The following is a 144,179-nucleotide window of genomic DNA, read 5'->3' as shown; positions in this document are numbered from 1 at the left end:
ATTTAATTAGAAACGATGCAAATATGCATCTCAAAGGATGCTGTTACTGTCAGATTCCCTGCGTAACAGGAAAGTAATACAGTAATATTGCATCTATGCTATATAGGATGAATGTTTACTATACAGGAGTATAATCATGGAAAGATAGATTTTTATTTTTATTTTTATTTTTATTTTTATTTTTATTTTTATTTTTATTTTTATTTTTATTTTTATTTTTATTTTTATTTTTATTTTTATTTTTATTTTTATTTTTTTTACCTTTCTATAAATAAAAAAAGATGCTTTCCTAAGGAGATTCCTCCATTTCTGTTGTAAATTGGCCATGCCTGAATATCTCAAATTTGGCCTTCTCATTGAATGACAATGAAATATTCTCTGTGGAGGAAGCTTCATTCCACTAAAAATCTTTGTAATCTGCTTGGGCTTCTGAAGCTTCAAAACTCACTGAGGAGTATATATGGGTAGAACTAACCAATACATCGGTAAAGTCTACTTTTGTGGGTGAAGTCTATATTTGTGCTCATTACAGTTCACATGAATACATTGTGCACGAGTTGTTTAGTACAAATTCATCCTGCCCTATATATGATCCTGTTAAATTCTTAAATACTATTTTAAGTATGTTTTAAATATGTTCACTACTTCTGTGAACAGTGAATCTGAAACATGACAATAAAATGGTGACGTCTATTTAGTAGTGGAAAATACACCCTTTTTCTGTTGACATTGAAACTTTGAGAACTGTGCATATTGCCATATTTATTAAGGTTCAATTTTGTACCAGAATATGCATGTATATGAATCTAATTAATTTGTAATAGATATCTTCATACACCTATTAATTGTCCGGCAACTCTCCATGATGTATCCCTTCCTTTGAACTAAAATTAACCTTGATTATACTGGAAGAATAACACTAGGCTTCAGCTATTATATCCTGTGGAAGACTGTTGCATTAAACTAGCAACATGACCAATATGGGGCAAAAAGATCCCAGCAACATATATATGTAAATTCATTACTCTTTAAGCAGCCTCAAAGTATTTTGGATAATCATAGAAAATAATACATTTTGGAAGCCTTTATATCTCCAGAAGAGAAGCAATTAAAATGAGGAGAAACATTGAGAGTGTGAGGAGACCATTGGCTTCTTTTATAAAAGAAGCTGTAAAAAGGATGTCTCTTTAGTCTAAAACCAGGTTTGTCTTAAGGTTGGTCATACTCCCGAATTTCATACATCACCTACAAAAGTCTCTATTGCATTAAAACCTTTCCATTCTCCACTCTTCAAAACAACCTATTAAAGCCTATCTTTTTAGGCTACTGAACACTGCAAGGGGATACATGGGTGTGTGAATTGTGCTTTGTTGCAGCAGGACTGAGCTTTTAAAGACAATGGGGTTTGACAAGTTACAAAGGTGGCCTTAACAGTAACTGTGCAATGAACTACCATGTGCCAGATTATTATTTAGAATTTATGATTTCAAATGTGTCCCAGGTATACATGTATGTGTCCTGCTTCAGAGTGCAGCTGTAACCTGTGTCTAAATTCAGTGACTTTCACTGCCACTAAGGGGGCATTCTGAGCAAGGAAATACCAGACTTATGGTATTGAATGCAGAATCACAGAATCACAGAATCACAGAATTTCTAGGTTGGAAGAGACCTCAAGATCATCGAGTCCAACCTCTACCTAACGCTAACAATCCCCACTAAACCATATCCCTAAGCTCTACGTCTAAACGTCTTTTAAAGACTTCCAGGGATGGTGACTCCACCACTTCCCTGGGCAGCCTGTTCCAGTGTCTAACAACCCTTTCGGTAAAGAAGTTCTTCCTAATATCCAACCTAAAACTCCCCTGGCGCAACTTCAGCCCATTCCCCCTCGTCCTGTCACCAGGCGCATGGGAGAACAGGCCAACCCCCACCTCGCTACAGACTCCTTTAAGGTATCTGTAGAGAGCAATAAGGTCGCCCCTGAGCCTCCTTTTCTCCAGGCTGAACAAGCCCAGCTCCCTCAGCCACTCCTCATAGGACTTGTTCTCCAGGCCCCTCACCAGCTTCGTCGCCCTTCTCTGGACTCGCTTGAGCACCTCAATGTCCTTCTTGTAGCGAGGGGCCCAAAACTGAACACAGTACTCGAGGTGCGGCCTCACCAGAGCTGAGTACAGGGGGACGATCACCTCCCTAACCCTGCTGGCCACACTGTTTCTGATACAAGCCAGGATGCTGTTGGCCTTCTTGCCCACCTGAGCACACTGCTGGCTCATATTCAGCTGACTATCTACCATCATTCCCAGGTCCTTCTCTGCCTGGCAGCTCTCCAACCACTCATCTCCCAGCCTGTAGCATTTCTTGGGGTTATTGCGCCCCAGGTGCAGGACCCGGCACTTGGCCTTGTTGAACTTCATGCAGTTGACCTCAGCCCATCGGTGCAGCCTATCCAGATCCTCCTGCAGAGCTTTCCTACCCTCAAGCAGATCGACACACGCGCATAGCTTGGTGTCATCTGCAGACTTACTGAGGGTGCACTCGATGCCCTCGTCCAGATCATTGATGAAGATATTAAAGAGGACCGGCCCCAGCACCAAGCCCTGGGGGACGCCACTAGTGACTGGCCTCCAACTGGATTTGACTCCATTCACCACGACTCTTTGGGCCCGGCTATCCAGCCAGTTTCTAACCCAACGAAGCGTGCGCCAGTCCAAGCCAAGAGCAGCCAGTTTCTTGAGGAGAATGCTGTGGGAAACGGTGTCAAAAGCCTTGCTGAAGTCAAGGTAGACCACATCCACAGCCTTTCCCGCATCCACCCAGCGCGTCACTTTGTCATAGAAGGAGATCAGGTTCGTCAAGCAGGATCTGCCTTTCATAAAGCCATGCTGACTGGGCCTGATCGCCTGCTTGCCCTGCAAGTGCTGCGTTGATGCCTTCAAGGCCATCCAAAGTTTGAACTTGTTCAGTGTCATTTTGGTGTGCTATGGAGCTGAATGGCAATACAGCATCTGTTGTTACGTGGAGGAGCGTTTTGTTTGCCAGTAAATCTTAAACGAATACCAATTTTTGTCCTTTGAGCAGCAGAATTCTTTTGAACTGTTGGATATAGGGATCGCAGGGATCAATCAGACTACTGCAGGCAGGATGTGTTCATTCAGTAGCAGCAGCTTTGGCACCAAAAGAGGATTGTTAGAGCCTATTTTCCTTTTAGCAGCAGGAGTAAGTACTGTAAAGAAACAGGACTCAGTGAGATTGCATGATGCATAAACAGTGTGTAATCCTCTGAATGTGCAGGGAATTATATATGAATAAGGAACAAGAACAAAAATCCAGTTGTTGCTGTTGCAAATGCCTGGCACTGAATACCCAGGTTTGAATTGTCAGTCAGAGATGCCTTTGTCTTCAGAAGGGAACTCAGGGAACTCTAAAAACATATAGAACTTTCTAGCTCCTCCTTTGGGATTTAATAAGAGAAGTCCAGGACATAAATGGATCTGTATTGAGTGGTTTCAGCCCCACAAGGTTTTTTTTTTTTTTTTTTTTTTTTTTTTTTTTAATCAGATAAAATACATTTTTACATTAACAATTCATTTTTACATTAACAGAATAGTCAGCAGAAAAAAAATATTTATTGGATAGGTTTCTATAAACCATCATGGAATAAACCTAGGACTTTAGTAACTAGGAGTCAGAAGGGAAGGAGAATGGAAAAACATTCTGATATGCACTGTCCTGGAAGTTATACTACAGAATACCAAATTGCATACAGTCAGAAAGTGATATGAAATGAGCAGAGACCAGCTTAAAACAAAATTCACTGTTTTTATCCTTCCTTAGGAATGCTTGTGTACATGCAAAGAAAATAGAAATGGAAAAAAATAAAGGATCATATGCACCTTTTTTTTTCTTTTTGCAATTTTTTTTTTCTTATTATTTTCATGGAAATGCTTTTGGAAAGATAGTCAAAAGGTATAATAAAGGGATTAAAAGATATCTGCACACAGGCATGCATGCATACACGTGCAAGCACACATCCACTTTGTATCTTGGGTTGCAAATTTCTGTTAATTATTTTGAGGAAATAAATTAAACAGAAACTGAAAGATCAGTAGCAGAAGGGTTTTGACAAACATAATACCTGCAGCTGCATTTCTGTTTCTATGAGAGATTTGATTTGACATCCGCTCATGTTAGCATTTGGAAAAGAATAAGGCTTGGCATATGCTACTATGTATTTTCCTCCTACAGAGGACAGAAGTGGCAGGCACCCTGCTATACCTTTTAAATTGTTCCCTTATTGCACAAATTGAAAGAGAAATATTTAAACATACTTCAGAGGTTAATTTATAACAATTAGTTTCTCACTTTAAAGGCACATTTGTTTCCTATTTTTTGAAATCTATAAAAATACAAACCACAAGAGACCAGTAAACCTTTTTAATTCCCTAAAAACAAAAAACCACACACACACACACACACACACACAAAAAAAAAAAAAAAAAAACACCCATGCTTTTCTAAGGAACTGACTGTATCCAGTGCTTGAAAAAGTACATCATGTATCTATTCCTTTCCCTTCTCTGGAAAACAGAGAGAGAACCAGCTCAGGTATGTGTTAGGAGACATGCAGGAATTGTTTTATTCCAGTTATTGGTTCCATATGTTGATGGTCATGCTGATGCAAGATGCATCATGATGATCATGATGGTCTTGCCTGCAGATGTTGTTGAGGTTATACAAACTGGTTATTAAAATGATGTTAATGATGTTATCTAGCAGCAAGCAACAGAACAAGACTTGGCTACTGAAACCAGTCAGACACAAACAGAAAAGAGGGTTTGGATTTTTAACAGTGAGGGGCAGATATTTGTCAGCTATGCAGGAGTATGCACTGATCCCTGCCACTGAGCTCCCAACTGAGCCTGCTTATCTCTTGAAATAATGCTTTCTAGCTCAGCACAAGCTTTTATGGCTTAGCACAGAATTGATGTAGGGATTCCTGTGGTCTTTGTTACAGGTCAGATGAGCTTATATAACCATCTTGTCTGGTCTTTGGCCCTGTGAATCTGTCTGCCAGCTAAACACAGGGTGAGCATACACACCCAGCAAAGGTCCCTCTCATTCTTGTTGCACTGGTTTCAGAGATTCAGCTCCAAAATGTTACAACGCAATGTTGTCCAAACAAATATTGGGATTCAGCAATGTGAAACAGGCATATATATCACTAGGCTCTTAAGCACCATAATGCTGCATACAAGAGGACAGCACACTTTCAATTTTTAAATGTACCTGCATAGTAAAAGGTTGTGTTAAACCTCTGCATCTGAGGCAATGTACAGAGAGCTGCTGCAACACAATGGCTGATTGTCTGCAACCCACAGTGAAGCAGCCAAAGTGCTCAGTACCCACCTGGACTCCAGATTTGCTGCTGACTTTCTCTGTCTGCAGAGTACTGAGACAAAAACCACCACATGCAGTGTGAGAAACAATTCATGTGTTTCAGGAAGGAAGAAGGGAAGAAAGAAGGGAAGAAGAATCAATCTTTCAATCTTTTTTTTTTTTTTTTTTTTTTTGGTAATATAGTCTGAGTTGTTACCAATAAATAAATAAATAAATAAAGGAACATATTGATTTTGAATTATATAATATTTTATTATTTTCATTATTCAAAAACTATCCTTTCTCCAATACAGTGATTTCACCACACAGAAAAATGATCTCAATCTAAACAAAGACAGGAACCTGATTTAAATGTGATTGAAAATTCTTGTGTTGACTTCAGAGAACTTTGGATTTACATAATTTGATTTGTTGGCATTTAATGCAATTTGATTTCTGCATGGACCATGCAAGGAAAGAATGCAAGAAGTTTCAGAGAGCAGGCCACTCAAATCTCACTAGATACTAACTAGGGTTGTTTCAGGAAGCATGGCCAAAAGCACCACAGACACTAGTATGGTCAGATCATGCTCCATTTTATTGCCTGAATAGCCTAAATTTTATAGTGAACTTAACAGGGGTGGATAGTGTTTCACACAAGATTATTGGTCAAAAGCACTCAGACAAACAACTACAAGAAAACAACCCCCTTGTGATTAGCAATCACGTAGACCTTGTCCTTGAAGCCAGCTGCTGGTAACAATATTTTTCTAAATTCCTCAACTGGGCAATGTGGGAACACTGTCATGGGAACTTCTCATAGTTGCCCTGGTAGCTTGGTTTGCTCAGCTGCAGCAAGCCATGGGATCTATGCTGTTTCAAAATTCCCTCAACACTAGGGTGATAGAACACAATACGCAAAAAATTGCCAAATGCTCATGGAAAATTGCTGACTATTGTGCAGAAAACTATGTGCCTCCACAGAGGAGAAGAGACAACATTGGTTGACTATGTATTGGGTATTTAAACAGGTAGAATCATGAAAGACAAACTCTTTTATGATGAGCTCAGTTACCACTGCAGTGGTAGAAAACTTTCTGCACAGACAGAGATAGGAAAAAATTTAAGAGGTGTATGAGTCTTGTTACCAGACTAAATAGTCAAGGTTGGTCATGCACAGGCTAGAAGACTCAGTTATCAGAATTTATTTTTCTACCCAGATTTATTCTGTTTTCACTGTGGCCAGACATTTATTCTTATTGTTATTTGACCTAGGAGATTATCTACACTCTCAAGTTTCTCTGTATAATTGGATATTAATTTTACCACTTTTAGTTCATTCAGAATCACCAGTGACTTGTGTTTTCCTGCTCTTAATGTGACAGATAACAAGGACAACAGAAAGCACTCTGTGACAGATGCAACCTTGTTGGCATCTGCAGGTGGAAACATATTTTCAGTTTAGCATGCTAAAGGGCATCAGTTCAGAGCCTTAGGTGGTTTGGAACATATGCTGCTGATGAAAATAATAAGAAATAAGTATTTTGAAGATACTTGTGCATGTGAATATGTATGGAACATTTAACTCCTTGAACACTGAGGGGAAATGTCTAGACTGTGTCAAAGTAATGGAATGCTTGTGATGATAAAAATAAGCCTGCCAGAAGTCCTCTTATGAGCAAAATGCATTAGTGTTCTTGTACACTGCTACAGCACATAATGTTTTCTCTTTCAGCTTCTTTAGAAGACAATTGCCCTTGATATCATGGTGATATTTCAACACTTCTTTATGGCCTTTACCCAGACCCCTATTATTAAACATTTCTTCTTCATTAATAATTGATGTCTGTGTTTAAGGCTTCCGTTTGGAAATATCTCTCAAATCTACTTTATTAGATTTTGAGTAAATGTTCCCCAAATCTCCTCAGCATTTTGTTAAAAATGAATGTCATATATCTTTTGATAAAACCTACGGAGTTAAGTGCCTAATAAAATACTACATGACTAAAATGACTATTAATATTTTAGCATTATGCTGAAGTATGAGTGTTCTCCCAGCAAAGGTATGAATCACTGGTTTTTCATTTCTTTAATTCTTTATTAATTGGTACTTGAGGCAATAAACCATAACATATAACTTTGGCTCCAGATAAGGTTTAATGAGTGCCTGACCTTTGCTTGGATAATTCTCTGTCAGTGAACCAATTCAGAATAACCCTTTGAAGCTTGAATTTCTGTATTGAATGCTGCTTGCTTTTCACTGTCCTTGACTTAAATGGACAGTGCAGAAGGTTGGCTTTTTATCTAAAAAAAAAAAAAAGTCTCCCATAAAGAAAGCTGCCTTTTAAATGACTCATTTAGTGGATTTTTTTCTCTGTTTCATTAATTACTTTGCAGTAGAACAGAAGTCTGACTATAGCTGGAGCTGAGGACTATCTATCCTAACTGAGTTATATAGCCTACTAAGTCGTCATAATCTGCATGATGGCTCTTCTGACTAAACATACATCATGCGTACAGATACACAGCAAAAAATCTAGCAAAGTCCTGATTCTCTTAAAGTCACAGGGAGCATAGCTATAGAAACTAGAAAAGTTATTACTTACATGAAATAGTATATTTTGTAGGGGACCTGAATAGGTTTGTTAACTTGCATGTAACTCTAAAATAATGCTGATACAGGTTTGAATTCTCAGGTCTTCTGAGAACATGTTTTCCCAGAGGAATCTCCAGTACTTTCTAGTTCTACCTGAAATTTGAAATACTATGAGAAAAATCACTCATGTTTTAAATTGTGATTTATGTTCTCTCTTCCTCTGTGAACCCCAGTGTGTATCTAGGCATGAAAAATGGACACATGACCCAATTTATTCTGACTTTAAAATATTTAATGATTTTAGACACTATTGAAAGATTGAGTAACGTATTCTGTGTTTTAAAATATCACATTTCTTGGGGTAGTTTCTCTTGCCGGTAGCACCTCTTTACAAATCTTTCAGTAGAAGTAGCCTAGTCCTTGGGCACTGAACATACGTGAAGGAGACTAAATTAAATACGTTCTTTGATCTTTGGCAGGTATATGAATTAAGAGCAGACACCTCTTATAACAGTGTCATATACATTGGCCAGTGTCATCAGTGTGTACATTATATTCTTTACCAAAAAATCTGTTTCTGTGTATATAAAATAATTAAATATTCATTGGAGCAGGGGTTGGTACCTGAGTCTCATGCTTTTGAGCCATTTTAACCCTTGACAACAAATATTGAATTAATGAATACAAAATATTAAAACTTCACTTCAAAATTTTTATACTGCCAGTGTTTTAAATATATTCTGGGCTTCAAATCTCATCTTTCAGTCAGAAAATACGAAACTAACAATCAAGGATTTCCATACAAAGGAGAGGTTGTTCCTGTCCTTTTATGAAAGCAGATAATTAACACATGCTGAAATAATATTGTCATATGGTATCAGGTCAAATTTGCAAATCTGGCTTGAATATTAAAATATTTCTGGTCTTCAATGTCAAAACAACTTTTTGTGTATTTGTATTATTTTCAAAATTCTATACTTAACTATTTGTTGCAAATAATTCACATTTTTGTACATTCACAAGTAATTTTAGGTGAATTATTCAGTCAAACACTCTGAAAAGAAAACAATAATAGTCCTATCTACATGTTTAAATCAACATGTGCTTCAGTGTTTTGCTGAAACTTGTGCCCCAGGCCCTGGTCTCATCATTTGCACAAGCTGATTCAAAAGATTTGAGAATTTTTACCTGTAAAATCTGCCAGTTCCCTTGTGGAGTTCAGTCTGTATGAAGATTTGGACTCATTCTTCACAATGAATATGCCAATTGCAAATAAAAGATATCAGGGCTAACAGAAGCAACCTAGAAAGGAAAAATAGATCTAACTGCTTACAGCTAACAGCATAAACCTAGGGAAACAAGCTGCCTCACCATGGTTAAGAGACTCCACTCCAGTGAACAGAATTAATTAAGTTCATTTCCATGCAGGACTGCCCTTGGTCCACAGAGAGTCAAAGGGCAGTTGAAGAGTATAATTACTTGTGTTAAAGAGAAAATGGCAATGAGAGTTAGCCCAGCCTCACAATGTGATTTAAAAGAACAGCATGCCTTTATTGTATTTTTAGTTTGATGTGGGTGAATTACAAAGCGGGGTAAAAAAGCTCTGTGTGAAACAGTACTTACCAGATATAAATGGAAACCCTCATTCAAGTTCTTCATTTAAAATAGTGAAGAGAGAAAAAAAAAAAAAAAAAGAGAGAAAAAAAAGAAAAGAAAATAAAAGAAAAGCAACAAAAAGCAAAACAACCTTGCCCTTCTGATAACGTCCTGCAGTATAAACAAATGCCATCAATTACTGTTTCCTTGAGGCTGTCATGAGAATAAAAAAAAACCTGTCAAGTAAGAATTGCTAATTAAACCCTACTAGAAAATATTAGATGCTGTGTCCATTCATTCCCTTTGATCCAGTGTGCACTGATTCTTCTCCATTTTTATCTACTCTTTGCTGCACTGTTCAACAAAGTGTTAACAGCCCAACTAACTTCGACTACAGACTCCATATCCCTCCAGGCCTTTTTCAAAGCATGTATAGGAACATATATTTTTGCTGCCAGATAATTGCCAAATTTCTATGGCATTTTTTTTTCCTGTTCACTTTGATATCTGGAATCATTTAATACAGTTTGGAAAAAAAAATAATACTTTTTTACCTTACCAAATGATATAAATGTGCTGAGAGACAGGTATTCTCATTTTCTGTTGTTGGTACATGTCAAATAAACCAGAGACACTGGATGGAAAGAGCTGGAGCTGTGGTATTCATTCCATTCCCATAATCTGTTTCTGTCCACCTCCCTATACCTGGGGTGTAGAAGGATTCAAAAGGATTTTTAAAAAGAATTTACCACAAATGAGCACAATGCCACTGTTATTTTTATTAATATGTTCATTATAGCCTATAAATATTTCAGTACCACAAGCAGGTTGAAGTCCTTCATGTGTCCTTCTGGCTTGAGCAGATCTCAATATGCTGGAGGAGATTGCCAGAATAACTGATGCTAGATTGTTGTGGCTTAACCTAGCAAGCAGCTAAGTACCACACAGCCATTTGCTCTTACCATCCCTCCACCCTGAGTGGGATGGGGGAGAGAATAATTAAAAAAAAAAAAAAAAAAAAAAGAAGAAAAAACTCATGGGCTCATGGATTGAGATGACAGTTAAGACAGTTTAATGGGACAAAGAAACAAGGGATAGTAATAATAACAATAATAAAAGAATATACAAAGCAAGTGATGCACAATGCAATTTCTCAACACCCATGCCCAGACCATCCCCAAGCAGTGCCTGTGCCTCCTGCCCAACTCCAGTTGGCCAAGGAAGGTGATGGAGTCCCCATCCTTGGAAGTATTTAAGAGATGTGGATGTGGTGTTTAGGGACTTGGTTTAGTGCTTGGTTTAGTGGTGGACTTGTAGTGTTAGGTGGATAGTTGGACTTGATCTAAAAGGTCTTTTCCAACCTAAATGATTCCATGATTCTATGATTTTAGCAGTTTCCCAAAAAAATTATCTGAATCTCCATTAGCTTTTTTTTTTTTTTTTTTTTTTTACTTCCAGAAGAGGTTATATTTATCACTTCCAAAGAGGTTATATTTACATAAAATATTAACTGTATCAAAGTATGGCCAATTGCTATCCTCTCATTGTGCTGAAGGTAGCTACTATAGTTGGATACAGCTACCGTATCAGGACTATGTTTATGCCCTGTTAATGTAGTATAAATCCAGTGTCCTGATGGAACTGAGATTCACCTCTTTGGTTTAAGGTCAGGCAGTTATATACTGAAGTAGTGTTTTCTCCAGCTTATTGTGTTACCACTGTAATGCAGGCATCTGAGCTTAAAGCTGTGTCCTAACTCAGAATTCAAATTCAGGGCCTTTTCTTTGTGAATAAGTTTTACCTAATTTAGTTCCTCTATTAAATTTATACAAGACCATGTAATTGTATAAGGAATTCTCTAATGCCTTTTTTTCTTTCCCTACTCTTTCATGAGATATATTTCTGTTAAAAGTTGTTCAGTGAATATATGTTGACAAAGCTGATATTGTAAAATGAGAAATGAGATAAAAGAGCAAGTCTGCTCCAGAACCTATAAAACTCCAGAGAAGAATTCCAGTTTGTTGAGCTACAGATATTAAAAGAAACAACAACAAAATATTTACCTCCCCTCAAAAAGAAAAAAAAAAAGGTAAAAGGGTAAAGATGCAATTTCAGACCAAATAAATAATTAAAAAATAAACTATAAATAAATGAATAAAATATTGTTTTGAGTAAATAACTGACTATTGCTTTGAGTGTGTTAACTGACTTGGACTGAATTTCTTGTGCAATATCAGTTGGAAATTGTTCAAAATGAAAGCTAAACTTGACAGTATAGACAAAGGAGTTTTAATGGCTAAATTAGCTGTGTAGCAAAAAAAAAAAAAAAAAAAAAAAAAAAAAAGATAAGAGCAGCCTTCAAAAAATCACAATGATTTTAAAAATATTGAAAAGAAGAAAGAGAAAAGTAAATGAAACATGAAACTTGTGCTTCAAATTGTATAGGTGAATAAGAAAAATGTTAGTGACAATATAATATATAATTATGTGACAATATTCATAGACTGGGACAGTTTAAAACAAAATTAATGGAACAATTCACAAACATACAAATCATTTATTTGTTTATTTGTATTGAGTCTTCTTTGAAGGGAAGGAAAGAAGGAAGGAAGGAAGGAAGGAAGGTAGGAAGGAAGGAAGGAAGGAGGGAAGGAAGGAAGGAAGGGAGGAAGCGAGAAAAGGAAGGAAGGGAGGAAGAGAGAAAAGGAAGGAAGGGAGGAAGAGAGAAGGGAGAAAAGAAAGAAGGAAGCGTGAAAAAAGAAAGGAAATAAGGAAGGGATGGAAGAGGGAAGGAAGAAAGAAAAGAGGAAGGAAAGAAGGGAGGGAGGGAGGAAGGAATCTGAACGAGTTTTTGTGACTGGAAAAAGACAGGGTTGTTTATGCGGTTACTTATATAGTATTACATCTTATGGCCAGATAATCTTCTGCAGGTGCCTCTCTCACATTTTATTGAAGAAGGCCACAGACTGCTAGATTTGTGACTTTGATGTCTCAAGACATTCTCCCTCATACTGGGTTACCATAGCATAAAAAAGAGCTTTCTGCAGTGAAGGAAAGCTTCAAACAAACATACAAACAAACAAGCAAATAAATAAAAACACTATCCATTTATGTGTATATGTAACCTGTAAAGTTATGTAATCTGTAGCAGGTATTTTCCTTGTGTGATATTCTATATCCATCTGGGAACATCCACTACCCAAATACTGGCAGGGAGAAGATAGGCTGAACCCCATCCAACCTCAAGACTGGACATTCCTCTCTATTAGCAGTGCCTGACTTTCAGCAGGGTTATGAAAAATCCGTTCTCACATGTCTTTGTAGCCCTTTCACTACGAGTGAGAATGATGATTTCCTAGCAGCAGAATGACCTTCTGAGGAGGTTTCAAGTTGCCCACGTGACATTCTCAGGGAGCTACGTTCTGTGGCTCAGCAAATAGGTAATGGCAAAAGCCTTTTGAAAAGTATTTGGAGCAGGATGTTTCTTATGTTTCCTCCTGTAGGCTAAGGAGAAACCATAGAGAGACAAGCTCTCTAGTTCAGGCCCAAAAGATTGCCTGTCATTGTAACCACAGACTAACCTGATAATGAAATGATATGAGTACTCCCATAGAAACGTTTTAATTTATTTGATATTTGAGGTTTTAGAAATGTCTGCAGGTAGTTTATGACTAAAAATTAGAAAACATAAATAACTCTAATTTAGTAAATTACAAAGCAAAACAAAGAATTTAAACAAATTTCCAGTAGTTAGCACTATCATTCATTTCAGTTCACTAAGGTGATTCCACTGTTCCCACCTCAGTACAATGCATAGACAGTGAGAGTATAAGTCAGCCTACACAGATGGTTACGAAATGTGGCTGAAGTGTATCTTGCAGTTTAGATTTATCTGGGAGGAATCTAATTCCCAAAGAATCATGTATGGTATATGGAATCCTTAAAAAGACCTTATTATGTTAAAATACCAAAGTTGTAAGGCAGCTCTATGTTAAAGAGCATCTCCTGTGTTTCAGGCCACCAGACAATCTACCCATGTTAACCTCAGAAGTTTTCTGTTCTCTGTTAAGATCAGAAAAGAAACTCTGATGAAATAATTGGGAATGTTTCTTTTCTAGACCTTTTAATTATTTGAGTTTAAAATCATAGAGAGAAATAGATACACACACACACACAAGGCTTTATGTTCAACTCTTCAGTTTGTTTATCCAGCTATATCAAGTTGCACTTTTTGCTATAGATTTCTAGTTTCTCCTTTGCCAGTAGCAGTATCAAAGATTTCCATCTGAAAGTTTATTCAGGATCAAGTCTATATGGGAAATAGCACAATATTTTTGTATTATCACTATCTGAACAAGATGTCTTTTCAACCTCTTTCCTAATCTTAAAGATACTGGGAACCTCAGATCCTTTTTACATCTCAAAAACCCTAAGTTCTTACATCAAGTACATGGAGTTCAAAATTGAAACTTTATAGTTAGCGATAACAGACATTTTGCCTAGCAGGTATGTCAGCTCAGTGCAAGTTTTCACATACCTGATTTGTCTTTGTCTTTGTCTCAGAAACTGTTTCAGATTCATCCTCCTTGAGGCTGATGAGCTATTCACTGTTATTTCCACCAGGATTTCAGACTATATCCTGAAATGTCTTGAAAAAAAATTCCTTAGTGACTTCAACTCATTTTTGGAAATTGGGTCATTTTGTCTTCCCATGCCTTCAAATAACCAGTTAAAGAAAGAATAAAATAAAATAAAATAAAATAAAATAAAATAAAATAAAATAAAATAAAATAAAATAAAATAAAAATAAACACTAAAAAAAATCAACATCAGAAGAAATACCCCAAACTGTTATCACAAGCGTATCATCAGTCTTCAACAGCACCAATTTAATTTTTCACAGGGAAAACTCAGTATCTTGGGAGAGTTCATAATAGTTTTGACACACATTTTAAAATCAACAATTCAAGATTTTCACTATATATTTAACAATCTGGTGATTGTCACCAGAAGACCATAGGTCAAATGTAAAATGGGTCATTCAAATGGAAAAAGATGAACATTTTTGTAACACAAATATTGTTAACATGTAATGGAATTTCATAATTTAGTCCTGGATTTCTTAAAGAATGACACATATGATGGAAATTTTAGATTCTGATTAAACAATTTTCTAGAAAGGAAATTGTTTTTTTAAAGTTCATTCATACAATAATTAGAAATCAGTTTTTCAAAACTTTATTTTGGTAAATTTGGCAAATATTATTTTGCAGGAAATGTAACTATGTGTTATTTTATTTCCTCCACAAAATAATATTTTAGTATTTCAAAATAGTGACATCCTATCTTGGATTTAAAAATAGATTGTTTTTGTTGTCATAATAAAGCAGTATAAAAGGGCAGACACAAAGTGAAATATTTTTCTTTGATGAAATGGTAAGTTTACATTAACTTTACAAACAGTATTCTTCCAGGATTTAGTTTAAAAGATCTATATTAATTATATTGAAGATCATGTGTATTAATTGGCTGAGAGAAGTTTGTGGATGTGCTAGTGTACAAAAGAGCCTTTGAATAATCACAGAGTGGTTAGCTTGACACCAGCCATGGGCAAAATAATGGAGACTGAGACATGGGATTTTGTTGTTAGAACACTAAAAGACTGATATATAATTGATATTACTCAGCATGATCTCTAGTACTCATATTTAGAACAATAATGGGGATGGATGCATGTGTTGTAGGGAGGTATTAAGAAGAAGCACGAATGTTGGAGGTGGTGTACACAGAAGTATTATATACAAATGGATAATCAAACTGGTCTTTACTGGACAAACAATTTGCAAGTGCAAATAACTTCAGGCTCAGTTTAGCTAATTTAACAATCTAAGTAGCAGTTGTGCATCTGTGTCAGCTTCCTTGACATCTAAATGGCTTAAATTACAGTGAAAATAACCATAGAAGAAAAAAAAAAAAAAAGTGTCCAAAATTTACAAAATTAAGAAGGCTTGTACCCTCAAACAAATTATTATAGATATGTCTCCTACTTTTAGATAATGATAGGAAAAATTTCCTCACGCTTTTTTCCTATACCCCTATACCTTTTCCTATTTCTTGCACTGCTGATCTGAAAATAATTCTCCTATTCCCTCAGAAAGGTGAGCTAACTTTCAGATATATGCCTGATGGTACAAAGAACAACCACCTTCAGCTTTATCACTTTCTCAAAATTTGAGGTTATTTAACTATAATGCAGGTATCGCCGGCTATGCATAGATAATAATAATCTATATCAGTAGGTTAATCCCTGATTTTAAAATAGATTGTAACTAATTGCAAGATGAAATGCAGGAAAAAAAAAGAAAATAGACAAAAAACAATCCTCTTTGAGTTTTTGTTACTAACCCACGATCTCATGTTCTTCTTGCATAAGATTATCAGGATCATGTTTGCTGCTTATTTGGTAGTGTCCATGTGACAGAAAAATGTAGTGTAGAAAAATAATTCCTTCTTTTTTTTTTTTTTTTTTTTTTTTTTAATATTTAAAAATGATTATGAGTTGTCTTTGCCATACAGGACACTTTATTTTATCCTTTTTTTTTTTTTCTTTTTCTCTTCATCAGCTCCTTGAGAACTCTCACAGCTAGAACCAACCAAACAGTATCTTATCTCAGTAGAGTAACTCACAGAAAATGAGAAAGATGTCAGTCTTTGTCTGATTTTCTTTACAGCAGTGTGTAGTAAAGGTGTAATTTTATTTATTTTATTCATATTTGTGTAGGCTGGGAGTAACATACCTATCAAGCTTTATGTGAGTGACCTTTGGATGTGAAATATTTTCCACAACCACTGTCCCCCAAATTAATAAGAAATTATACAGATGATATAGGAATGTATTAGATGGGTTCAGAAATACCTAAGAACAACAACAAAAACTCCACATTTATACTAGTGCCTATATAACTCTACCTCTCTCCCCAACACACACACTTTCTATCATTTGTTCCTTTCTGACACTTTTTCTTGTCCATCTTAATCATTTTATGACTTTGATTTCTCTGTCTGCAATTTTGAGCAACAAGGATATTTTCCTTTTTTTTTTTTTTTTTTTTTTTTAAATAATTATTATATACTTGTTTATTTTTGTTTATTTATTTAAATGAAATTTAACAGGCATATGGTATTCAGTGAACCAGAGAAGGCAATATATATAGAAATACACAAACACACACACATATATATACACATATCTCTATAGCTCCAGTAACTTGTTTATATGCAAATAATTAACAAAATTATTTCTTTTGGAACTTATTTACAGGTTAAATTATCATAGTTTAAACCAAGTCAGGATAAAAGTTATGTGATTTATTAGCAACATGTAATTAACCAGCAATTAGTGATCGATGCATTCAGAATCAATACCAGCAATTCAACAGATAAATTACAATACTAAACCCTTACTAAATGTTAACATATAATATATAACCACACATTTCTGAACAGCTTTCTATGGTTGATTCTATAAAATTCTAATTGTACTCATGTCCCCCAGACTGCCTACTTTGAATTACATGCACCCCCACCCGAAAGGAAATTTTGCATAACTACAAGTTATTGTACTCTGTACACACCCCACAAGTTGCTCATGATATCCAACAAGGAGGCTGCTCCATCCAGCCTTGAGAGACGTTGTGATACACTGGGGACAATTTTTGGCAATGGCAAACCTGGTTTTGGCTGCAAATGCCATCTTAGACAGTTTTGGGTGTTCTGATCTGAACGGTGTGCATTCACGTGCCTGTCTCAGCAGCTGAGCATCTCCAGTACCTTCTGCCAAGCTTGGCCAATGTGAACACCCTGCAGACCCCAGAGGGACACTGGTTCTCAGAGTAGGGACATGCATAGAACCAGGACCTTGAAGGATGACTGAGGAAAGAGACTGACAGAAAGTATATGCAAAATGCTTTGAACAAATGCTAAAGTGATACTGCAGAACCTGTTTGCCTAGCCATTGACCATTTTAATACCATTTCTTCAAAACAGATCTTGAAATCTCATTGCCAATCACTGTCCTTTGTTGTATTGATAATTATATGGCTGAGTTGTTCTTATAATTACCCTTTACCAAACAGCCTAGTGTGGCAAAGCAGTTGATCACTTTTGAATAAATTATAATCTTGCTGACCCTGTTAATTGCTAATGCTAGCTCCAGTCCTCTACGTAAATCTCTCTCTCTCAGAAATCATTGTTTAAATTAGTTTAAATTCTATGTTTATTAGCATTAGTGTTCATTGAGCTTAATAGCAAAGACAACAGACAATAAACATTAAACTTGTCTAGAGGTAAATATTAAAATACTAGTTTTGACTTTATAATGCCTTCTGTTTCGTAATTTGCTGAAACTCCAACAAATCAAAATATTTATTGTCTAAATTGGTGTCACATATGGACATATTTTAGCAAATTTTAGCACAAAAAAATCATCTCCATTCCCTGGCTGTGAAGGAGAATGTGGAAAGATGCTTTGGTATTAACAAGATTTACCAAGATTTACCAAGACTTGTAAGGACAATAAATAGTTGGGTTAGGAATCTAAAGGGAAAATTATTTAAATGAAATGGAAGTGTTATTGGCCTTAATTAAAAGTTAAGGAGTCTGAACCACAGACAGTTTTAACTCTGCACACATTCCCTTAGAATAAGTGGAGACATAGACCTTTTTCTTATTTTTTTGGAAGTAGAACTAAAGGTTTGAGGAAAAAAAGCTAGGTTGTGGATGGCTAGGCTCAATGATTAAAGCAGGGCTAGAGTCAAGAGTGGGGAACAGAGATAGTTATTATTGTCAGGGGAAGCCAAAAACAAGAATTAGAGTTGCACCTGGTGAAGAATGAAGGATGAAAATAAGACAGGGCCAAAGGATGGACAAAACTAATAGGCTGAAGAGAAGTATGGTCAGATGCTATATAAAACTTCTAAGGAAATTAATGAGTCTGCTGGAAAGTATGACTCAAGGTGAGGAAGAGGTTTAGAACAATCCTAAATAAAAACATTTTGATTTTTATTAATTAAATTGAAAATAAAATTCACTTAAACATGAATTTTAAGGAAAACAGCATCCAATAGCAATGGGAAATATCAAAGATTTTGAAATATTTTAAAATATTTTTGAATAATTTTTGAAATATTTTTGGGGCATTTGATGAATAAGCCAAGGAAAGGTAGACATAAGTACATAAAATTGTATGAAGGAAACACGTTTTCCTGGGGGTAGGAAAAGCCCATCTGAGAGTAAGGCATCTATACTGGTTCTTTTTCCAATTTGAAAGCATTGAAACCAGAGCATGGCTTAGTCGCTATTGTACAGCATGTTCTATGGGAACGGAAAATTTCTTGCTGATGGATATATCTTTGTGTACTTTGCGTAAGCAAACAGGAAAACACTGGAAACTAGGGAAGCTCAGAATTCTAGTCCATTTGAGAAAAATGTTTTGTTCATATTGTTCCAGTTTCTTGAACTACTGAGTCAGAAGTAAACTGAGAGAAAGCCACATACTAAAGAAGAGTTTTCTAGCCAGGTATGTTGCACGTGTGTATGGGACAAGCTATCTAGTGAATTCTTAATTATTTAATGCAAAGTGGCATGGCCACTTTTAATGCAAAGTGGCATGTAGGACAGACTAAGAACACCACAACTGAAATTATCCTTGGATGTAATAATTATTGCTGTGAAGTGGGGAAAGGTTCAACCTTCTTCAAATGAACCCACCCTCACTTGACCCCAGCTAATGCCTCCTGTGAGGTACTTGCTTGACTTCACTCGCTTGAAATCTCTGGAGGATGTTGACCATTTGGCAAAGGGTAGTAGCTCTTCTTCCTGCAATCTGAAGGTAGGAACCAACCTTGAAAAAGTGCTCGAGGTTGTCTAGTGCCTTCAGCCAAAATTCACAAATAATTTTTCAATGATTAAACTGATATCTGTAGTAAGTAAAACATTTTCTAAAAATTTGTCTGACCTGAATTACAGTATTTGTTGGGGAACTGACAATACTATGCATTAAATAATGTATTTTATTGGAAAATACATCTAGAAGAAAGATTCTGTCTATAAACTTTAAAAACATAATTATGAATATTCTCTTAATTAAGGAGATATTGCTTTGTATATTATCAGTGAAATGCATCAACTGTTCCTTGCTGAAGTATAAGATATATTAGAAAGAAATTCTATACAAAAACTTCAGGGCTTAGCTAATTAGAAAAATGACAGTTCTATGCACTATAGAAAGTTGTGTTTTTGGAAATACTAGACAAGTAATTTTTTTTTTTTTTAAAATCACTTAAAACAAGCAAAGAAAATGTTAAGTATCATAATATCTTAAAAAAAATTAACAAATTCTGACAATATACAGTATATGTCCCATCAACAATCCTGTAGGCTATTAAAGTACAAACATGGAATAGAATCTGTTTGTCTAATACATTGTTCTCACAAATGGAAAGAACATAAGGTTTTCATATTGCAAAAACACAGGGTTAAAAACACTCTTTACAAGAAACCAACCTTGGGTTTCAGTCCTTTCCTCTGCATTTGGCCAAAAAGTGCAGTTTGTGCATAAACCAATCATATAATCTTAATCTGTCTAGAGGCATAGTTTAAATAAAAGGGGAATAGATCTGACTAACATGGATGAGGCAGAGGGAAACTGCATTGGGATGTTGATTTTTTGTCTGATCATGTAATTGTCAAATTTACCATATGGGTCATGTCAATATAGAACCTAGAAAAAGGCTGGAAACCAGAAAGATTGTTCTTTTGTGTTTGCTTATTGCTAAATTGACCATCAAAAAGGGTATCAAGAGTGGAAAACTGTGAACTTCATTTAGAACAGTCCAAAATAAAGTATTTGGCTTTCTTCCTCCTTTCCCTGACATATTTATTAGTTTATTTAGATACAAACTTACTCCTTTTTATAAAATTTAAGTTGATTTTAAATGAAAAAATGTCTTTTATAATAGAAATGTTGGCATTTGTCAAATGGACCATGTCTTATAAAAATTCTGGACTAGTATTTTTGATGATTCTAAATGACAGTTCTGTCCAGACATTTCTTTTTACTTTTTTTCTTTCTTTCTTTTTTTTTTTTTTTTCCCCTTTTTTTTTTTCTTTTTCTCTTTTTCTAAAAATCCTAGTGAGGCTTTACCTACTGTGGCTTTAGTAGCAAAGAGGTCGGACTCTCGGTAGTCATTAATAATAAATGCAGGAGCAAAAGACATTTGACTTAAGTAACTAGGGCTGTTGGAATGAGTGGGAAGTGGGAATTCTTGCTTACATGGAATAATAGCCACATGCCACATTTAAACAAAATGTAAACAAAATGCATCTAAGTAGATGCATCTAATGCATCTAAGAGCAAGGGAGTCCAAACAAAAACAAAACAAAACAAAACAAAACAAAACAAAACAACCAACCAACCAACCAAACAAAAAAACAACAAAAAAAACCAACACAAAACAGGTATGAGATATCCAAAAAAGAGGGAGGAAATCTGTATCAAGTGATCAAGTGCTATCAGATTAAAGTTAAAAGAATATATTTTCTTCTTCTTCTCCAAAGTTATCTGGGTTAGCTGGTCACAGGAAACCTTTATTTATCTTTGCATTTAACATGGATCAAACAATTCCACTAAAAAGCCTGATCACAGGAAATCACAGGAAATATTCTAAGGTTATGGAAAATTCAGGCAGGAAAGAATATTTCTTTATCTTGTTTTATTTCAATCTCTTATAGCAAGAACAACTCTAATTCCATCCTTAAACTTCTCAAAAAAATTGTAAATATTATAAAGCAGAGATTTATTTCATGGACTGTTCAAAACCACATTTTTTTTTAATATTAAATATTTTTATGATTTTTTACATTTAGATATTATAGTCATAATAAAATATTAATTGTCCATTGACTGTAACCCCAGTAAGTGCTGCTTGAATTGTTTTGGAACAGCCCCAGTATGCATGCACTAGCTGAAATTTGCACATGCAAATAAGCTGCATTCTAAATTCTTTAATTAGGTGTTGATTTAGAAGCTGCTGACTGAGATATTCTCTGATTCCATCTACTCTGACATTTACTAACTCATTACACTTTAAAGAAGGCACTGAGACAAAAGGATAAATAAGTTTCTTAAGGACTAGATGAAATACAACTTCAGTTTTCAGGACAGCTTTAATATATGTTTTTATGACAACAGCAAATACAGTTTAAAGTAAAAAAAAAAATAATAAAAATACTCAAAATTATTTTCTCACCTGAATTTGTAATAATTGCTCTCCTCTACTTGTTTGGTTCATAAACACCTCAGTGTCACTCACTTGAAATCTTCAGAGGATGTTGTACCACACAAAAACATAAAATAGTGTTTTTAAATTAATTTGCAAATAATACCATCACAAGTTATAAGGGATAGAGAAAAAAGTGGTATTACAAAAGATTGAGCTCATTGACTTAAAGGGGAATGTGGAAGTTTAAACCTTTGGAAAAAATATAAAAATAAAAAATTAAAAAATCTTGTTGGACCAGAAAATTTTGAGGCAGACAGGCCTGGGTATGGACACTGCACCTGTAAACTGTCTTTAAAGGGAAAAAAAAAAAAAAGTTAAAAAAAAGCTTAAAGTCTAATCTTTCATCCAAATTTTGAGTGAAAATGCTGTTCTGAACTGAGTAACTGTGTAGTAAGCCATAAAGAGGAAGAGATAAGTGTCCGTCAGTGGAACATGAACAGTTGAACCATGAGAAGCTGTATCTCTGTAAGCATGTCTCTCTGACGGTGTGACTGGACTTTGACTGTTGCATGACTTTCAACTTCTCAGTGGATTTTCTTTCATTTTATTTTAACTACTTTTGAGCTGTAACTTTTGTAAGGTATCTGAGATCTTCTGAGATATATGTGATTTACAACCTCCTAATCTGGAAATTATTAAAAGGAGATTTTGCCTATAGTATACTCCAGCACATCCCCTCGATGCCAGTTTTTTTTAAAGCTAAATAAAAATACACTGCTTGTTTCTTCCTTTTCTTCTACCCTTTTTTTTTTAACATAATAGAAAGCTACTTTTTGTGTTGATATTATTTCTGAACTCCCACATACAGGATTTGAGTGCTTGCATGTATAAATCTATTGAATTTATCTGCAAAAGTTACCATTGTAAGTTTCTCAAGTATCTCTACCAGCCCAATGAAAAATAGCTTTGCTATCTAAAAGATCACAGAAGAATATAGCTTTCCTGTTTTCAAACACTTCAGTGGTCCCATGTAACTCAGATACTGTTTTCCTCAACTCCAGTTTTTCAGTATTTCAACAGCTGTTAAAGAAGAGTCTCTGTTGCCCTCCTTTTATAACTATCTTTCTTTGTTGAGCACTGGCAAAGAGTCAGCAGCACTGCACATCTTTTTTTTTTTTTTTTTTTTTTTTTTTTTTTTTTTTCCAAATAAAAAGGACCTTGTTTGCACTTCAGTTTCTCCACAAGAATAGACAAATCTGTTATTGTGTTGTAACCTTTTTCTCTTTGTCCTTTGACCATTTCTATACATAAAAATTGTGCCCTCTCTTAACATCTCATGTATATATCATGTCAGTGATTACGGCTCTCTGAGAAAGCAAGAGAGCAAGATCTTTTCCATGAAATGATATCTAGACACTGTCTCCTTATCTCTCCTCTCCACCACAAGCTGTTTCAACATCTGTGAAATCTGTATTGTTTACAAACAAACAGAATTACAGTGGTACAGCAGATTGGAGGCCTTGTTTATGGTGGAGAATCACATTGTGGGAGGATCCTGGAACAGGTTTTCCCACCAGGAATTAAAGAAAGACTTTGGAAAATACTTTGGTCTTTGTTTTTGTTGACTTAGTGCCCCACAGAGCCACACAGGATTTTTCCTTCATCAGCAGCAATGCAGATGAATCAGGCAATACAAAAATCATTTGTCATTTCAGCTGAGCCCTGTGAAACATTCTCTGAAGGAAGGACAAGGGCACAGGCACAATCCAGACCCTGTTGCATGTTATTACTAATATTCTGGGTATCTCACTGAAATAACTCCTCAGTGATTATGATGTTATAAAACACATAGAAGGATATCAGATCTTTCCCAAATGCATACACAGCTGAAGGCTTCAAAACAAACTAGTGTGTATTCAACCTTGGACTTGTTAGCTGCCTTTTGAACTATTCCTATCTTCCCATAAAAGTAATTACAGCATCTCTTATGCAGAAAGATAAGGCATTTACACACAGGGTTTGTCTCTCTCCTTTCCCACGTGGATCTTTTTAGTTAGACACTTGAATGGTAAGGAATTACTAGAAACTCGAAAGAAAGAAAATAAAAAGGAAGAAAAGGAAAAAAAAAAAAAAGACTGTTGCAGAGTTCTGTTCATCTGTTCTTTGTATAGGTTCAGAGACTAATTTAAGAACAGACAAATCTAAAAATCACAAAAGAGGGAAAAAAACAGAGGGAAACAGATGAATGTATGAACAATAAGAAAGTTTTTGATGTTACTAGCTGCCTACATGCTATTTGCTTCAAATGTAATTATATGACTTAATGTATAAACAAAACACTCGTAACAGTCATTTGTGGCCCTTTATCAAACCTTAAGTATTATCAGTGCTCTCTAAGGAAAATGAATATAAATAAGGGTAGAAACTACATTTTGTAAAGGAAATACATGAATAAACTGCTGTGATTTCATTTGTCTTTCGTTCCGTTTTAATTCTTTCCAGTTTTCTTGAAAAATTATTATTTTCTCTAGGTCAAGTGTTTGCTCTAGCTCCTATTACCAGCTTTGTCAAAGTAGAGATTTGATTATCTGAGAAGGCAGTTCTCATAAAATCATAGAAACACAGAATGGCTTGGTTTGGAAGCAACTTCAAATATCTCCTAGTTCCAACTCCCCTGCCATGGGCAGGGATGCCACCCTCTAGATCAAGTTGACCAGAGCCTCATCAAACCTGGTCTTATACACTTCCAGGGGTGGGGCATCCACAGCTTCTCTGGGCATCCAGTTCCTGCACCACCAGGAAGAATTTCCTTCTAATCTCTAATCTAAATCTACCTTTTAATTTAAAACCATTCTCTCTTGTCCTGTCATTATCTGACTGAGCAAAAAGCTCTCCATCTTTTTTATGTCCCTTTTAAGTACTGAGAAGCTGCAATGAGGTCACCCTGGAGCCTACTCTTCTTCAGGCTGAACAGCCCCAGCTCTTTCAGCCTTTCTTCATAGAAGTGGAGCTCCAGACCCTTTGATCAACTTCATGGCTTTCCTTGGGTCCCATTCTAATGGTTTCACATCCTTCTTGTGCTGGGGGCCCCAGAACTGGATGCAGTACTCAAGTGATGCCTCACAAGGGCAGAGAAGAGGGGGAAAATCACCTTCCTTGACCTGCTGACCACTCCTCTGGTGATGCAGCCCAGGATGCAACTGGCCTTCTGGGCTGCAAGCGTGTATTGCTGGCTCATGGTGAGTCTTTCATCCACCAGAATCCCCAAGTCCTTCTCTGCAGATCCCAATCAGCCCAATCCTGGGCTGATACCAATGAGTTTTTCTCCCAGTCTGTACTCATGTCTGGAATTGCCCCGATATTCCTCAGATATTCAGTGATAAAAAAAGTCTTTTTCCTCGCCTTTCTTCCTTGTCCCTGTCCCTGTCCCTCTCCATCTCTCTGTCCCTGTCCATATCCCACTCTCTTTTGATGTTATATCATTATAAAAATTTCATCCTACCAAGGCAGAACTCATCTTTTTCTTTTTGGTCATATACACTGATATAACATGCAAAACACTATTGTTTCAATTTAGTCACTGTTCATATCTATGAGGCACGGGTGTGATCAGACACAGCATAGCGAGACAATGATTCATGAGGCCTTTAGAGTTTAGCTTTACATTTCAAGAAACAGCAAAAGAGGCCAAAGGCATATATGGCATAGCACTTTTCTTTCAGAATGAAAGAATACTAAATCTGGACATTAAATACGGACACTTGATTCAGCAAACACGAGGGGAGAATTCTAGGGAATGTAAACAGCTTGTAACTTTGCCATAAGGCAGTAGGGAAAATTTGAGATTCAAGATGGGGGAACATATGGTTTGTGCTGTAAAACATACCACATGTGTCACAGTAATCTTTTTTTACTATTTATTCTCATGTTCAAGGGCTTGGTTTCCTCTTCAGTGAATAACAATTGTCCCTAAAGATTTACAAATAAACACAAGAGAACCTTAAAGGACAAATAACTGGAAGTTATTTACTATGTGACATCTCTATCGCACTTACACAGACATATCTTGGGGTGAGTTCTTGTCCAGACGTTCCCATCCTTAACCCCAGGTCCACTTCTTGATCCACTTTCTACTTATGTATATTTTTTTTCCTCAGAAGTGTATTATAGGGTAAATTTAAATCCTCTCCACATCCCACTTAATATCAAAGACTACAGAATGATGTTAAATGTGAAAAGATTATGCTTTAAGTATACAAATTGAAAGGAAAAACTGTGTTACTGTTTTGTAATCCAAAATTTCAATCCAAAATCATCCTTTATACAATATTGTGAAGGCCGGTATTAGAAAAGATTTGAGAAATATTGAACAGACAACCAATCAAGCTTTTTTATTGCAAAGTGACATCTTAAGTAGATCTTTCTTCTAAAACACTACATATTTCATTCTGCACAGTTTGTTTCTTGTTTTCTCTTATGTGTTACAAACATAATTTAAATATAATTGTGTTAAACAGAGAATACCTTAACTTTGAATCTTCTTCTCAAGTTAAATTCTATTTGTAAATGCTTTACTGAACAAAATTTTTCAAACATAATTCAAATATAGTAGACATGTTAAAATATATTTTTTCATAGTTAAATCCCATCTACTCAATACTGATAAGGAATTCAAAAAAAACAAAACAACAAGCTATAAAAATCAGTGCCACTCAATGTTTTTTAATTATACAGCTTACTGAACACATTTGATATCATAAATCTATATCCCAAGGTATAGATGTAAATTTTGGAAGATAAACTTTAAGTCTAGTTAGACTATTTAAAGATTATAAGCAATACACTTATCATTTTATTTAAACTGATTCTGTACAGAGAGGATCATTTCATTGCATAGAAAGCACATAATTTCTTCCTTGGACATAAAAAAAGGCAGTGCATATTAAAAGTCAGTGGTGCATAGTGGGAAAAGCTGCATACAGCCTGTTTTCCATTGTTTTTCAAAAATTAGCCTTAAATTTAAGTCTTATGTCTAATTTCCTTAGACATTATTTTAAACTCCAGTAACAACATGAACTGATTTAATCAACTGGTGGTGTATGAGTCATAATGGTCAATTAGATTGGTGCAAGAATCTTTCACAGTTTTCTCAGATCCAGACTCACAAAAGACACCAGAGAAAGATAGACTACATTAGTAATATATATATATATTTTGACATGGGTACACATTGCTGCAGGTATAGTCATCAACAAAAACAAAACATACAATATGAAAACAGAAAACTGTAGACTAGTGAAAGTTGCAGAGTAGGAATGACTTAATTAGAAATTTTATGAGCACCTTATTGAGAGGCATGTGCATAGTTTTTATTACTGTAAATCTTGTTCTGGCAGCAGCAGACACACTTGAGAATAAAAGCAGTCAGTACCTCAGACAATTCAAAATGATAGACCATAAATTAATTTCTAATTTCAGCAGCACAGCCAGAACTTGATCCTGCCACTGCAAACTCATCACAAATTTTTGGCTATGTCTGTATTGCAAAGGAGTACAGCCTTCCAGAGCAGTTCTGTGAGTGATATGCTCCAAACTCTTCCTCCTTCCTCTTCACTTTGCCATTTGCAGTAGGATCTGAAATGTACGGGAGACAGGATTTGGCACATAGAGGTTGAAAACACGCAAGTTGAAGATCATAGAATCACAGAATAGCTGAGATTGGAAGGGACCTCTGAAGATCAGATCATCTAGTCCAATGCCCATGCCAAGCAGGATCACCTAGAGAACATTGCACAGGATGGCATCCAGGCAGGTTTTAAGTATCTCCAGAGGAGACTACATAACCTGGCAGCTCCTGGTGTGGACTGCTCATAGTGCCCTCATCTGCCCTGGCATGGAGATGCTTGTCCTCTGTGGGATGCTGCTCTGATGCCAAGTGGGTATTAAATACCTCTGGTCCTCAACACCTGCCTCACGAGTTGAACCCATGGGCAGAACCTCAAAGATTTGCAGCCCACCAGCAGTAGCTCAACACCTTGCACTCCACCAGAAAGACCTCAACACCTTGCCAGCAACCAGAGGGATCTCAACATCTCACCTGTCACTGGAAGGACCTCGCATCTCTTGTGCCACAGGAAGGACCTTGACATCGTGCGTTGCACAGGAAGGACCTCAGTTTCGCACCTTCACTAGCGACTCCTGCACGTCTTACATTCCAGCAGTAGGACCTTGACCTCTTAAGTGTCACCAGCTGGACTTGACTCAGGCTGGACGCTCAGGACACTTATGACCAGCTGCCTTTTTTGAGGCCATAGGGTGAGAGTGACTCTGTGATTACATCACATGGCTCTTGGAGTGCCCCTAATGGCAGCACTTAGGGAATTAATGTGACTATTGTGAGAAAATGCTGACATCAAATGGCTGCTTCACATTTACAGAAGCAACATCTGCCAGGCTGGGGTCCAGATCAGGACCTCAGCCTTTGGCCTGGGAATTGTGCCTGGGAGCCAGGGATGCCCTTGATGTCCTTGCAGCTGGGTACCTGAGCACTGGAGATGTCCTGAAGAGACCACTGAGACAACAAGAATCTGAGGAAAAACTTATCACCTAGAAAGGTGGAAAAGAGCCTAGGCATGAGGAAATTGGCCCAAGAAAGCAGGAACATGCATGAGAAATCAAGAGCTGTTTAAAGAATATCAGGAACATCATTAGATATCATCTGTCCAAGGGGGATGGTAGAAACGGACAGCATTTATTAGTTACCTGAAGTGGTGGTGTCATAGAATCATCACAGAACCAGAGAATCACAGAATGGCTGAGGTTGGAAAGGACCTTTAAAGATCATCTAGTCCAACCTCCCTTCTGAGCAGGATCACCTAGAGCACATTGCACAGGATGACATCCATTTTTCTCAGGATTGTCAACCAAAATGGTGAAAATAGGCCATGTATCCTATTGATCTATTCATGCTGAGACAAAGCTGAATTTCATCAGCACAACTATAAGTATAAAAATTTTCATTTTGTTCAAAACATTTTATTTTTTTTCCATGAACATTTGAAAAAATTGACAATATCCAATCCAAACTAGCTAGATTCCTCCTTATGGTAGATTCCATTCACACTGATATAGAAACAGAAGAAAACAAAACAAAGCTAGCAACATTGAGCTTCTTATTTTTTATGTAATTTTTTAATCAAAAACAATCTTTTTATTGGCATTTTTGTTTGAATTGTTCTCTACTGCATCCCCATTCTTTACGAATGACACCTGAATAATAATGGAAATGATAACCTTGTTTCAGAGCAGCACCGTGTAACTGCACAAAATTAGCCTTCATGGAAGAAAGAAATGAGGGCAAGGGGAACAAAGTGAGGAAGACTTAGAAGCCACACTAGATCAGTCATAATCTACATCTATGATCCACCAGTGATCTACTGAGAATTGCTGGCTGTAAATTGCAAAGTAATAACAGCCCTTATTTAAAGCAGTAAAGCTACAAGACACTAAACTAAGAGTGCATGGCCGTCTGAATGTACGATTTTCCATTCAAAAACCTGTTGGAAATACCATAATATATCAAAACATTCTTTATATGCAAATCAAAAAAAAATTTTGGTGTTGTATTTGCTTAAACATAAAATTAATCTTGATTTTAAGATGTCACTTTAAATTTTGATAAAAGATTCATCTAGTTTAGTTAAGGGTATGTAAATTACATTTAACTTAAATTACAGGTTCCAAATTCCAACCTTTGCATCTTAAAGATTTTTCTTATAGGCTCACCTCTTCCCCAAATTCAAATATATATTTTTTTTAATATATGTTTGTGAAAACTGGTATGTAAACATAATATGTGGGTAATAGGTGGGTAGTGATTCACAAAAGCTGTAAGGGAAAACAGTGCAAGGCTATGTAGCATAAGAAGAGAACGAAAGAACAGACTTCACATAGATTACTTTTGCTACGTAAACTTGTAATATATTGCAGCATTCTCAGTGGCGTATTCTTAAGTGAAAATTCTGATTGCTTTTGATCTTTAAAAGAGTTTTGTGGCTCTTCCTGTTCCTTGTAGCAAACAAGGATTAGACTCACCAGTTCTATCACCTAGGCAGGAATTGTGTTGCGCAACCTGCAGTGAATGGATAGCTTTAAATAACAAACACAGGAGACACACACACACACACACATCCACATGCACAACAATGTTCTATTGTTATTGCTTGAGAAAAAACATTAAGATATCTGGTGATTCACGGGTAAGTTTTACTTCAGCCTAAGTATTGGTGAAACTGAAAGTAAATAGAAAATATCAGATCCAGTGCCCCCAGATAGATTTTTTTTTTTTAATTATTTTTTTTTATTTTATATTCTATTATTCACAAGACTGTCAATGCATTGGTACATTAACCTTTTAGAGAAGTCATATTGCTATAATTATGTTTCCAGATTCAAATTCTAGATGCTAGAAGGCCAAGAATTTGGCACACTTAAGACCTTTCATTGGGTAGATGGTCTACCAAACAGTCTGTGATTCCCCTGCTAATTATTACAGCATAGATCTGTTTGGATTCCAGGGTAAACTGCTGTTTTCAAGAGCCACTTTTATAATCACCCATGAAAAAAGAACTTCTGAAATTCATAGTTCACTTTTTAGTTATTAATTAATGAGGCCCATTAAAAGTTCAACAAGTTGGTCCACCTGGATTGGTATTAGTATAGACTGATAGATGAATGGATGGAGAGTAGGAATGCAAAGAAGAACCCATATTGATGGATTAAAAACTGGAGATGAGTCAGCAGTGTGCTTTCTTAAATGTTGTCTTTCAGACTGAGATCACCCATCATTCATGATACAAGTTCTGTGGAATCATCCTAGATTCACAGCTAGATTTTCTCTCAAAGGGAAAACTGATCTATGTCTGGTGTGATTTAAATGCAGATTTCTGAGAATGTTCTCTTTTTCTTTGATAGATATCCTTCCTCTTTATTAAATGATTTAAAAATAAAATTATGCTTAATATAACAAAATAAAATATTTTTAACTATAGAGTTTTATGTTTTTTTTTTTTTTTTTTTTTTTTTTTTTTTTTTATTTGTTGTTAAATTTGATGGCTTTCTGTTAGCCACAAAATTTAGAATTGATTTCAAAATTGTCAAATTTCCTGTCTTCCAGCCACATTTACTGAACAAGTTTATTTAGCTAAATTTTTTCAAGCATGCTTCTTTCTTTGTGGGGAAAGCCTCTATTTTATAGAGAAGCCTACAAAAATGCATATATAGAATAGAGTATTTAGTACACAACTTGAATCTTGGGGACAGATAGTAGAATCCCTGATTGTTTCTAAACTGTTGAGCATGACAGAAGGATTGGAAAGGTGAATGGTGTGGAAATGATGCACTAATGTTACCTGAGACTTAGGAAACAACACTTTTTTTTTTTTTTTTTTTTGTGAATTAGCAATATTATGTAATATATATTTGCAGCACTGTTTCCTAGTAACTAGTTTGTTTTATAACATTCTCCTACAACTGTGTACAATAATAATTTACACAGTTATAAGTATAGTAGTGTGCTCCTCTTCATAAATAGTACCTGCTTGAGATTTAGAAACCATACCTGCATTATTTACCTGAATTAGTTCTTACAAGCTTAAATCATAAAAATATATAATTCCCATAAAGAATTTATGTATTCTTTTTTACACTTTTTTGACATGATTAGATAGATAGGACAATCTACCCTTGCAGTATTTACACATATCTAGAGTTTTGTGGAGGATGCACAAAGATCCACTTCAAGTTTTTTAAAGGTCAGGGCAATGCATAAGCTCAGAAAACTTTTTGGGTCTCACTTTTTCCTTTTCCTTTAAAGAACAATTGCCTCATTTAGGAATAATTGGTATTCACAAAGGAAATGCACATGTTCTGAAACCTAGTAATTTCCAATTGCCAAGATACCTAATGAGTTGTCTTAACAAGATTACCAAACATATAAAAGGAACTAATTGCATTGCATTTAATTCTGAAATCACAACTAGATGCAAAATAGGTTTTGCAGCTGGCATTTTGCTGGCAATGCAAGACGAAAATGAGGAGGTAGCTAGAGATCAAGGGACCATTCTGCTCAGTTTTCAGGAAGAGTCACTCCTTCCTCCCCAAATAGACACCAAAATTATAAGCCATTATTGCTTGAAGAGAGAAACATTTTCACAATGTGTGACATGACAAAAGATTAGTCAAACACATCCATTCTCCAGAAACATCTTTAATTAACTGTTTTTCATTTATTTATTTAAATTGTGATCTACTATTCTGATAGGAACAGACAGGTATTATTTCATGATACAATTTAACGTTTATGTATTCCATACATCTTTTTATCTCTCTCTTATCAAACTGTTTGTACACTCACAGATAAAAACTGTTGCCAGTGCTCCCCTGTGCTTGAATCTCTTCCTTAATTACTGATTTAAAAAATATATTATTGTTCCTTTTGTCTGAATGCACTATTTTTCTATACTCCAAAACAGGTTAAAAAAAAAAAAAAGATTTTATTGTTGTTTTACTTTAAATCTGATTCATCCTTTGCTTTATTCTTACTCATACATTCACTGCACTCTCCAGCTCTAATCTCACATGATTTCTAGGATTTGATTCTTGTCACATTTTCAGAGAATATTATTCACCCTGACATGAAATGTAATGGATTTTTTTTCTTTTCCTATAGTTGCATTAAGGTAATTGCTATCAATACACCTATTTTCAATGTGTTACACAGTTTTATTCAATAAATAAAACACAATATATATATATTTTTACACTTATTTTTTTTTTTCTTTGATTTTCAAATCATTATAAATTCTTACTAAATGCCTTATGGATTGAAGCTGAGGACATTTGGGTTGTCTAGTCTGGGGAACAGAAGGTTAAGATGTGACCTCATTGCTCTCTACAGCTTCTGTAGGAGAGGAAGTGCAGAGGGAGGTGCTGATCTTTTCTCTTTGGTAACTAATGACACGATGTGTGGAACAACACAAAACTGTATCCAGGGAGGTTCAAATGACGTCAGAAAAAAAATCTGTACTGTGAGGGTGGTCAAACATTGGAACAAGCTTCCTAGTGAAGTAGTTGATGCCCCATGCGTGTCAGTGTTCAAGAGATATTTGGACAATGTCTTCAATAACAAGCTTAAACTTTTAGTTAGCCCTGAAGTTGGGATGCATGGTCTTTAAAGGTCCTTCCAACTTTTCCTTTAATTTCCTTTTTCCCTTCCCTTCCCTTCCCTTCCCTTCCCTTCCCTTCCCTTCCCTTCCCTTCCCTTCCCTTCCCTTCCCTTCCCTTCCCTTCCCTTCCCTTCCCTTCCCTTCCCTTCCCCTTCCCCTTCCCCTTCCCCTTCCCCTTCCCCTTCCCCTTCCCCTTCCCCTTCCCCTTCCCCTTCCCCTTCCCCTTCCCCTTCCCCTTCCCCTTCCCCTTCCCCTTCCCCTTCCCCTTCCCCTTCCCCTTCCCCTTCCCCTTCCCCTTCCCCTTCCCCTTCCCCTTCCCCTTCCCCTTCCCCTTCCCCTTCCCCTTCCCCTTCCCCTTCCCCTTCCCCTTCCCCTTCCCCTTCCCCTTCCCCTTCCCCTTCCCCTTCCCCTTCCCCTTCCCTTCCCCTTCCCCTTCCCCTTCCCCTTCCCCTTCCCCTTCCCCTTCCCCTTCCCCTTCCCCTTCCCCTTCCCCTTCCCCTTCCCCTTCCCCTTCCCCTTCCCCTTCCCCTTCCCCTTCCCCTTCCATGTATTTTACTTAGAATTGTTTCTAATTTCAGGAAAATACCTGTGATAAAGCACCATCAATATTTCATGTATTGTATGTTTTTATTGTTTAACCGCTACTTGAAACTTGGCATTTTTAATGTTGTAGATGGTTATAAATGACCATTCTAATCAACACCAACTAGTGGTAGGCTCATGCAGCACTAAGACAGAAATTCTTTTTTTTTTTTTTGGCCTTCACATTGAGGCAGGTAAGAAATTTCTGAACAGGTTCAGCATATTTCTTCATGGAATTTGTTCTGTAACATTTGAAATGATCTTTACACACTTGCACTTTAGGCAATTTTCCACAAACTATGTATGAAAGCAGTTATTACCTTCTTCAAAAATATTGTTCAAGACTACCTACAAAAGATTAAGTAAATTAGGTGGAGGTACCAGGACCTTTTCTAATGCAACATTCCTCTGGTCACTATTTATTAGTGCTGTATGACTTTTTATCTGAATCAAAGAAAAAAATAAAAATCCTTCTGTTCCTCATTATGTAATGAATAATTTGTATGTGTCAACTTGGGAAAAATAATCACATTTTTTACTGTGTTTTTCTTTAAAAGACCTTTGAACATTAAATGATGCTAGTAGGATCCAGGTTCCAAGAAACCAGAGAAATAGTGTTCGTTTACCTTCATAAACTGACCTGTGAAGTTCCTTGTGAAAGAAAGTTTTGCATACAAAAAGTTAAAGAGGACACTAGACAAGGTCTTGGAAGAGAATCCATTGAAGATCTTGAAATGTGTAGAAGTAAACAATTCGTATAATATCTGACCTAAAAATAGTTGGAATTCAAAGAGTAATAGAGAAAAGTGTCTTATACATGTGTTTCATTTTTATTCTTCCCTAGATATCAGCTTATATTTATGGTTAAAGAAAAAATACTGGAATAGACTGGTCTTGACCTCATGCAACATGGCCCCTCTGTTTTTCTGGTGATGCAAGCAAAGCTTTTGAGATCCATGGACAGTTTCATCAATGTATTGTATGTACATCTCCAATCTCTCAAATAAGTCAGGGCATGACCAAAGGAGTCACAGGAAATCTAACTCAGCCCTTTTACTCACAAATGAGATTTCTTCTATTCAGCCAGCTCTAAGTGCTTCTATTGTTAAAGGCATATATCAATTTCACTTTCAATTTCTATTCCAAATAGGTACCAGTAGAAAATAATGTTGCAGAGGAATAACCAAAAACAAAATTTAACCTGATAATATCTTTCTTTATCTCATATTTTTATTAAAGATATTCCATATGAATGATCTTAAATATTGTAGCTGTTGAGAACTGAGATGGACAAATTGTGAAGTACATTTATATATTTTTCTCAAGCAAAACAGCATACATTTTTATACCTCTTCACAAGATGTGTGCCATATTTTCTGTAAATACACAATACTTTTCTTCCTTTAAACATCACAAAGCTAAAATTAATCATGCTTGTAAAATTTTACTATCATATTATTGTTCTGCACATCTGTTTGAGGCTCTGCTAAGATTAACTGAATGGCTTGAGTAAAAATAGAAAAATAGACACAGCTGCAAGTAAAAAAAAAAAAAAAGAAAGAAAACACTGAAAGAGAAATGATGTAATATACACAATGCTGTTTCCTCCTCTATTTCACCTACACATACTCTAACTCCTGCAGTGTTGTTGTTTTCCTTTAATTTCAATAATATTTCCCCTAGTCACTAATCATTGTGCTTCCTTTCTTCTCGGTTGAACTGGCTGATTGGCCTCTTCTAACAGGTAACTAGTGTTAGTACTAGATGGAATGACTTCAAGTTGTGCCAGGATTAGGTTAGAAATTAGGAGACATTTCTTCTCAGAAAGAGTAGTCAGGCATTGGAACGGGTTGCCCAGGGAAGTGGTGGAGTCACTGTCCCTGAGGGTGTTCAAGGAAAGGTTGGACCTGGTGCTTAGGGGCATGGATGACATTGGTGTTATGGTGACGGTTGGACCAGATGGTCTTGAAGGTCTTTTACAACCTTGCTGATTCTGTGATTCCACGAACCTTTATATGCAGCAGATTACAGAAGTGGGAATATTGTAGAGGTTCTGAACCAAAAAGAAGTGTCTTTTGCTTTGAAAGTGTTTCTTTCCTGATCCTTTTGAGGAAGTTAGCAGAGCTACTGTGTTCTCTTTTCTTTATCTTTCCATTTATACCAAAAGTGCAACTTTTCCATTTCAGACAGCGCAAGGAAGAGTGCTTAGAAATTGTCTTAACAATAAAATAATAGTTAAAGGAGAGACAGAAGAAACAACCCTTCCATATATCCCTTCGAGGACTCTTTCGGTATAACAGAATTATTGACAGAGGAAGTTACACATGTGGTGGCTTTACCTTGCTGGGCAGCACTCCACCACAACCACTCTCTCACCCCTCTCCTTAGAAGAGGAGGAGAAGAAAGTATTCTGGAAAAGAAAAAAAAGGCTTGCAGGTTGAAATAATTTAATTAAAGGTAAAAGGAAGAGGGAAAAACAAACAAACAAACAAACACCACCACCAACAAAACAAAACAACAACAACAAAAAAACACAACCAAAGGCCACACAGAAGCAAAGAAAGAGAAAGAAAAAAATATTCTCTACCTCCCATCAATGACTGATGTTTAGCCATGTCCCAGGAAACAGGCCCTCAATACGCACAACAGTTGTTTGGGAGGACAGATGTCTTTATAATGAGAGCCCCTTCTCTCCTTTCCCTTGTCCACCTTTTATTGATGAGTATGATGTCCTATGGCATGGAATATCCCTTTGGTCACTTTAAGTAAGCTGTTCTGGTGATGTTCTCTCCCCGTTTCTTGCCCACCCACAGCTTACTGGCTCTAGGGGTTTTTTGGGGGGAGTCTTGTCGCTGTGCCAGTATTGCTCAGCGATAGACAACACTTTGGTGAGATATCAATGCTATTCTAGCTACAAAACACAACACTAATATGGGCTGCTGCAGGAAAGTTAGCTCCATCCCAGTCAGACCCAGTACAACATATATATCCATTCACATCAATACCCAGCTGGCCACAGGGATACTGTTCTGTAGAATTAAGACAGAAAACAAACAAACAAACAAAAACTTGATCAGATAATTTTTTTTGTGTTGGTGTCCTGGTCACCTTATCTTCAAACCTGTGTGTTTCTAAGGAAACATGACTTGAACCCTTTTCCAGGTTGGTAAAGCACCCATGTACCCTCTGCTATCTATAAAGCTGGGTGCCTACAAATTACACTGTGAGGTTCACATGCACAATGTAGCTAACAGCTAACAGAATCAAAACTTTAATCTTATGAGCTGGTACATTGGATGAGTATAAAATATAAAGATATGTACTAATATACACTGCAACCCTATTACAATTCGAAACAGTCTCAAGCATTTGTATGAACACATTTATATGAACAACATATTGGCATTGTCTCTTTCAATCACAACAAATCAGTTCAGTTATTATTTAATTTGTTGATTAAATGATATTCTCAATATAGTTATTTTTATCCTTTGCAGGACCCCAGTAAAAGCTTAAAAAACACCAAAAAGCCAGACAAGGAAACAAAAATTTAATCATAAAAATGTAAAAATAAAGATACTACAGAACTCCTGGAACAGAGAAAACATCTCACTTGTCAGTCAACATCCAGCTCCTAGAATTGCAACCAGCAAAAAGCTCTATGCATAATAAAATGACATCTACTTCTACAGTCCCAATGCAGGAGAAAATGAGATTGCATATACTACTACAAATCTCTAGACTTACACTTAGGTAACACCCAAGTAAAAAGATCATAATGCACCCCCTAAGTTTCACTAGTGTATATCTAACTATAACATGGGGGGAAAAAAATCACCTCTTTTCTGTACTGTGAAAGAGAGTAAATGCAAATGTTATTAGCGTAATGCAAGCATGCAAAGGAACCACTGCATACCTTTAATTTTAGCTCTCCCACAGTGTACACTCTTAGATGGTTTAGGGGAGAATAGTGAGGCATTGAGAGGAGTAAAGCAAAGCATATTTCTTTTTCCTCTCTTAAGACCAGATAGAAACAACATTTTCTGCAAGACTGTAATTACAGCACTGTATTAATAATGCTGAAAAGGTCAAATTCTTCTTTCTAAGTCGCTTGATATGAGCAACCCTGGAAACACCATTTCCACTAAGTTAAAAAATAAATAAATAAATAAAAGGAGAAGAAAGGAGGACAAGCATCCAAATAAATATAATGAATTTTTCTAAGCATATATATATCTAACAATATGTCATTTATAACACCTGTGAAAATACAATACAAAGAAACAAACAAAAAACCACAAAGACAGCAACTTGCATTCAAAATAAATGGTCAAAGAAAAAATCTGCCCTCTTGCATATGAAATTTCTAATTGCTGTCCCATTTTATGTGGTTAAAGGTGCAATGATGTTATTTTTAGCAATTGCTAATGTTTTCTGCAAAGCCATTTAACTTCATTTAGCATGAATGATAATGAACTTAGCTTTTTCTGGTAAATATGGTCATCTTTTTTTTTTTTTTTTTTTTTTTTTTTGGTATTAAGTGAAATCTTTACCCTTAACAACTTTTCCCTGTAACTCTGTTTTGTATAGAATAAAAATTCAGGTATTTTTCCAATTCATATCGTAATATTAAATTCTGGAGAGTGAAGTGGTGTGATTAGAAATGGGTTGAACATTGAAACCCCAAATCATAGAATCATAAAATCATTAAGGTCAGAAAACACCTCCAAGATCATCTGGCCCAAATTTTTTTTTTTTTTTTTTTTTTTTTTAACCATAAACATTCACTGATGTTTATCTTACAGATATTCATGCTGAATGCTTTTTTTTGTGTTTTATCTGTCAGCTTGGCTATCAAACCAAGATGACTTCTTGTCCCTAGTCTCTACTAACAAGTACAGATCTTTAAGCTCTGTATCTCGACTGTATGTTTTGTGAATCATATATAAATGATAATTAAAAAGAAACAAACAAACAACCCTCCCTCCCCCCCAGTATTTTATTACTTACAATAATAATAAGAGAAACTAGTCTTGAGTATGTGAGCTTTATAATGTTTTTAATATGGCCATCTTTGCCATACATATCTTACATACCAGTATTGTAAGCAAGAATGGATACAGACAGGATGTAGAAGAGTAGATAAGTTCATGCAATATGACACATGAGTAAAAGAATGAATGATAAGTCATATAGGTAAAGGAGTTTAGACTTGCGTACAGTTTCGTATGATCCATGTGACATCTAAGTAAGATTTTTTAACATCCTATTTTTGTGTGTATGCATTTTTTTTTAAATATATTTTACTGCAGTAAGTTACAAATGTATCTATATGGGTTTTCATCATAGTGCACATGAACTCTGTTCACATTTACGTCTTTGCCACCACTCTGCTTATGGTTTGCAACACAAAGGAGAGCCTGTAGTTTGCTTTATAGTGTGGGTGCAAAGCACAGATCACAACATCATCCAGTAAAATGGTATAAAGATGTGACAGAAACAGGAATGTTTTATGCCATTAAAAATGGTAATTAGTAATAAAAACTCTGTCTATTCCTTGTAACAACATCTGTCTGAGCATTCATTATAATTTGTACTATAAATTATCCTTAAATATATACCATACCTGCAATTTTTACATGGAGACAGTGACTCTCTCAAGACATTTTAACATATTTAGATATTAGTTCTGAAGTCTTCTGGACAAGCTTTTAATTGCTTACCCAATAACTTTTTATCAAAGGTATTTGATTGGAAGCCAAGCTGATCTTATTAAATGCATAAATGTTTTTGCAAGTTATTTTTGCAATCCACTGGGACAAATCAAAACCAAGGTTTTTACCCTATGAGTTGTTCATATAAATGCAAAATGAAGTTGCAGTTCTTTAAGGCATGTCTCCACGTCTCTCTTACAGAGAGATGTAACATCTTACAGAGAGATGTAGACATCTCTCTGTAAGAGAGACATGTGGGACACGTATTCGGTTTTTTACATAATGATGTAAAGATTACATCCCCCCCATTGAGTTTTAAGGTAAGGCACATTAAAATTTACTTTCATTCTTCCAACTGGTATAAGAGAGAAATTTTTCTGATGTGATTGCTTATTGTCAACACTTTTGTGAAAATCATGAACTTACATTATTATTTTACTAAAGTTCATACAGAAGCAATTATTTTGTTACTGTTTTACTTAGGTGAATAATACTTTCCTTAAACAAATTAACTAGAAGGAGATGAAGGAAAAATAAAAGCATGTAAAAGTAGACATATTTGGATTTCTTTGAAGATGCCAAATGTAATATTTTGACTCTGAATTTTAACTTGCAAGCTGGCAACAACTAAAGTCTGAATTTACATCAGGAAATTACATCCAAATGTTGTGCACACGACTGATTCCTCTCATTTGTGTCAGAGGTGTAGTTCATCCAAATTATATTGCTTTCTTTAAAGGTATTTGAAGAAGGAGAAAGATCTGAAGGAGAGAAGGTGTAGTCCTGTGTGACAGCAATGCTGTTTAATCACCTCACAGCACTTCCTCCTTCAGTCTTGACAGATTCATATTATTACCTTAAATACTATTCATAAAGTTATGATCAAATAATGCCACTATCATGAATTGTGTCCAGAAAGTCTACTCAGAGATTCTCAATAGCACTGGATTTACTACATTAAAAGATTTTCCCTTAGTTTTCTTTAACTAACGGATGCATACAGAAATGAGACTCCTTTGAGATTTTTCTTTGGCAAGCAGTAGAAACTGGTGCATACGTATGCTTATGCCACATTACCATAGATGGAAACTTTATGAAAATAAATGATATAAATATATATAAATATTTGTACTGGACACCCATAACAATATATCTTGTCTGTACTATTTTCTTTTGTTGTTTCTAAAACTTGTAGTTGAAACTATAGGCCTGTTTGACCTCAGTGCCTGGGAAACTCATGGAACAGAATATCTTGAGTGTCATCACGCAGCATTTGCAGGGCCACCAAATGATCAGGCCAGTCAGCATGGGTTTATGAAAGGCAGGTCCTGCTTGACGAACCTGATCTCCTTTGACAAAGTAACATGCTGGGTGAACAAGGCAAAGGCTGTGGATGTGGTCTACCTTGACTTCAGCAAGGCTTTTGACACCGTCTCCCACAGCATTCTCCTCAAGAAACTGGCTGCTCTTGGCTTGGACTGGCGTACGCTTTGCTGGGTTGGAAACTAGCTAGGTAGCCAGGCCCAAAGAGTCGTGGTGAATGGAGTTAAATCCAGTTGGAGGCCAGTCACTAGTGGCGTCCCCCAGGGCAGGGCTCAGTACCGGGGCCAGTTCTGTTTAATATCTTTATTGATGATCTGGATGAGGGGATCGAGTGCACCCGCAATAAGTTTGCAGATGACACCAAGTTAGGTGCGTGTGTTGATCTTCTCGAGGTTAGGAAGGCTGTGCAGAAGGATTTGGACAGGCTGGACCAATGGGCTGAGGCTGACTGTTTGAAGTTCAACAAGGCCAAGTGCTGGGTCCTATACCTGGGGCACAACAACCCCAAGAAATGCTACAGGCTGGGAGATGAGTGGTTGGAGAGCTGCCAGGCGGAGAAGGACCTGGGAGTATTGGTGGATAGTTGGCTGAATATGAGCCAGCAGTGTGCTCAGGTGGCCAAGAAGGCCAACCGCATCCTGGCTTGCATAAGAAGCAGTGTGGCCAGCAGGTCTAGGGAAGTGATCGTCCCCCTGTACTCGGCTCTGGTGAGGCTGCACCTCGAGTAGTGTGTTCAGTTTTAGGCCCCTCACTACAAGAAGGACATCGAGGTGCTCGAAAGAGTCCAGAGAAGGGCAATAAGGCTAGTGAGGGGCCTGGAGAACAAGTCCTGTGAGGAGCGGCTGAGGGAGCTGGGTTTGTTCAGCCTGGAGAAAAGGAGGCTCAAGGGTGATCTTATTACACTCTACAGGTACCTTAAAGGAGGCTGTAGTAAGGTGAGGATTGGTCTATTCTCCCACATGCCTGGTGACAGGACGAGGAGGAATGGACTAAAATTGTTCCAGGGGAGTTTTAGGTTGGATATTAGGAAGAACTTCTTTACTGAGAGGGTTGTTAGGCATTGGAATGGGCTGCCCAGGGAAGTGGTTGAGTCACCATCCCTAGACATCCCTTTAAAAGACATTTAGATGTGATATGACATTTAGATAGTGATATGGTTTAGTGGAGGACTGGTTAGTGTTAGGTCAGAGGTTGGACTTGGTGATATGGGAGGTCTCTTCCAACCTAGATGATTCTGTGATTCTGTGAACATTTTCAGGGTGGAAGAAAATTCTTTAGCCACTTACATTGTAGAAAATCTTGCCCAAAGAATGCATCTAAAAGGAAAAAGTTCACAATCTTCTCCAAACAGAAAAAAATATGAAATTGACCAGAATTCCTACTAGGCTCTTGCTTTCAGAGACAATTTTTACTTTGGGAACACTTTGTAACAAAAGCATAGCTGTCATGCTCAAATGTAGATAGATGTGATATTCAGAAAAGATAGCTTCTAGTCAAATAGCTGTTTTCGGTTAAATTAATTCCACTTTTCTTTCCAGCAAGTGAGACACTGTACACCTTTGATGCAAAAGAGATATAATACTTTCAGTATTGGTGCATCAGTGCTCTCAATGTTTTGTTTTGAAAACAAAGCCAGAAGTGCACTAGAATAATCACTTGTGGACTGCTATATAAATTAAAAGAGCAGGACTAAGAATTTTCCCCCCAAAAAAGACAAAGGGAGGAAAACTGTTGATCATCACTTGCCCAACACATGGTTAAAATTAACCTGCTATGACTTAATCTCTTTAGCAGATACATGGAAAAAATAAAAATTCTGCAGCATACAACTGACACAAATGAACCATTTTTGTATCCTTACTTGGAGAAGGTAAACATATGAAAGGATAAAGATGCAGATTCTCCTCTTCTGCTGGAAGTCTGCAGCCATTTGTCAATGTACTGCTTGTTACTGTGAGATAAGAATTGAAATTCACATCAAATATACATTTTCTAATTGGTGTCATTTAATAGATCTTGGTTGTATATACAGTAAGAGAAAGATCTCTGAAACTGGATAGTCCAATATGACCCTAGGTTCTTAGGGTTATTAGAGTTTATTATTATTATTATTATTTATTTTATTTATCATTTATTATTATTTTGCTTTTTGAAACAGAGTTAGTCGTGTCTGAGACAGAAAATTTCTGAAGTGATTCTGATTGAGGGGCAAATAGTTTTTTAAAGGGAAACAGGAGTATCTTCAATAAACCTGAAAATCAACAAAAATAAATGTTCTTTTCTTGTAGTGCTCCTCTTCGTTTTCACAGTAACCTCACCTTAGGGCTTCCACTGCAACTATGAGATGACTGAGGAAGTCTTTAAAATCTTGACTGAAAGTTCAGATCATTCTGAAATTTAGGGGGAATGTATATATATTAATTCATTTATTTTTGTCTCCTCAAAACTCATTTTGGCAAAAAAACTGTTCCTGAGTCAGTCTGAATATCTGTTCATAGTCCTTTCTCAGTTGAAATGGTGAAGATCTGACAATCTGAACCCCCAATGATACTATTCTTGTTTTTAGCTATTGGAAAACAGTTATTTGGCCAAATTTAATAATAAAAAGTACATATCTAGCTAATTTTCCTTCATCATTGAATGTACAATTTTTCTTGATTTAAAATTTCACTTTTAAATTATCCTCTCCATTTAGCTGTAATGCACATTGATAGCTGTCTAGTCTTGTTCTGCTAATTTCTGTTCTTTCTCATATCTGAAATTGGTCATTTCTATTCATAGAAAATTTGGCCCTATTGAAAATGTTGAATTATACCTTTCGTAGTAAATAGTAGAGTCTTAGAGAACATGCAATGTTATTGCATTCATTCAACATATAATGTTGCACCCTTAAAATATACATTGTATGTATACATTAGCTTTGTAAGTTCATTTAAATTATATTATTTTTGTTCAGCTCTGTGTTTAGCTTTAATGTTGAATTATTGGAAACATAACAGAAATCTCTGCTTTCAGAAATACTTACATTTCTTCTCATTTATTTTCATAGGGTATAACTGAAAGCATAGGTCCTTCCCATGAGTTGAAAAAGACAAAAATGGTCTAAATCTCAGCAAAAAAAATGAAGTTAATTTCATTAATATATTTCAGAATACAAGTCTACATATATAGGATCATAACTGAGAAGTCTTCTTTGGAAAATTAGAAAAAAAAAAGAAATTGATACATTTTTATTTTCAAAGACTCCTAAAACTGTTGCTCTAATATCACTGAGGCCCACCTGTGTGGAGAGATGTCTTTGTGTTTTTTTGAGAAGATATATTTTTGACAGGAATCAGGAATCACATACAAAAAAAAAAAAAAAAAAAAAAAAAGACAATGGATTGATGGATTGTTTGACTTTAACTCATTCAATTTATTACTAAGAACAGTAGTAGAGAAAATATATGCTAAATATGTGCTTTTGGGTTCATGTAAGGTTTTGCTAGAAATTATACAACACACTAACGTAATAAAACCTAAACACTGGAACTGATATTGATGTCCCAAAGACAGGGACCATAGACCAATTCCTTTTAGCTTGTCTCTGTGACAAGCTTGAGTGAATGGATCAGCAGACTGCAATCCTGTGTTTCACTTATGGCTGTTGTCCTGAATATTGTCTTTATATATAAATATGTCTTTATATATACATGTACATATATATATATACATGTATATATATATGAATTCTGGCTAATAATTCTGGCTGTAATCCCATTGTAATCCCATTTGTTTTTACATCCTTCTCTGCAGAAGGCTGTAGGTGGGCTGGACATATACCACCCTTCCTGTCAGTAGTTTCTCTAAAATGTGCAGTCTTTGTTTCTTTTTTTTGGTTCTGTTTTGATCCTGTTCAGCCATATCCCCAAGTAACTACAAAATGTTGACGATCATCATAAAAAAGCAAACTTTTAAAATGGTTACATGATTTTCTTGAAATGAAACTCCCTTCATCCTCCACCCCTCCCCTCCCCAGTTGAACCACCATACTTAGAAACAGTGTCAGGCAGCCCAGACTACTAAAAATAACACTGTGCCTGGTAAGTCATGAAAACTAATGCTTAGAAACCGATATCTTTCACAGAATCACACAGAATCACAGAATTTCTAGGTTGGAAGAGACCTCAAGATCATCAAGTCCAACCTCTGACCTAACGCTAACAGTCCCCACTAAACCATATCCCTAAGCTCTACATCTAAACGTCTTTGTTTTATTCTCTAATAAAATACAGAATTGCACAAGTAAACAAGTTGGCACACAGGGCCGCCAACCTCAGCCTACATTTCCAGCAACTATATAATTAAAATAACTATGTGTCTGCAGAACAATATTTGCTTAGTTGAAGCAGTTAATTATGAAAAGACCCCATACTGTTGAAAATAATATTAAGGCATTTTATACTCTGGGCTTTATTAAGCCAACCCTTCCTCTCGTCTTCCAAAAGATCTCTCTCAGTGTGCCATTTTTTTTTTCTACAGAAGAGCTTCTACTAAATGTAATAGTTTTTTTTTTTTTTTTTTTTTTTTTTTTTTTTTTTTTAACAGACCATGCCATCCTCTAGGACAAAGCTATTTCTTCCCACTTTATACATGTATGGTGTCATACTGCTTTCTATTACCATAGAAATATAAACAATTCATAAGAAGTTTTCAGTGCTAGTAGAAAAAAGTACACATGCGTCTTCAGAGACCTTTCTTGCAAAGGCAGTTTGCCTTATCTTGTCTTACAGCACAAAAAGTCATGAAACATTTGGAGATTAAAAGATATAAAACATTTTATTCAAATTTTTCAATGCTATTATTATTAACAGCTACCATTAGGCCAACAGAAATTCTACAGTGTGCATTCATTTTAAAACTAAAATATTTGACTTTCTAATGATTCTAGGATTTGAACTTTTTGTTCACTGAGGATAACCAACTATCTCAGTGAACTAGCTTAATATGATCAAGAGTATGAGGAGATGCTAGAGTTGATCCATTTCTCTTATCAGAACTTAGTGATCAGAAAGTAAGGTCTGGTTTATTATGTATGTGCAAGGCTTAACAACGTAGCCATGTAGTAAAAGACATACCAAGTCATTCATTTTGGTTCATTATGGTCAAGATGGACCCTTACTACAACTTGTGAACTCCCTCAGGGTAGCTTGCCACAAATAAGCTGACTACCCCTATTTATACTTTCCTGACCTGAAGCTGTTCTTACCTGTACCAGTGTAAGGGACAGGTATGTAGTGGTTTTACATTGCTAGGCAGCTGAACTCCATCACAACTGCTCTCTTATTCCCTCTCCTCAAAAAAGGAGGGGAAGAAGAAGAGGAAAGAAACAACTCACAGGTTTAGATAGGGATAATTTAATTAAAGGAAAAATAATTAGTAAGGGGAAAATATTATTAATTAAATAATTATTTAACTAAATGGAAAAGGGAAGGGGAAAAGGAAAACAAACAAACAACAACAACAAAAACCAAGCAAATGCTGTGTGGAAGTACAGAGGAAAGAAATTACTTTCTACTTCCCACTAATGAGTGATGCTTGACTATGTCCTTGAAGAAGGGCCTCAATACATGTAGCTGTTGTTCAGGAGGACAGATGTATTCACAAGAGCCCACCCCTCCCCTCTCCTTCCTTTTTGCAATTTTATTGTTGAGTGTGGCATCGTATGGTATGGAATATCCCTTTGGTTGGTTTAGGTCAGCTGCTTTGGTGATGTTCCTTCCTCACCTCTTGCCTACCCCCAGCATCCTGGCTCTGTGGAGTTTTGAAGAAGTCCTGATGTTGTGCCAGTAATACTCAGCAGTAGACAAAACACTGGTGTGATACCATTGCTGTTCTAGCTATGAGTGCAGAGTACAGCACTGTATAGGCTGCTGCAGGGAAAATTAACTCCATACCAGGCAGATCCAGTACAACCTCCAACCCTTATTCCATTACATTTGTTTCACTCTCAGATCCCACATACTTTAGCATATAAGTATTCTCATCACCATTTTTCCTCGATCTTTAACAGATTGATAGGTAGGTATTTCTTTTCACTCTACAGTCCTTTCTCAAAAAATGTTCATAAGAACTGTTGATGTTTTCAGCTTTATCTGCCAAAGTGGTCACTCAGGACAGGTGGAGTTGAATTTTTGGATGTCAGCACCAGCTTAGCTCGAGTCATTGCTTCACTTGCTGGGTTCCTTGCAAAGTTGACCTGTCATTGATCCTGCAGTGTCTTCCTACAACACATAATTTAGATTGCAGATTAGTTTTCTCCCAAGGTTAAATCTCCTTGAGGCATGCACCTAATATCCCCATTCTTTTGCACGACCCACGAGGTATACCCAGGTCCTTGATAGAAGACAATCCCATGAGTGGGTTTGTTTGCCTTTTCCCGAGGCAGGAGCAACCCACATCACCTTCCCCATCCAGTTCTCTACAAGCACTACAGGGACTTTAGCTCCTCCGACAGTGTGTAGGGTTTTTGTTTCAGCAGGACCAGGGTGGTTGTCGAACTCTTTGTTGTTAACAAGCCAAGTGGCTTCTCGTAAATTTATTTCCCATTGTTTCCATGTCCCAGCTCCCAATGCTTGTAACATAGTCTTTAACAGTCCATTGTACCTCTCAACCTTCCCAGAGGCTTGTGGGTGATAAGGGATGTGATACACCTACTCAATCCCATACCTCTTGGCCAAGGAAGTGACAAGGTTGTTTCAAAAGTGACTCCCACTGTTGGACTCAATTCTCTCTGGTGTACCATGTTGCCACAGCACTTGCCTTTCCAGACCCAAGATAGTGTTTTGGGCAGTAGCATGATTTGTGGGGTATGTTTCCAGCCACCCAGTAGTTGCTTTTACCATGGTGAATATGTACTGTTTGCCTTGGCGGGTTTCTGGGGGTGGTCTGATATAGTCAGTTTGCCAAGCTTCACCATATTGAAACCCTACCCATCTCCCCCTGTTTCAGGGAGATTTTACCCTCATGGCTCACTTGATTGCAGCACAGGTTTCACACTCATGGATGACCTGTGTGATGGCCTCTGTGCTCAGATCCAATGCTGTTCTTGCTACAGGTGCAGAGCACAGCACGGTATGGGTTGTTGCAGGGAAACTTAACTCCATCCCAGACAGACCTGGTACAAGGTGATGCCACAAAAAGTCACCATAAGCTACCATGAAGCAGCAGGAGGAAAGATAGCTGCGAGGCCTTGGAAGCTGAGAAAGAAGAGTTAGAAGAGTAGAGGGTAGGGAATCTTTCTGTGTCCCACTAGGCCCACTAAGGTGACTTGGTGTTTTTTTCTCGGAGTATTCTACACAAATTTTATTTTTAATTCACTAGAAATATGAAGCAGAAAAGTTTTCATCACCCCAAAAATAATAGTAATAGTAATAACAACAACAACAACAAAATAACAACAATGGATTTTTGAAATAATTAAAATTATATAAATGTCATGAAACTTTCCATTTCATTGTCAGATATTGTGTTAGTAAAGAAAGCCATCCTTGCTTATATCATAAATTAATTTTGCCAACATAACTGATTATTTTCACTTTCAGCTGAATACTCACAGTCATTCTATACTGAAACCTGCATATCTGCACACAGCAGAAAGTGAAAGTATTCTGTTTTGTTTCCCCTTCCCCACTATATTGTCATGTTCAATACAGTATGTAACAGGATGGTTACTCCACTATCTAGCCTTGTGACCTTTGCAACATTCCCTTGACTTTTTGTGAGAGGCAGATGTCAGTATCATTGGTTAAATATGGTATATGATTTTTTCTTGGAAGAAAGCCAAGAGGCATAAACTCTTCTACAGAGAGAATATATCTATTACTTAAGAACTCATCATTTCACTCCTGTCAAAGGCAGCAGCATATGTCAATAACAGCTTACCTTAGGTACTGAAGACTATTTTTGGATCTATTAGAAGGTAAAAAATAAAATCTAACTCTAAGCTGCGCAATCTTTTGAAAAAAATGAATAACTACTTTTAATATAACAACAACAGTGTTGTGGGACTCATAAGTATGTTTTTTTTTGTTGTTGTTGTTTTGTTTTGTTTTTTTTTTCAAATAAAACACTACCATCTTGTTTCTGGAAAGCTTTTAATTTTGTAAAGCATGCTTAATTGTGAGTACTGGAGTATACTTACCATGAATCATACGCCTAAATAAGGGCCTTCATTAAATTTATTTAAAATATAATTAAGGAAAAGATAAAATGTCACATTTTTGTTATTGTTTTGCTACTTGAATATAATATAGATTTTAGCATCTTCAGTAGCATAAACTGAATTACCAGTGTCCGTATCACATTGGCAGCATGATTTTACACAGTGTAAGTGTGAAATGGTAGAAAGTTGCCGTAAAAAAACTATTTCACTGCCACATGAAAGGTGTGGAATTACCAATTATAATACACTGAAATCTGATTCCCTGAGTTTTCAGGTATCACCTCTTCTTCTTCATGAGGAAAACAGCTTTTAATTAAAACAGTTAAACTCAGTAGGTTTTAATGACTAGTTAATAAAGTGTGTAATAAAGTTATTTCTTATATGCGTCTAAATCAGAAATCCTACATGTGGAACCACTTTCTTCCTGCTAAAGTTAAAAACCTAGAGTTTAATGGAGCTTGTCAAAATAAAATTCAACACTGAACATCTTACTGAGTTTACAAATCACACAGCTATGTTGGGTGACAGGGAGAATGGTTTTCTGCATGTGCAGTATTAGAGTTTATGCTGTGGGGATCCTAGTTATTAGTAAGATTTTTTTTTTTTTAATTTTGTTTTTAGTGTGAACTGTTCTGACTTCAGAAATGCTCTGTCATGCTATTTAGTGGCTAAACCAAACTGTGACTATTCTATTAATAATAAAACACCAAATAAAAGTTGTCATTCTATCTTTTTACCCTCTTGTTCATAGTCTGTCTTCCTTCCCTCCTTCCTTCCTTCCCTCCCTCCCTCCTTCCTTCCTTCCTTCTTTCCTTCCTTCCTTCCTTCCTTCCTTCCTTCCTTCCTTCCTTCCTTCCTTCCTTCCTTCCTTCCTTCCTTCCTTCCTTCCTTCCTTCCTTCCTTCCTTCCTTCCTTCCTTCCTTTCATCCTTCCTTCCTTCCTTCCTTCCTTTCTAAGAGATTTTCTGAAACATAATTCAAAAGGAGGTATTGATTAGTGTTTTTCAGTATGGGTGATTCAACACCGTATTAGACAAGAAAATCAGTGAACTATTTGTAGATAGCAAAGACAATCCATCACCATAATGATTCAATAGCCTTCAGTGTTTTAAATTCAACTACTTTACCATTTGTGAATAGCTGTTTTGCATAAAGTGCTGTCACTTCTTTTAACCATTCCAAGTGACCATTTGTCTTCCAAGTGTCCTGTCAGATACACTGAAAACACTTCTTTTTATGCAGTATTATAGAAAAAAAAATATGGATATAAATGGAATTTCAGATAAATAACTTTAATACTGTAGCAGAAAGTGAAAAAAGATCTGAAACTGAAAGGTGAAGCTTTGAAACAATCATGGAAACATACCAACGTGAAGGAAAAAAAGTACAGTAACTGAAGGAATCTGTATCAAACTGCAGGTTGGCTGTCCATCTTTTGCCAGCAGGGCAACAACCAAAATAATATTTTAAGCTTATATATATGTATACACATATGTATACACATATACATATACATACATATGGGGGTATTTTCCTTTTTTTTTTTTTTTTTTTTTTTCACATTAGATGAGAGAGAGGGAAGAAAAAATATACCAGCCTTGTCAATAAATGTGGATAACATGGGAGCTTGATGTGAACTTTTTTATTGATTCAGCTGATTACAATTGGATGTAATTCTGTTTTAGAAATGGTGTTTGAGTGTTTGCTAGAAGCTATTCAGGCTTCTTAGTAATAAAGCTCCAACTCACCTATTTTTATGCTAAAATATAATGAGAATAATAGAGCAAAAAAACCCAAACAAATATACAAAAGACCACTACCTTATACTAAAGGCATATAATTAATAACTTTATAATCTTAAAGTTGTTCATAAAGGTCGTGGTAAGAGATAATGCTTGTTTCTGAAGTAGACAGAGCCTACATCCACTTGAATTTCATGGACACACATCCATATGTCTCATGCAATTGAACAGAACCATGCTGTTAAGAAATTGCATGTAGATATGCTTCATTCACATTGATTGAGTTGTACCTGATCACATCTTATGGTATGGACCTCATCATAAAGAACTAGTCTGGGTAATACTATGCCAGACCTTTCGGAGTCTCATTCTGCCCCTGGCCCGCCCCCCCCCCCAAAAAAAATAAAAATAAAAAACAAAACAAAACAAAACAAAACAAAACAAAACATATAAATATTAATGCAATTATATTTTATTTTATAAAATATTTCATATGGAAACACATGTACATGTGCTATCAGCAGTATTTGAAGGCCAGTAATTCCATCTCTATAAGACTAAGTGAACAACACATATACCTGTGAGCAGATCAAAAAATGATTGAATAATTGAATATAATTGATTGAATATAATTCAAGTAATTTGTCATATATCGTTCTACCATATACTGCTACTTGATTTCTAGAGAAGGGGGAAATGCATTGGGGTTATATTGAAGAAAAATGTCAAAATTAGCCAGATAAATTATTTTAATGAATAATTAATTCAGTTCTGCTAGAAACACATAGCATATCATTTAAAAGAGGTATGTATATTCATGTGCTTGTGTCTATTCATTTATATTTATGTCTATTTATGTTTATAATTTTTCAGAAGATTTTGTAATGTTTCATGGAACATTGAAGAGAATGAAATAATGAAAGAACTTGTCTCTTGAATGGATCAGTTACTCAATGTTGTAAATATAGTTAAAAGAGCAAATATTACATTGGTTTTGCCTGTAAATTTCTCCAGATGGTAAGAAGTAGAAAAGAAAAATGTAAACAGAAAGACAAGTACTGAAATATTCAATCCTGAAATGTACAGTTCTGAGTACTAGGTCATCTGGAGATGTGTTTTTTGCAGTGAAAGTTGTGGTAAATATTTATAGTGTAATATCTGACTTTTACTGAATATAAACTTAACTCTTTTAATAATAATTTATCTCTTTTAAATCAGTAACAATAAAAATTGCAACATTGTCATCAAAGACATAAGACAGGTATTTTTTTCCATGAAAAGTTCTTTACTAGCATTGAAATCTATTGATAACTGCACATACATGATAGTTTTACATTTTCCATTACCTTTAGTATTCTCTAGGCACTGAATCTGGCCTATCACAACCTAAGTGCAAATTACATATGTGCATTTCAGAACACTTCATATCCAAACTTGCAGCTGAGTGTGATTTTTTGTTGCTTAGTAGTAAATCTTTGGAAAATAAGGTTTATAATTAAAGTGCTGATGCATGTATAACTGTAGAAGCATAAGCAGTATGGCTATAAATATTGCAGCAACTGCAGTGGCAGACGTTGTCAAGTGTTTTGTATAGGGCAGCTAAGCTGTGGCAGCTGATGTGGTGGGAGAAATTATATTGAGGTCTGCAGATCAATTCCTTTTTTACTTTATTGTTAAATCTTTCTCTTCTTCAGCAAGAATGGACATTAGCTTTGTGTCCCCTGTGGGGGCATTGCTTGAAATTACAGTGCTCTACATTTACCTTAAAAGAGGCTATAGCGAGGTGGGGATCAGTCTTTTCTCCCAAGCACTAAAGGATAAGACAAGAGGACATGGCCTTAAGTTGCACCAGGGGAGGTTTAGGTTGGATATTAGAACAAATTTATTCACTGAAAGAGTTATGAAGTATTGGAACAGGCTGCCCAGGGAAGTTGAGTCACCCATCCTTAGAGATCTTGAAAAAATGTGTAGATGTAGTGCTTAGTGATGTGATTTAATAGTGGACTTGGCAGTCCTAGGTTAAAGGTTGGACCAGATGATCTGAGAGGTCTTTTCCAACTTAAATGATTCTGTGATTCTATGAAATGGTCAATCTCATTTTAAGTAATACACACATCTAACTTTTCAGTAAAAGAAGAAATTGTACTTGACAGACCCTGTCCTTGACATTTAAAATTACACTATTACTGATTATACTTGATGGCATACAGGGCTTCAGAAGGGGACTGAGTTCACTAGAATATTCAAAAAATTCACTGTAGGTGGTAAGAAATAATGGAGGATTTATCCAAAGTTAGTGTTATCTGGGGTTAATCTGGGAGAAGTAGACCACTGTGTATACTTTAATATTTAAAGTTCTCAGGAAGAAACAAAAAGAACAACTTAATAAATTAAAAACAATGTTTGCAAGCAGATAAATATCAATATGAATTAGTTTAGTACAATGTACAATCCTGAAAGCAATTCTAGTTGGTACAGAAAATGTTATTTTGGTAAAGGAATATTTTTTGACAGAAGTTTAAAATGATATTAAATAACATACTTAAAGGGGACATAAAAAGGTGGAGAGTGACTCTTTGGTCAATCAGATAATGACAGGACAAGGGGGAATGGTTTTAAATTAAATGAGGGGAGATTTAGATTAGAGGTTAGGAGGAAATTCTTCACTCAAAGGGTGATGGAGCACTGGAACAGGTTGCCAAGAGAAATTATGGATGCCCCATCCCTGGAGGTGTTCAAGGCCAGCTTAGATAAAGCCCTGGGCAACTTGATCTAGTGGATCCCTGCTTATAAGGCAGAGGGGTTGGAACTCGATGATCCTTGAGATCCCTTCCAACCTGAGCCATTCTATGATTCTACTCTTATTGTCCCCATATTCCTTATTATATGCAGTATGATGTAGAGCTTAGGGATATGGTTTAGTGGGGACTGTTAGCGTTAGGTCAGAGGTTGGACTCGATGATCTTGAGGTCTCTTCCAACCTAGAAATTCTGTGATTCTGTGTGTGATTCTGTATTTCTTTTTCCTTTACAGATTTTATTGATATTATCAGAAACTGCAGAGCTATTAGCACACACTCTAATGTCAAGCTAGGCTCTTTGACATCACTTAGTATGCGGCATATGCTGTACAAGAAGACATACCAGGATTATATTTCTTTAATAACAATGATTTTTTTTTTTTTTCTTCCTTACTCATCAAATCATTCATATGTGCTGGCATATTTTTTTGACAGAAAACCAATCACCTTCTCTGTTTCCAGGCAAAGTTTATTAGCTGTTCAGTGATGTAGTAGTGATCCATAATAGTGATCCAGTATTTCCTCTGCATCTCCTAGATGCAGCACTAAATGCACTTTAGGACCAAATCTGCCCTGCTTTTCGTTCCTTTCTTCCTACTTGCCATCTTCATTTATATCTTAGAGAGTGGTACATAGGGCCTGGTTGACTGTGTCTGCAGTAGAAAACTATAGGTCAATAGAAAACAAGGTCAATATTCAATCTTAAGTACTGAATTTCATCTGTAGCGTTTAACTGTTAAAACATATCTTGGCCTTGTTTTGATCAGCTACCAGTGCCTGGGTATAATTTAAGACATGGCAATGTCTTGAGGGTGATCTTTAATTTACATTAGGTAAAAAAAATTCTGTCTTATGAGGAAAAAAATTTAGTTACAAAGTTTTGCTATGTCACTGGCCTTCAGCTGGAGGAGTATACTCTGCCTATTTTACTTAAGGAATATACAATTGGCTCTATTGAAAAACAAACAAACAAACAAACAAACAAAAAATCATCTGGATTCAGCCACAGGTACTAAAGTCAGTTAAATATCTGTTTTTAGGGCAGTTCATGACATTAATTTCATAATTCATTAAACATATATATATTATCCCATATAATATCCCATATCCCATATAGATTATCTACATGGAAAGATGCAAGAAACTTAAATGTAGTTTGACATGCTCCTATAAAAAGATTCAGATTCCCCTACAAAAAAATATTCTAAGTAATTTGATATCTGTGTTATTTGATTGACACTATTAAAATTGTAATAAAATTAAATCTGCATTGGTCCAAAGGAAATTCAGTGGTGTTGATCTCTGTGTTGGCAGAAAACACATTTGAACTGAAGATACTATTCTGTCCACTGATTGCATGTACATAACATGAATTACCTCAGTGCAGTGATTAATCTCTTACCAGGTACAGAAACTGATATTTAAGTATTAGGCACCCAGATAATTATGTATTGAGAAGAAAGAGATGTTGGTGAGAAGAACAGGATTTTTCAAGACAGTGAATTTGACTGTTGTAAAAAAATATGTCAGATAAATTACAGCATTTGGACTTTAACACAAAAGAGTTTTAAATGTAGCATGGACTGTTCTTGTGGTTTCAAGTAATGGTTGCTATGGGTGACCCAGAAATGAAAACAATCATGGCATTGTAATTTAAAACTAAAACAGCTGGCAAAATATTTCCTCTCAAGCCTGTTGTCTCAGAAGTAAATGAAAAGGTCGGGAGACTTTCCATTTACTTCTGAGACAACATGGACTGCCTGAACCAGGGAACATATTAATGTTTTCACCACAGTTTTCTATTACATGTCAGGAACTCCATTCCAGGATATCACACTTGAGGTGATGAAAAAAGACAGATGATAGAATGAAATGGCTGGACCTAACAGAAAATAATCAACCATCTTTATATTTCTACTTTACATGATATCGTGAGTCTTGATTGCATTCTATAGGTGGTGGTATTTCACCTAGAAATAACAGCTGCTGCAAAGTACATGGCTGTTCACACAGTTAAAGTTCAAAATGCTAAGAATTTGCATGTGACAGTATAAGCTTGTCATAGCAAAGTGTCATTTTTCCTATCAAAATAAGCAATGATAACCTAGGCCAGACACATACATTTGTGACTAAGATTTACCAATAGCTACAGAGCACGGGAAGGTAAGTTGGGCTTTAAAAGTGTTGCCATTTTAGGAGAAATTCTTGTGACAAGCAACATGCTCACAGCATCGGTGTCTTGAATAAGGAAACATTCAACAAACAGTGGTGCCTGGCATGGTCATTTGCAATACAGGCCACATTTTGGGAGGAGCTGAGAGGGAATACTGCATTCGCATCACATGCCTGAATTAAATGTATACAAACCTTAATGTTAGCTTTTCCCAATAATTAAATTACAAACATCCTTTGTAGACTTTGCTTAATGATTCATACATCATTATTGTATTTTAATTAATTAATTAATTACCACTTTTTCTGGCAGTTAGCTTGCAACACCAAGTACAGCAAGCGCCAAAGAAAACAACTGGAAAAGCCCCCCTAGTTTTAAGATCAAGAATCCTGGTACAGTGAGTTGGAAAGAAAAACCTCAAGCTACACTGGAAAACATTGTCATAAACAGAAGTCAGTGAATACATGTTTTTCTAAAAGAGGCTCCCAGTTGCCCTTTCTTGCTGAAGTAGTGTTGCTCCCAGAGTGCTTCCAATAATAAGGACAATTGTGGTAAAACAGAACAAAGAATGAAGTCCACAGTGAGCACACAGAATTTCAATCAACACTAACCAGCCCACCCTTTTTTTTTTTTTTTTTTTTTTTTATTCAAAGAAAGAAAAGTCACTAGAATGCACAGGTTCCCTCACAATGCATCTTCATTAAGACTTTGATTTTGCCAAGTCCCTGACAAAAGGAACTTGTGGTGTTAAGGGATTTTGAAAACATGCAAAGAGACACAAAAAAACATTCTAAACTAAGCAAACTGAAGTTTTAATATAGGGAAGAACCTGAAATCTTTGCAACTGTGGAACTTGGCAATCAAGCAGCAGGGACACACTTTACCAGTAATTATTTTAACATTAGCCACAATCAGTGAGAAAAAAGCAGAAAACGCTTTTCTTCACAGCCATGACTTCCAAGATGTACTGCTGTGTGCTCTTTCTTCCAAGCTTTAATAAGAAATATGATGATAAATGACATCCTTTGCTAATGTTTTTAAGGCAGCCAAGATTAGAAGATAGTTTTTTGGTAATAGTTTTGTAGCATGCTATATTAGATGTGAGAAATCAGACTGTGTTGAACAACAGAAAAAGGAGAACAGACCAAAATGTAAAGGAACCACTGTTTCTGGGAGATGATTTCTAAGTCACAAATACCATTTTTTTCTTACTTTTGATTCTTTATAGACTGACAGCTATAAAACAGGTGCCAAAGGTCATTTCTTCTCTTCTTAAACAAAATTATAAGTGCCCAATATTGTAAATAAAGTATTTAGTGCTTACTTCTCATTCATTTATAGATGCTGCATATATTAGCTGTATTCTTAATTAAAACTTTGTGGAAACAACTACACATGATAGCAACATATGTAAGTTCACTGCTTTTAGATGTCCACATGATGCATTTAACTAATTTCATAAGAGATTATTTTAGCTATAGACAATTATTTTCAACAACAGCAGGATTTCCTGGGAAGCTGTGCTGATCTTCCAGACAGGATAGTATTTAACTTACCACAGTACTAGTAGAGATGACATCTTTCTGTGGTATTTTTCTATTTTGAGCAGTTGGTGTGGAGGAAGCTTAAGGAAGAAAATGGAAATAACAAGAAAATCATATACCTACATCTGTAGGCAGCTCACATACCTTTGGTTTTATTTTACATGGAATTCAGTGTATTTCCACAGTTAAGACTTGATTTCTCAAGAGCTTATCCAGTCATGTTACTTGTTTTCTGTGCAGTGTTATGGTTTTCTACTTAAGGCTTCATAAAGTTTCAGAAGCAATAAATGAGGTTCCAAGCAATATATTCACCAGAATTTTGGTTTCTATATAAATGTTAACAGCAACAATTGACAGCAAAACTGAAAACTAGAGATCACATAATGTAGATTAAAGATCTTTAAAGATCTTTCTTCATAATTTTTCTCTTTTTTTTTTTTTTTTTTTTTTAGTTAGTATTATTTAATTAAAACCAATCTATATATGGACATGTTCTAAAATACTGATTGACACTTCTCTTATCATTTTGGCATTGTAAATATGAGTTGTACCATGCTGACCTGAGCTTATTTTGTAAAAGGTTGAAACTATACTGTGGGAACTTTTTCTGAGAGAAAGGTGCCTATTTTAATATTGTTATGAACCTTAAAACACCTTAAAAAGCACGTATGCTACCACAAAGGAGCTGACATTTCACTAATACAGATTTTCACTGAGATGAATAATATGAGTCAAGCAACATAAAGCAGTTTCAAATAGCTCAGAAAGTGAATCAGAAATTCAAACCATGCTGAATAGCACCCTTCTGGGTTAGCTTCATTTCTAAGCTAAAAGTTCATCTCTGCTTTAAAGCACAGAATTGAGCCTAATGCTCTGAAAAAAAAAAAAAAAAAAAAAAAAAAAAAGCCGTTTCTGTGGGTCCAATTGTTCTAATTACATTGACAGACTGGATCAGAGATTTTTTCTTAAAGAACTGGAAAACTGTGATATCTCCCATGGTTTGAAAAAAAAATATAAAAAAATCCACAAACAAAGAGAAAAACCCACCAAACAACCAACAACAAGCAAACAAACAACAAAAGCCAAACCAAAAAATACCCCACCACCCCAACAAAAATTCAATTCCAAAACCAAAATCAATTAAATCCAATGCCATGCTGTTTATAACCAATCTTTGCAACTACAATGAGATAGTTTGTAGATGAGAAGCTGTGACCTTCCCTTCCCTTCCCTTCCCTTCCCTTCCCTTCCCTTCCCTTCCCTTCCCTTCCCTTCCCTTCCCTTCCCTTCCCTTCCCTTCCCTTCCCTTCCCTTCCCTTCCCTTCCCTTCCCTTCCCTTCCCTTCCCTTCCCTTCCCTTCCCTTCCCTTCCCTTCCCTTCCCTTCCCTTCCCTTCCCTTCCCTTCCCTTCCCTTCCCTTCCCTTCCCTTCCCTTCCCTTCCCTTCCCTTCCCTTCCCTTCCCTTCCCTTCCCTTCCCTTCCCTTCCCTTCCCCCTCCCCTTCCCCTTCCCCCTCCCCTTCCCCTTCCCCTTCCCCTTCCCCCTCCCCTTCCCCTTCCCCCTCCCCTTCCCCTTCCCCTTCCCCCTCCCCCTCCCCCTCCCCTTCCCCTTCCCCTTCCCCTTCCCCTTCCCCTTCCCCTTCCCCTTCCCCTTCCCCTTCCCCTTCCCCTTCCCCTTCCCCTTCCCCTTCCCCTTCCCCTTCCCCTTCCCCTTCCCCTTCCCCTTCCCCTTCCCCTTCCCCTTCCCCTTCCCCTTCCCCTTCCCCTTCCCCTTCCCCTTCCCCTTCCCCTTCCCCTTCCCCTTCCCCTTCCCCTTCCTCTTTTTTCTTAATATCTAAACAAAGCCAGAGATCCAGAATTGCTTTTCCATTTTTTCTGTAAACTCTGTTTTCGGTGTCATCAGGGGCCCAGCAAATGCTGTTTATGCATTTAAACTCTGTTTTCAGTGTCATCAGGGGTCCAGACAAATGCAGTTTATGCTAAACATATCCATCTCAATGAACTTCTTTTAACAGGAACTATGCTTCTGAATGGCGCCTCCATCTTTTTCAGGTTCATTTTTTAAAACTCATTCTAATGCTGTCCTATTGGGTTTCAGTGGTGTAAAAATTTAGAAAATTTCTTTGTAACATCAGAAATCCTGACATCACAATTTAGGAATACTTAGTCTAACAAGTTCTCATGATATTTCTATTGATTTACTGGACTTTATCAGTCAAAAAGAGAGGAACCCATTATTGTCCTTGGTGATTGCATGGTCTTGATAATGAATAAAATCTTGATAATTTATAAAATGTTGGTAAATAGGACTTTGATATGGGAAGCTGAATGAATCAAGAAGTTTCCCTTCTAGACTAGTCATCCTGAGCAGAGGTTATTTCCCTAAGGATTACTAACGTGATTTCACATAACCTTTGTATTGGTTAAAGAGAGTGGGACAATATATATCACACATGTGATATTACACATCAAATATATATCACATTTGGTAAATGGCATTATTATGCCTGAGATTTCTTTCAAGGCAAAGAAATGTGAGAACTAATTTGAGGAATATGAAGGCAATTAGGATAAATGAGTTTTATCATTTACTATCACATAAATTGTCTCACCCATTGAGTCCAGACTTTGCAACAACTATGTGTCAGAAAAAATAAATAAATTTACTTTTAAAGGCCCCCTTCCCCCTCTCCCCCCAAACAAAGCAAGCAAACAAAAGGACTGAAAAGAGAAAGGAGGAGGTGTGTTATGTAGGTTTGCTTAGCATGAGGTTAGGCCTTGTAAGCCACCCCACTATTGTGCCTGTATTTTAAGGTTCACTTTACTTTCCATATCACTTTTGTTTCATCACTGCGAAGTTCTCTTTTGCTCTTTAAAGGGAGAGATAGGTCAGTTAATCTGCTTTGCAGTGTACTGCAGGAAAGGCTATGTGTTCTCTTTTCCACGTATCTTGATACTACATTACTGCCAGTCTGACCAATTCTGAGGGGAAACCCTACTGTTCAGGAAATCAGCCCCCTGAATACAAGCTGGAGTCAAATATTAACAGTGAATTAAAATTGCAGGTAAAAATGGTAACTGTGGCATATTCCTGTCACTGGGCTTGACAGGAAATTTATTTTGCTGTAGCTGAAAAGTAATTAACCTCCACTGTGAGAAATTCTATTACTAGTAGCTATTCTGCCATGCAAAGTACACTACATGGAAATGTTACAGGCCATCAAGCAGAAAAGGCAGATTTGTCTGCATTTGAAACTATTCCCCCCCCCCCATTTGCTCTCTCCATTCACTCTATCTTCACTGAAGCTAGAAATTGAGATGCACATGGGGTAGAAAGAAAATTGTATGAGACATAAGGATTTTCATAAGGTATTTACAAGAGTTAATTTATGTGAGATCGAGTGTGTATGTGTGTGTGTGATAACACAAGTGTGCTCTTTCTAACAAACCTAAGCTCTTTATTGGGAGGAATTTAGCAATTATCTATGGCTTTCATATCAGAACAACTTTGGTGTAGACACGTATAGGACAATGTCAACATATCATCTGACAGACTTTCTCTCTTGCTTCTGCAGGTGAAAAGTAAAATCATCCTCTTTTGATAAATGACAAAAAAAAAACAAAAAAACAAACAAACAAAACAAACAAACAAAAAAAAAAACAAGTTCTGATACTTGTAAATGGACTGTATGCTGAGGGGAGAAATTAAGCTTTTTCAAGTATGTTGGATGATGGTGCTTTGCAAAATATGACTGCAAGGTACAAGAAACCATCCAGCTTCTCTGTGAACTGTTTCCTGGCTTAGGAAACCAGCATTTTTGGAGAGAGGAAAACTGTTATCAAGCTCTTCCCTCTGAGATCAGTGGCTGTCAAAAGTAATTATGTATGAGAGAGAATCCACCTGTCTCTGTGTGTGATAAAAATAAAGTTGAGATGAAAACCAGTGTTGCTTTTTTTGCTTCAGAAGGAGAATTGTCTGGTTTTGTCTTCTTGCTGTGGTTATACCATGAATTGGTTGTGGTGGGTTACTGCAATTGGGAAGCCAAAAAAGCAAATCTACTGAAAATTACAGGGGAAGATGATTTTAAATATTACAGACTAATGGTTTTGTCCAATTGCTTTGCAGGCAGGTTTGTGAATGACAGCTGTGCATTAACAGCATGCTGTCCTCCTCCCTCTCAGGAAGAGATGGTGGCTAACACACAGTAGCTATAGAATGACTTCAGCTTAATAATGGACTGAGGGGAAAAAATATATCTTTAGATCTACATTTAAAAATGGCAGTGCACTTTGGAATTCCAGATTACTGTTATTTATGAAGGAATGTTTAATACCTTTTTAGTAGGGGTTTCTGAATCATGCTCCATTTAAAAGAGATTTCACTTCTCTATTTGGAAAAAAAATATTTCTGGGAACAAATAATTGAAGTTTACAATGTACCACCAAGGAACCTATTCAAAGGTCTTTTATTCTCCTTTAACAAACTCTCTGTGATCAAAAATCAGAAAATGTATGTGCTAAAAATGAGTAATGGACCATAATTGGCCTTTCTAATGTTTTCTATATTAACAATGACTCCCAAACCACCTCCAATCAAAACCTGAAGTCAACAGTTTACCTTAGAGTTTTATAAGCAATACAAAGCAAGAAGTTGAGGGAATTGGCCAAAGACAACAAATTACAAAAACATGAACACTGGCATTTAATGTGATACAGTTTTGAAAGCTACAGAAACGACTGCAACAAGAAGACTATTACCGTGGGAAAATGCATTCCACAATGTACAAATATAAATATAATGTAAGTATATATTTTCATGAATTCATTTTGTGTAAGGAAAATGGCTTAAATCTTTACAATTAAATAGTGAAGCTCTTATCTAAATTGTTTTCATATTCAGCTGTTGTGCTTATTCAAACTTATTGGTCAAAATTGCACTTTTGGTAGGCTATTGGTGATAACAGAAATCTATTCAGAATGGATCATTACTCAAACAATTTTCATTAGATATTTTGAATTAGAAGCTTCTTCATTCAGGTAAAACTAGTCCATATAATCTCCCACAACATTTTACATAGGCAGCAGTTCTTTGGTGACATGTTGGAAACCCTGAATATTGTCAAAGAATCTTGCAATTCTTCTCTCTTACTTTTGTCACAAACTCAGTGAGCTTGGGCTTTGGGTAAGACATGTACAGAGGGCTCAAGGACCTCTGCTGAGATTGTGACCCTTTCATGCATTGGGATATTATATTTTACCCATTAGTAGCAATAAACCAGGAAAAAAGCAGGTCCGTTACTCATTTCATTCTTGTAATCTAAAATTCAGTCATGACTCCTCGGCTCACTTCTTTGATACCTAAATTTTCCTGGTGGTTTGCCATCCAAGCCCCATAAAGGCCATGCCTAACTCCCATGAACAGACCCAACTAAGTACATGCAATATAGCACAACTAGGACACAGAGAGTTTTAACAGCACCAGAATATCATTCACAAGCAAATTGCCATCAGTTGCTATACTCTGTGGCAAAAGGATAGATATTCTTTCTCTATTCCAGTAGTCAGCCGTTCCATGATTTATTATTGTTTAATCACAATGGCACGAGCAGTGTCAAAGTGGTAATAGCTGAGACCTCACCCATGCTCATTTGCTTGCTTTTTACATCTGTTGCTTTTCGAAGCTACAAGACATCCATGATAATACCTTTTATTTCACTTCCAGAAAGTTCTATTCTCTTTTGGCTAAATGTCTTCTTTCTGGGTGCTATTCCAAAATTTAACAGGTATAAATCCAGATTACAGTCTATAATGGTCCTGTAGTTCCTTGCTTTGACATCTTCTTCAGCCTTTCAGACAGAAGGGAAAGGAACTAGCTCTGTTATGCATGAACTACATTTCATTGTTAAAAGGTTAAAGGGTCAAACTCTTGCCAACTAACTATAGTTCATTGTCAAATGTTATTGTAGAACTTTTGGAAAAAAAAAAAAAAAGACTGAAATAAATGGATTAGGTAAGTGCACTCATTCATTTAAAGTATCTCATAAAATAAGGATAGTAATTTAGAGCATTTTTTTTCCCCAGCTACTCAAATCTTTGCATTCTTACCCCTGTAAACAAGATGTTTGTAGTAATTTATGTTATTCCATAACAACTCACTGTTAGATTTTGACCAAAATATGCTTATTTCTGTGTTTGAGTCTTAATTAGGGTTAATTAATTTAGCACCATGAACTCTGGAATGTTGCCAGAAGGTCTTGCATTTCAAAGATACTGCTCCCCACTTCTTTCAAAACTTCACAATTTTATGTGACACCATCTGAAATATATTAAGCTGGAAACGATTTTTATTTACCAACACCTTGCTTTCACTTGTAAAGATCTTCTTTATGCTTGTTAGGAAGCAGTAATATCTCTTCTCAATTTTCATTGTTTTAGGTTAAATGTGTGTATGTTTGTGTAGTGGTATGTATTTGTGTAGATATTGTGAACAGACCGGAACAGAATATCTTGAGTTGGAAGGGACCCACAAGGATCATTGATTCCAACTCCTAATGTTAGCATGAATTAATATATATTTGCATGTGGGAGATATGGAAAACAATTTGTAGTCCTGAAAGAACAAGGAAAAGATTAATTTTTAGCAAGCTAAGCAGCATCAAACAAAATTTCACAAAAATTATTTTCTTGATATAAAGAAAAAAATAGGTGAAATATATTTAATGAAACTAAAGTGTTCTAAGAAAACATTATCATTCAGAAATTTGAAATTCATCTGTTCTTTATTAGCACCAAAAACTGTAAAAAAAGGGGGAAAATCCCCATCTATTACCACTAAGCTATTTCCAAGTACATTTATTGTCTTCCAAAAATACAGAGAAAAAAATTACCTGAGATTTTTGTGCATATAGAATTCATTACCAGATGTCTGAATGAGAAGGTTGGTAGTGGTCTTTCTTATAGTTTTATGAAGTAATTAGATGTTTTAGACATAATAGAAGTTCTATAGATAGAGAGCTAGGGTAGAAAAAAAAAAAAGAAGAAAAAAAAAGAAAAGTTTGTGTATACAACAAAAAAAATGGTACAAGCAAGTGCTCAATAAATACTATAGGTATTATATCCTAAAATGGGAGGAATGATGAATATAATTTAAAAATTGGTTTAAATGAAATATCTGTTCCACCAAATATAAATGATTACTAAAGAAATATTTTACCAGAATATCAGGGAATGTAAATGTTTTAGATGTATTTGTAAGATTGACTATACTTCTAATGTTTTACTTTAAAAATAAATCACTTTTATGTTGAATCACCCTCTTCCTTCAGAAAAAGGAATAAGAAGGAATATGAAGTCTTCCTTCATCTTCCCTGCAAAAATTGTGAGTTTAGGTAACTTTCTAGAAAATTATCAACAAGTTCTAAGATGTTTCCAACATTTTGCTGACAGATTTTTAGTCCACGATTCAGTAAGATGAAAGAATCTGTTCTTAGATGGCCACAGGAGGATTACCTAATTTGGGGAAGATTGCAGAATCACAGAACGGCCGAGGTTGGAAGGAACCTCTGATCATGTAGTCCTGCTGAGCAGGATCACTTAGAGCACTTTGCGCAGGATGACATCCAGGCTGGTTTTAAATGCTTCCAGAGAAGGAGATTCCACAACCTCTCTGGGCAACCTGTGCCAGTGCTCCCTCACTCTCACAGTAAAGAAGTGCTCTACTGTTCAGCTGGAATCTCCCGTCCTTCAGTTTGTGCCCATTGCCTCTTGTCCTGTTGTTGGGCGCAACTGAAAAGAGACTGGCTCCATCCCCCTAACACACTACTCTCAGATATTTATACACACTGATGATGTTTCCCCTCAGTCTTCTCTTTTCCAGGCGAAACAGGCCCAGTTCTCTCAGCCTTTCTTCATATGACAGGTGCTCTAGTCCTCTCTTCATCTTAGTAGCCCTCCTCTGGACTTGCTCCAGTAGTTCCATGTCCCTCTTGTACTGGGGAGCCCAGAACTGGACACAGTACTCTGGGTGTGGTCTTAAGCAACAGAAAGTGGTACCATAAATATATGTTACAAAAGTTTCCTACTATAAGTTTTTGAACAGAAGATTGTGCAGTGGGGTGCCCCAGACTATGTGTCCTAGAAGGAGAAACCTTCAACAGGCAGTGAGCTGCTGTGCAATAGGCTCACAGGCAACTCCTATGGACAGTGCTTCAGGGCTTAGAACCTGATGTAAACACATGCTGGAATCTGAGTACAAGTTGAGAAAAACAAACCAGAAAGCAAAGAAAGCATTTTCATGCCTATACTACAGTTAATAAAAACTTTTCAAACAGAAAAAATAAACAAGATGCACAGGTATTTGGAGTCTCCCTCCTTCTTTCTGCTCTTCACAGTATCACATTTCTCTCCTTTCATGGTGCTTTTCTGAATAAGATGGAGATGAATTTTATAAGGCCTGGATTGCAAACCCTTTCCTTATCTTCCCTCATTCTAAAAATAAATGGAGAAAAAATAGGTAGGCTTAAATACTTGAGTTTTTGCTCTTCTGAAACTGAAAATGTTTTACAGAAAAAGCCTGACAGAAACACCTCATTTTCTTGTCTGTGTAGGTTTCTTTTTCTATGCTTTGCATTGTAGCTTATTCCAAAGGAGAAAAGATAGTGATGTCTTTTTAAGCTAGTACTCAGTTAATTGGAAGAGAATGTAATCACTATCAGGAAGGAAAAGATATAGAAGGATCAGAATGGAAGTACCAACAAAACAGCATTCAGGATGTGCCTTCTTGATACTAGGTTCACTGTTAAAAGTGCAACTGATGTGCAGAACATAAGCAGATTAATGAAGATATGTCTTAACAATGCTTTCAAGCATCACCTTCAGCAGTAAGTTTATTTGTAATACTGGGTTAATGCATTTGATAATAGAAGAACACAGGTATTTCAATAAATGCACATCACCATATAAAAGAAAATGAATTTATAAGAATGCCAGAACTGATGAATACTCTGTAGAGTCTCAGCATATAAAATGGCCAAGGTTATGTCTACACTGCAAACTGCTGGACAGTATGGTAATCACTCATTTAAAGTTCCCCTATGCTGAGGCCTGCCATGTGATTATATGCTGAGAGGCTTTTGAAGTATTAATTCTATCTGTGCTCTTAGAGATAATCTGCACTTGACTGCAGTATAGAAACTATTCTTTCATTATTTTACAACAAAAAATGTCATGCATTTAGGCTTTGATGGGAATATTTCAGCTCCTTTTATCTTTCTGTATCTTTAAAAATATAATTAATTTTTATTTCTCTCTCTTATTGTAGAGTTATACTTGTCCTTCTGTTTCCACAGTTAGACATCTTAGATGGCAACTTTAGAGGGTCTTTGATGAGCTATCAGGATATCAGGAGTTAGCACTGGAGTTCCTGGTGGCTATTTAAGAATTGCAGCCCACATGAAAGGACTTAACCTCTGCTTCTTGATTGGAGTCCGGGAACTGAAGAAGTTTCTTGCTCTAATAATGTCAAAGAACAGAGTTGGGTGACAGTTTGCATTCTCTACTTCAGTAATTTATATTTTCAGGGAAAAAAAAAAAAAAAAAAAAAAAAAAGGAAAAAAAAAAGAAAGGAGGAGTGACAAAAAAGTTACTTAAATTTGTTCCTATTAAAGTGACCTACATTTCTCATTATAATTTAGAGGTTTATGGATTTTTAGCTCCATATTTACCTGTGTGGAGAAATATTCTAACAAGGTCTGAATACTGAAATTTGTAATTCATTTTTGATATGCTTCAGTGATTTATACCCAGTCATCAGCAGGATGTTCTAACTATCCTTTAGGAAGCAAGTTTTTCAAATGTGCCATGACGTAGCTGACTTCATGTTTGTGGTTTGATGTGCACATCTCTGGGCAGCACCAGTTTTCTCTAGTCCAGACTAGAGAAAAGTTCCATTCTGGAAACTTGATGCCTTCCTCTTTTTAATGAGTACAATTGTTTGTGCAGCAAAGTGGTGAACCAGGAAAAGAAGATGCTCTTTAACATGTCCTAATCCCCACATTGTCATGTATCCAAAATAGCACAAAGTAATTCTTCAAAGCTTGTCAGGAGTAGTCTGGATGATACAAATACATGTAAATGGGAGGGAAACTGTAATGAGGAGTATAAATAACAAAGTGAACATAAATGCAAAGATGTTGGAAAATGGGTAAACCTGAACTGTCCTTCTAAAAGCATTACTGCAAACTTTTTTTTTTTTTTTTTTTTTTTTTTTTTTTGCTCCTAAATAATTGTTAAAACACAAACACAATCATAAAATTCCTTATAAACTTGAAGTACAATTTGCAGAGATCCCTTGTAGGGATCTTTGCAGGGGAAAAATTTAATTAAGCCAAAATCTGGAGAGCAGAAGTGTGTGTTTACACAATTTGGTCCTAATAGGATAGTTTCCCAAAGACAGAAGGAATTTGTTTGTGTTAATAAAAATGGTCTGTTTCTGATTCCAGACATTCAGCTTTGGTGGCTTAGTTTATTCAAAATTCATGAAGTTAGAATTACGCATATGTAAAGATGCTGTGGTCCTTTACATAAAATTGTTCTTGTCCATTTTTAATATTCATATCCTGACATTCTAAGTATATGATAATATTTAAATTTAAAATAAATACTCTTTAATGAGAATATGTTGAATCAGCATTCATATTAACCAAAATTTAAAAAGAACCGAAGGCACCGGAGTATACTGACAACCAACAACCCATAGAAAGTACAAGCTTTTATTTCAGTTTTTAAAGTTCAGCTTTTAGATACCATCCTGTAAAACATGATATTTATTGGCATAAAAATTAACTTTTTTAACAGTTACTTTATGAAGAAAAAATGTTGCTGTACTATGGCTTGTTTTCTGGGGAGGGTATTACTGTACTTTGCAGTATGAAGGCAGAGATAAAGTTGGATGTTTTTAAATAAGGAATAAAGAAAACACTCTAGGTCCCTCTTGCCCCCATTTCTTCTGTCACTACCTGACATACACAGTGTCTCAGTTGATATGCTTGCACTTAATAAACAGATAACAGCTCTGTCATCTATTTTTTTCTTCTTTTACATATATATAATATATATGTATACACATGTATAGCACACTGCTTTGTTTGAGAAAAGGAGCCTGAAGACAAAGGCAGTGTGTAAATCACAAATATCATAATTTCTATTTATCTTAGACATTCAAATGCAGTATTAAAAGCCTGTAGCAAAAGCAAATAAATGCAAAATAAGAAAGTGATATAGCAGCTACATATGACTGTAGTTATCCAGATCTTATGCAATGTTAAATAAACAGGGTTGCTGTATGATCTCTCTTGAAATGTATAAAAACTTCTAATTAAGGGCAGTGGTATTAACAGAAGAAAGGTATAATCTTTTAATTGGCAGGGTGCGCATTTCCAAATAAAGAAGAAATAACGTCTAGGATAATAGAGTTTGGTAACTTCACCTGACTAAAGAACTGGTGGAAAGCTTTGTTTTGTTAATGGCTATTGAGCTGTTTTACTATATGGTGTAATGACTGAGATTTTACTTCCTTTGGAAAAAACAAAAACAAAAACAAAAAGCAAAAAACACAGTAAAGTGTTTTTACACTTTACACAGTGTGAAAACACAGGACAAATGTTCAGTGAAGATTGTACCTTCTCTGTATCCCATTGAATTAAAGGTAGCTGACAATGAAGCATGAAAAACTACAGTAATATTTAATTATTCTAGTTATTCTGGCTTTGGATGAAGATGGCACTTTTCCAAAATATTATCACAGGACAGTTCCTCATTTTTGTTGACAAAAATAAGACAATTAGGAAGGATCCGTTTATTGTTTCAGAAATATTAGTATACCACTTGGTCAGAGAATCATAGCACCATGTAATTGGCATAGATGAATGAGGGAGAAGGAAAGAAAGCAAGAGTTGTTGGGACTTTCACATGATCTGTTAAAATATGCCTGGCTTTAACAAAATATATTTTTATTACTAGCTGAGTTTAGCTGAACCAGTGATTCAACTAACAAGTACTTCCAAAATGAGGTATGCAGTATCATCAAAGAGGTAGTCATACAAACCTCATCATAGCCATCTCTTCCTTTCAACTTCTCCCTTAGGATTATGATTTTTTTTTTGTTGTTGTTGTATTTCACACTTAATTTGAAAAAATACCTCTCAGACTATCAAAGAAAGCAATTCAAATGTACTTTGAACTTCTCCAATGTACAGAACAGAGAAAAAAAATGAAAGCAAAAGCAGTAGTAAAGAGCTTTTATGGCAAGCAACTTGCAATACAGTGATATGAAGTACACACCTAGAATCAACGATCGCTATATATTCTGATAGAATGAATTGAACAGGTAACATTACTAAGCTCACAAAGAGCTTGAACTAAAAAGCTTGTGGTTTATTTGTATGCTGATGATGTTCAAAGTAATATTTTCTTCCTTACATTTCCACATGATATTTGACACCAACTTTTTGAAGTTTAACATAAATATTTTTGGTTGTATAAGCAACTTTTGATTGGCAGAATGGTTGAAAATGGACAAAACTGAAATTTTGTTTATTAGTTGATCCTGTCTGACATTTTGCGATCTCTGCTTTTTTTTTTTTTTTTTTTTTTTGTGAAATTATATCTTCCCTCTCAAGTGTTGTTTCTATTCTCTGCCTTTGCTGTTTCCTTTACATATTGCTTTGCATATACATAAAATACGATTGTATTATAGGTGTTCTGCTGAAATCAAAAAAGAGAACCTGCACATTTATAATGGCAGAAGTGGACCTATTTAGCTCAGCTAACGTAACTGGTTCACACCATCACTTTAAAAATTTGATGGAAATAAATTATGTTTTAGACAGTACTTGCTGTTAAAATGTTCTACGACACTCCAGTAAACTTTAAGATGAATTATTATAAAATATTATCAGTCCTCCTGTGTTTTCCAGTTAGGTTGTAGCCCATACAAAACTGTGTAATTTTTCATTTATCTTCCTCTGTATTAAAATTTTTCAGGACCTCGTAGATCCTCACATAGAAACAGATAAAAATACAGTCACAGAGTTTAATTATTTTAAGTCTTAATTGGGATATAAAGGAAAAAAAGTGAACATGAAATATATATACACAGCACGTCCATTGCTATCACTGTAAGTACATGCCTTTGGCCTTGAGGCCAAGATTAATTAGGAGAAGCAGAGAAATGGTAAAAAATCACGTAATGCAGCTAGTAATAGGAAGTTTCTTTTGTGAAATATTTTTGTGATAATGAAAACTTTTAGTTTCATTGAGACTTTGCTTCAGAAATTTCACAGAATCACAGAATTGTCTAGGTTGAAAGAGATCTCAAGATCGTCAAATCCAACCTCTGACATAACACTAACCAGTCCTCCACTAAACCATATCGCTAAGTTCAACATCTAAACGTCTTTAAAAGACGTCTAGGGATAGTAACTCCACCACTTCCCTGGGCAGCCCATTCCAATGTCTCACAACCTTCTCAGTAAAGAAGTTCTTCCTAATATCCAACCTAAAGTACCCCTGGCACAATTTTAGCCTGTTCCCCCTTGTCCTGTCACCAGGCACATGGGAGAATAGACCAAACCTTGCTACAGCCTCCTTTAATGTACTTATAAAGAGCAATAAGGTCACCCCTGAGCCTCCTTTTCTCCAGGCTGAACAAACCCAGCTCCCTCAGCCGCTCCTTGTAGGACTTGTTCTCCAGGCCCCTCACCAGCTTCGTCGCCCTTCTCTGGACTCGCTTGAGCACCTCGATGCCCTTCTTGTAGTGAGGGGCCTAAAACTGAACACACTACTCGAGGTGCAGCCTCACCAGAGCCAAGTACAGGGGGACAATCACTTCCCTAGACCTGCTGGCCACACTGCTTCTTATGCAAGCCAGGATGCGGTTGGCCTTCTTGGCCACCTGAGCACACTGCTGGCTCATATTCAGCTGACTATCCACCAACACTCCCAGGTCCTTCTCTGCCTGGCAGCTCTCCAACCACTCATCTCCCAGCCTGTAGCTCTGCTTGGGGTTATTGCGCCTCAGGTGCAGGACCTGGCACTTGGCCTTGTTGAACTTCATGCAGTTGACCTCAGCCCATTGGTCCAGCCTATTCAGATCCTCCTGCAGAGCCTTCCTACCCTCGAGCAGATCGACACATGCACCTAACTCGGTGTCATGTGCGAACTTACTGAGGGTGCATTCAATCCCCTAATTCAGATCATCGATAAAGATATTAAAGAGGACTGGCCCCAGTACCGAGCCCTAGAGAACGCCACTAGTGACAGTCCTCCAGCTGGATTTGACTCCATTTACCACGACTTTTTGGGCCTGGCTATCCAGCCAGTTTTTAACCCAATGAAGCGTACGCCAGTCCAAGCCATGAGCAGACAGTTTCTTGAGGAGAATGCTGTGGGAAACGGTGTCAAAAGCCTTGCTGAAGTCAAGGTAGACCACATCCACAGCCTTTCCCTCATCTACCAAGCGCATCACTTTGTCATAGGAGGAGATCAGGTTCGTCAAGCAGGACCTGCCTTTCATAAAGCCGTGCTGACTGGGCCTGATCACCCTGTTGCCCTGGTTGCCTGGTTGCCCTGTAAGTGCTGTCTGATGACACTCAAGATATCCTGTTCCATGAGTTTCCCTGGCACTGAGGTCAAACTGACAGGCCTATAGTTTCCCGGGTCTGCCCTCCAGCCCTTCTTGTAGATGGGCATCATGTTTGCTAGCTGCCAGTCGACTGGAACCTCCCCTGATAGCCAGGACTGTTGATAAATCACAGAATCACAGCATCAATCACAGAATCACAGAATCACAGAATCACAGAATCACAGAATCACAGAATCACAGAACTGTAGGGGTTGGAAGGGACCTCGAAAGATCATCATGTCCAGCCCCCCTGCCAAAGCAGGTTCCTCAGAGCAGGCTGCCCAGGTAGGCGTCCAGACAGGCCTTGAATATATCCAGAGAAGGAGACTCCACAACCTCTCTAGGCAGCCTGTTCCAATGCTCCGTCACCCTCACCGTGAAGAAGTTCTTTCACATGTCAGTGCAGAATTTCCTGTGCTCTAACTTGCAACCATTGCCCCTTGTCCTATCCCCACAAACCATTGAGAAGAGGTTGGCTACATCCTTCTGTCCCCCACCCCTCAGATATTTACATACATTGAGGAGATCCCCTCTCAGTCTTTTCTTCTCCATGCTGAACAGACCCAGGTCTCTCAGCCTTTCTTCATAGGGAAGATGCTCCAGGCCCCGAATCATCTTTGTGGCCCTCTGCTGGACTCTTTCCAGGAAATCCCTGTCTTTCTTGTACCGGGGAGCCCAGAACTGTACACAGTACTCCAGGTGAAGCCTGACCAGGGCAGAGTAGAGGGGGAGGACCACCTCCCTTGACCTGCTGGCCACGCTCCTCTTAATGCATGCCAGGATCCCATTAGCCCTCTTGGCCACAAGGGCACAGTGCTGGCTCATGGTCAACCTGTTGTCCACCAGAACCCCCAGGTCATTCTCCTTAGAGCTCCTCTCTAGCAGGTCATCCCCCAGACTGTACTGATACTTCAGGTTGTTCCTTCCCAGGTGCAGGACTTTACACTTGCTCTTATTAAATCTCATTTGGTTTCTTCCTGCCCATCTCTCCAGCTGGTCCAGGTCTCGCTGAATGGCAGCACAGTCTTCTGGCATGTCAGCCACTCCTCCCAGCTTTGTGTCATCGGCATACTTGCTGAGGGCAGACACTATTCCCTCATCAAGGTTGTTGATGAAGATGTTGAATAAGACCAGACTCAGCACCGACCCCTGGGGAATACCGCTAGTCACAGGCCTCCAGCCATACTCTGCTCCGCCGATCACCACCCTCTGAGCTCGGCCAGTCGGCCAGTTCTCAACCCACCTTGCCATCCACTCATCTATCCCACACTTTCTCAGCTTTGCTAGTAGGATGTCATGGGAGACAGTATCGAAAGCCTTGCTAAAGTCAAGGTTGATGACATCCACCACTCTCCCCGCATCTACCCAGCTGGTGATGCCATCATAGAAGGCAACGAGGTTGGTCAAGCACGACTTCCCCTTGGTGAATCCATGCTGACTCCTCCTCATAACCTTCTTCTCTTCCAATTGCTTGGAGACAGCATCCTGAACAAGCTGCTCCAATACTTTTCCAGGGACAGAGGTGAGATTGACTGGCCTGTAGTTTCCGGATCCTTCTTCCTGCCCTTCCTGAAGACTGGAGTGACATTGGCTGAGATGACAGAAGATGATAGAGAGTGGTTTGGCGATCACATCTGCCAGCTCCCTTAGCACACGCGGATGCATCCCATCGGGACCCATGGATTTGTGTGCATTGAGCCCACTCAGATGCTCCCGAACCACTCACACGTCCACCAGGGGGGAGCCCTCCATTTCCCAGACCTTTTGTCTTATTACCAGGGGCGAGGAGTCCCAGGGGAGTGTTCTTGAAGAAAAGACTGAAGCAAAGAAAGCATTCAATATCTCTGCCTTCTCAGCGTCTCCCGTGACCAGGACACCCCCCTCATTCAGCAAGGGACCCACATTATCACTAGTCTTCCTCTTGCTGTTTACATACTTGAAAAAACCCTTCTTATTATCCTTTATCTCTTTCACAAGCCTCATCTCTAGGTGGGCTTTAGCCTTCCTTGTCACGTCCCTGCAGGCCCTGACAACACATCTATACTCCTCCCAAGAGGACAGGCCCTTTTTCCACATTTCATAGACATTCCTCTTCCTTTTAATCTTATTGATGCGCTCCTTGCTCATCCACACGGGTTTCCTTTCCCCCTTCCCCAATTTCCTATTCTTCAAGATGCACCGATCCTGAGCATGGAAGAAGTGCTGCTTAAATGTAGCCCAGCTCTCACAAGCACCCTTGTCTTCTAGCAACCTATCTCATGAGATACTCCCAAGCAGGTCCCGGAAGAGGTCGAAGTCGGCTCTTTGAAAGTTCAGGGTAGCAATCCTGCTTTTAGCCTTCTTTTGCATAGTTGCATCTGGAACTCCACCATCTCATGGTTGCTGCATCCCAAGCTGCCCTCAACCTTCACATCCCTAACAAGGCCATCTCTGTTGGTAAGAATGAGGTCCAGGAGCACCCCCTGCCTTGTCAGCTCCTCCACCACCTGTGTCAGAAAATTGTCCTCAACACATTGTAGGAACCGTTTTGACTGCTCGTTCCTGGCTGAGTTGCTTACCCAGCAGATGTCTGGGTAACTGAAGTCCTCCATGAGGACCAGCGCTTGTGATCGTGAGGCTACTAGCAGCTGCTTGTAGAAGGCCTCATCAACTTCCTCCTCCTGATCTGGAGACCTGTAATAGACCCCCACCACCATGTCTCCCATACCAGGCCACCCCTTAATTCTTGCCCACAAGCTCTCCACTTGTCCTTCACCCTCCCCCAGCTGGAGCTGGGTACACTCTAATTGCTCCCTCACATAAAGGGCAACCCCCCTCCCCTCGCTTCCCCAGCCTGTCTTTCCTAAAGAGGACATAGCCCTCAATGACAGCGTTCCAGTCATGCGAGCTGTCCCACCATGTCTCAGTGATCTCAAGGAGATCGTGGCCCCACAACCGAACACAGATCTCAAGCTCATCCTGTTTATTTCCCATGCTCCGTGCATTGGTGTACAGGCACTTTAGGGAAGCAGCAGGTGCAGTTACCCCTGGGGGGATGCAAGAAGATACTGGACAGGGGATCAGGAACGCTACCTTCTCTGAGAAGCCCTCAGACAATCCTATGGGAGAGCTCAAAATTTTTGCCTTGTGGTGGTTTTACTCAGGTGGGCAGCCAAGCTCCACCACAACCACTCTCTCACTCCCCCTCTCCTCAAAGAGGAAGGGGGAGAAAATACAACACAGAGAACTCGAGGTTTGAGATAAGAAAGGTTTAATTAAAGGGAAAAGGAATGGGGAGAAAGGAAACAAAAGAAACAATAAGTCCACGCGGAAACACAGAGAAAGGGAAAAAAATATTCTCTGCTTCCCATCAGTGAGCGATGTTCGGCCATGTCCTGGGAAGCAGGGCCTCAAAACGCGTAGTGGTTTTTCAGGAGGAACAGCCCCCTCCCCCACAAGAGCCCCCCTTTTTATTGCTGAGTGTGACATCAGGTGTTATGGAATATCCCTTTGGTTGGTTTAGGTCAGCTGCCCTGGCAATGTCCCCTCCCCATCACTTGCCCACCCCCAGCCTGCTGGCTCTTGGGGGCTTGGAAGGAGTCCTGATGTTGTGCCAGCACTATGCAGCAATAGACACAACACTTGAGTAATATCAGTGCTGTTCCAGGTACGAGTGCAGAGCACAGCACTGTGTGGGCTGCTGCAGGGAAAAGGTGACTCCAGCTCAGACAGACCCAACACAACCTCCACCCCTTATTCCATAACATTTGTGTCACAATCAGGTACAGTTTAGTATATAGATGCTCTCATCACCATTGTTCTCTGTCCATTGAAGTATTTATATGTCTGTACTTCCTTTCATTCCATTGGTCTTTTCCCAAAATGTTCATAAAAACTGTTGATGGTTTCAGTTTCATCTGTCAAAGTGGTCACTCAGGGCAGGTGAAGTTGGTTTTCTTGATACCAGCACCAGCTTAACTCACATCTTGCCCGTTTTCTTGCAAAGTTGGTTCTGTATTATCCTCCTACAACACATAACTTGGATGACAGATTAATTTTCTCCCAGTGTTAAATCTCCTTGAGGCACACATCTGATATCCCCATCTTTCTGCATTACCCACCAGGTATACGCTGGTCCTTGGGCAAAGACAATTCCATGAGTGGGTTTGTCTTTTCCCATGGCAGGGACAACCCACACCACCTTCCCCATCCACTTTCCCAGATGCACTACATGGACTTTAGCTTCTCCCACAGTGTGTAGGGGTTTTGTTTCAGCAGGACCAGGACGGCTGTCAGACTCCCTGTTGTTAACAAGCCAAGTGGCTTCTCGTAGATTTATATCCCAATGTTTCCACGTCCCAGCACCCAATGCTGGCAGCATAGTTTTTAACAATCCATTGTACCTCTCAACCTTCCCAGAGGCTTGTGGGTGATAAGAGATGTGATACACCCACTCAATGCCAAGTCTCTTGGCCCAGGAAGTGACCAAATTGTTTTGGAAGTGACTCCCATTGTCGGACTCAATTCTTTCTGGTGTACTATGTCACCACAGCACTTGTCTTTCCAGGCCCAAGATAGTGTTTCGGGCCATGTCATGGTTTACTGGATATGTTTCCAGCCACCCAGTATTTGCTTCTACCATGGTGAGTATGTAATGTTTACCTTGGCGGGTTTGTGGGAGTGGTCCAATGTAGTCAATCTGCCAGGCCTCACCATGTCAAAATCCAAGCCATCTCCCCCCATTCCAGGGAGACTTTACCCTCATAGCTTGTTAGATTGCAGTACAGGTCTCACACTGATGGGTAACCTGTGTGATGGCCTCAGTGGTCAGGTCCACTCCTCGATCACGAGCCCATCTGTATGTGGCATCCCTCCCTAGATGTCCTGAAGTTTCATGGGCCATCGAGCTACAAACAGCTCACCCTTATGTCCCCAGTCCAGGTCCACCTGAGCTACTTAAATTTACGAAGCTCGATCTACTTCTTTGTTGTTCTGATGTTCTTTGGTGGCACGATTCTTAGGCACGTGGGCATCTACATGACGTACCTTTACCCCCAAGAACTGGATTTCCTGTGCAGGTCCCTTGACCTTATTCTGTTTAACAGCAAAGCCAGCTTTCAGGAGAATTTGAATTATTTTCTTCCCTTTCTCAAAAACTCCTTCTGCTGTGTTACCCCATACGATGAAATCATCAATGTACTGCAGGTGTTTGGGAGCATTCCCCTGTTCCAGTGTTGTCTGGATCAGTCCATGGCGAATGGTAGGGCTGTGTTTCCACCCCTGGGGCAGTCGATTCCAAGTATACTGAATGCCCCTCCAAGTGAAAGCAAATTGTGGCCTGCATGCTGCTGCCAGAGGGATAGAGAAAAATGCATTAGCAATATCAATTGTAGCATACCACTTGGCTGCCTTTGACTTTAGTTCGTACTGGAGTTCTAGCATGTCTGGCACTGCAGCACTTAGTGGTGGTGTGACTTCATTCAGGCCCCAATAGTCCACTGTTAGCCTCCACTCGCCACTGGACTTTCACACTGGCCATATAGGACTGTTAAAAGGTGAATGAGTCTTGCTGATCACTCCTTGGCTCTCCAGATGATGAACTAACTCATGGATAGGAAACAGGGAGTCTCAGTTGGTGCGATATTGCCACCGGTGCACAGTTGTAGTCGCAATTTGCACTCGCTGTTCTTCAATCCTCAGCAATCCCACAGCAGAAGGGTCTTGTGAGAGACCAGGAAGGGTAGACAGCTGCTTAATCTTCTCTGTGCTCAAGGCAGCTATGCCAAAAGCTCACCAGTACCCTTTTGGATCCTTGAAATACCCTTTCTTGAGGTAGTCTATGCTGAGGATTCACAGAGTCTCTGGGCCAGTCACGATGGGGTGCTTTTGCCACTCATTCTCAGTTAGACTCACTTCAGCTTCCAATACAGTTAGTTCTTGGGATCCCCCGTCACTCCAGAGATACAGATGAGTTCTGCCCTTTGGTGGCCAGACTGCATTAGGGTACTCTGTGCGCCTGTGTCCACTAAAGCTTTATATTTCTGTGGTTCTGGTGCCAGGCCATCGAATCCACACAGTCGTGTAAATCCAGTTGTCCCTCTCCTCTACCTGGACAGAGGCAGCGCCCCACTAGTCCTGGTTGGAGCATCTATCAATTAATTCTTCCAAATGTGAAGCAGAAGTCTCTTCGTCAGGGTCAGGAGTAATACTAGCCCTTCTACTGCCTCTGGGGGACTGCCCAACAGAAACTGGGGCAGCAATTCTCCTAGGGGCCCCCTTTGTTGCTGCTGTATCTTTCCGCAGCTCACGTACCTAAGCAGCTAGGGCCGAGGTGGGTTAACCATCCCACATCCTCATATCTTCCCCATAGTCACGTAAATAAAACCACAAGGTACCCTGCGGTGTGAGTCCCAGATTCTCCCTTGTTTGAGCTGGAGACTGCTGGCACTTGATGGCCGAAAGATTCTTCTGTCTAGGTGAGGAAGAAGCTATGTGTTCTTCTAACCTTTGGGACAGTCTCTCCACAGCTGAAATGCAGGCCTGTACTGGGGCAGAGAGATTTTCTTCATATTTATGAAGCTGGTTGGACACGTTATCCACAGTTGGCCCCATCCCCTCTTCCCAATCCATTGCTGCCAGTGTGCTGGCATGTGAAGAGGGTGCAGCCCGTACAAACTTCCGCCACATGGATGTTGTGTATTGGACTTCATCAGGGTCTTTAGGTGTCTGGGCATTATTTAAATCACTATAAAGCATCTCCAGCACAGCTAATTCCCATAGCTGCTGGAGGCCCTTATCCATAGTGGTCCATTTGCCTACTTGGTATACAATATCTTCTTTGTGGGGATACCTTTCTTTCACAGCTGTTAGGATTCACCTCCAGAGGCTGAGAACTTGTGCCTCTCTCTCAATTACCTATAACAGACCCCCACCAGGATGCTTGCTTTATTGGCCTTCCCACTGATCCTAATCCATAGGGACTCAACCTTATCATTCCCAGCCTCAAGTTCCATGACATCAAAACTTTCTCTGATATAGAGAGCCACACCACCACCCCTTCCATGCTGCCTGTCCCTTCTGAAGAGCCTATAGCCAGACATTGCAGCACTCCAGTCATGAGAGTGGTCCCAACACGTTTCCGTGATGGAAACCAAGTCATAGCCTGACTGGCACATGATGGTTTCCAGCTCCTCCTGATTGTTACCCTAGCTGCATGCATTAGTGTAGATGCACTTCAGTTGGGCCATTGCCTTCTCTCCCAGCCTTGCCATTGTTCCCCCTGGCACAGCTCTAACAAGCTTTGTTTCAGCCCTGTCCCCCTTCTCACCTAGTTTAAAGCCCTCTCAATGAGCCCCACCCTGTCCCAGGATCTATTTTCCCCTTAGAGATAGGGACCCATCTGCAGCCATCAGGCCAGGTGCCAAGTAAAGCGTCCCATGGTCAAAAAAGCCAAAATTTCTGTGTTGGCACCAGCCTCTGAGCCACGTGTTTATCAGGTGGGCTTTCCATGTCCTCTCTGTACCCCTCCCTGCCACCGTAGGGATGGACGAAAACACCACCTGTACTCCCACTCCATCCACTAACTGTCCCAGTCCCCTAAAGTCTCGTTTGATGGTCTTCAGGCTTCTCTCTTCAATGTCATCACTGACAGCCTGGACTATTAAAAGAGGATAATAGTCAGAGGGGTGAACCAGGTTGGGAAGCCTTCTGGCAATGTCCCTGACCCTGGCCCCAGGGAGGCAGCAGACTTCCCTACGGGTAGGGTCAGGCCGACAAATAGGTCCCTCTGTTCCCCTGAGAAGGGCGTCACTCACACCCTCTTTCTGTCCTGGTGGAGGCAGTCCTAAGGCGTGGAGTTGACTTCCTCGCCCTAGGCATCCTCCTGGGTAGACTTTCTACCTCTTCCTCACCCACTGGTCTCCCAAGCTCCAGGGCCTCAAACCTATTGCATAAGGGCACCTGGGAAGGTGGGGCCAGTGGGGGAGGGCATCGCCTGCGATGTCAAACAGGGACCTGTTTCCATTCCTCCTCAACTCCTAGGTCCCCTGCCTCTGCCTGACAGCAACAGGGCAGGGGGTCCACCCCCCTTTGGGGTGTCTCACCTCGTGCCTTTCCTTCAGGCTGCTCAGGGAGTTGCTCCACAAGTCTATCTTGCGCTCACACTCTCTGATATCCCTCAACCTCTCAACCTCCTCCTTGACTTCTGCCACGAGGCGGACCAGGTCGTCCACCTGCTCGCACCTCACGCACACAGTCTCTTTGCCCCCCGCAGGTGGTAGCAACAGGCTCAGACACTCCCTGCACCCGGTGACCTGAACTGCTGCAGTTTTGAGTGGGCAGTTGGTCTGGGTGTGTACAGACTTCCTGGAGAGCGCACTGTGCCTGGTGTACACCACTGCAGCTGCAATATAGCAGTTGACCGCTGTTAGAGGAGGTGTTTGTATGGGTGGGGGGGGAGTGCTCTGCCCTTCCTGCGTGAACTGTCGCGCTAACTGCCACACCACTCCTTTCTGATGCGCCACGCCCTGTTTGCCTGTCCTGGTCGCTGTGCTCCTGGTCGCTCGTGCTCCCTAGGGGCAGCTTTTGAGCGGCCTGGGAGGGGGTGCTGCTGGCTCTGCCTTCGCCTTGTTCTCTCCTCATTCACTTCCCTGAACGAGGAGACCCGTGAGGTCTGCCAGGTCCTAGTGGCTCCCTCGAGTGGGCTGACCAATCCCCCGCTCCACTGCAGAACGCGTCTGCCCTGGAGCCAATCACCTAGGCAAGTGGCCAAAATTTTCCTCGCTTTCTGTCTGAAAACCAGTAGTTTGTTACTTGTTTTTTAAATATATATTCATATTTACAAGACTTTGAGGATTATATTTCACAGGATCACAGAATATTTTAATTGGTCTAGTTCAAGCTGTCTGCTCAGAGCAAGTTCAACCAGAGCAGGTTGATCGGGACTGTGTCCAGTCATGTGTTGAATATCTCCAGGGATGGATACTTTGCAAACTCTCTGAGAAACCTCTTTCTGTGTGTGATTTCTTTCTTTCTTTTTCTTTCTTTCCTTTTTTTTTTTTTTTTTTTTTTTTTTAATTTCTTTCATCATAATTATTAAAGATTATTACTTGTTAATTATGTTTATGTTTTTATATCTTTCAAAATTTTTCTTGTTATGCTGGAACGTTTTGATATTGAGAACATTTGGAAAGTTTTTTAATTTCTAGGAAAATAAGAATTGAACTGTTTTGCTGCATCCAGCAAATCTGCTAGGGGAAGATTAAATAAATATATTTCAAATAAGTACAATTATACTGCAATACTGTAATGTGAAATTTGTGTTCAGCCTGGAAAAAAAAATCCTCTGTGAATTTGCAAAACCATCATATTTGCAAGGATGGCATCATTTAACGTTTTAAGGATTTAAATAACCCTATGTTTCGTAAAGTACAAAGCTATGGGATTCAGGAGAGAAAAAATCATAATAAAAAACAGATTCTTTAACATATTTTTTCCTCAGAATGCTTGTGACATTTCCCTTCAGTGTGAAATATTATTTGTAATATTAAAAGGATTAATGGCCTATTTACATAATGAAATGGAGCAACTTGAGTTTCACTGTATTTTGACAGATACTAAGAGATATTTGGAAATTTTTGGCCATTTATTTCTTCTAATTCTTATCAGCCTATAAAAGCCATTTAATATTTAATGAAAAGCAAAGGATTACAGAATAGTCAAGGTATCTGAAGCCAGCAACTTAGATTACCAGCTGTCTGATATTTTCAGGTATTGAGATTTGTACTTCATTCTCAGGGGACAGTAGTAATTCTCTTGCTTACCAAGTATCATGTAATGAAGATGTTCCACCATATGTGACATACGTAGGGTCCTGTAGAAAAGACGTTTTATTGCTATGCACTCTCTACAGTCAAAAAATTCTAGTTGATATTCTATAGCAACACAAGTAATCTCCTTAGCTACTAGAGAATCAACAACAAAGGCTACTAAAAGTTAATTATTGTTATAGTGCAGGGCTTTCACCCTTCTTTCCTTCCACTTAAAACAAAAGGGAAAAAACGAATTAAGAAAATAAAGTAGAGGTTTAATACAAAGGATAAAATTATGTCTCTTACTTGGATGTGACTGAATGGGAAAGAACTCAGCAAGCCTTCAAATTTATATCCTGGTAATTATACAAAAGTAAGACATAATCAGGTTTTAAAAACTGTAGAAAGTAAATAGTTGGTGCAAAGAAATGGCAAAGTGGCATACTTTGTTGCATGACAGATATCTACCTATCAATTGTACAAACATAGAACACTTTCATCTGCCTTGCCCTTCCTCTTCTATTTTTTTTCCTCCTAATATTTCTGAGCTCAGGTAATACACTTTTTATCTTTCTAGAGAAAGAAAATATCATAATTCAGGAACTTTTTAGGGATAGATTAACTGTATGATAGATAGCTTTTTTTTTTTTTTTTTTTTTTTTTTTTTTTTGCATACAGAGTGGTGCATAGGTATACCATTCCTATAAAGCTGTTCAATCCTAATTGTTTTTGGGGTACCTTTATATGACTGTTTTCCAAGTGCTGCCAGTGAACTGGTTTAACATTGCTCTTTGCATTTTCAACATTGCAGCAACACGAGGGACAAAGAGTATGGTAAATAAGTTTACCAAATCAAATGTATGGCAAACGGTTCATGTGATCTGCCCAAGGGTATGCAGATAATCAGTGGAAATGATGGAAAAAAGTACTGGAATCTCTCTATATGCTCCCAGTCTTATATCATTGGCACAAGATTGTCCTTCTCCATTGTAATTAGCATTAATACAATTCATGCAATAATTTGGCTGATTATAGCACCAGTGAATTAGTGTTAAGAGATGGTGCATTGTCTGCCTTCAGAATAATTTTGTTCAGGGAGATATGGCCCTGATTCCCCTTGGGAATCTGTGTGCCAAAGTAGAGAAGCAAGCTAGTGAGAAACCAGTCATTAAAGTACTTGACCTTCTCATCCAAATTCATTTGCCTTGTTTTTTGACTGGCAAGCCAGTAAAGCCAGAATAAAAAGCCAGATTAACAGCTGGTAAATCAGTGTAATAACAAAGGATTTGGTAAAGCTCAATTTATTTATCTCCATTGGAGATCATCTTTTTAGTGTTGTGTTGTTGTTTATTATAATACATTTCAGACATCAACAAAATAACAAAAATTACCTCAAATAGCAGAATTTGTAAAAATAAATAATCTTGAGGTCATTTAAGTTTACCTATATGTTCAGTCATAAATGTTTTGATTGACAGGCTGAACAAAATTGTTTTCCCTGAAAAGGTATGTAGAGAGGTTTTAGCAAAGGAAAAATTCTCCCTGTTTGCTGATAGCTGAGGGAACCTTTATTATTAGTTAATTTGGTTTGTTGAACAATCAGAAGTGGAGTTTCCTTATTTCGTTGTTTAGCAGATGTCATAATATCCAAATCAGGACTCCACAAAGCTGAGAACTGTACTCATATTTTCTACATATCAGTTCTCATATTTGCCACATAATTTATTTATTTATTTATTTCACATCTGGTGACATAGTAGTGTATGTGTCTTTCATGCACATTGGAATCATCACACAGTTTAACTCAACAGTCAAAACAAATTCCTACACATCTGACCATAATTGACTGCAGTGTTCTCTCTTCTGTACATGTGCAAAAGAAATGAATGTACTATTCTGAAATCAAATTATAGGAATTCAAATCCTCAGCATGATGTTCTGCTTCACTCAAGATTTAAGTTCAAAGTGTAAGTATCTTGTTATTTCAGAAGGAGAGACATGTTATGTGGCTCCTTTATTTAGGTAAAACCAAATTACTTTGCAGCTTTCATATAATAGTCTGAGCTGTATGCAACTGGGAATCTTTCATATTGTATTGAAGTGGAGGAGAAAGAGATAATTGAGATTTTCTCTTAAGCAAAATTGTCTAAGAGAAATGTGTCATTAAATTTATCCAGTCTTGGCCCATATCTCCCATATGCTCAAGTTTTCTTTGAGCTCATTAATTACTTAATAAGCATAAGCAAACTTTGATATCAGGAAAACATCAAGATAAAAGTAATTTAACACAAATCCATGAAAAGTCCGATGACCAATATCCCTCATGCACAGATCTGTTTACTGGTCTAATGGCTAACAAAAGGCATAGAGAAGAAATCTAAGTGCACATAAACCCTAAGACACAGCTTTATTGATATCTACTTCCTTTTGGTACCTGGATGATTGAGGTGGACTGGGGATAAAGTTACAAAAAAAAAAAGAGATAAAGCAAGAATTAGAATCATAGAGTTTCAAAGTCCCAATGTTAGGGTACATACAGACCCAAGAATATGTGGAAGAAATTATTTTTATTCACTCTTCCATTTATCATGGGGATTAACATAGCTATAAATGTGTGCTTATATCAAACTTTCTAAAGAAAATGAGCCAAAGTCCAGTTCAGCTGTTACATGGACACTATCTGAGCAAATGTATTCATAGAAAGGCAGACCACTGGTGCCACTGATGGGTTGGTGCTAATACCAAGCATGTGGTATCACATTTTTATTTTAATTACTTTATTTTTTGAGAGAAATGAAGGAACCAGCCTCTGTGATTTTATAAAATTCAAAACTGCTGTTTTGGTATTTCACTTTTAGATTATAACTAAACATAGGAAGGATGTAATGAGCTTAAAAACATAGCAAGGGAAAGTAACAATAGCATGTTCATTTTTGTAGGCAAAGTGGATCTTCTTGGCTCTAAATCACCTGCAAGTTTTTAAGATTTTTATGTTGTTAGCTAAATGAAAGCAAAACTGCAAATAAAGAAATCACTTATCCCTGACTTCTGTTCTTGTTGCATAAGTGTTAGGTGTCACAGTAGAAGTGCTTCTTGAAAAGGTAAATCATCTTACAAATAAGTAACTGTTGTATTTTGTTTACCTGTAAGAACTTCTGATTTTATTTGCAGACCTGCACTCAAGGAACTTCCATTTTATAAAATTATTTTAGCTCTGTTTCTAAGGAAATGGTCAGCACAGTCACTTGTTAAAGAGTTAGTAGAGGGAATAATCCTTACACCCATAATATTCTAAGTAGCTTTATCTTATTTTTAATTCACGTAACCTTCCACAAGCTGTAACGTTTGGATATTTGAAGCTAGTAGACATTTTCTGCAGGTGGGTCTGGAAGAGTGCTAATTGGAGTCCAGTATTAGCTGGAAGTGATAGACGAAACAATTCTCTAGATTGCTAATTCTGATGTTAATGGCCCAGATGTTAGTGGTAGCTGCCAGCTGGGAACACAATGGCCAAAAGCTTTGCATATGTAGTCTAATTCTGATGAGTAAATCATTTGACCATAGCTAGTATTCTTGGCCTGTGTGATTTTTATGCCTTTTAACCTCATTGCTTCAGCCTTTATCTTAGTTAAGAAACTGAGTGAACTGTTAAGAAAACAGTAATGATTTTCAGCTTTTCTGCTATTCAAAGTATTCTTCTCTCCCTCTCTCTCTCTCTCTCCTCTCTCCCCCCCCCCCCAACCCAGTCCCTGTTTTACACTATGTCATTCATGATATTAGAGAAATAAATTCACTATAGGTAGATACTGGCATATTTACCAACAGCAAGCTTACTGTCTTATATGAAAAAGAAAGGCTTGCAAAGTATGTGCACTTTCTTTTTCTTTTTCACTATATCTAATAAAATTACAAATTTATCACCTGAAAACCACAGAAAATCTATATTTTAATTTTAAGACAGTATTCTTTAAGGTTGATATTTCCAGGGTATATAGAAAGAATTATAGATGATAAGCTCTGTCATTTTGCTTATTTATATATGTCAAATTTATGCACGTCCTGCAATGCATTTAGATATTTAGAATTCTTTGTGAGGGTGATGGGGGACAAGAGTGCTTGCCAATCAGTGGCTCACATAACTGCACACTTACACATGCCAATAGGTTTCACACTGTATCCCTATGATTTTTTTTTTCCAGGATATTCTATTTAAGGGTTTCACATATCATAGATTTTTTTTTTCCAAATAATATATTTCCTTCAGCAAAATTCATACATGCATAATCAGTTGTAGAAATCACAGCAAAATAGAAAGGCAGTCTTATTTCAGAGATCCTCCTCCATTTTAAATTAACTAGTAGAAATGGGCATGTGGTAAAGACTAAACACATGATTACAGACAATAAAAAAAAGGCCAAAAACATTGGAAAAAAAGAGTTGCAATGTAGACAGGCTATCATAAAATTCTAAGAACTTTGAAAGGGTAACATTTCTTTCCTAACAACAGTTCCAGTAACTACTGAATTAAACTACTGATTATACTGCAGTGTTAAGGTCAAGGTTACGCTTCAGACTTACAATATAGATTTTACATGATCACTTTTTCTTTTTACTATGCATTATATGTATACTCTTACCATATAAAACACAATGTGGTTTCTCACATAGGAGTTTTTAGAATTAAAAAAAAAAAAAACAAACGAAAACAAAACAAAACAAAACAAACAAACAAATACAACTCTATAAAGCAAACCAAAAAAAAGCAAACAAAAAGATAACATTCTTCAGTAGTTCAGTAGTAATTAGTAAGTAGTTAAGTAGTAAGTCAGAATAAAAGTAACTCAATTTCAAAAATATTGCATGACTAGTGTTATGATTCTCTGTAGTTAGAAGAATAATCAATAGAAACACTGCAAATTGCCATATAATTACCTGCATTCTTCTTGGGAAGTCTACGCCTAGTGTATTGTAAAATACTTGCAAATACTTGCATTTCAGCTACATCTATGACCAGCCAGTCTTCAATCCAGATCTATACTAGAATTAGGTGGGAGATTGAATTCTGTCTATGAATAATGGGAATAATAGACATAAAACCCCTCCGTTTTCAGGCCTGTTTTCTATATAGTATTCCTTGGTAACACATTTTCTGTAGCACCTGGCTTTGATGTAAACGAAAGGAATACTCCAGATAGCTTTTTCCAAGAGGATTTAAAAACCTACAAATATTCATAAGCAAAGTTCTACTTGCTCTTTCTACAAAAAAAAAAAAAAAAAAAAAAAAAAAAAAAAAAAAAAGTTTAAGTTTTGGCAACTAGTGTTTTTCATGCTACTTGTAAGAACTTACCTTTTAATTTCTTTTTCTTTCTTTCTTCTTTTTTTTTTTTTTTTTAATTTGATCAAAGCTGATCAGTAAGTTGAATAAATAAGTTGAAACAGAATAGGAGGCATGAAAGAGCTAGACAGAAACAAAGATTGTTTTTAAAGATTCCAAACTGAAAATATATGAAAATAATTTGATGTTTTCACACTGTTCTAGAAAAGACTAAAAATGATTCTGACAGGTTGACTGTTTATCTCATCAGAGTGATGATGTTTCACATGGAGTTTTCATCAATCAATAGACCTTGAACCACTTGTTCTATGGCGTGAAATAATGGACCTTCTTATTTGCTGTTTTATGTTGTTAAGGAGACCGGAGTGCATAGCTGCACATGAGAGAAACGGTATCTGAAGTCACAGTGGAGAAAATTAAAATTTTCACATTTGGGATCCTCTGTATTTGGACCTAGCATAGTTTAAATCCCTCTGCTCTCTCCAGAAAAATATTTAATATACTGTAATGAGCTTTAACATGCTGAGTGAGCAGGAAAATCTGAATATGCTGAAGGAGAAGTTCACGCTGTAGCTAATCTGTTTCTGGAAAAAACAAACAAACAAACAAAAAACATTCAAACAGTTGGGTTCATCTCATGAAAGGGAGAAATAAGTGAAAAAAATGCTTTATTTCAGCTCTTCAGCTTCTCAGCATCTTGCAGGACCCCAAGAAGACTTTGGTGTCCCTCCTTGTTTAGAATACAGTAGGAGGACAGAAGGACAGAAGGAAAGCTTATAAGCTCTGGAAATGGTGAATTAAGCTTTAACTGCACTCAGCAAAAGCATTACCAGCACTGCTTAAAAGACAAATTCAATTCAACTTCTGTTTGTAGATGATAGCAATAGATGCTCTCTGTACATCACTCTTCATTTAGAAAGTGAGCTTGCAAAAAAGATGTCCCTGCTTTTCTTCCTCTCTTTAATCCATTATACATAGAATTTTCCTGGGGTGGGTGGGACTTCAACTCAATGTCTTAGATGCTTGACTTTATGAGGTTTTGACACAGGTAATTAAATTACATTAGTCAAAAAGATAGCATTTACTGGAGCTACTGTTTTCTGTTCAGTTACTAAAGACAGGAGACCAGGTCATTTAACCTCCTAGAAAACCATCTTAACTAGTCAGCTCTGCTCACACACAGCTCTTGTTCAAATGCAGACATTTTTACCATTATATTTCCATACCTTGTTACCTGGCACCTTCTTACTACTACATATTCCATACATACCCTAATGGTAGAAAGATTGCCAACACTGCAGGTAATGAACTCTACAGAATATGTATGTTACTAGATTGCCATACCTTAGACCTATTTTTTGCAAAACCTAAAGGAAGCATCTGCTTTCTATTTGTGCTTTCTCTGACTACAAATCGTGTGATATTGGCTCTAAAAAGACTGGAAAAGAAAGGGAATATACAACGAAGACAATTTTACCCAGAGCTGCTGAGAGCTATTTATAGTATGATCTTGCCTTGTATATCATCACTTTTGGCCCTCACTGTCTTTGGTTAGTGTCAACTTCATGTCTGTCTTTTCAAGAATGTATGCCATTCAAAAATTAAGTGTTATAAAGCATGCCCTATAGAAACTTAGGTAAAAATATTACCTACAAGATAACTCAGCCCATGAGATAAAATGGACAGCAGAATGAGCGCTCACATCCCTCTAAGAAACAGAACAATGATTTGGCACTCCATTTATGGACAAACTCACTTATTTTGCTAACTATATTGTAAATTGTGCTTGGAGGTCAGAGGGCAGCACTAAGCTCTGAAAGTAAAAGGGTAAGGAACAGATTCTAACTGTAACTTTTAAAGTCCATTCTTTTGTCAGTTTGTGTCACAACCCTAAAGTTGCATCAGCTTAGTTTAAAAATAAATCTGGAGTCTGGAGTGAGGAGTGACTGTCTAGTTTATTACAGTTTGGCTGAGTCACAGTCTTGTCAATTCCTTTCAGCACTACTGGCTCCATGAAGTATGGCAAAACAGAGCACTACTCAATTGTTACTTTTCCATGCATCCCTGATTTCCTATTAAATATTCTTTGCCTCTCTATAATCTGGCTGTATATTTCATTGCAAAATAAAACCTTTGAGGTAGAACATTTTCAGATTTAAAGTTAGAGTAAAGAATTCTTTCAAATTCAAATCCACTTGCATTCATGCAGTAATTTTCTTTGTCTTTAGCTTCTGTTATCACAATTGCTTTTCATTTGTCTACTTCTATGTAGTATTTCTGAAATAAAGAGAATTAAATAAAATGAACTGTTAAGAAAATGTTTGTTCTTTCCCTCTGTTAAGGAATGACTTCTGTCAAATATAATGTTGTTGGTGATAGCAAAGCAGAAGTGGATAAGAATACCGTTCGCAATTACATTTTTAAGTCAAAAATTGTGAGCCAATAGGTACAAAAAAACTCTATCAGTTTGAACCAAGTCACTGTTACAAGGTTTGGAAAAGAGTTGAATTCAGAGTGCCTTTCATATTCCCTTATGTGTCTTAACTTCTACTGTTAAACAAACTGCTTCAGTCTGTAATATTTCATCTGCAGGCTTAGCTTCAACTTCCTTATGCATGCAGAATACTTGTTGCCCTGGAATTGAAACCTTACCTGGAAGGCATACATTTGCATATCTGACAGTTATTTGGGTGAAACTTGATCCTGTGAAAAAGGTAAGTGACAAGTAAATAACTTCAGTAAAAAGTTCACAAGCAATAGCGAAACACTGCAGTCACTGAAGTACTTTCTATAGATTTAAGCCTTCCTCACTTAACCTTCTTCTTCCTCTTTATTTTTAATGGCTATATAGAAGTTATGTATTCTGAGAATTATTGAGCTACTGACCAGCTCATAGTTGCCAAGTTGAATATGTAACAGAGGAATTACTGTCTGCCTTTATATCCGTAGTGGGAGAAGTTTTCATTTTTGCTTCAACCAGCTGAGAGAATTTTAAGAGAATTTAATTAGCTTTGTTATTTCTTTCCCACTTTCAATTTGATTGAAATTGGTTATTATGCTCAGAAGTTGATGGAAAGGGCTCACAGATGGACAATGAATAGACAGTTTCTTTAAGAAACCGGACTTCTTATGTTACACAACTGTTGCTGAGCCCATAAGTTCAGCTGTGTTTGCAACAGATGTTATTATGTTATATAAATACCAAACTACCACTTTACAAAGTACCACAGTTTAAGCATTGGAGAAAAGCTTTGGCCTAAAAGCAAACACCCTGATCTTCCATGAGATTTAGCAAAGTACCTACCCAGAATAAGTGCTGTGCTACAACTACTAACTAGCTGTAAGGCAGTGTGAGGCTTAGAAGAGAAGAGAAATGCAAAGGTGCAGAAGAAGGGTCGGCCATCTATCTACCATAGTACAGTTGCTATTTCTAGGCTTTGAGAAATAAATGACAGTGAGGGAGATGAAAGCTGGATTAAAAACAAAAGTTCTCAACTTCTTGCCAGGAGTGCCCCGGTCAAGATCTGAAAACTGTGATGAGAGATCACTTCTCTTTATGTTACACTTGTCAAAGACAAATGAAATCACACTTTTCTAGAGCAATGACTGATAAAGGTTCACGCTGAGATTTATAAGTACTTTAATGGGTGATCATGTCATGACTTCATAACTTTTTTTTTTTTTTTGTATCTAGAATAAAGTAAAACTATGAAAACAAAAAAATATTTTTATCTGCAATATTCTGTAATATTTAAGAGCATTTCATCATGCCCAGACCTGATCAGAAACAAAAAAGGGATGATAGAGATGATGTTCCCATATGAAAATATTTGTAACCATCTATTCTTGTAATAGAGAGGCAAAAACCTCATTGACTACCAAGGGATGGAATGAACAGCTTTCACAGTTCAGAGTGAATGTAGCCACTTGCTCAGCAGGAACTCTGCAGATGTTCAGGTATGAAATGAGATGTTCAGGTGTATGAAATATATATGTCTAAATATATATGCATATGTCTATGTATATATATGCATATATATATACACATATATATATGCAATGCATTTAGACATGTGCACACATATAGTTGTTATATACTAGTTTATTTCATTGTGACACAAAATTATCAATGCGTGCCTTAAATGTGAAATTTACTCATAGCTGTGAAACATTGAACAATTTGCCTATATATCATTTATTCTCTTTATAGACTGGGATGTTGGAAGTTCCTTTGCTTTCTTAATAAGCACTTCATATAAGCATATTTGAGTTAAACTGTGGTTTGCATAAACAAAATGGTGCTAAAAGATCTTATTTTTTTTTCTTTCCTTTTTTTTAATTTTTTTTTATTTTTATTTTTAATTTTCTTTAGAGACATCAAAATAAACCAAATAGATAAAAGTTCTGCAGATCATGATACAATTGCATGGGTGGGGCACTCTGGACAAGGATTTCCTCCAAACATAATTTTGATTTAGCTAGGTAAACAAGGTGGCAAACAAGGTAAAGAAGGACATAATGCAGGGGTGTGAGGAGAAAAAAACAAAAACAACAACAACAAAAAACAATCAGGTTAGAAAACAAATATTGACAATGAAAGTGAGAAATTGCATTCCAAGTATCTACATGCAAGAAATAGTTATTATGAGGAAAAGCAAGAGCGTCTGTCATTTTGTTGCACTATGTAATAACTAACTAGATAGCTACAATTCTACAGATTCTGTTGGGGAATATTTTTAAGAGATTCCCTCTCCATCTGGTTGAACAGATCTGGAAAGAAAAAAAAAACACAACAGCCAACCAAACAAAAAAACACATCTCTTACTCTCCTTAAGGGCTAGATATAGCAGGATTTAACAGCAGCTCTGGGAGGAAAAATGTCCTTGGGGCATATCCCTTGCATGATGTTTTTAATGCATAATTAAGACTGTGCTTTTCCTTTTCCTTTTCCCTTTCCTTTTCCCTTTCCCTTTCCTTTTCCTTTTCCTTTTCCTTTTCCTTTTCCTTTTCCTTTTCCTTTTCCTTTTTTTCCTTTTCCTTTTCCTTTTCCTTTTCCTTTTCCTTTTCCTTTTCCTTTTTTTGTTTCTTTTCCTTTTTCTTTTCATCAAATTATTTTATTTAGTATACATTTCCCTAATTTATTTTTGAATCAATTTCAGTTAATTCTTGCACATTTATATCATTAGTATAATTACACTTAATTGCCTGTTTTAGTATAAATAATTTTCCTTGCATAATTAGAATGAAATTATGGCTCTAGTATATGATGATCTAGTATACGATCACATCATTACAATTACTGATGATGTCACAAAAATTACAATAAACTCAATATTTATAACACTTTAGTTATGTGTTTAAAGTGGTACTGCACTAAAGGCTGAGTTCTCTTAGCAACATCCTTTATGCAGGATATTATCTAGATGATTTATGCTCTCCCCAAAAGTGAGATAGTAAAGCATAAATAAAGTTTTGAGACAAATATATACAGAGAAAATAAACATAATTTTGAGTACAAACAATAATGGAAAAATGGATGAAATGCACAGAAGCTAATTGCAAGGTTTGTAGTATGTTAGTACATTCCATTGTACATGGAATTTGTACGTTTTGTACAAATTGTACTATTGTGTTTTAGATTCATTCAAACAAAAAAATGGAGAAAATGTTGAATTTAGTAATAATGTAGTAACTAAGATCCTATCCAATTCCTTAACCTCTTGCAAAAGAGAGCTGAATAGAACCTTAAATGTTATAGGTTGCAGTGATACATAACTGGGAAAAAAAAAAAAAAAAAAAAAAAAAAAGATTCTAAATATCAGACGACCTCTGAGTATATATATTCATGGATGAGTTGACAAGTGGCAAATACATCCCACAGGTCAGGCTAAATCTATAGTCCATTTTGCTAGCCCACTAATCTTTCCAGTTGATTAAAGAGAAGTTATATACAGCAGTCTACTGATACAATTCTGAGACTGTCCCACTGGGTCTTTGAGTAGCTTACACATTGTTTCTTTGTAAAATATATTGTTTTACAGTAGAAGATGCAGTTGCAGTGGTTGAAAAATATCCATGCAGGAGTAGAGGATGTGGAAAAAGGGAGAAAAACAGGATGGTATACTCACATCTAGTGAGCTTATTTCAGACCCTGATTCTGAGGTATTTTTACAGATGTAAAAACAGATTGTCAGCACACATGTTCATGTAGGTTGGGATGCAGAATTTCTCCTCAGCAACCTCTTGAGGATGAATTCCTTGTGTTCACAAAAACATCCCATCTAGACTTTTAATAACATTAAATCTAGCTTGGTGACTTGTCAATGGCATTCAAGGCCAATACTGTTTAATATCCTTATTAATAACCTGGTTAAGGGGATGGAATGCATCTATAGCAAACTTCATTGGCGATACCAGACAGGGAGGCAAGCTGATACTATGGAAGGCAGGACTGACCTTCAGGGAGACTTCAATTAGCTGGAGAGATTATGGAACAGGAACCTCATAAAGCTGAACAGAAGTGATCAAAGTGATCAAAACTGCTGCACCTGCCTTAAATAAAAAGTTCAGAAAACTATATGAAATTAATGGTTTTGTTTTGTTTTGTTTAGTTTTGTTTTGTTTTTTGTTAGCTGGATTAAGTAATAAACATCAGTTATTGATGTTAGTTACTGATTATCCTGCCTTATGTAATATGTACCTATAGCACTGTTTCATGCCCTCAAAAAAAGTTCAGAAAAGTCCTTTTATCCCTCCATAATCTTTTCTAAACTGTCAAAGGTTGTATACATTTCAGACCAGTCCTAAGTGTCAGCTGAGAATTGATAAAGTCAGTAAATACTGCTGAGCAATTCATTACATGTCAAAATTATGTTTTTTAGTTTGGGGAAATATAGAGACCTCTGCCTTCATAATTCAAACTTCTGATTTGAAAATGTTGCTCTATTTTTGTTCCTATATGACTCATTTTAGATAAATATGGGAAAAGAGTATGCAGCTGAACAACAGAGTAGAATACCATTAATTATAGGTGGAGCTGATAGCAGCACATATAATTAAAATTGACTGACACTTCCCATTACAAAATCTTGTTATTAGGTTGCTTATATCTTTGTCAAGTTTTGATCATATGTGTTGAAATTTCTTGTGGCAGGTGTTTGCCTCAGGCTAATTTCTCTCTCTCTCTCTCTCTCTCTTTTTTTTTTTTTTATTTAAGCTCTGTGACAGGACAATTGTTTCCAATTATGTCACAATAAGTCTCGCAAGTCTTTAGTTAGAAAATTACCACCTTTTTTATTTTTTTTTGGTGGAACATACTTGGCAGGACTCTAAAAGATATGCTGTCTAAATTTGGATAACTCCTAAGTACTTAAAAATTTCAGTCTGCATATTCACACCAATATCTACTATGCTTTGGCAGCTAAAATCTCTGAGAGCTCTTTCTGGTCTGATTCTGCAACATCCTTTTACAATTCCCACAAGCCAGTACTCCATACCCCAGGAGATCTCTCCATTTCACACGTTCTTATCTGGTCTAAGCTCATGTAATATTCAGGTGCAAACAGCTATTATAAACTTAGAGTTTTATGTCAACATCAGACTTATTGGTTCAGCTCTTGTAATCGTCAAAGCAATCAACATAAATGAAGTTCTCATGCACCATTCAGCTATTCCAGAAAGACGTTTGGGTTTTGGCCCCAAGTGTACTTATCTCTGCTATCTTAATTTCTTTTAATTGTACTTTGAAATTCACTATTGCTGGAGATTTGAAATGGAGAGAGAAAGCAAAATGCCCCAAGATCTAAATACACCAGGCATTTTCTACATTTTAACAGTTCTGAGTCCTTATGGGTGAAGAACACACAAAATACCAAAAAGTTGAAAAAATATGCAATTTCAAAGGAATATTTTCTGCAGACTTCTGAACAGCTTGATACATTGAAATCTCTGGGAATTCTAATGGATTTTACATTTTATATAGCAAGCTACTAAGATGCATCTCTTTTCAGCTGGAGCTTTTCCAGAACTAAAATATCTATAAGTACTTTCTCCTGTGCTCTCTAAGTCTATTAGTAGAGTGTCTGGCTGCATCCTCACAGCTTATAGCTTTTCATTGCTCATTTCAAATGAAGCCTCAAGTTTTATCATTTAACTGGGGTTGGTGGGAAAATCTTGACCTTTGACTCCATTGCATGGAGTACAGCTGAAATGTTACTCAAAAGAACCTCCTCTATCCTTTGGGGTCTAGATGCTCCTTTTGATTTATTGAATGGTTGTGACAATGTAATGAATTTCTGCCCAAGAAATACCACAGCCATCAACAGGTTCATGGAAGACTCCTACAACAGATGAGCAGTATCGTTGGGTCTCCTATTATTTGATCTTCTTGGGTAGAAAATAATGAAAATTATGAGACTGCTGGCTCCAGAGACATTGCAAATTACAGTGGAAGCTATATTAATTTAATGAAAAAAAAACAAACAAACTTATAAAAGTATCTACCCTGGTAGTGAAAAGCATCCAATTTTAGTTTAGATTTTACCATTAGATTCCATTCAGCTAATCATTATGGGTAATTTCACTTTAAAGTTTCCTTTGAAAAGTTCTTTTACCCTTGCTAATTGATTCACACCTATGGAATATTAACACAATTTGATTTTTTTTTTTTTAATAATGAAATACTGAATGCAAAAAATAATGAGATTGGTCAAAATATTTTATATTTATAAATGGAAAATCATGCTCCAGTTTCAAGAGAGTTTAATAAATTTTAATAGTTTGTTTTCATTTAAAAAAACATTTGACCCCCAAAAAGAAAAATTAAAATTAACAAACATCTAGTAGGGATCATGTAAAGCTGATGTCATGACAGTAATGAAGAGGTGAATAGCTTATTTTCTGACTTTGCCATAGTTTGAAGTTATGCAACCTTATCTCAGAATTAATTTTTTTTTCTTCTCTCTCGGGAGTTGTGCTATGCAGATTTTTCCTGTCTTAAGGATTTAGAGTGAGTATAATCTGTTCTATCTTTTCATAACTGTACCTATCATAACTGCTTGTTACTTTGCTAATTCATTAAATTCATTACCACAAACTGACACATATGAATGTTTGGCCAGTGTTTCACTTGTTAAGTGAAACTATAGCAAACCATTGAGCAAGTTCTGCTTTTCAATCCTGACTGAAAGAAAATATGGAGTTTTTCATCACCATCTCATTCAGCCAGTCTGAACAAACATAACTATAATACTCCTTAGCACATAATCATGCTGGATTTCCAATGTTAAACTCTGACCTTTGAGAGGCTGGTCACAGATCTTTTATTTATATTTAATCTTCTCTAAAACCAAGGCTCACAAATGGTTTGATACTTCTTCTTATCTTGTAGTAAAAAGACATCAACCGCTCCCTTTCTTCCTCTTCTCACTTTTTCTAAAGGAAGACTATCTTATTCTGTTGTTTATGTATCAAGTAATTCCAAAGGGTCTTTCTTCCCTTTTGTTATGCAGAGCACTGCCTCTCAAGGAATTAGCAGTGTATCTTTTCTGTTTAGCTTGCTCATCATTTTTCATTTGATTTGCATTTGGAGTAAAATCTCTACATGACTTTGCTTGGATATTTCCCTATGGATTACTTTTAATGTAAGAGATCCTCAGTTCCAAATTCATTACTATTCATTCACTGACCATAATGAATTCATTTGGTAGAAAACTGACTGTCATGTTGACTTATATAAGAGAGCCACTATAATTCATCTTGGTTAAACATTCGTTAATTATCAGACAAAGTATGTTGCTAGATTTTACACAAAGTGAATCTGTAATGATTTTCTGATCATCAGTTCACTTCATAGGTATTTTATGTTTCAGACAAATTTTGAAGAAACAATTTATTAACCTTTAATCTAGTACTTTTAGAATGTAATTGGCTATCAATATGTTTTTATTCTTTCTAATTAGAAGCAGAAAGGGTTAAAACATATTCCAGTCAAAAGAAGAAACAGCCTGAATTCTCACTTCTGAGATTCAGTTTTACTTCAGTAATTCTATTAAACCTCTGGGAGAGTACTAAGTACTCTTTTGAGGAGTGTTTAATAAGTTAGCATTATGAATGAAGGAATTACTATTAAAGGGAAGACATATAAATGATCTCACCACCTAAATAAACTAGACAGAAGTGCCCAAATCCAGGAGTATGACAGAATATTTCTTTCTGAAATGGATGCACCACCTAGCATTTACAGTACACTTTCTAGTGCTACAATCTATTTATTTTGTTTTATCACAAGTTCTCTCTTTCATTGATGGCAGACATGGTAATAGTTCTGAATGACATGCAATCACATTACAATGTTATCAGAAATGTTATGTTTTTTCATATAACTTCCCTAGAAAGTCCAGGGTTTGTGCTGCAAGTAGAATACTCCATAATGCTCTTTAGTACCTTATATGACTTACAAGTTGTCTTCATAATGAATTTTCTCCGTACCAATCACACTTCATCCTTACAGAAGAAATACTACACATTTATTAAATGCATGTTTCCCTGTACACTGGGGTTATTTCTAAGTCAGGCCTAATAAGTAAACAGCTTTTCCAACTTGGATATTTGGAAAGGTGAGGCAACTGAATACTACCAAAATTAAGAGGTCCTCTACAGAAGTTGCTTTCTAACTCCACAAAGACAACCTCTCGTAGTGGTATATATCTTTTTTTCTTTTTCTTTTTTAAAAACAGTGCTTAAGTTGTAACAGACATCTGGAAGCACTTCTGTAACAAACCAGGCTACATGAGAAATACTGTTTGTGCGAGAAAACAATGGAAAGTATACAATGAGGTAACAATTACTAAACCAAAAGATTAAGTAAATAACTTTTATCTGGCATAGATATTAATTTATCGGGAGATTTACATGAGCAGATGGGAGTGGGGAAAGTGTGCCATAATATGGGACTGTAAAACGAAAGCTCTCACTCTTCAATGGTAATGAGCCTTTTGTGGCACATTACTATAAAGTAGTCTATGCCTGAATGAAAGCAGCATGTCAGAGAGAAAGAAACAGTATTCAGAGAGGTATGAGAGGGAATGTATTTTCAGGGACAAAGTCAAATAATCTGTGAGAGAAACCTTTCTGCTGGAGAAAAAGTGTTCTTTTACTGAATGAAGTTTATTTCAATTAAAGAATGTAATGATGTTTTTTATACTTGGCCATGATTGTATATTCTAAGACATGCACACTCAGGCCCAAAATTCAGAAACATATACAAACAAATTCTTGCTTTCCTTCCCAAAGACAGACCCCAAATGGTAATGACATGATACTATCCTCCCCATCACTCATATTAGGAAAGCTATTATGAAATCTACTATCCAAAAAGAGGCTTTCACTCCCCTCGCCCCCCAAAGGAAAAAAAAAAAAAAAAAAAAAAAAAAGGCATGACTGTAGGACAGCTAGGAATTCCGTGAGAACAAACCTCTTTCTTGACCACAACATCGTCCCTATTTATTAAGGCCTTGGAACTTATATGGTTGAACACTTAAAGTAGGCCAGAGAGAATAATTTTCTGGTGCAAAGAACCTCTGTGCTCTCTACCATGGTGATTAGATTTCAATGTGGAGCCTAATAAGTTTCATGAAAGGTGTGCAGCAGATATGATTCTGTGAGTCATATCTGTAGAACTGACAAAAAGGTGAGATTAAAGGAAGGATAAACTCAGATTTAATTTATACTTAAAACTGCCCATTGGTAGGAAAAGTTGGTGTGTTCAATCAAAGAGAAGAGGAACCCCATTGTATGATACATTGGGCCCTTGCAGCTAGCTACACTTGATAAAAAGGAAGACAACTGGTCCTGCCCTATTTGGAAGCACTTCCTGCCTTCACCAAAACTCAATATACCAATCTCTCCTGCAACATTTACCTATTCATTGCTGCTATTTGACATTTGTTTCAGGTCCATGAACCTGTTTCATTATTTTTGTCCTCTGAGGTATGGGCATTTGCACACCGTGTCATTTCTCTGTACAGCTATCCACGAAGTCCTTTACACCACCAGAACATGAGTTTTTATCAGCTATTTTTTGTTATGAATATAATGTCTATTCATCAGAAATGCTCATAGCCAGGCCCAGAGGGTGGTGGTGAACAGAGTGAAATCCAGCTGGCAACCAGTCACCAGTGGTGTTTCCCAGGGTTCAGTGTTGGGGCCCATCCTCTTTAATATCTTTATTGATGGTTTGGACGAGGGAATTGAGTGCACCTTCAGTAAGTTTGCAGACATCACCAAGTTGGGGAGAAGTGTCGATCTGTCGAAAGAAGGCCCTGCAGAGGGACCTGGAGAAGTTGGATCAATGGGCAGAGGCCAGTGGGATGAGGTTCAACATGGCTAAGTGCCAGGTCCTGCATTTTGGCCACAACAACCCCATGCAACGCTAGAGACTTGGGGCAGGATGACTCAAAAGTTGTGCAGAGGAAAAGGATCTGGGGGTGCTGGTTGATGTTTGGCTGAATGTGAGCTGGCAGTGAGCCCAGGTGGCTAAGAAGGCCAACAGCATCCTGGCTATCCTATCAAGAATAGTGTAGCCAGCAGAACCAGGGAGGTGATCGTCCCCCCGTACTCTGTTCTGATGAGGCTGCACCTCGAGTACTATGTTCAGTTTTGGGCCCCTCACTACAAGGACACTGGAGCCCTGGAGTGTATCTAGAGGAGAGCCAAGAAGCTGGTGAAGGGCCTGGAGCACAAGTGCTATGAGGAGTGGCAGAGGGAACTGGAGAAGAGGAGGCTCCAGGTCTGATTGCTCTCTACAAGTACCTGAAAGGAAGGTGTGGGGAGCTGGGGGTCAGCCTCTTAACAGATAACTAGTGATAGGACTAGAGAAAATGGCTTTAAGTTGCACCAGGGGAGGTTCAAGTTGGAAATTAGGAGACATTTCTTCTCTGAAAGATTAGTCAGGCATTGGAATGTGTTTCCTAGGGAAGAGGTGGAGTCCCTGGGGGTGTTCAAGGAAAGGTTGGATGTGGTGCTTAGAGACATGGTTTAGTGGGTGACACATAGGGTGATGGTTGGACCAAATGATCTTGGAGTTCTTTTCCAACCTTAATGATTCTATGATTCTATGAATATTTATCAATTCTTTAATACCAAGTGTATTCACAGGACTGCACAGATAAACCGGATATATCCCAACTAGAAAATTTTACCAATGATTAGATCTTACAGTTAATCATAATATAAAGGAAAGAATACTGAAATACTGAGTTTATGGGAAAAAAATAAAGCAAAAATCAAGAAATAATCTGATACTACTAAATGTGTCAAAATATTCTTAATTTGGAAGATTTTTTTTGGGGGGGGGAATAATATGTTAATAATTACTACCATATTCTAAAACATTCAAAAGGATTTTGTTGGTACATTGTCGATCATGTTGGCAATCCCAGTAATGTTTCTTCATAATTCATCTTAATTTATATATAAATAAAATATAAATAATATAAAATAATAATATTATAATAAAATTGATAACTCTCTCTGTCAACACCTGAAAGCCATCTTTCCTCTAATCTGTATATTCTCTCATGTTTCACTGAAGTTATTCTCTTTATTATTACATCTCTTTACCTACACACAACATCCCATGTTAATATCTGAATATTAGAACAAAATCAAGTGTTTCATAATATAATTTTAAAATCTTTTTTTTAATATATTTTGTTTAATATATCATGCTTTTTCATTTTTTTTTATTTTTTCATTTTTATTTTTTTTAAGTTCTGTACATTGCAAATACATGATTTAAGGAAAGATTCAAAGTAATGTACAGGGAAAGAGAATATAGTATAATTGTATCTTATTTCTGTTCTTTTATATTCCATCTGCTGAATTTTTGATCAATAAAAACCTTTTAAAACATTTAAAAAGATTAAAAAGTTTCAAATAAAACCTTCAAATTAAAAGTAAAAATATTATATTGAAAAAACAAAACAAAACAAAACATAATAAATATTGAAATGACTAATTTTCCTTTCCCTACATTGTTTTCCCCCTTCTTAGGCAAATTCTGTCATAATTCTTCCTAAAATCCTGTTTCAAAGCATTTAAACAATGTGTTTTTAAAAAGTTTCATCGTATTCATCTCTCAAATCTTTATGTCTTGACCTGAACTTTTGAAAGGAAGATTTATGAGCCTGTGCAAGCTACAAAAAGTGCTGCACAATGCACAATACACAATATTGTGAAATCCTGTTATTGCTGAAGTTTGTGGCAGAAATTCCTCTTCTTAGGCTATAGAGAAAAAAGAATTCTATTCAAATGTATATTAAAAAAAACACAAGTGGTTTTCAAAGAGGAGTCTTTAGACAGCAATCTTTATCTAAAAAAAAAAAAATGCAATGAATTTAATGTTATAAACATTGTTTTAACAGATGCTACACAATATTTTTTAAGATAGATGTTTTTCTTATTGCACAGGGTATCTTTTATCCCCTATACAGAACCAGTTTGAATAAGTGAGACATTTTCTAATCTCTTTCAATTTTGAATAAATATGTTTTTAAAGATTTCAGTTTAAAAATTGAGAGGGGAAGCATTGTCAGTGAGGAGAAAAATAAGGAAGGTGATTCCTGTGACCTATAGCTATTAACCTATTAACATGAGGAATACCTGAAATATTTAAAATTAAAAAACAAAACAAAATAAACAAACTGTGGTGTAAATGCCTGAAGTAACTAGGAAAATAAAACTAACATTCACATTTTTAAAGAAAAGGTACAGCATTGAAGAGGCTTTCAGGGTAGGGCATAACTGCATTATCTGAGCATTCCCTAGGCTCCCAACCTTAGATGCTATCGTGCTGGGGAAACTTGGTGTGCTAGCTCTAAGGAACAGCATGGAGCATAGAGTGGAGTGGAGACACCATGGCTAGGCTCTGTAATCAGGTGGGACCTCGATTGTTCTTGTGCACAAAGCTGCACTTTTTGCCACCCTAAGCCAAAGACCTCTCATGTCTTGACAAATGCTGTACCCTAGTGTACTTTTTGCTCATTATAATATCATTATAATACCAAAACACACCTCCATCCCAAAAGCTACCCGCCTCCAAGGTGCGACCACCCCTCACTAAGCATGCGCTCTGAATTTCTCGGAGCCTATTACTTTAAACAGAGACGGGAAAACTTTACACGAATCATAACTAAGATATGCTTGACTAGAGCCACTCAAGCTCCACCTAAAGGATAGAAAATAATATAAATTGGCCCAAGAGAAAGGGGATGTTAGGGAAGATACCACCGTCAGGGGAGATACCATCCCGAGGACAACATTCTTAGGACCTCCTGACTCCTGGGATCAGTCGACGGGCTGAGCCTCTCTTCCCCCCCATTGGGACGCCTTTGGGTGAAATCTGATTACTTGCTTATAAATCTCTATAGAGTCTTTGATCCTTTTAACGTGTTTATTTCTATGCTGCACAACTGTGACACCTGTAAACACCTGTAACATCTATAACATCTATAACACCTGTAACATCTGTAACATCTATAAACACCTGTAACATCTGCAACATCTATAACATCTATAGCACCTGTAACATCTGTAACACCTACAACACCTGTGTATTTTATGCATACTAGCTTGCTTTTGCAGACAGTCACTATTGCCGGCAATCCAAAAGAACCTGATTATCTATTGCTGTAATAAACCATACTTGATTGCACTGTGATAACTCTCATTAAGTGCAACGAGGGTGAGGGTGGTTATCCGTGATAGTTCAGTGTTCTGAATCTAACCAGACCCCCAGAGGGAGCAGGATGAAGTTTCAGAAAAGATGGTGTGGCAGACAAAATGTGTAAACGAACATACCATAGGGTGCAGAGAAACATACAGCCTCACAGAAGTTAACTTCCTTCAGGGCAGGCTCAACTATTTCTAAATTATTCCCAATAATTATGTGGCTAATGATAGAGATTTTAGAATCTCCCTAGGCAACCTATATTACTGCTTATCTGTCCTTTCCATTAAGATATTTTTTAATGTATAACTTAAATCTTCCCAATAAAATTTAAGCCCATTAAGTCTTGTTCTATGCAGAACAAGTAGACAACTTTGCAGAAATTTTCCACTTATTTGAAGACTGCTGTCTCCTATCAGTATAGGATCTCCTATTTAGACTTAACTCTATGTCTCTTAACTCTAAGTCCCTTTTAAGTGATGCTGTTTGAGATTCTGACTACTACTGTTCTTCCACTAATTCCTTAGTTTCTCTTCATTTGCTTTGAAGACACACTGCTGATATTTGAATGTAAGTACTCTAGCTGAGGCTTTACAATTGAAGGATATTTTCTGCGTCTTACAGAATAGGCTCTCTTCACGATACAGAAGACCATGTGTACAGCTTGAAGTTGACAGCTATTGATACACAATAGTTGCTGGTCAGTTGCAGTGCAGATCAGCTTCATGTTAAATTTATTAGAACTGTGATATGCTTGTCATAAAATATTTTGTATGCTGACAAATAGCCATTAGGTCTTTCTTTCAACCTAGGGGTTTAGGAACCTGATTTTTTATATCCAAACCAGGAAACTGTGCTTTTAAGGAGTTACAAATACCATTATATATCATATTTCCAGTTCAGATGGGGCTTTAAGCAACCTCATCGAGTGGAAAGTGTCCCTACCAGGCAGGGGCCTTGGAATTATGTGATCTTTAAGATCTGTTCAAACCCAAACCATTTTATGATTCTATAACTCTATGTTAATGTAATGCCTACCCTTTCACAGCATTGTGAGGTAGTTTGATTCAGCCTGTGATTTCTTTTAATCCTGGAATCCTTTTCTGCAGTACAGATACTTAACCAGCTTATATTTTGCTTTTGGTTATTCTGACATAACAACGTTTCTCACTTTCTTTAATCAGGTTCATCTTGTATTTTATAACATTATAAATCCAGGTTTCCAGTGACTCTTTCAGATCTTCCAATGCATCTTTGACAGTGAACCATTTATAAGTATTCTTCATTTCCTAACTTATTTCTTCCTCGTCTAAGTAAATTTTAATCTAGGCTGTTTTGTCAATTTGCCTAAGAGAATTTGTTTCAAGATCCGTTATTTACTGGAAATGAAAATTAGTCCATTTATTCCAAGCAATTTTGTTTTGTCTGTTACCCATGTCTTAAATTCTTGTTACCCATGTTTAACATTCATAACAAGTTTGTGCTAAGAGTTAGTTAACTTTATTTTATTTATTTATTTATTTATTTATTTCTGAAAGAGTTACTCTTAGGCTGTCTGATCTAAAGTTCTCTTGTACAGTTTTTCTTCTTTTTAATAACAGGCTTAATATTTTACTGATCTTCGGAATTTTATAATACCACTAGTTTTCAGAAATAATTGTGAAAGGTTCTGAGAGTTTCACACAGCTTCTAAATATGTCAGCACAAATTTCTTAGAATCTGAGAAATCTGCAACCATCAAACTCTAGGCCTTGTCTCCAAATCTCTGCCAATGTCATTAACTGATGATCTGCTAACATTTCAGAAAACTACGAAGCAGAAAATAACTAAACATTTAGTTTCCTTAGTTCACTAAGAGAACAGTTCTTAAGGTTTTCATTAAACTTCTAATAAAATGATTTTCTTACCTCTTCTGCCACTTACTAAACAGAATTTATTTTCTTATTGTCCTTTATGGTTTTGACTCCAGATTCATTTCTGTTTGTAATCATCCCAACTATTTTTTTCTACCTTTTATATGCTTGCCTCTTAAGCTTCAGAAAAATAAAGTTCCTGATGTACAGATTAGTATTTTATTATATTTCTTATTTCTCCTCTGCACTTGTATAGTTTAGCATTTTGGACTTCATGGCCTATTATATCCTTCAAAATTAATTTTTCCATTACATTTGTTTATGCATGAAGTTTCTGAGTTTATATCACCTCATCTCTGCTTGCTAAGATTTCTCTTACAAATAATTACCAATACACTCTAAAAACTTCCTGGAGTGTCTGTTTTCTGCTATATATTTTCTACCTTGTTTAAATTCTCTATTACTACTTTGATTTGACCCATCCGTGTCTTACTGTCACCCTACCTTTTGGGTTAAAATACATTGCCCTTCCTCTAATGGCAACACTCTTACCTTCTTTTAACATAACCAAGAATTTTAGTAGAGATTTCTACTCTTTAAAGAGAAGAGGAGATAAGGGAAATATCACAAGAAGAAGCTGAAAATTCCTGCAAGGTGAAAATGCTTTCTTAAGTCAAAAGGATTTTTATCTTCGTGTTCTCCATCATTCCTTTGTTAGCATCCAGACATCTAACATGTTCAACAGACTGGGCAGTGATTCTTCTTTTCTCTGTAATAACCTATTACAAAGAATGTTTTTAGATATAGATGTTTACAGAGTTTATCTGATCTGTTTTGGAGATCAGCTTTAATATGAGAACATGTCCAGTCCAGCAGACACTAGTGACTGTGCCCAGATACATGGGGTTACACTCAAAATTAATTGGCAGGTGTATATACGTATACATTTTATATACTGTATATGTATGCCTACACTTATATGTGTATATATGTATACATTTTATATATGTAGTTCCAACAAATTACTCTAAGTGCACTTAATAGTTTAATATTCTGATAAAAATACTGCCAAAAGTTATTGTTAGTACAGTTACAATGCTGCTAACATTTTTATTGTATATCATTAACATTTTTAGGTTAGATGTTAGGAAGAACTTCTTCACTGAAAGGGTTGTGAGGCATTGGAACAGGCTGCCCAGGGAAGTGGTGGAGTCACCATCCCTGGAAGTCTTCAAAAGACGCTTAGATGTAGAGCTTAGGGATATGGTTTAGTGGAGGGCTGTTAGCGTTAGGTTGGAGGTTGGACTCGATGACCTTGAGGTCTCTTCCAACCTAGAAAATTCTGTGATTCTGTGATTATTTCAGAAAAAAAAAAATCCTGTTAATAATACAGTTGAAATTATTGTACATAAATTTCATGGCACCTAAATCTTTTACTTTGCTCATATGTTATACCTCTTCAAATAGTCTCTGGATCTAAAGGTCAGCAGCTGAAATTTTCTTCAAGAAAGAAAAGGAAGGGGATTTTAGAATAAAAGCATTAGCCTCAGATAAAAGCTTAACCCAGAAAATTCAACAGTTTCCCAAATATGAGAAAGACTAGAAAGGTAGCTTCTCTTCCCAGAATTTTGACATCTAAGAAAAAAACTATCAGTTTTACTTTGGTGTTTCTCTGTGTTATAAATGTAGAGCCCTGTAGCTGGATGTTTCAAGAAAGAGTTTGTTTTTTGATTATCTTTTGATGAATTAGAAATTTCCTTTCCTTAAAATTTTGTATCTCACTCAACTGGCATTTTTTGATATTACAAACATTTGAACTTGGTGCTTTTTGCTTTTAATTATTGTCTCTGCTACAATAATACTACACGGAGCACCACCAGAAAGTTAGGTGTGCATGAACAGTTCTCTTGCCATTATTCAATATATTTACATAATGCAGGACCGTTGTTACAGATTTCACAAGCCACTTGAAAACAAACTTTCAGGCCCCTGTATAATATGAAATAAAAGTAGCAGGGTTAGGAAGAAATTGGCCCATATACATATATTTCAGCAGAATTAACCTACTTATGTTTAATTTAGAAAAGTTATGAAACTAATAGGGCACTGCTGTATACAGAAACTGCTCCCTTCAAATGTAATGAAAAAGTCAGTGTTAGTCATATCAGACTTCCTCATGTTTCCTTGACAGCATTTTTATAAGAAAACTAGATCGGTATTGTCTGCCTATAGTAGGGTAAGAAGTAATTTACAATAGCAAGAAATAAAAAGGCTATAAAATATCTTCTTGCTGTCCTGGCTACTGTCAAGTTCTTATGGCCAAGTTGTTTTTCATAAACTCTTATATTGTTCTGTGTATTGAAACACTTTGGACTATCCATGTAGCTACAAAAAGAATTGAGAAAATTTTCTTAGTGTGCTGATTTTGCTGAAGTTTAAAAGAATGACCCAGAACTACATTATAAATCAACAAAAATCATTTCATTATTCCTCTTTTCACACTCTCCTACCCATCTACATTTCTGTTGCAGGTGCAACAGAAAAGATGCAAAAGATCTATACAAATTTTGATAAGGATATGTACCAGGATCCCATTGCCCACTGTTCCACTCAGGAGCCTTCTTATTTATGTGTCTTATTTAGAATTATTACCCTGTACAATACCTTGTTACCCAGTGGCATCCAAATTGAGTCACAAAAAAGGAAGGAGCAGTAGTCTATATCCTTTCTGGAGCTCATTTGTAATTAATACTCTTATGCAATCTTAGGACAGCATGCCTTATGCATGATGTGAATTTGTGCTTTATATTTTTTGTTCTGTTATTCTGTTGAGTATGCTTTTAAAACATTCTTGCCCATATGGCACTATCTTTGAATAATACATCATCAGTGTGCCTCACTCTAATGATTTACTAGTCTTATAAATCATTTGAAACACTGTTCAGGCTGATGATGTATTTGGGTAATATGTCATCATCACAAAAAGATGCTGAGATGATATATTACTGTCAAGATGGCGCTGTATAGAAAGGAAATCTGGACCATATTCAGCTACACACTATACTCATTTTTATAAAGACCTGCCAGTTACAAAGCTACTCTTACTTTTAGGCTGTGTCATAGCCTTTGTCAGAAGAGTTGAATAACCTTTACCTTTTCAGAAGAGAGATTCTGTGAGATTGCCAGATTCTATTGCAATTTGATTTATTAATAAAACCTTATTTTTCAAAGGTCCGGTTTGGCTATGTTTTCACTAAGGGCAAATCATGCCTGACAAATCTGGGAGTTAATGGGGTTAAACCATTGATGGATAGGGGAAGAGCAACTGATGTCAACTACCTGGACTCATGCAAAGCATCTGAAACTGTCCTGCATGATACCCTTGCCTCTAAATTGGAGAGACGTGGATTTGATAGATGGACCTTATCCACTTGGTGGATAAGGAACAGGCTGGATGGTCACACTAGAAGAGTTGCAGTCAGTGGTTTGAATTTCAGGTGGAGACCAGTGATGAGTGGTGCTTCTCAGTGGTCAGTATTTAACATCTGTTTAATGTCTTTGTCAAGAACATGGACAGTGGGATTGAGTGCACTCAGAAAATTTGTGGATGACACCAAGTTGTGTGCTGAGGTTTGCATCCTGGAGGGAAGGAATGCCAGCCAGAGGGGGCTGGCCAGGCTTGAGTGTTGGGCCAGTGTGAACCTCACAAATTCACACAAGGCCAAGTGCAAGGTCCCCCATCTGGGATGAGGCAATTCCAAACATGAATACAGATTGGCAGAGAATGGATTGAAAGCAGCCTTGGAGGTGTCGGTAGATAAAAAGATCAAAATGAGCTGTCAATGAGCGCTTGAAGCCCAGAAAGCCAACCATATCCTGGTCTGCATCAAAAGAACTGTGGGCAGGTTGAGGCAGGTTATTCTCCCCCTCTGCTCCACTGTTGGAGTGCTGCATTCAGTTGTGGGGCCCCCAACATAAGAAAGACGTAGACCTGTTAGAACAAGTCCAGAGGAAGGCCACAAGGATGCTCAGAGGCTGGAACACCTCTCCCTTGAAGACAGGCTGAGGGAGTTGGGGCTGTTCAGCTTGGAGAAGAGAAGGCTCCAGGGAGACCTTACAGCGGCCTTCCAGTACCTAAAGAGGCCTATAGAAAAACTGGGGAGGGACTCTGTCAGGGATGGTAGTGAGAGAACAAGGGGTAATGGTTTTAAACTAAAAGAGGTTTAGATCAGATAGAAGGAAGAAATTCTTTACTGAGAGGGTGGTGAGGCACTGAAACAGGTTGCCCACAGAAGCTGTGGATGCCACATCCCTGTAAGTGTTCAAGGCCAGGTTGGATACGGCATTGGACAACCTGCCCCAGTGGAAGGTGTCCCTGACTATGGTAGGAGGTTGGAACTGGATGATTTTAAGGTCCATTCCTACCCAAATCATTCTATGATTTGATGAATCTATGATTATATGATATTTTTCAAATTTATTAAAAAAAAATGATTTAATTTTGAGAAAAAATAATATAAAATATATACCTAAAGCAAAATTATGAGATACAGAAAGCTGGAGAATCTCTAATATCTTTGAAAAACTTAACTAAAACCCCAGAAGTGTCTTGTGGTAAAATTTCATATGATTACCCAACAAATGAAGGATCATCATTTAATCTACTAAATATTGAGAGCTGTCTAGGTCAGAACTTCAAGCTTCATTTCGTATAGTTACCACCTGCATTTTGAAAAAGAAGATAAAAAAACTGATTGTAGAGCCTTTCAAATCACTGGGCTTTTGGTTCATTAAACATACTGAAAATTTTAAACAAAAAGAAATTCAATTTTCTCTGATTGGAAAAAGCGAACAGACAACAACAAAACAACCACAACAAAAAATCAAAACACTTTAAGAAAATAAAAAGAATAAAATTAAATATTTTGTTTTCACCCAAACTTATGCATCTCATTCTATTTTTACAGGGTTGTTCTTTTCTTTTTTGAACTTTGATTTGGATAAATGTTGGATTCAAATTAATATTAGCAACAAAATATTTTAACAGCATAAAAAGGAATAACACTCGGTTGGAAATAAATCATTCAATGAGTTCAAAATAAATTCCTTCTTCCTTACTCTTTTTTTTGTTGTTGTTGTTGTTTTGTTTTGTTTTGTTTTGTTTTTCTCCAAAATGAAGTAATTATTCTTTTGGGAAATACAAAGAGGATTTTGTTCAGAAATGCAGCCGCATTTATGCATCTCATTCTAGATGGCTCTTTGCAAACTTGGTGAGATAGCATCAAGGAAATTGCTTCTTCCTGTAGTTCTATAGGGCAGGCTACTCTGACTGTCACTGAGTAATGAAAAGAAAACTTACAAGAAAGATCACAAATGCCTACACTTATGATACATTGGATTAGATATTTGACTTTGATGTAGCTTTTTTAAAAAGCTACGCTTTTGAATGATGAGCCCTACAGTTCGGGTTAATACTACCATTTATCAAAAATGTGAAAAGAATAAAAGTAAAAACAACTATATTGAATTAATATAAATGAAATTATGGAAAGTGATGAGGGGATAATAGCATGGCATTCTAAGGCCTACAAATATGAAATTGTATATAATACAATGTTACAGTGGAAGAAACTGAGAACTCTTTGGGGGAAAAGCAAGTTGGAAAACACAGTAATGCAAGTTATGACAAATTATGTAAGTACTATTTTTCTGTTTATTCTGATAAAAAAACAACAACAAAACAAAACAACAACAAAACAAACAAAAACAAAAACAAACAAACAAACAAAAAACACAAACAAACAAACAAACAAAAAAGGTGTCCTCACTGACTGTGGTACTTCGTTGAACAATTTTCTACCAAGTTTGAACCTGACTTAACATTGAGGAAAACCTCAGAAATCTTACCATTGAGGAAAAACTGCATTTCATTTATGCAGAAGAGAGATGTGAAAAGTAGCTATTTGTAGTTTCTGTGTGATTCCTAAAAAAATTATTAAAAAAAAAAAAAGAGATTCCTAAATATTTTTTTTTTTTTTTTTTGTCTTTCCATGAAAGGAATTAAGACAAAAAGGGGAATATAACAACTACTTTATTCCCTTATGAGCCAGATGTGCTGAGGAATTCCTTGTGACACAAAGATGATGAAAACTGTCCTGGTTAGAACAGTTAATTTTCTTCCTAGTAGCTGGTAGAATGCTATATTTTGGCTTAGGATGAGAAGAGTGCTGATAACACCCCGATGTGTTTTTTAGACTTGGAGTAATCTCAAAGGTCAAAACTTTGATATGTGCATGTTTAACTTTACTTTTAACTTTTGTTTTAACTTTACTTTTAAGTTTACTGAAACTGATATGATCCCCAAAATAATGAGAGATTATTGGGGAGTTTCTTTATTGTAGATTGGTAAGAGGTTTTTATATAGTGAATTTTCATTTAAGTTGTAAACAGTTTAATTCATCCAAAGATTATTAAAATATAAACTAAAACAAACAAAGAAACAAACAAAACAAAAAACAATTATTTAGATGACAGCATGATATTAAAAAGGAAAATTAAATTATTTTCAAATTTATGAAAAGTTCTGAAAAGTTTGCAAAAAAAAAGACAAGCTTTAGTGAAAGCAGATAAGTTCTGTTCTAGTATAAAATTTCTTATATGGACATGAAAAATACAGCAGCAGCATAGAATGAAATAATTTAAATTATGGAAAGTCTTCAAAATCTGAATAGTTGGTATATATGTTTTTGTTAGTAGTAAAGCAAAGAAGAATAAGCTCAAGGTATTAAGTAATAGCAATCACTCTTTAATTAAAAAAAAAAAAAAAAAAGAATTTATATAGTTGACTGAATACAAAGGGAGAGTAAGTATTTTTTTCCTAAAGTAGCTTATAATTAATTGCTTGATAGAAGAATACATGGAAATCATAATTATATATTTAACATCTTCCAAGTTATTTTTGCTCACTGTGCAGTTGTACCTTTGTCATTCTCCTCTGTTTGGGACATTGATATGGTCAGGGATTCTTAAACACAGCCGTAATATAAATAAATAACAATAATTGACTAACCCTTCCATTTTTTATCCATCACGTCCCTCACAATGAATATTTTCTGTCTCTTGAGAAGAAATACATATATAAAGGTAGAAAAACATAGAACATTACTTTATGACATGATGGGAAATCAGACAAGCCTTCTCAAAGAGTAAGGAGGTATTAAGACATTATCAGGGAGCAAATAAATTACTGAAATCCTATTGGATCTTGATTGATCTCTCTGTAAAAGCCAGTAGTAAAGATATTAGATCCATCTTTATCTACTGCCAACTTATTATATTTCAATCAGAAATAACAGAGCTGAACCAACATCTAACTTTAGATCAGTGGAGTGACGTTCTGTGGGAGAGCTACAAATGCAAACAAGCAAGAGAGTTTATGAACTGAATGAAGAAATTATCTCTACTCAGAACAGTGGCATTAGGGAACCAATGATTTCACACACGTGATTTTATGTACCTTCTACTGCATTGCTTAGGGAAAAGTAATCTTGTTTCACATTGAAGACAATGAGATAATTTTTTCATAACATCCTACATAAAACTATAAAATTTGTGATTATGGTGTTTGTGACTCCTTAAGCAATCAATTTAGCTTATGCAATCTGAGCATCAAGATGACTAATAAAAAGTAGAAGTTCTGGTTTAAGCAATAATTACTCAATAACAAGTACAGAAATGATTTTATTGGATGCATTAGATGTACTTTACTGGACTTTACAAGTGTTGGTCTTTATCAAGTTTATTTAAAGAAACAATGTGCTGGTCTTTACATTCACCCACTTCTTTTAGGCCTTGGCAAAATTTCTAACACAACATTTTTTTATAATTGTGAGTTATATGAAGGGTATAAACTGTGTTAGGAAAATGGAGGAAAGCTTCTTAATTGAGAAAAATAATCAGATTTGTATATTAAATATACAGATTTAATGAAGAGAAAGTATTTCTACTATTAATAAAATATATTAACTAGTGAAAATATATTATTTAGCGATAGGACAATAGGTAATGGCCTAAGGTTGTGCCAGGGGAGGTTCAGGTCGGATATCTCTTCTCCAAAAGAGCAGTTAGGCAGTGGAATGGGTTGCCCAGAGAAGTGGTGGAGTCACTGTCCCTGGGGGTGTTTAAGGAAAGGTTGGACATGGCACTCAGGGACATGGTTTAGTGGGTGATATTAGCAGTAGGGGGATGGTTGGACCAGATGATCTTGGAGGTCTTTTCCAACCTTAATGATTCTACGATTCTATGATATATGCATCCTGTTCATTATTGCTGAAGTGAAGCTTGCATTTTGAGACATGTCCACTCATACTGAATAATGTCATACAAAAGGTAACGGTGTTATCCTCTGATGGACTAAAGAAGTAAGAAAGAAAACGGTTTGTAGAGGAACAAGTATCATTCTTTATACTACCTGACACTACTTAGAAAAAAAATACTCTTGTGAAGAATCAGATCTGAAGGAGGACATATTTAACCGATAACTAATCTACACACAACTAACTCTGGGGGCTATTTGCAGACATAGTTTTATTCACAGGAACACAATACGTATTTTTACTTAGCCTGGTTTTCACAGCTACTAAAAACATTGATGGATACTGCCCACAATGGCCAGGAAGTCTTGGCCAGTCTACTGAAGTCCTTTACATATTTATTTATTTATTTATTTCAGTTGTTCTTATTGAACAACACATACCCATTATTTAGCTCTCTTTAAGAGCAATAATGAGTACTGTGAAGATTTGATATCCTCTCAGATTTTATGGAAAAACTATGGACTAATCATCATGCCATGGAAATTACTAAAATGCCTTTGATTGAGTGTGGAATCTACAAAGGCTGTCAGAGAAAGGATGATTTTTCCTGACACTTGACCTTGGCCTTAGAAAACATAAATCAGAATTATATATTGGTAATATGATTGCTCTGTTAAAGGTTTGACATTTATATTTTCTGCAATGAGAAAATATCAAAACCAAAAACTTTAAAGGAGCTATTTATCTTTCTTTGAATTTAGACAAGTTATTTTTGGAAGTTTAACTTTTGCAGAAATCAAGCAATTTAAGTGTTTAATGTTTGGATGTGTGTACATATGCATGTATAGACATTTTGAAAAAAAATGTTTTCCAAGGAATTTCATTGTTCTTGTTTTGGTTCATCATTTAACTTTCATGCTAAGTGCACTAGTTTTGCCATTTCCCATAGGGACATTTCACTTAATTTCCTTTTGGATTATCTGGTACTCTGAGTTTGAATTTAAAGTTTAAGGGAACCATTTGATTTTAATAACTTTTATGTGTAGTGCTCCATTGACTCTGGATTTTAGCACATAGAACTACTTTTCCATAAGGTGATTTTTAGTAAATCCCTGTGTGTAAAAGAAAGATAAACACACATCAGTGAGTTTGTTATTGCAATTAAATTATTGGATTTTTACATTTGAATATGCTTTGAGTATTGAAAAGCATGAAGAAACTGTTTTCTCATGTTGGTCATAAACACTTTTCTAACACTCCAAAACTTGAAATAAGCCTGATAGTTTTCTTAGATCTCAGAGAATATTAAAACGTTGTCATTTTCAAAATATATACAGTCAGGTCAGGAAAGCAATATTTTTTCAAAGACATCATTAAGCCAAACTCTTGAACAGTTGTGAATCTCTTTAGATTCTGCATTCTTAGTCAAATATTCATTTATTTACTTGCTTAAATAATATTCCTCCCTCTCCCCCTCCATTTTCAGATGCTCACCAACTTTGCCTCAGTTCCATTCATTTCAGTTAATTGTAAGGCTGCTTCTTTGAAGTAGATTCTATGCAATGCTAAGTACTAATCCCATGCTCATTCCAGGATTTGCATTCTTTACACATTTTGGTGTTTTCTTTTCTTTCTTTTCTTTTCTTTTCTTTTCTTTTCTTTTCTTTTCTTTTCTTTTCTTTTCTTTTCTTTTCTTTTCTTTTCTTTTCTTTTCTTTTCTTTTCTTTTCTTTTCTTTTCTTTTCTTTTCTTTTCTTTTCTTTTTTTCTTTTCTTTTTCACTTCAAATTCTGAATAAAATATATACATATATAAATCTCTATAAATCAGGAGATGGCTGCACACTCTTTAAAATTCCATCCTTCTAGAAAAGACTTGGTATTCATCAAAACTGAGTAAACATTCCCCTCCCATTCAGAAGTTAAAAACATGAAGCCAGATGATAAAAGCTAGACTAAATGCTGTTTCCCAGCTAAGATGAAGACTGAGAAAATATACCATATATTGTATATTCCTTCTTTGATACCTATAATTTTAATTAACATTAAGAATTAGTGTGTTAAGAAGGTTATAGCATTAAATATACACTATATTTGAGAAGGTCATACCAAAATTACCTTGGTATTTGGAACACTTGTGCAGGCAACAATTTTATTCTCAGTTTCCTAAAGGTCTGGCAATGCAATTGACACTACATACATATACAAATCTGTTATGTGTTCAAGAGTGTTTTCTACATCTTCCATGTTTATTCCCTGATACTTGTCAGCACAGAAAATACTCTTCTGAACTATCGTTTTCATGGTAACATAAGGAAGATAAATTATTGTAAAATAGCTTTTAAGTCATGGAACTCCTATGTTAAATAATAAAAAATAATTTTTAAAATTATGATGTCACCTGAAAAAAATGACGGTTTCACCTAAAAGTGTTGTCAGTCTCTTTTCTAAACCTATCACTTCAGCATTTCCTCCCCTGAGAAAAATATCTCATCTTGAAGACATTCAGATAAATAATTTACTGCTTTCCCCTTTCCTACTGTTGCATTTTGTAGGCTTTTTTTTTTTTTTTTTTTTTTTTTTTTTAAGGATCTTTTTGCTACTTTGCTCAGATATGAGCTATCATAAGGTCTTTCTCACAACTTCAGGTATTGAACAGAAACTCAGAAATGTTTACTGTTCCCCCTTTCTTCCAAAGGAAAGATAATTCCATATTTTTAGTAGCCCATTTCTCCTTTCTGTGTTCTTTGTTGTGTTGGTAGCTCATTGTGGGGAAAAGAGAGGCCACCTTTCTCTTCTTGATAATTTCCGCTTCCCATTCAGAGAAGTTACAACCTGTGATATGGCCAAACACCATCACAGTATTAGTGGCTTACATAGGTTATATAGGTAATATATAGTATAATATAGGGAATATATATATTAGGTATATATATTAGGTATATATAATATATAGGCATTATAGGTTCTGAATTGGCTCTTGACTGAACTCTGATTTAGAAATTGTTGGATAAAATATAAAATGTTATCCTTTCAGAATTACATAACTGTATTGGGAGACAATATCTCAGAGAGTTCACTTTATTTATCTCAGAATTCACTTTATAAAGTGCATAAAGTAGTATATATAGCCCAGAGGTATGAAATCTAGTAATTCAACAACGTATCATCTTCTGCTCTCTCAGTGCTCTCTAGGTGAAATTAGAATGAAATTGAGCTCTGTTGTCCACAAATTTACATTATTTTGAGACACTATAATAAATAGTATGAATCAGTGATGGTACGTGACTTACTGTCTTCTTTACCTACAGGCTTGAAATATGATTTTGTAGTCACACTTTGCTTCACTTGATCTAAATGAGAGATTTCAGCAGTGCCAATGTTGGTTTAACAGTAGTGGTCTATAAACTAAAACATATGCTTGGATCTTGGTTTTGCATTATTACAAAATGGTGTTGTTTAGGAAAATAACATCCAATCACACCTTATTATTCAAAGTAAAGAAAAATAATGTAATGAAGAAAAGGAAGCTGCCAATGTCATGAAGAGAGTTAAACTGTAACTGTCTGATATTCAACTATAACTAAACATCTTCTGTACAAGTCATTACTCACAGTGAGATGTGCTACAGTTTTCTGTACTAGTTTTTCCTGCTACCTATAATCTCAGTTTCAGGATTCATACCTCCGTACTGAAATGGACCTTGGCATTATTTAATTTCAGTCATTTTAGAAGATAGAGATAGAAAACCTGGAAAATGACTCTGAAACTTTAGGATTTACCTTCTTTAGGATTTATTTTATTTATAATAAGGATAAGAACTTTGTCTCCTTCTTTGGATTTCCTCGTCTCTGAAAGTAACATTTTGTAACCTTCAAGAACTCAAAAAAGCCCTGTTGATATTTATGATAATATAATGACAGCTTTAATCACTGAGATATTTAAGATGTTCCCTGGAGAAAAACAACAAATGCTCTGACAGTAATTAAATATTACTGAATATTTCCTATTTATTAAAGAATTTATATCATTTTAAAATGCAGCACTAAGACATGATTTCACTGTAATAAACCCTACTGGAATAAGTCATGTGTGGGTGGGAGAGACTTTAAGGTAATCTTTGTTGAAAAATAAAGGACTATCCTTCAAAAGATTACCACTTATTTTACTGTCTTACACTTTGGCAGCTGGAGATATGATGTGAACTCTAACCTTAGTGTGCAGAGGAATCTGGTAGTTATTTAGGAAGAACACAGTTTGCTAAAAGAGAATACTTGGTGCTGGAAACATAATTTTATGCAATATAAGAAAGAAGGGCAATATTTTATGCAATATAAAAAAGAAGGGCAGTGGGAGGAAGGCCTCCCATTCCCTGCTTCCAGTTCTAGTCAATTCAATTCACCATCTACCTAGAACTCAAAGCACCTCCCTGTATTTAAAGGATATCAATTAGAAATTATTAAAGCCTTTCAAAATTGTTTTTGCGTTTCTCAAATAATATAGTCGAATGAAACTGAGCTATTATAATAATCTTCACATGAAACCAGTGGATAAATTCCATTAGCTTCCTCAAGAGAAAAGATGGCACTAAAGAGGGATAGTGTTACATTTTAAAACAAAATGGGATAGTAGGTTCTGAAAACTCAGAAACTGATTTGCTTTATTAAAATTTGTTAAATTCCTTCCATGTTTATTCAATATATTGTCAATAATCTCAGATACATATGATAATTACATGTATGTTATATACCTCTATTTCATTCTTTGCCCAGGCAAGTGCAAAAAATTTAAAGGGCTTTTAAAAATGCCTCTGTGGTAATCTTTGCTAATACTTCTGAACAAAATTCCCTTCTAAAATGCAATGTATCAGCTCTTTACAAGTGAGTACATTATATCAATTTTAAGAAAATATATGAACACAGTTCTTTCCACAGTTTCACACTGGAAATTTTTCTACTATAGTTCTTATTGCAATTGAAAATTAAGCAGGACACATATTCCTCCAACAAATCCTTAAAATAAACGGAGAAGAAAATTTGAAGAAACAGATAAATAGCACAAATCATCATCAATCTTATGAATCTTTAATTAAAAGAATTCCTGGTCTTATCTCTTGTAACTAAATAAAACTGATTAGATTAGTTTTTCTTTTCCGGATCCCTTGCTAAGTAATTCCATGCCTTTTAAAATTATCCGATTCACTTTGCAACAAGCTGATTCAAAAATTAATAGTGGAGTCCAGATTTAATGAAACACCTCTTTTATCTTAGCTTATTTTCCACACCTGAGCACTAAGCTATACCTGAATTTCTCTCATTCCAAATTTAATATAGATTGATGAATTGGAAAACTACTTTTATTTTTAGGACCCTTTTTATATATTACCAGATATTATTCTTTCTTAGTTTTTGGCATCGCCACTATTCAGCATGAAATTGTCCTCAACAACATTAGAGGCATTTGAGGCCTAGCATATTGTTCTATAAAGTACACTGGATCTTTCTGACTTCCAGTGGTACACATGGGACACCAAAAAGCCAAACAGCAGAGGATATGGTTTTTTTTTGATAGCATCTGGCTTCTTGGCTGACTCCCCAGATGCTATTGGCAGCTTTGCATTTGCTTTCAGAGCTGTCATGTAGTTAAGTTCCTGATAGGCTGTTAGCATTACCGTGCCCTTTTAGATGTGATCCTTTGACTCACCCTTGTTTTGAATGCATTTTATCAGTAACTTTAAGAAATTTAAATATTAATGCATTCAAGAGCACATGAAGGAGCAGTCCAAGTTGCCATTTGTATAAATAAAACATGTTAGTTTCTTAAAATAAAAACGTGAATGTGAAATTAACCCATCATTTCTTGTTATGTGCCTTCATCCTAACATTAGAAATAAAGTTTCAACTGCAAAATCACAGCTTGAAGCTGGCCCAGTGTTATTTACTTCAAAGATTATTTAATGGCATGAAGAAGAATCCCATGGTAGATTACAGGAACCCACTAAGTCAATCACACATCCAATTTCTTCCAGGTTCATGCTGAAATTGGATCAAAACCATATTTTGCCATTCTTTGTACAAAGGCTTGGCAGTTAGTTGCAGCCCTGCACAGGACCTCATTAGGGCCTGCTTTCTGCTGAAACCACTGAATCTGGAATGAACACAGCCATTGACACTTTAATGGTAGCATATTAATTGAGAGTCTGTGATCACATCACAAAAAAAAATCAGTCTGTGACTATCAGTATACCAGAATGTTGTTGGAAAGAAACATATGGGCAGAAATATCAATTCAGTAATGTTAAAGTTTGAAAATTACAGAATAAAGTATAAAATTTACAGAATAAACTAATTTTCTTTTTTAATGATTGGTCATTCCATTTTTTATTTGATATGTAGTGTATACATATATATGTAAATAATGCTAGAAGAATAATTTCTTTATCAAAAAGACAAAAAAGTTTGGAGGAAGCAATTGCAATGAAGTCCCCAGGTTCAACCAAATTAAGAAATAATAAATTAATCTAAAAATGTTTCATGACAATTTATTTAAATGATTTTTTGTTGTTGTTTTTATTGTTTAAAAATTAGATCCCTATTTAACTTTTTATGAAGTACTGTCCTGGTTTCAGTTAGGACAGAGTTAATTTTCTTCCTAGTAGCTGGTAGAATGCTGTGTGTACAAACAGGTGATGCACAATGCAATTGCTCACCACCCACTTACCAATGCCCAGCCCAACCCCGAGCAGTCCTGCCCTCCTCCCCCAGCTAGCCACCCCTTTATGTTGTTTAGCATGATGTCAGATGGTATGGAATACCCCTTTGGCTAGTTTGGGTCAGCTGTCCTGGGTCTGTCCCCTCCTGGCTCTTGCTGCACCCCCAGCCTGCCCATTGGCAGGACAGAGCAAGAAACTGAGACGTCCTTGGTTTAGTATAAGCACCGCTCTGCAGCAATTAAAACAACGGGGTGTTATCAGCACTCTTCTCATCCTAAGCCAAAACATAGCATTCTACCAGCTACTAGGAAGAAAATTAACTCTGTCCTAACTGAAACCAGGACATCTATCCACCCCTTATTCCATACCATTTATGTCATGCTCAGGTTACACTCTTTTCCATACATTCTAATTAGTCACCATTTTCCTTTAGGGTATATAGTAGTCATGGTAGTGATGACATACAGTATTATATAGTAATTAAAATGATACAATTCAGTTCATGGGCTATTCTCACCCAGTATTAAATCCCCTTGAGGTACACACCGGACCTCTCCGTTCTTTTGCATTACCCACCAAGTGTATCCAGGTCCCTTAGCAAAAGCAATTCCACGAATGGGTTTGCCTTTTCCTGAGGCAGGAGTAGCCCAGACTGTTTTACCCAGTATATTTCTTACCTGCACTACAGCAACTTTATCCCCTTCTACAGTACGTAACAGGTTTGATTGGGCAGGTCCAGCTCGGTTGGCAGATCCCCTAGTATTGACTAACCAGGTGGCCTTTGCCAAATGTGTATCACAATTTTTGAATGTCCCAGCGCCCATTGCTTTCAATGTAGTCTTTAACAGTCCACTGTATCGTTCAACTTTCCCGGAGGCTGGTGCATGATAGGGGATGTGATACACCCACTCAATACCATGCTCTTTGGCCCAAGTGTCTATAAGGTTGTTTCGGAAATGAGTCCCATTGTCTGACTCTATTCTTTCTGGGGTGCCATGTCGCCATAGGACTTGCTTTTCAAGGCCCAGGATAGTGTTCTGGGCAGTGGCATGAGGCACAGGATATGTTTCCAGCCATCCGGTGGTTGCTTCCACCATTGTAAGTACATGGCGCTTGCCATTGCGAGTTTGAGGGAGTGTGATGTAATCAATCTGCCAGGCCTCTCCATATTTATATTTCAGCCATCATCCTCCATACCAATGAGGCTTTGACCGTTTGGCTTGCTTGATTGCAGCACGTTTCACAGTCATGAATAACCTGTGCTACAGTGTCCACGGTCAGGTCCACCCCTCGATCACAAGCCCATCTGTATGTTGCATCTCTACCTTGATGGCCTGAGGTGTCACGGGCCCATCGGGCTATAAATAATTCACATTTATGCTGCCAATCCAGGTCCACCTGAGCTGCTTCAATCTTAGCAGCCTGATCCACCTGCTGGTTGTTTTGGTGTTCTTCAGTAGCCTGATTCTTGGGCACATGAGCATCTACATGGTGTACCTTTACAGCCAGGTTCTCTACCCGAGCAGCAATATCTTGCCACAATGCAGCAGCCCAGATGGGTTTGCCCCTGTGCTGCCAGTTTTGCTTCCATTGCTGTAACCATCCCCACAGGGCATTTGCTACCATCCATGAAACAGTGTAGAGATAGAGAACTGGCCATTTTTCTCGTTCAGCAATGTCTAAAGCCAGCTGAACAGCCTTCACTTCTGCAAACTGACTCAATTCACCTTCTCCCTCAGCAGTTTCTGCAACTCATTGTGTAGGACTCCATACAGCAGCCTTCCATCTCCAATTCTTCCCCACAATACAACAGGACCCATCAGTGAACAGGGCATATTTATTCTTATTCTCTGGTAACTGGTTGTACAGTGGGGCTTCTTCAGCACGACTCACCTCCTCCTCTGATGATATCCCAAAGTATTTGCCTTCTGGCCAGTCCATAATCACTTCCAATATTCCTGGGCGACTGGGGTTTCCTATTCGAGCCCATTGAGTAATCAGTGCAACCCACTTGCTCCATGTAGCATCAGTTGCATGATGTGTAGAGGAGACCGTTCCTTTGAACATCCAGCCTAGTACCGGCAGCTGGGGTGCTAGGAGGAGCTGCGCTTCAGTACCAACCACCTCTGAAGCAGATCAAACTCCTTCATATGCTGCCAATATCTCCTTTTCAGTTGGAGTGTAGCGGGCCTCAGATCCTCTGTATCCCCGACTCCAAAACCCTAGGGGTCGACCTCGAGTTTCCCCAGGTTCTTTCTGCCAGAGGCTCCAGGTGGGGCCGTTCTCCCCATCTGCAGTGTAGAGCACATTCTTTACATCTGGTCCTGTTTGAACTGGCCCAAGGGCTACTGCATGAACTATTTCCTGCTTGATTTGTTCAAAGGCTTGTCATTGCTCAGGGCCCCATTCAAACTCATTCTTCTTACAGGTTACTTGGTAGAGTGGGTTTACAATCAGACTGTAATTTGGAATGTGCATTCTCCAAAACCCCACAACACCTAGGAAAGTCTGTGTTTCTTTTTTGCTAGTTGGTGGAGACATAGCTGTTATTTTGTTGATCACATCCATTGGGATTTGACGACTTCCATCTTGCCATTTTATTACTAAAAACTGGATCTCTCGTGCAGGTCCTTTGACTTTATTTTGTTTTATGGCAAAACCGGCTTTCAGAAGGATTTGGACTATTTTCTTTCCTTTCTCGAAAACTTCCTCTGCTGTGTCACCCCACACAATAATGTCATCGATGTACTGTAGGTGTTCAGGAGCTTCCCCCTGCTCCAGCACAGATTGGATCAGTCCATGGCAAATGGTAGGGCTGTGTTTCCACCCCTGGGGCAGCTGATTCCAAGTATATTGGACTCCCCTCCAAGTTAAAGCAAATTGTGGCCTGTACTCTGCTGCTAGAGGGATGGAGAAAAATGCATTAGCAATATCAATTGTGGCGTACCACTTGGCTGCCTTTGATTCAAGTTCATACTGGAGTTCCAGCATGTCCGGCACTGCAGTACTCAGTGGTGGCATCACTTTGTTCAGGCCACGATAGTCCAATGATGTCTTGCAAATGTGATTATAAAAATTGTATTTGGATTTTCACTGATTTTGTGCTCAGATATTATCACATGACACTTTTTATATCTGAAAATAATGATTAAGTGCTTTTAATATTTTTTTTTTTCCTGTAGCACTTTGAAAACCTACCTTTTTTACTTTATTAAATTTTGCTTTATTTTATGGTGTAATGTTTTTTTAAAAAAGTGAAGTGGAACTAACATTGGCATAATCTAGAAAGCTACACCTCCACACCTCCAGAACTGGTAAAATACAGATCTGTACTCCATGTACCATCTTTTGCAGTCTAGTGAAAGACACACAAAAGTTACTCCCACATTCGGGTGGATCTGAGCCTCTGGGATGTCTTAATTTTTACTGAAAAATATTTTGGGACTGGCTCATTTTCTGAAATAATAAATAAATAAATAAATAAATAAATAAATAAATAATAATAAAAAAAAAAGATCTGCAAGGATTTGAGTTGGTCCTCAGTAAAATATAAATAAAAAATATAAAAGCAGTTTGTGGTATTCCAAGGACTACTATTGTATAACGACCTTCCTAACTATTGTATAATGACCTTCTTAACAAGTATTGTTAGGAAGGTTTGTATAACCTTCCTAATTCCCTGCTTGTTAAAACTGCTGAGATTATTCTGAGTAGGGAGGAAAGTACTGAAGTAATCACCATGAAACCAATATAACCCTGGAAAGAATGTGTTGATGAGGTCATCAGCCAATTTTTATCAAAGATAATTTTACTGGAGTCCAGTCAAGCCTTCACTGTTTGGCCCTTGAGCATAAACAATATGAAAAACATGAAGTGAAGTTGGCAAGATTTGAAAACCGAAGTCTTTATCTGTAGTTTCTTGCTTGAAATTGACACCTGCCTCTAATTCTCTTTTATTAGATCTTTAAAATAAATATCAAACAGCCACGAAATGCATTAACAAGTTCTCCTAAGGTTGAAAACAGTGCTATTCAATGACTGTTTCACCTATCTACTTAGTGTCAGGTCTTCACTTAACAGTTTAAAATGAAAGTGAAATTAGTGAGTACTAAAATTAAGTCTCTTGGAGCACTCATGATTTATCTCATAAAGTGAGCCCAGAAACCTAATTTCTTGTAGAATCTGAAGAAAATGTAATCTCAAAACACTATACAGACCAAGTAAAGGTGTAGATGAAAAGGATCTCAGTGTCTTCTAGTTTTCGAGATTAATACAAAGTAACATCCTTTATTTACCTACTTTTATATTCAGCTCAAATCCCGTTACCTGTCAACAAGGATTTTGATTAGTACTTACATGACTATTTTAATTAAAGTATCAACATTGAGCAGAAATGATTTATTCTCACAAATTGCAACAGCCAATGTAAACCTAAATCATAATCAGAAATAAGAAAAAGTTTAGAAGTTTACTATATATCCCATACATCCCTCACTGTTTTCCTGAAGCTCCCATTTGGAAAAATGTTCTAATCTTTTATTTCCACATGTTTTTTTGTTTGTTTCTTTCTTTCTTCAGACCAGATTGTTTGCAATATCACCAAAAGGTCACCAATGAAAAGTCAGTGATTAGAAAATGTTATCCCCATGAATTCTGAGATACAACTATATTTCTCTCTATTTAAACAACTTCATTATGTTACTAAGATACTGTAATGCAGCTGCCTTTGATAAATGCTTGTCGTGGTTCCGCTCGAGTGGGCAGCCGAGCTCCACCACAGCCGCTCTCTCACTCCCCCTCCTCAAAGAGGAATGGGGAGAAAACATGTGAAAAGGGCTCAAGGATTGAGATAAGGACGAGAAAATCACGCAGTAATTATTGTAACGGGCAAAACAGACTCGGCATAAGGAGATAGTAAGATTTATTGCCTATTACTAACAAGCGAGAGAAGTGAGAAAACAAAGGAAAAAGCAAACCAAAAGCACCTTCCCCCCCACCCACCCTCTTCTACCTCCTCCCCCCGAGCGGCGCAGGGGAACGGGGGAATGGGGGTTATGGTCAGTCTACAGCACTTCTTCTTTGCCGCTCCTTCTCGGTCACTCTCGTCCCCTGTGCTGTGGGGTCCCACCCACGGGATGCAGTCCTTGATGAACTGATCCGGCGTGGGCTTCCCACAGGCAGCAGCTCTTCCAGAACTGCTCCAGATATGGGTCCGTACCACGGGGTCCATCCCTCAGGAGAAAACTGCTCCAACCTGGCTCCCCTACGGGCAGCAGCTCCTGCCAGATCACCTGCTCCTGCGTGGGCTCCTCTCCACAGGCTACAGGTCCGGCCTGGAATCTGCTCCGGCAGGGGTCTTCCACAGGCGGCAGCCTCCGTCGGTGCAGGGCCACCTGCTCCACCGTGGTCTCCTCCATGGGCTGCAGCGTGGAACCCTGCTCCACCGTGGTACTCCATGGGCTGCAGGGGGACATCCTGCTTCACCATGGTCCTCACCACAGGCCGCAGGGGACTTCTGCTCCGGCACCTGGAGCACCTCTCCCCCTCCTTCTACACTGACCTTGGTGCTGTTCCTCACTCCCTTGACTCTCCCGGCTGCTGTCTGGCACAGTGTTTTTTTCCCTGTCTTAAATATGCTCTCACAGAGGCGCAAACAACATCGCTTATTGGCTCAGACCTGGAAAACAATGGGGCCCTTCCCAAACATGGGGCAGCTTCTAGATCTTTCTCACAGAAACCACCCCTATAGCCCCCTGCTACCAAAACCTTGCCACATAAACCCACTACAATGCTACATGTACTTTTTAATGGAAACCACCATCTTTGCATGTATATGTGTGCTATATACAAACAGAACACCTTGTTCTAAGATTTGATTGATATATAAAGCTGTTAAGGCTTAATATTCTGAAGTATTTATTTAGCAATAGCATGACTGATCATAATTCATTCCACTTAGGAAATATAGGTATAATTCATTCAATTTAGGAAATAAAATATAGGCATAATCTCTTCTAACAACATTAAATCTAATTCAGAAGTTCTGTACAATGATAAAAGGGTCTGTGGTACTCGTAAAGCTCAAGGGACAATTTGAATGTAAACTTTTCCAGATGCACTTAAGCAAAAAGGGCATTCAAGAGAACTGAAATACATCAATCTGTATAGTGGCATCAGATATAATGTGTTTTCAGATAAACCATCAGTCTTTTCTTCCACATTCACTCATCTTCAATGCCAGCTTTCAACCTTGAGATTTTTGCTGCTGTGTTATTAAATCTTGAGTATAGGAGTTTAAAATGGAAAAATTAACAGATATTAGCTACAATGGTGCTGGTGGGTGATGTTCTATTCTACATGATAAAAACAAACAAACAAACAAAACATATCTAAGACAAGGAAAGTTGTGGTAGAAACCACTAGCTACATAAAATGAAATGAAAAACCTTTTGTAGATGTAGATAAAGGTACAATATTGCATTCTAAAAAGTTCTTGCAGGCTACAGAAATAAAACAGGTTAAACATTGGTAGCAAACAGCAGGAGACTGCCTTGACTAAAGTGCCTGACGACCAGAAAAGCTTAGTTATGACTCTCTATATTAGCATTACAAGATCTTTGTAAGTGACAGCCATATTGCAAAAATTATTGCAAAACACTGAAGATTGTCAGTTTAAGCAGTGAGGAAAAGCTGCAAATTGTTTCCTCCGTGTCACATTTATTTAATTCTGGATTAAGTATCCATTGTCTTTCTTGCCTTTGTTTTGCTGTTATAATATGCATAAATACTTCTACAGGACTGTTATTGCCTGGAGATTATACTGGAACCAAATCTCTGTCTGGATATTCTGAGGAATGTATATATCTTAGCTCAAAAAAAAATTTGAGACACAGATAGATACAAAATTCTCTGTTTCTCCACAACGCCTTCTTCTTAGTCTCCAATTTTGAATTTAATCATCCTTTTGAAACGCAAGGTAAAATTTCTCAGAATCCACATAGTAAAACTTCATAGTATCCAGCTAAGCAAAGGCACGTTTTTCAGTATTTCTTTGCTGTAGTCCCAGCATAACTCCTGGCACACATCAGAACTCTAACTCAATATTGCTCCAGTTGAAAAAAAAATATTCTGATCATTTCAAACTAATATTTAGTTCTATCAGCACAAGTGCAGCTGCTTCGCTGCAGTGGTGTAATACACTATTCCTAATTCTTAATCAAACTAGTGGTTTGATTTTTATTAATTTATTTTTTTTCCCCACAGCTGTGTCAGCCAGGCACATATTTAGTAAAATGCAGATTCCACAGGAAAAGAATAAGGGCCTTGCATATTTGTAAGTATTTGAGACTGTCACACAGTTTTTATGTTCTGGCTTTCCTAGTTCATATTAATAGTTTTGGTTAAAGAGTCTAACAATTTTACAAACTACTTATGCATTCTTTTAGTAACAAAGGTGTTGCATGCAAAATATTTAAAGATAGTATGGAATGAGTACATAGTTATATACCTGGTCTACAAATCCAGGCAAAATATTTGCAACCAAAGTATTCTGCAGAGGAATACTCATAGTGACTGTAGAAAGGTACACACTGTCTTCTGTGGGTTGTGTCTTTCTAACTAAGACAGTTAGACTTTCTAACTAAGTCTTTGGGGAATAATTTATTGAGAATAACAACTATGAGAAAAGAGACTGGAATTTCCCATGTAAAAGTTTGCTTTTCTTCTATTATTCATAAACTTTAATACTAATTTCAGCCCGAACTAGAAGGTAATAATTTTTGAGATATGTTTTAGCTTAATGATCACTAAAATTTTCATTTTAAAATGAAGCAAGATTTGTGGGAGAGATAAAATTTTATAGACTAAATAACAAATAAACAAGCCATTTACATATCTTCAAACTAAATATATCTTAGAGAAAATTACTTAAAAATTAATTTTATTATGTTAATCTAATAAATGAAGGGAAATTTGATATATTATTTTAACGATGCCTTGCTGTTATTACTTTCTATTATCCACATCCTTACCGAGACTGTTTTCAAGGTCTGTTGACAGGAGCAACACCAATTATATTCTTCCAATATACATAACAAACCACAAACCATACACATTACTAACGTGTAAGAAGGAGCTAACAAACCTTTTTGTTGGCTTGCAGTTATGCCCAGGATTTCCTTCATGGACAGCCTGAATTTGTATTAATATTAGAACTGAAACAGCACTATGATAAACAAAAGTTTGAGTAATAACTATATTTTTTTCCATGAATTTATCAAAACAACATCTTCACTCTTTCTTTCATGCCGTCTCCCCCTCTTTATCCAAAAGGATAATACACTATTTTCTCTCCAATCTCTCCTTTAACAATTGAATTTATAACGCTGCCTACAAAGCCTTGATAATGGTTAAACCATGAAGTATTTTATGGTCCAATACCTCTTTGTTATTCACCCGTATTGGCATTTGTGTCTTACCTTGTCTCATGTGAGGCCACTCCCAGGCAGGAAGTCTTTTATTTTTATTTTTTTCTGTACTGGTGAGGATCTGCCATGTTAATGCTCCCAATCCACAAGCTGAGCAATACCATGTAATAACTACTACAGTTACAGGAAGAAAAATACATGTTAAAAGTATCAGATAAAAGTGCTAAGCTGAGCATTTTTCAGAAATAATTAAACAGATAAAGACCTGTCAAGACCAAGTTTTTGAATAATAATTCCTTCTTAGTGTTTTTTCCCAGTCTGTTTTCTTAAATACTTTCACAGCCTCTTGGCTGAGCCTGTAGATGCAATTCAACACAAATGGAAGTTTAATTATTCACATGATTACATTCTGTAAATAATTTTAGTAGGAGAGAATACACTGAAGTTTTCTTTAGTTTATGAGTGCACACTTTTGCAGAAATAGGAAGTTTAAAATTAAATGTTGGAGAAGAGAGTCAACAAGAAATTTGACCAATTAGTTTTGACCATGGAATTGGTCTGTAGAAGTCAAGTTCATTCCATTTCAGAACTGAAAAACAATTAGCATCATGTGAGTTTATTCATACTGCTAAGTACATAATAACTGTGGAATATTGTCAGATTTGAGAATGTGGTTGAATTTTCCTTAATTGATAAGATATATAAAAATTGTCTTCACCACCTACTAAAGCTAACAGCATAAGAGTGAGGATGCTGACTCCCAGAATCCTATTTTTGGTTAGCCAGAGGTCTGAGGAACCTGATAAGCTTCTAGAACCTCAATATTTCACCTCAGCCTTTGGTCTAGCAGGAAGAATGTGTTGATGCAAAACAAAAATGAAGTGTTTATCAGTCTGAATAGGTAGCAACAAGTTTCTATAAAGTCCTATTGATAATCTGCATACATTAACATTATTGAAAGAACAGAGATTACCCAGTGGGAGTCAGAATATAAAAATCTACTCCCTCCATTGTTTACAGAGTGCCTCACTGAAATAACAAGAAAACAGTTTTTGTGTGAATACTGAAACTTCCAATTAAATATCTAAATCTATATTGACTCCATTAAAATAGTTTTTCTCTGGACTGGAGTTTAAAAGACTCATTCTCTATGAATTTGTATGATTATCAGTAGGAATGCATGATTAGTAATTTAGAGCAATGCAAAAAGAAGTGTCATGAAGAAAGCCAATATAAATATAAATTCAAATTTAAGGAAAAGACCAAAAGACCCTCAGAAACTACTTTGGTGGAATTTGCCAAGGGAAGTTTCGAAAAATATTTATCCAAAGAGATTTTTTATTTTTTTTTTAAAGAAAAGAAAATTCTGTGGCACATTATACTCTAATGCATAGTCCTTTTTTTTTTTTTTTTTTTTTTTTTTCATACATGGAAAATCTGCCTCCAGTTCAGGCACCTGTGTAATCAAGACACTGTTAAATTTCTTTGAACTCCACTAATTTGGGTTTCATGCAGCACATTTGTTTAGTGTTTAATAACTTTTTCACTAATTGCTTGTTTAAACCCATTCTGTCTGCCAACCATTCTTTTATAACTGATAAAATATAGATCACTGAATATTGATGTGTGATGTACGTGCAAGTGACTTTTATGATTAACGCAAACTTAATTTGGTAGTGGAATCAAATAAGAAGTGTCTCTGTGTATTCTATTGGAATGATTAGCAGAGGTCATTAATCAAGAAGTCTCTTTTGTTTTTAATTTTTATGCCACATGAATGAGCAAAGATGCAAAAGAACTGGGAATATCATCAAGTACTGTCTTTCTTCATGTGAAATATTCAGTTTTATCATAGGAAACATCCACATCTTTAATGTTTTTAATCACTAATCATTTGTTCCCTTTGTGAGTGAGGCCTGCATAGCATTTAGGAATAAATAAATAAATTAAATAATCTGGAGCATGTATTTGTATCCAAGTGGTTTTTATAAGTTGGTCTTACTGAGTCACCTCAGTCATAAGGTCTAGATCACAGGGATTTCAGTGTACTTTTGATGATGCTCTTCACTTTTTTCACTTTTTCTTCACTTTTTTGTTCAGTAAAATCACAGCTTAACTGTGACCTTAAAAGAATTAGATTTTATTTTTTTCCCTTCATTTTTTAGTTACCTAGTCTATAACTGGGATCAAAACTTTGATATATAGTAGCTAAGGATGATCCAACAACACGTGCAGGTGAAGCACCAGGTTGAGAAGTCTTACTTTTTAAGATCAGTATTTACTGAATTAAAAGAGCATATGATAGTAATGTAAAATATCCTCCTAATAATATCTCCAGAAATAAGAGGAATAAAGATAATTATCTTCTTACAATGTATTAAAAATTTGAAATATCTAACAAAAAGAAATGAAGATAAAAAAGGCTTATACACTAGGCCACTGCCACTAACAAGACCGAGACAGATAATGAATGAATGTTGGTATGATTTTGCTACTGATTTATGTTTTGTGTGATGTTAATATACGTTGTTAATAAAAAATATGTCCCAGTGGGAGCATAGTGATGTAGCAAACTCACAACAGCAATTGATAAATACACAACAGCTGTAAGTATAACCAGCAAATGGTTGTAGTAAGAAAGGAAGGACATTTCTCCAGACCAAGAGCAGCCACTCCAAAAGTCACAGATACCATCGTGACTTATCTAAGGTTCATGAAAGCCCATCATAACTACAGGAATATTTTCACAGCCTTCAGAGAGTTCTGGAACAGTACCTCAAATTCTTTGTCAGATGGATCATTTTAGTCACTCTTAGACAACAATAAATTAAATAAAAATGAGCAGCGCTACTGATGAGGCAGTACCTCCAAGCACGACCCCCAGCTCCCACCCTTCCAGGCAATTCAATATGTAAGCCATTGATTTAATGCAGGTTTCACTCACAGTAGAACTCTTAAAATAAAATGGATTGGAATTATTTAAGCTGTTACAAATTGAACTGTAGAGCTAAAAATCAGTACATTTACTAACTTACAAATAAACAGTCGTCAAAAACTGAGTGGATTTTATGTTTGCAAATTTATACATTCACAAGTACAAAATATCAAAACATCTGCAGTTGTCAAAAAGAGCAAATACAAGGCAAACAAACTAATGAGCTGCACCATTCACATCTGAAGAGTGCATTGTACATTTTCATAGATAAATAAATATGCTAATGCATCTAATTATTACATGTTAAAACAATGCCTACTAGTTAAGATTATATTTCAATTTTTAATATTTCTTCAGAGTGAGATGTTTTTTTCCCTACAAAATACAAAGCAACCTGCTGAACAGTACATGGAACATGAATCATAAATCTTCCTCTACTACATATATTGTTTGACTCAAGATACACAATGAAGTGAAATGCAGTAAACTAAGCATTGTAAAGCTCTCTGTAGACTATTTTACATAGCCAAGAGAATAACTGAAGCATATATAAACCAGATAGTCTGAGAAACTCACATTCATACTACAGTTTTCAGGGTTGAAGAGAACTTTCAACCCTGAAAGAAGAGAACAGAAGAGACTTTCCTTACTATTTTTCATCTTTTCCTAATTCAATATCCTTTCCGTAATATCATGGAATCATAGAATTAGATAACTGTTTGTGTAGGAATGGACCTTAAAATCATCCAGTTCAAACTATGTGTCCTCTGCCATAGTCAGGGACACCTTCCACTGGGGCAGGTTGTCCAATGCCGTATCCAACCTGGCCTTGAACACTTACAGGGATGTGGCATCCACAGCTTCTGTGGGCAACCTGTTTCAGTGCCTCACCACCCTCTCAGTAAAGAATTTCTTCCTTCTATCTGATCTAAACCTCTTTTAGTTTAAAACCATTACCCCTTGTTCTCTCACTACTATCCCTGACAGAGTCCCTCCCCAGTTTTTCTATAGGCCTCTTTAGGTACTGGAAGGCCGCTGTAAGGTCTCCCTGGAGCCTTCTCTTCTCCAAGCTGAACAGCCCCAACTCCCTCAGCCTGTCTTCAAGGGAGAGGTGCTCCAGCCTCTGAGCATCCTTGTGGCCTTCCTCTGGACTTGTTCTAACAGGTCTACATCTTTCTTATGTTGGGGGCCCCACAACTGAATGCAGCACTCCAACAGTGGAGCAGAGGGGGAGAATAACCTCCCTCAACCTGCCCACAGTTCTTTTGATGCAGACCAGGATATGGTTGGCTTTCTGGGCTTCAAGCGCACATTGACAGCTCATTTTGATCTTTTTATCTACCGACACCTCCAAGGCTGCTTTCAATCCATTCTCTGCCAATCTGTATTCATGTTTGGAATTGCCTCATCCCAGATGGGGGACCTTGCACTTGGCCTTGTGTGAATTTGTGAGGTTCACACTGGCCCAACACTCAAGCCTGGCCAGCCCCCTCTGGCTGGCATTCCTTCCCTCCAGGATGCAAACCTCAGCACACAACTTGGTGTCATCCACAAATTTTCTGAGTGCACTCAATCCCACTGTCCATGTTCTTGACAAAGTTGTTAAATAGTACTGGTCCCAGTACCAACCCCCAAGGAACACCACTCATCACTGATCTCCACCTGAAATTCAAACCACTGACTGCAACTCTTCTAGTGTGACCATCCAGAAAATTCCTTATCTGCTGAGTGGTCCATCTATCAAATCCATGTCTCTCCAATTTAGAGGCAAGGATCTCATATGGTACACTATTAAATGCTTTACACAAATCCAGTTATAAAAGATACAATCCAATGTACCTTCCACAAATCTCTCTTTCATTCTTTATATTTGAATACTGTACATGTAAAATTGTGTTGATACAGTTATGTTCTTAGATAGAATATAGGTGTATGCAAAGTTTTACCTTTCATGCTCCCTAACATGGATTTCCAGGTCAGGTTCATGCATCAGTTTCAAAGATACCCTGATTTCAGATCCTCCTGTTTTTGTAGCAATTGCAAAGAAAACAATGGAAGCTAATTTGCAGCTTCTGCACCTTAGAAAATACAAAAGGAAAACATCAATACTTGCTAATCAGTTCAATTTTTACCAAATGTAGCTGTTATATTTTCTAGTACCAATCTTTTATAAGGCCTTTTTACTGTATTTTAAAGTATTTCTGCTTACAATTCTGGCATTGTTTTGAGACTAATAGAGAACTTGATTGTTAGCTGCTGTACTTCACATCTCCACTGATGTAAAAGAGGCTTGCAACAAAATCTTACAACTCATGCTAGGACTGATGACCATTATTTTTGAAAAGCTTCATCTCTCTAGTAGCCTTAAGAAATAAAAAAGTGAAGAATAAAACATATTCTTCTTCACAGCAGTATTGTCTGATTCTCAGTTGTGGCTTCTCTGCTTGTTTCTCCAGGCAATAAGCACCCTAAGTATTTACTAGCAAAAGAAATGTACTGCCCATTACTTAAATCACAGTGCTTTTACCCAGTTTGAACATGAGACCCTTGTACAAGACTTCCTGTGGAGAAAAACAGGGATTTGAAACTAATGTCAATTCTTCTCTGAGTTCATAGTTTTAACCACACACAAAAAGCAAATGTCAAATGACTAAGATAAGAAAATTGCAGAGATTGTTAACCAAGGTCATTTTCTTAGTGGGTACAAAATGGTAAACCACATTGAAAAGGACTGTATTGAGTAGAAGAGCTGAATAAACTTAGCTTCAAGGAGCTCAACTAAGTTTGGTGTTCACCTTGAAAGTCATTTCCATCAAATTAGCTTTTTTACCTGTCATCATCTGCTGATTTCAGAAAATAAACAAATAAAGAAACAAACAGATGCTGCTAAGAATGAAGGTAAATATTTGTGATCCATGTAAATAAATCAATACAAATATATAGCAGTTTTGTCTGAGAAAGACACTAAATTTTGATGGTCCACCTTCTATAACATTTTCTTCAGGTTAATTTACACCAGATGAAAGTAATCTCCAACCTATAAGCATGAAACTCTTTTGTGTGGATCTTGATATACCAAGATGTAGTTTTTAGCATAAGGATGCTAATAACTTAAGGCAGTAGGTTCTATGGAGCAGAAATGCAGATGAGCTAAGGAATGAAAGTATGTACCCAAAGTAGGGAGTGAGCTGCAAGCCCAGATGTGCATTCAAACTAATAGCTGTTTTTATTTTTATTTTTATCATTTTTTTTTCTTTCAGTCTTTATAGGATAAGAATGGAGATGTGTAGCTTTCCCTGGGTCTCCTCAGCAACTTCACTACAGAGTAGTTACCCCTGTAATACTGCTACTTGCCACAGTTTTACAGTAAAGAAACTTTGACAAGTTACAGTGACAGAGTAAATATAAAACAACAAGTGAGTAAAATACTTCTTTTCTAGGTAACAGTCTCTTACTACCAGATGATTGCTTGGTCACTTACACTGTTGCAGCACTCTTTACTGGATTCAATTCATTAAGGTCATTGTAATCAGACAGTTTATGATTTTAGTACATGCTGTCTCAAGCCTAATCATGCATCTTATCATGGTGAATGGAATTCACCATGGGAGAGGAGGGGAGGGGAGGGGAGGGGAGGGAAGGGGAGATGCTTTTTCAAAACTAAGAAAGGCCTTTAATGGGAAAAATCACTCATAAGGAGATAATGTGAATGAACTCCAGAATGCATATGCAAAGTTTCTCCTTCAGCAATTAAAACTTGTTATTGTTTTCCTATATATAACACTTCACATCCAGCAACAGTCCAGGCCAAGACTCAGTTCCTTTACAAATTTTAAGCTAATATGTAGTAATTGTTTGAGTATTTTCTCCCTTCTTTTCTTCATTAGTTGGAATACTTCCCTTGCTGATACTGTCACTTTGTAAGCATTCATTACCTATTGATCGAGCACAGTAGCGTGCATGGATGGACTGCTAAGCCTACAAAGAGACTTGTTCATTTCAATGAGTTTCTGACATGCCTTGCTCCAGGATTTAACTGAATATTGGCAAGCTCTGACAGATTCTCCTATTTATGGACCAGAAGTAGCACTCTGAGCTTCTTTTGCCCAATATTCTTTCATTTTATTGCTCTTCTCTATTTTTTCTTAAATTGTATGTTTGTTTACCCATACAGTATTCATATAAATAGGAGTCAAATTAGATAAAACAACTGATACATTTTTATAGATATATATCTATACTTATATGCAGTGTGTTTCTGCATGTGTATAGATATGTGATATGTGTGCATGCTCATGTACATATATATACATATGATTTGCATGGATTACCAGTAGACCAGCTCCAAGGTTTCCAGGCACCTTTTTGATGTGCACAGAGACCCTCTATCTGGTACAGGAAGTCCTGGAGAGGGTTCCCTAAATTGGAGTTTGTCGTAAAGGAGGTGAAGTGAAGTCATTGCTACAGATTTCTAGTCCCTAATTACTGTCAGGACTCAGTGAGGACTGCCTGCTCCCTGGGGACCAGAGGCAGGGACTGAGGGGCCCCCACCCAGGGGAAGGGGCATGGCACCCCATCCCATCCCACCACCCCAGCCAAGAACAGGGCAGCCTTCAGGGCACTGGGGGAAACCTCAGTGCTGGACATCAGTAACCTCCCTTGGGACAGAGACAGGCCATGGGCAGGCCTGGATATGGACCCAAAGATGGGCGTTGTTCAGCATGACCCATAGCCAGGCATGGCAGGGCTATAGGGTGTGGGAGTGTGGCCATGGGGGTTGACAAGCCCCATGGTTGGTGATAACATGGGGTTCTTAATAATGAGGCCATCAGGAATGTAAAGAGTTTAGAGGGAACAAAGAAGGGTGATTCAGGAGAATCAGGAAAGCCTTGCTGTCTTGGACTAGTGGTTCTCCAGCTGTTAAGGAGTGGAAGTTGCTGGGTGTTTGCTGTTGCTGGACAAAGTTTGCTGGCCAATGAATAGTTAGTGGAAATGTACTGCCATAGAGTGAACGGTATAAGAAGGGAGCCTTTCCTCAATAAGGAGATGAAGTTTTGTCCTCAGTAAGAGGGACATGAAGTTATGCCCTCAGTAAGAGAGTTGAAATTAATATTGCCTAAATATGCCTACTGTATTGTCATCAATACAGTAGTAGCAGTTACTGATCCTAAAAGAATGATGGTGTCCATGTGGCTTTTATGCCACAATGGGGAGCTGGAGACTGGCCATGGTGTGGCTTCAGTGAGGCAGGGACTGATGGCCCCAAGAAATGCAATGGAGTCCTGGGCCATGGGAAGGGTTGGGGAGCTGCAGTGTAGGCCATGCAGGGGCAGTCAGGCCTAGCAGAACTGTCAGAGCCCTGATGGTTACAGAATCACAGAATCACAGAATTGTCTAGGTTGGAAGAGACCTCAAGATCATTGAGTCCAACCTCTGACATAACACTAACAAGTCCTCCACTAAACCATATTACTAAACTCAACATCTAAACATCTAAATCTTTTAAAGACCTCCAGGGATGGTGACTTCACCACTTCCCTGGACAGCTCATTCCAATGCCTCACAACCCTCTCAGTAAAGAAGTTCTTCCTAATATCCAACCTAAAAAAACCCTGGCACAACTTTAGCCTGTTCCTCCTCGTCCTGTCACCAGGCACGTGGGAGAATAGACCAACCCCCACCTCGCTACAGCCTCCTTTAATGTACTTATAAAGAGCGATAAGGTCACCCCTGAGCCTCCTCTTCTCCAGGATGAACAATCCCAGCTCCCTCAGCCACTCCTTGTAGGACTTGTTCTCCAGACCCCTCACTAGCTTTGTCGACCTTCTCTGGACTCGCTCGAGTACCGTGCTCGAGGTTGCCCTGTAAGTGCCGCGTGATGACACTCAAGATAATCTGCTCCATGAGCTTCCCTGGCACTGAGGCCAAACTGACAGGTCTATAGTTTCCCGGGTCTGCTCTCCGGCCCTTCTTGTAGATGGGCGTCACATTTGCTAGCAGCCAGTCGACTGGGACCTCCCCCAATAGCCAGGACTGTTGATAAATGATGGTAAGCGGTTTGGCCAGCTACTCTGCCAGCTCTCTCAGTATCCTCGGGTGGATCCCATCTGGCCCCATCAACCTGTGTACATCCAAGTGCCGTAGCAGGTTGCCAACCATTTCCTCATGGATAGTAAGGGCCACAATCTGCTTCCCATCCCCTTCCACCCAGGTTTCCAGAGAGCAACTGGTTTTGCCGCTAAAGACTGAGGCAAAGAAGGCATTAAGCACCTCTGTCTTTTTCTCAACTTTCATAACTAAGTTCCCCCCTGCATCCAGTAAAGGCTGGAGATTCTCCTTAGTCCTCCATTTTGCATTAATGCATTTGTAAAAACATTTTTTGTTGTCTTAGATGGCAGTCACCAGATTGAGCTCCAGATGAGCTTTGGCCTTCCTAATTTTGTCTCTGCACTGCCTCGCAACATCCTTATACTCCTCCCTAGTGGCCCGCCCTCTTTTCCAAAGATTTTAGTCCTCTTTTTCCAGCTAAGCTCAAGCCACAATTCTCTGTTCAGCCAGGCCAGTCTTCTTCCCCGTTGGCTCATCTTTGGGCACGTGGGGACAGACCGCTCCTGCACCATTAAGATTTCCCTCTTGAAGAGCGCCCAGCCTTCCTGGACTCCTCTGCCCTTCAGAACCGCCTCCCAAGGGACTCTACCAAACAGTGTCCTGAACAGTTCAAAGTCAGCCCTCCAGAAGTCCAATACAGCAGTTTTACTGGTCCCCTTCCTGGCTTCTCCAAGAATGGAGAACTCTACAATTTCATGGTCACTCTGCCCAAGACAGTTTCCAACCACCACATCTCCCACCAGTCCTTCTCTGTTTGTGAAGAGAAGGTCTAGTGGGGCATCTCCCCTGGTAGGCTCACTAACCAGCTGTGTCAGGAAGCTATCTTCCACGCTCTCCAGAAACCTCCTAGACTGCTTTCTCTGGGCTGTGTTGTGCTTCCAGGATATATCTGGGAAGTTGAAGTCCCCCACAAGAACAAGCGCTGACGATTTCACAACTTTTGTCAGCTGCCTGTAGAACTCCTCATCAATCTCCTCATCCTGGTTCAGCGGTCTATAACAGACCCCCACCAGGATGCTTGCCTTGTTGGCCTTCCCACTGATCCTAACCCAAAGGGACTCAACCTTATCATTCCCAGCCTCATGTTCCGCGACATCAAAACTTTCTCTGATATAGAGAGCCACACCACCACCCCTTCCATGCTGCCTGTCCCTTCTGAAGAGCCTATAGCCAGACATTGCAGAACTCCAGTCATGAGAGTGGTCCCAACACGCTTCCATGATGGAAACCAAGTCGTAGCCTGACTGGCACACGATGGCTTCCAGCTCCTCCTGTTTGTTACCCATGCTGCGTGCATTAGTGTAGATGCACTTCAGTTGGGCCATTGCCTTCTCTCCCAGCCTTGCCATTGTTCCCCCTGGCACAGCTCTAACAAGCCTTGTTTCAGCCCTGTCCCCCTTCTTACCTAGTTTAAAGCCCTCTCTCAATTAGCCCCACCAGCTCCTGTCCCAGGATCTGTTTTCCCCTTAGAGATAGGGACCCGTATGCGGCCATCAGGCCAGGTGCCGAGTAAAGCACACCATGGTCAGAAAAAACAAAATTTCTGTGTTGGCACCAGCCTCTGAGCCACGTGTTTATCAGGTGGGCTTTCCATGTCCTCTCTGTACCCCTCCCTGCCACCGTGGGGATGGACAAAAACACTACCTGTACTCCATCCACTAACCGTCCCAGTCCCCTAAAGTCTCATTTGATGGTCTTCAGGCTTCTCTCTTCAGTGTCATCACTGACAGCCTGGACTATTAAAAGAGGATAATAGTCAGAGGGGTGAACCAGGTTGGGAAGCTTTCTGGCAATGTCCCTGACCCTGGCCCCAGGGAGGCAGCAGACTTCCCTACGGGTAGGGTCAGGCCGACAAATAGGTCCCTCTGTTCCCCTGAGAAGGGAGTCGCCCACAACAATCACCCTTCTTTCTGTCCTGGTGGAGGCAGTCCTAAGGCGTGGAGTTAACTTCCTCGCCCATCCTCCTGGGTAGACTTTCTACCTCTTCCTCAGCTACTGGTCTCCCAAGCTCCAGGGTCTCAAACTTGTTGCGTAAGGGCCGGTGGGGGAGGGCATCACCTGCAATGTCGAGCAGGGACCTGTCTCCATTCCTCCTCAACTCCTAGATCCCCTCTCTTTTCTCAACAGCAACAGGGCAGGGAGTCCACCCCCCATCTGGGGTGTCTCACCCCTGTACCTGTCTTTCAGGCCGCGCAGGGAGTTGCTCCACAAGTCTATCTCACGCTCACACTCCCTGATATCCCTCAACCTCTTGACCTCCTCCTTGACTTCTGCCATGAGGTGGACCAGGTCATCCACCTGCTCGCACTTCATGCACACAGTCTGTTTGCCCCCCGCAGGTGGCAGCAACAGGCTCAGGCACTCCCTGCACCCGGAGACCTGAACTGCCGCAGTTTTGAGCGGGCAGTTGGTCTGGGTGTGTACAGACTTCCTGGAGAGCACACTGTGCCTGGCGTACACCATTGCAGCTGCAATATAGCAGTAGACTGCCGTTAGGTGTTTGTATGGGTGGGGGGGGAGCGCTCTGCCCTTCCTGCTCACCCTGCCTGTGTGAACTGCCACGCCACTACCTTCTGACACGCCACACCCTGTTTGCCTGTCCTGGTCGCCTCGCTCCCTAGGGGCAGCTTTTGAACGACCGGGGAGGGGTCGCTGCTGGCTCCGCCTACGCCTTGTTCTCTGCTTGTTCATCTCCCTCGTGAGAGCTGCTGGGTCCTGGCGACTCCCTCGAGTGGGCTCAGTGCCGGAAATATTAGCCCTTCTTGTTCGTCCCCTGCTCCACTGCAGAATGCGTCTGCCCCGGAGCTGATCGTCTTACATCAGCAGTTTATCCTATTTAACAGTTTATCCCATTTTAGTGCAAAGACCAAACAAATGTGTAACAAGCCAAAATGGTTTCCAGCCACTCTAGAGGGTATATTTGTGAATGGATTGTGTACTTATTTGCCTGGAAAGAGAAGGGTTCAGCTTTGCTCCTGTTACTGTCCAAATATGATCTCTTGCCATAGAGTGAACAGTCAAGCAATGAAATGTATATTGGTATTATCCACCTGTTTTGATATTATGTTCAGTGTCTTGATATTATGTGGAAAAAAAGCCAATTATAAGGCTGTAAGGAGATGTGATAACTACAGAGAGGTTGATACCCTCAGTGCAAAATAGAAATGGAAGAAGTGAGAGTTATAAGTAATCCCAGATATTTATTTATTTATTTATTTATTTATTTATTGGAATCAGTATGTGCAGACCAATTAGCCAACCTAAACTTGTACCACAGAGAATATACCCGTGGACCATATCAGTAGTGTCGAAGACATGTGGAGGATACCAGGAAACATAAAAACACATAAACTTAAGAGGAAGGGAGAAAAGATATAATATAGCCAAGGATAAGGATGCTTTTGGGGAAATTTGGTTCAAGATCTTGCTGTGCTATTAAGAAGTCAATTCTCATAATAATAATAATAAAAAAAAAAGCAAATTCGAAAGCTGGTATTTCTCCAAATGCATATATATAAAATCAAAATAAATCAAAATAAGAACTAATACCCCCTGGAATTATAAAAATAATAAAAAAATAAAAATAGTAAAAAATAATTCCAAAAAGTAAAAAATGGTGTTCTTATTTTGAAAAAGGCTTGTAAGAATGCTGAAAATACATTCAATATCATCTTGGAGGAGAAAGTGTATTAAGGTGGAAGCACAGAAGCTTTTTGCCCTACTTAATATACAAACTGTTACAGGAGCTATTCTTGTAGTGCAAATCACTTATTTTTGGCATTATTTTGTCTTTTAACACTACCAATACTTTATTAACCATGAGGCATTATATTATTAATTCATTGGCATGCAGTAAGCAATATAGATGGCTGAGTACCCAGTAGAAGTTTTTTTATCACTACTTGAATACGCTAATGATTTCAAGTTGTGGTTTGCAACCACAATTCTTTTCATAGATGTGTATAAAGTGATCTCACAAAAGAAAACAAAATCCAAAAATGGCAGTCTTCTAAGGGTATTAAATAAAATTGTAATAATTTTTAAAGATAATTGCTATTTAGTACACACAAAATAGAGTATATGTATGTCAGTTTACTGTAATTGGTAGTTATTTTCATTTAATCAGTAAAAACAAAAATAATGTCATGCATACTACTACAGATGTAATACTGATATGTAATTCTCTCTTTGGCTCTCGTGTAAAGTGAACCTGTTTGAATATCTGCTGCCATCAATGATAAAACTGTCATTCACTGTAATATAGAACATCAGGCAGACACATTCTCAAAGACTGATCAAGTGTATCTGTACTTGTCTACACAGTAGTTTTCTAAAGGATAAGAGTGTCTTCATTAAAGATCATATAACTGACATTTACATTTGCTATATCAGTCACTACCAGATAAAAAAAAAAAATAAATAAAAAAAAAATCTTGAACCATTTGGTGATTTTTTTTAAAGATGTGTTTTTAGAGTGTTCCTTAGTTTGTGATAATATATATTGTAATACATATATATTATTATATTTATATAATACATATAAGTCACATAAATGCAAAAGTTTCCAACATCCAAAAGCAATTATTCCCATTTTTAGTTTATTTATTTATATTTGGGGGGTTAGAAACAGGCCTAGGCAGGCTCTTAATATGACTTTTTTTTTTTTTTTAAATATTGCTATTTTTACTTTGTATGAACTGGTCTTCTAAAAAAATTTAAGAGACTGAAGACTTTATTGTCTCTGTCATGAGATTATTCTTCTGAGGAATACCCAGACTTCCATATCATCTGCACATGATCTATCATGTTTGATTTAAACAGATGCAAGCCATCTCTCCTTCCAGGTCAGGAAACCCAGGAACAGGAAACATTGGTTCACACTGATTTCTACTCCAAATGATAGCCTGGACACATTCAGCTGGAGTCACACACTCTAAAACTTTCAGCCTGATCTTGAGAGTAGTTTTAATGATGTAACCATATTTACTCACTTTATCATGATGAGACTTAGAGCAATTCATGCAAACTTTGCCTATTTTCTTTCTTCCATATTTAATTTTCGTGCTTTCATAATTTAATTTGAAATCAGTGGGTGTAAAATAAAAAAGTTATTTATAATTGCTAATCCTTGTGGCATCTTACCCTTGCAGTCAATGGACAGATGGGGTTTAGGCATGTCAAGGACCATTTGCATTCACATTGAAGTTTACTGTCTGTATACTACGTGATAAATGTTTGAGATCAAACTGTAGCTGAAACAAAGTCTTATGAAAGACTTGTGGAGGACAATGAATATGAAGATATATCTAGAAATAAAAAATAACTTACGTGCTATGTGTACATACAGTGTTGTTCTCTGTATCTGTATCACTGACTTATCAAGGTTTCTTCTGCCTCTCTTAATGAATTGCTTTGATTAAATAGCTATTCTTCATGCATTTTGGCCTTTTCACATTTAATAACAACTCCTTTTGACTCAAATTATATAAAAAGAAAAAATGCACACAATCTTAATGGACAATGTGTGTCTGTCAAGATGCAAATATTGTATTAGAAATCCTGCATATTTGCCATCATTTGGTTTCTCTCCAACAGAATACTTTTCTGATTAGCCCCAGAAAATGAAATTGGAAACATTTCATTAATTTTTTATATAAAAAAAGGAAAGGTCTGAGTGGCATCATAGTTCTTTTGTATTTTTCCCCTGTTCATTTGTACAGCTATAATTACAGATTCTTTGTGAAATGTTCATGTCACTCTTTATTAATCTCTAATTTCCAATCACAGACACAAGCAGGTTTAAATTTCATTGCAACCCTTTTGAGAAGTCTCTGTATTTCGAGTGAGAAATGGCATGTTGCTCATCTTAATAATGTTTTCTGGAGATTCTTGACAGTAATTTTTCCAAAGGGAGAAAAGTTAGTTGAAAGAGGAGAGGGAAGAGTAAAAAACAAAAAGGAAGGACCTAGACTGTTTCTAAGCAAGAAATTGTATTCTAGTCATTTTTTTATTTTTATTTTTTTAAACATAATTATGTCTAGATTTATTGGTGGGTGTGACATTTCCTTGTTATACTGCTTCAGTGAGAAGGAAGATAAATGAGATACAGCACTGTATAGGCAAGATTAGCTGAGAATTAAGGAACTCTTCTGAGATTCAGAAACCTATGGAAAGATCTGGCAGATCTGCAGTGTAGACATTGGAGCAGCAAAGAACAAATTGCTTAGAAAGAAAATGAAAGAATAGTATTTTTATGTTGTTGCTTTATTTGAAATGAATCGGTGGAAGTGAAGCAAGCATAAAGGCACCAATCAGAATTTAACTTTAAAAAATTATTGTCAGTCATATATGTTCCATAATACACTAACTTTTTCAGTATTGGGTTACAGGCATTTCTCACAGTAGTTCAGCATGTAGTCCTTGTATATATAAAGATATACTATAGCCATGGCTTAACTTTGCCAATACTGCAATATTTTTCTAACGCCTTTTTTATCTTCTAAGACAGTCATATTTAATAGCATGTAAAGTGTACCACAGACATTCTGACTTGCAGAACTGGAGTACTGCAGGAAGAGTTGTGTCAGCATCTCAACTTCCCAAAATATGATCATGATCTAATATCTGATCCTTATATTAGAAAACAAGGATCTGACTCCAAGTCATTTACAGTTCCAGTGATTTCAGTATATCTTATGTGGGTCCTAATAATATATTTCACAGATGGCCTTTGAAACAAAGCTAACTAGCACAAAATAATATGAACCAGAGAGACTATTTGGAAGCTGGATTTACAGGGATCTTAAATGAGGTAGAACTCATGGAACAGCTGGGGTTCATCTTTTCACATTAAATTCATATCACTTTAAAAGGTTATTTTGTTGTTTGTTTTGATTTCTAAATGCATTATTTGTAAGTAATTTACATTTTTGGTACCAAAAGCTGTAATTTTTGTTCAAAGGGTTTTAAACATAAGTTATTTGAAAATTCAAAATTACATAGCAAATTTAGGAACAATATTTATTTTATTTTATTTTTTTATTTTTAATAATCATAGAATCATAAAATATCCCAAGTTGGAAGGGACCCACAAGGATCATCGAGTCCAGCACCACACAGGTGTACCCAGAAATTCAGACCATATGACTAAGA

Source organism: Aythya ferina (assembly GCF_964211825.1).
Source record: "Aythya ferina genome assembly, chromosome: 2".
NCBI lineage: Eukaryota > Metazoa > Chordata > Aves > Anseriformes > Anatidae > Aythya > Aythya ferina.
The sequence above is the reverse complement of the archived record's forward strand: the minus strand, read 5'-3'. Positions refer to the sequence as shown.